This window comes from Heptranchias perlo, chromosome 26 (assembly GCF_035084215.1).
Source record: "Heptranchias perlo isolate sHepPer1 chromosome 26, sHepPer1.hap1, whole genome shotgun sequence".
In the NCBI taxonomy this organism is placed as follows: Eukaryota; Metazoa; Chordata; class Chondrichthyes; order Hexanchiformes; family Hexanchidae; genus Heptranchias; species Heptranchias perlo.
The window spans coordinates 37,733,629-37,877,807 of record NC_090350.1 but is presented as its reverse complement, the minus strand read 5'-3'; the positions used below and the strand labels follow the sequence as shown (position 1 = coordinate 37,877,807).

The window sequence follows — 144,179 nt, the reverse complement described above, 5'->3', positions numbered from 1 at the left end:
TTATAATGTCAGCTGTATTATTACGGTTGCTTTAAAAAAAATGCTGTGGGATCGTTACATCCTATTTAGCTGTTAGGTCAGTAATGTACATGCTTTGCTTTGATTAGTGAGAACAGGGGAAAGAAACGCTGCTGTACCGGAAATGCAGAAAAGCAGGGAGTGAAAGATCCATCCTCTGTAACTTCTGGTTCTGGTCTCCATATTATAAAAAGGATATAAAGGCACTGGAGAAGGTGCAAAATAGATTTATAAGAATGAGGTAATAACTATCAGGAAAGATTGAACAGGCTGGGGCTCTTTTCTCTAGAACGGAGGAGGCTGAGGGGTGAGCTGATAGAGGTCTTCAAGATTATGATAGGGTTTGATAGGGTAGACATAGAGAAAATGTTTCCACGTAGGGGAGATAAAACTAGGAGCCATAAATATAAGTTAGACACTAATAAATCCAATGGGGAATTCAAGAGAAACTTCTTTACCCACAGAGTGGTTAGAATGTGGAACTTGCTACCACAAGGAGTGGTTGAGGCGAATAGCATAGATGCATTTAAGGGGAAGCCAGATAAACGCATGAGGGAGAAAAGAATAGAAGGATATGTTGTTAGGGTTAGTTGAAGAGGGGTGGGAGGAGACTCATATGCAGCATAAACATCGTCATGGACCAGTTGGGCCAAATGGCCTGTTTCTGCTATACATTGTATGTGATTCTATGTAACCTTGCTGCTTCTGTGTAGTTTCTTTAATACCTCTGTAAAGCACACCGTATAATGCAATGAGGAAATGGGATTCTAAGTTCCATCAGCATGTAGCTGTGAGCAATTGTTTTAGCCTAAAACCCAATAGTAAATATATGGTTGAATTATTAATTGTCTCGTGTTCTGTACTCAGGGCCAATCTTACACTTCGCAAAGCTGCTAAGCAGCACACGCCAAGCGATTGCCAAAGGTTGCTGTATAAGTTATTCACATCTGAGACCTGAGTACTGAAGGATGAGATCATTCGAACTGAATAAATGTAGGGCCGTAAGCCATGAAGACTGTTGACGCTGTAATATATTCAGTCTAAATGAGAGGTGAACATGTAAACAAAGATTGTTGCAGAACAGATGCATATTTACTGGATACCTTCCTGGGGTCATTAAGCATGAATCCGGTTTGCTTCATTTAACTTGAGGGACAAGATCTGTTGTGTTTACAAAATGTTTCGTTTAAGGCAGTGACTTTGCATAGAATTACATAGAATTTACAACACAGAAGCAGGCCATTTGGCCTAGCTGGTCTATGCCAGTGTTTATGCTCCACACGAGCCTCCTCCCACCTTAATTCATAGAATATCCTTCTATTCCTTTCTCCCTCGTGTGTTTACCTAGCTTCCCATTAAATGCATCTATGTTATTCACCTCAACCACTCCATATGGTAGTGAGTTCCACATTTTCACCACTCTCTGAGTAAAGAAGTTTCTCATGAATTCATTATTGGATTTATTAGTGACTATCTTATATTGTTGGCCCCTAGTTTTGGGCTCCCCAATAAGTGGAAACATCTTTTCTATGTCTAACCTATCATGCCCCTTCATAAATTTAAAGAGCTCTATCAGGTCACCTCTCAGTCTTCACTTTTTCTAGTGAAAAGAGTCCCAGCCTGTTCAGCCTTTCCTGATACAGATATCCTCTCAGTTCTGGTGTCATTCTTGTAAATCTTTTTTACACTTTTTCCAGTGCTTCTATATTTTTTTTGTAATATGGAGGCCACAACTGTGGTCCAACTAAGGTTCTATATAAGGTCAACATAACTTCTCTGTTTTGAATTCCATTCCTCTAGACATGAACCCCAGTGCTTTGTTTGCATTGTTTATGGCTTTGTTAACCTGTGTTGCTACTTTTACTAATTTGTGAATCTGTACCCCATTTAGACTCATATTTTCCATGGAGTAGGTAGCTTCCTTATTCCTCCTACCAAAATGTACCAGTTCACATTTCTCTACGTTGAAATTCATTTGCCATTTACATGTCCATTCTGCATGTTTATTAATGTCAGCATTATACATATGCAGATTACACCACAACTACAGCACAGAAACAGGCCATTCGGCCCAACTGGTCATTTATGCTCCACATGAACCTCCTCCCTCCCTACTTCATCTAACAGGACATCCTTCTATTCCTTTCTCCCTCATGTGCTTATCTAGCTTCCCCTTAAATGCATCTATGTTATTTGCTTCTGATTACAGATTACAGAGTTCCAGGTGTACAGTGTGCCAATTTCTGATTTAAAGTCACTTCTGCAGACCCAACCCAGCTTTGAATGAGTGTGGGCCCATGGTAAGAAAGAGAAAACTTTTATTCACAAGGATGATTGATGTGGGAACTTGAAATGTCACATTGGTGCAGTGGGACGTGCTCTTTGCGTGCACAGCACAGGGCTGGATAGTACGGGATATACCCTGCCATAACGAGCACAAAAAAATACTGATTCATCTTTTCTTTGGGGAGAGCTTTATCTCTAAATTCAACTTTTTAAAAATCGCATTTTACAAGACAAAATGTGCTATTCACATTAAAATATCACTGAAAAGTAATATTAAAGTTGTCACAAGATAGTGCAATTGTCAAAAAAAGTAATTAAATAAAAAGAACGGGCTCAGACGTAGGCCCCTGTTGCTCTTGTAGCAAATGTGTCTATCGGCCTGATGGTTATCCACTTGGGTCTCAGGGCCCTCCGTCACTGCGATATTTCTGATCTTGGCTGAATGAGATCTGTTCATTCTTGAACGTGTCACTCAGATGAAGGAAAGATGCTCTTTTTCCACAGAGAGCTGACAAAAACTGACTTGACTTATCAGATCTCCCGGCTGGCAGTGACGTCGGTAGAGATCAAAAATAGAATTTAAATCAAAAGGGAATTATATAAAATTCTGATCGATTGAGAGAGAAATACCTGAGTTTGTGTACCGTTAAAGATTTTCATTGAAACCACTGCATCAAAGTCCCTCATTTACAATAAGTTTGTTGTGCACTAGTTTAGCACAGATCAATATTCTGATTTGTTTTTCAGCTGTTTCCTAATCTCCTTGTTGCTGTTCCCCGATGTACCTTTTGATCTGAGCTGTGAAGTTTCCTTTCAAATGTCAGTGAATCATCCTAATCTGAAACATTTGAAGGGTTGATTGTATCAGTGGCCCAGCCTAGCTAGGATGGATGATGCCAATATCTGACTTGATGGATCTTCCCCTGATTGTAAGTGAGGAGTAATTTTTCCATCAGAACAAGAACTGTCTCAGAGTTAGTGACTTTTTTTGACAGGAAGAGTTTTTCGTTGATCGTGATGAGGTAGAAGCAGTGTGAAATGTGACTCCCCCACCTTCCCCCAGTTTTTAAGCTAAGGTTTGCACAATGGGATCTATAAATCCTAGGAGTTTGCAAGGTAACCATACATCTCTCTATCTGGGTCTGCACTGAGGAGACCAAATGCAAACACCTCGGTTCTGTCCACCAACATGAATCCAAGCTCCAATTCCCTGTCCCATTTGCACTCTGACCTCTCTGTCTTTGGCCTTTATACACTGCTCCAAAGAAGCTCAACGCAAGCTTTAGAAACAATGCCATATCTTTCTAACAGGCATTTTGCAGCCTTAACATTGACTTTAATAACTTCAGTCTTTAACTACTCTCTTTGGCAGGAAGTGCTGGCGATGTGGAATGGGTATGCCAGCATTTCTGGAAATGGGGGAAAGGAATGGATTGGTGCCTGTGGTGGTGATCCTCTGTCGGAATACAGTGTTGGCGAGATGGCCTGCACTCTTGGTGGTGTTCTATATTATCTTCTACCAGACTCCTGGGCTGCTGGAACTTGCGCCACTCAGCCAGCTTTTAATGCTTTCACTTCTATAGCGTCAGCCATGGCTCAGTGTAGCACGCTCGCCTCTGAGTCAGAAGGTTGTGGGTTCATAGTCCCACTCCAGGGATTTGAGCACAAATCCAGGCTGACACCCCCAGTGCAGTATTGAGGGAGTGCTGCACTGCCAGTGGTGCCTTCTTTTGGATGAGACATTAAACCGAGGCCCCGTCTGCCCCCTCAAGTAGACATAAAAGATCTCACGGCACTATTTCAAAGAAGAGCGGTGGAAATCTCCCCGGTGTCCTGTCCAATATTCATCCCTCATCCAACACCTGAAAACAGATTATCTGATCATTATCACATTGCAATGTACAAGTTGGGAGTTTGCTGTTTTCAAATTGGCTGCCTGGTTTCCTACATTACAACAATAACTACAATTCAAAAAAGTACTTTATTGGCTATGAAGCACTTTAGGACGTCGTGAGGTCGTGAAAGGCTCTATATAAATTCAAGTCTTTCTTTCTTTCTTTACTTACCTCATTCACATGTTCTCTACATCTCGCAAATGTCTTTTATTTCTTTGATTTATCTCATCATGCATCCTATTGTCTCATGCTAATAGCACTTCTGCTATTTAACCATCTCTGGTTTTCAACTTATTAAACACTTTACATTCTATTTCTTTTCCCAAGTGCTTTTAATAATAGAATTACATCGAATTTACAGCACAGAAACAAGCCATTCCGTCCATGCCGATGTTTATGCTCCACCCCTCCATCTAACTATCAGCATGAACTTCTATTCCTTTCTGTCTCATGTGTTTATCTAGCTTTTCCTTAAATGCTATTCACCTCAACTACTCCTTATGGTAGCATGTTCCACATTCTAACCAATCTCTGGGTAAAGAAGTTTCTCCTCAATTCTTTATTGGATTTATTAGTGACGATCATATTTATAGCCCTTAGTTTTGTACTGTACTCCCCCACAAGTGGAAACATTACATACAGTCCACTCTATTGTTCATTTGAATAAACCTCTTGCAGTGAAAGTTACCCCGGCTTCCATGGGAGACCAAGGCTTCACATGGCCATGATTTCCTTTTTTAATTCAGAACCCTAGACCAAGGCCCATAGGCAGGATACCACCAAGGTCGAAATAAGTACGTGGGAAGATGAGAAAAATCAAGAGGTAGAGGTTGGATGATCAAAAGCTTGGGATTTAAAAGAGTGTAGGAGGAAGGGAAGACTGACAACTGAGAAGCTGAAAGTTGAAGTGGGGAGGCAGGAGAAGGGAAGATAAGATATATGGGTTGATGCTCCAATGGGGCACTCCAGCTGAGGAGCAGTGCTTGCAGGGAGCACTGATCAGGACATTCTGAACCCGTAGCCCATTAATTTAAATCAACAGAAAATCAAGGGCTGCAGGCCGCCGATTTCTTGACCAATACTCCCTCTGTGAATCAATATAAGTTTGAAATAGAGGGAAAGAGAGTAAATCAAGGGTCTGCTATACTGGAATATTCCTGCAGGACTTAACAATGGCTATGAGGGAGGGGAGAATGTTCTTTACTGGAGGTGATCCATGGAGATCAATCATCTATTAAAAGCTTGTTAATAACCTCAGTCTTAGATCATCGCTCATTAAACTTAAGTGCCTTTTTCCTAAGCTACATGATACTTATGGAAAAATTATTTGCTTTTTCTGCTGCCACCCTATCAGTATTCTTTTAATCATTCATGGGATGTGGCGTCGCTGGCGAGGCCGGCATTTATTACCCATCCCTAATTGCCCTTGAGAAGGTGGTGGTGAGCCACCGCCTTGAACCGCTGCAGTCCGTGTGGTGAAGGTTCTCCCACAGTGCTGTTAGGTAGGGAGTTCCAGGATTTTGACCCAGCAACGATGAAGGAACGGCCGATGTATTTCCAAGTCAGGACGGAGTGTGACTTGGAGGGGAACGTACAGGTGGTGTTGTTCCCATGCGCCTGCTGCCCTTGTCCTTCTAGGTGGTAGAAGTCGTGGGTTTGGGAGTTGCTGTCGAAGAAGCCTTGGCGAGTTGCTTCAGTGCATCCTGTGGTGGATGGAGTGAATGTTTAAGATGGTGGATGGGGTGCCAATCAAGCGGGCTGCTTTGTCCTGGATGGTATCGATCCAGTATCTAAACAGTTAATGAGTGGTCCACTGCCTTATTAACCAGCAGTGTTCCAGGTTTAATGATTAAAAACCCATCAAAAGCAAAATTTTAAAGTCAGTCTTTATGTTAAGAAAACAACCCAGCACACCTGCTCCTCAGAGAGTTAGGCATGGTTGCCCATATCTTCTTGGAATCACAGCTGCCTGCCTATAACTGTGTGTGTGCGCTCCTTGGAGGGGCACCTGCGTACCTATGTTTATATATCTCCTCATTGGAAGCCCACTTGCCTGCCTGTACATCTGCTCCTTGGAGGCACTTGCAGTTACGTTTTTTGGATCCATTTGTCTCCCTGAACCAGTGTGAATGTCCCAGGTCACCAGTACAGGAGGGAGGGGGACACTTTTGACAATGCTGGTTTTGCCATTTCTTGTAACAAAATAAAATTAAAACACCGAGTTCAGTGAGTCTAACTATGAGCTAAAAAATTGCCAAATGTAGGAAAAAAAATCAAACCTAGGAAGCCTAGGTATCAGCAATTTTCATCAAGAAAGACTTGCATTTGTACAACACCTTCTCACGTTTCTCAAAATGTCTCAAAAGAAATTGCGTACAATTAATTATCTGGAAATGCAAGGATTGTGGGTAATGCTGCAGCCATTTTGCACACAGCAAGATCCAACAAAAAGCAATGTGATGAATGACTGGATAATCTGTTTTTGCTGGAGGTTGAGGATAGAGTGTTGGCCAGAACAATGGATATCATACTACTTACTTCTAGTGTTTTTGTTAAAATAATGTTGCCTGTTTTATTTATACCATTTATTAATCCTGTGTCTGGACTTCTTTAGAAAGGAACCATTCTCCGCTAAATAGAGCTATTCAGTTACAAATCACCATTTTTTCCCACGATCGTACTACCTAATCAAGTAAATTAAAAACCAATGAGAAGGATAATTAAGGTAATTGAAGCTTTGCATATAATAACATCTTTTAAAGTTACTAATTATTTGCCATATGTTGTATGCCTGAGATATTTTAATGAGTCAGGTATTGTAGGTACTTGCCGATTTAGCTGTGTAAACTTCTGTATTGAGAAGCATAATCTGCTCTTCATGGTACGTTGAGTGCCTTGAACTCAAGTTAACTGGAAACAGCATTAAAATGTGCTCCCTCAATAATATATCCGCAGTGTATCTCCTGTAACCTCCTCCACCCCTACAACACTCCAAGATCTCTGCACGTCTCCAATTCTGGCCTCTTGTGCATCCCTGATTTCCTTCGCTCCACCATTTGCGACTCTAAGCTCTGCAATTCCCTCCCTAAACCTCTCCGCTTCTTTATCTCGCCTTTAAGACGCTCCTTAAAACTTACCTCTTTGACCAAGCTTTTGGTCACCTGTCCTAATATCTCTTTATGTGGCTCGTGTCAAATTTAGTTTGATAATCGCTCCTCTGAAGCGCCTTGGGAAGATTTACTATGTTAAAGGCGCTATATAAATGCAAGTTGTTGTTGTATTACCCTTGAATTCGTTGCACCTTGTGCACATCTGGCCACTGGGCACACTGCTCCCTAGGAAAAGATAGGCGTGAGGAATTGGTTTCAGTTCACTATGTAATGGTGTATGTCAGAAAGGAGTTACAACAGATTGGTGAGCTGTTACAAATAAGCACCTTTTCAGGTCTGCATAGACCCATGTTTATTAAATGAAATATATGCATCTGGAATCTCTATGAGGGTTCTCCCAGTCCACTGACGGAACTTTGGCAGAAGATCGACAGAACTCCCAGAGAAACAGTGTAAAAAGACAAAAATGGCCGTTTATGCCGTTTCCGCATGAAATTCTCCCCCACGTTCTTTTTCATCAAGCTCGCAGAGAGAAAAGACCTCAGCCCTTTAAACTGGTCGCACCTTGATTGAATGCTGGTTATGGTACAGACCTAATAATACAGTCTCTCTGCATTTGAAGGAACATCACTACAGAAAGAAGAAAGTTGTAACTGCTAGAAATCTGAAATAAAAACAAAAAAAAAATCTGAAAAGCTATGAATAATAACTGGCAGCGAACTTTGTATTGACATTGCAGGTAAACTTGTGTGAAACCAGTTAAACCCACAGATGAAATGGTTGAAACCTGCCTGTACTTTCAAGTTACACTGCATCTGATATTTGAACTTTGTGTGCCTTTCATAAAATGTGCCTTTGAAGACGAAGGTCACAAAGACCTTCTGTGATGGTTTTATGAACTGAATGATAATATGACCTAAAAACGATTTGGGAAATCATTGCAAGACAAAAGTCTTGGGACTTATTGTAGTTCAAGACTGAGCGATTTGTTTGATTTGAGAGATCCCCACTGTTTTCGATGTGAGGTTATAGCTTTGGCAGTAGGTTGGAACAATGGGCCTCTGTGGGGATGGTTTTAATATTCTGCTAAAAAGTAAATGTTCAATTAAACACTCATCCATATATACAATCAACTTCTTGGTTCAAGGATAGTTATCTACCTATTTCTAAAGGTCTTGTATATAGTGGGGTCTTTTCTTTTTTTTTGTCACACTATTTCTGTCACACTATTTCATCACATCTGGCTGTCACATTTCTGTTTTACTTTTAAACTTGCCTATCTTTCACATCTATCAGCGCCAGACTGATTGAGTCTGACTCAAACCAACTCCTTGCTCTTGCTCCAGGTTCCTGCTGTGAGTGGGGATTGGCGTTAAGTTTCTTAAGTGCATTGTGGACTTAAAAAAAAAGAAGGAATTTAAAGCTGGTTTCTACTCACTGAGAACCAAGTTTTTGTTAGTGGGGGTGGGATTTTCCACAGGGCTTTCCTCTGCTAAGATAGAAAACCTTTCACTATACAAGTATCAGCTTGGCTTAACGATGGCATTCTTGTTTCAGAATATTGTGGGATCAAGCCCCAGACTAGAGCACATAATCTAGGCTGACACTTCAGTGTGGTACTGAGGGAGTTCTGCACTGTCGGAGGTGCTGTCTTTTAGATGAGATGTTAAACCGAGGCCCCGTCTGCCCACTCAGGTGGACATAAAAGATCCCCCTTATGAAGAAAAGTAACTAGCTGGTTTCCTAGCCAACATTTGTCCTTCAACTAATAGATTAACTAGTTATTTATCTCATTCCTCTTTGTGGGATCTTGCTGTACAAAAATTGGCTGCGACATTTGCCTACATAACAACAGTGACTGCACTTCTAGAATAGTTTCTGGTATGGTCTCATAGTGGGCAGAGCTTCCATCCAACCCTTACAAGGCCATGAGGGGGGAGTTGGACTGGGGCCAGAGATTCCCGATATCAGTCCTCAAAGGGACCTGGTGAGTGGTCCCTGCAGGTACACCTGGTGAGACCAGATGTGACCTTAAGTAGCATGAGCGGCCACCATTTGCACGTAATTTAGGGAACCTCCCCCTGATTTGAAAGTTCACTGGGGTGAGTGGTGAAGGATCCCAGCAGGCATAAATGCCAGGATCGCTGGCCCGCGGATTTGCGGGGCCACTGTTGATCTTTTGATTCATGACGAGCAATGCCATGGGAGATCCGTTAATTTATTGACGTATATTTCTGATTGTGGGACTTTGCTGTCTGCAAATTGTCCGTTGCATTTACCTACATAACAGTGACTGCGCTTCAAAACAATAATTCACTAGAGGTGAAGAACTTTGGGTCATCCCAAGAGTTGTGATAAACCGTGCACTGTTCTCCAATCACGTGCTCCTTCATACTCATTCTTGCGATGAACAATGGGCTACTTTGCAGGTACAAGAAGGATCCAGAGTGATCAGGGACACCCCAGGAGAACACAGCTACTGAAGAATACATTAATTTGTAGAAATTAGTAAGTTAATAAGTAATAGTGCAGGATGGAGTAAGTCCACGCATTTTGATGCTTCTCAAGGTGTTTTTGGTAACATTTAAGAAAGCAGAACCCCAATGTCATATTTCTGGTAAGGGTTTTAATAAAATGACTGACAAATGAATAGAACATTTTTCTGAACAGTCAATCCTAACATGATTCCATTTTAATTTACTCTCTCATACCAGGTTTCAACTTGCATCTCAAAACTTAATTTAGAAAGTTTTGAGTCCAGTAATGTCTGTCTTCAACCACAAAAACTTGCATTTATAATCGCGTTTAACGTAGTAAGACGTCCCAAGGCATTTCACAGGAGTGATTACCAAACAAAATTTGTCATATAAGGAGATAACTGGTCAAAGTGGTAGGTTTTAAGGAGCGTCTTAAAGGAGGAGAGAGAGGTAGAGAGGCGGAGAGGTTAAGGGAGGGAATTCCAAAGTTTAGAGCCTAAGCAGCTGAAGTTAGAAATGATTCAACTATAAAATGTTAGAATCTTGCATTAAAACACAAATAGCGTAAAAGAAATTTAAAAGAAAATCCTTCCTTTCTTCCTCCAATCTACAGGCTTTACAACCCAAGTGAGGTGACAGCTAACCTCGATTCCTCTCCTACTCTGTTTAACTCTGGTCGTCTCCTTCCTTGGCCCTTTGTCTAAGAAAATGATCAGTTCTCGCAAAGCTTGCTCTCACCGAGGATAAAAATGTTATTTTAGATCCATGGTCTAAACCAGGCCAGCGTGACACTTCTTTATCTGAAGCAGCTTACGGGAAATCCAGGCTACATGGTTTGTTAAAGGTTGAAGATAAATCAAAATAATATTGTAATCTGGGAACAAATCATCATGATATTACGACTTTGAGCATCGATGGCAGGGATTAATCTAATCCAGCTGAAATTACAAAATGTATTACATGCAGTTCCCCCCCCCCCCCTACTCTCTGCACCAGGGAGTTGCCAACTCTGATTAGATGTATTCCTGGAGGTTTCATCACATGACCTCCCATCTCCAACTGCCCCGCCCAGTCAAACTGCCTTCCCCCTCCACATCGCCGATATTTTTATCATTAACAATTGAAGTGTTCAAAGCATATGAGAAGAACGCGCCATTTATTTTGAAGCCCTTATCATTTTTCTCCCAGGTGTTGCACGCAGCAGTGTCCAGGAGATTAATCTTTTAATTCCAGGAGACTCCGGGACAATCCTGGAGGTTGGCAACCCTACCCTGCACCCATTGCCCTGGGCAACACAGGTCCTATAGCTGAGAGACTGAACAGCTGGCCAGTAGTTGTCTGAACTGGCCTTCTGGAAGTGTGGTCATGGAGGATGTTCCTTCTGATTCATCTCTCCCCCTTAGGAAGGGGGATATTATAAATAATATACCATCATATATTATAATATATAAATATGTATATAATTATATAGAGAGAGATAATAGCATAGATGCATTTAAGGGGAAGTTAGATAAGCACATGAGGGAGAAAGGGATAGAAGGCTATGCTGATAGGGTTAGATGAAGAGGGGTGGGAGGAGGCTTGTGTGGAACATAAACGAGCAGTTGGGCTGAATGGCCTGTTTCTAGGTTGTATGTAACTCTATGCAGATATGGTTCATGTTTGATGTATTCTTCTGTTGAACATGTTTTAGGGGGAAGAGTAAAATACAACATCGAAAGATGAAGAGAAAGATTTAAAACAATTTTACATACAGCAGATTCTGCTACCTTACAAACTCTACCTCGCATATTGCCAGACATGTGCAATCTGAGCCTAAATGGCTATTGAATTGCCTGATTGATACAGCACTTACTGTTATTAAGGGAATATTTCTAAACTTTTAGATTCAAACTAATATTATTACACTGGGTAGTTTTCCTCCAGAGCTCAGCAAAGTGAGGAAATTGATCCATTTCTTGTTTTCAGTTCTTATGAAATTGTTAATGATTCTGTAATTAATGGTCTCAGCAGAGGAAATTGTTAAAAATAGATTTTAAACTGAAAAAAGTTTCCGCTGCAATTAAAATGCTCTCATCTATTAAGCTCCCTCTAGCACGGATGTTATTTCTACTGAGGTTTATGAGCATTTTTCATTAGTGCTGGCTCTATTTCTATTTGCATCTTATCTGTTGAATAAGATTCTCTTGTCAGTAACTATGAAATAAGATTTCATTTCACTAAAATCCCTAACTGGTAAAGTAGATTGCAGTCATGCCTGAGTCAAAGGCTTGTCCAAACTGATACTCTAGCTGAGCGAGTGCTGCATTATTGGAGGTGCTGCTCTTCTCGTGAGACATTAAATCAAGGCCCTGTCTGCCTGTTTCTGTGGTTCTGATAGACATTAAAATTTCCATGGCACTATCTGAAGACAAACGAGGAGGGTCGTTTTCACCTCACTCTTTTCCTCTCATTAAACATGCTCAACAGCAGAACCCAAAAGCGTCACTTCTTCCAAGTTACATATTGCTGCAATTAAGCCGTTCAACCAAATATATAATTATCAATTTGTGAGACACTTATTAACTGATTTGGATAAATGTAGATTGAAGGCAACAGTGTTCTGGATCTCAGTTAATAATTGTAATATCAACAGGGAAAGCTTAAGTCAACAGGGGCAACTACTTCATGTTATCAAGTTTAGGAAATCTAGTGTCCAAAAATCCAACCAGTCAATTATTTCTTGTAATCTGAAGCTCTTGTTTTATAATATTGGAAAGTGTCCATGTTTGTTTCACAAAATGTCTCACCTTCCTCTTGCACCAATCTTTAATTAACTGTTTTCCTCTTGAAGATCTAATACATTACTGTGATAGTGACAGACTGAATTGTATCTATTTTTGCATCCCAAGTGCCACTCTGGCTGAGGTCAGGTAACTCGGCACAGATTGGGAATATATTTAAGAAGGAGATAGATAGATTTCTAGACACAAAAGGCATCATGGGGTATGGGAGAGAGCAGGAATATGGTATTGAGATAGAGGATCAGCCATGATCATACTGAATGACGGAACAGGCTCAAAGGGCCGAATGGCCTACACCTGCTCCTATTTTCCATGTTTCTATGTATGCACCTGCCCTATTTTCTCCACCCACCCCCCCACCCACCCACCATGTCATACTGGGGTACAGTTCCAAGGGCACAGACAACACCTGGGTATAGCCCTTGCAAGCGTCCATTCTTCATGTGTGAAGCTGGACAATGAGGGCTACAAGGTTATTATACCATGGAGTCCATCACAGCTCGATCGGATCCTGACTGGATTTATAAGCAAATACATATGCTCCAGCAGGGGCCACTGCATAGCGATGAGGTACTGTTATCTTTTCTTCTCACTAGCTCAGGGGCACTGAGCCCAATTTTAGCATCCCAAGTGCCACGCTGGCTGAGGTCAGGTAACTCGGCACAGATTGGGAATCAAACTGTGTGCCTTCCTGGCCTGTACGACTTGGTGCCTTGATGGCCAGTGCATTTATCCACTGAGCTACTCTTCGGCAGTTAACCGAAAGGTTGGCGGTTTGAGTCCACGCAGGGGCAGGATCTTTGAATTTAACATGGAACTCGCTACCATATGGAGTAGTTGAGGCAACTAGCATTGATGCATTTAAGTTAGATAAGTACATGAGGGAGAAAGGAATAGAAGGATATGGTGATAGAGTGGGATGAAGTAAGATGGGAGGAGGCTCTTGTTGAGCATAACACCGGCATAGACCTGTTGGGCCGAATGGCCTGTTTGAGCTGCAGTTTCTTTGTATTTCTTTGTACTGGGAACTCCTTGATTTTTCTTTCGTGAATGGTCTCATTTTTTGAAAACCTTTTGCGTGGATAGAAATGGATTTACATAAAAGCCAAATAATATAAAACTTCAAAGAATATGGAAGCAGTGAAGATGTTAATTTCTCTCAGCTCCCTCACCATGTGATATCTGTCTCTAATTATTTAACTGTACTGGCATGTCTCTCCATGTATAACAAGCATGTCAAGTATTGTGTTATCTGAGCTTTATAAGAAAACTGGTAATTGCATATTACAATTCCCGGATTCCTCATTGGCCTTATTTACGTGAAGGTGTGAGAGAACAACTCATTTGCTAGCAATTATCCTGTCACCTAATTTTCACAGGCATGTATCTAAATGACAAATTTTTGAGATGTGATATTTAACAGTAATCCTGCTGGTCATAGCGCTGCCTAAAATTAGGCAGTGCTTTGTTGAAACTAGATTTTGTGGTACCAACCAGATTAATTCTGAGAGACAGTATAAACCGTCATTTAGAAAGGCACAGGTTAATAAAGGACAGTCAACATGAATTTGTTAAGGGAAGGTTGTGTCTGACTAACTTGATTGAATTTTTTGAGGCGGTAAGAAGGAGGGTCGATGAGGGTAGTGCGATTGATGTAGTCTACCTGAATTTTAGCAAGGTTTTTGACAAGGTCCTACATGGCAGACTGGTAAAAAAAGTAAAAGCTCATGGCATCCAAGGGAAAGTGGCAAATTGGATCCAAAATTAGCTCAGTGGCAGGAAGCAAATGGTAATGGTCGACGGGTATTTTTGTGACTGGAAGGCTGTTTCCAGTGGGGTTCTGCAGGGCTCAGTACTGGGTCCCTTGCTTTTAGTGGTATATATTAATAATTTGGACTTAAATGTAGGGGGCATGATTAAGAAGTTTGCAGATGATACAAAAATTGGCCGTGTGATTGATAGTGAGGAGGAAAGCTGTAGACTGCAGGAAGATATAAATGGACTGGTCAGGTGGGCAGAAAAGTGGCAAATGGAATTCAATCCGGAAAAGTGTGAGGTAATACATTTGGGGAGGTCAAACAAGGCAAGGGAATACAGAATAAATGGGAGGATACTGAGAGGTGTAGAAGAAGAGAGGGGCCTTGGGGTGCATGTCCACAGATCCCTGGAGATAGCAGGACAGGTAGGTAAGGTGGTTAAGAAGGCATACGTGATACTTTCCTTTATTAGCCGAGGCATAGAACATAACAGCAGGGAGGTTATGCTACAACTGTATAAAACACTAGTTGGTCCACAGCTTGAATACTGCGTACAGTTCTGGTCACCACATTACAGGAAAGATGTGATTGCACCAGACAGGGTGCAGAGGAGATTTATGAGGATGTTGTCAGGACTGGAAAATTTTAGCTTTGAGGAAAGATCGGACAGGCTGGGATTGTTTTCTTTGGATCAGATGAGGCTGAGGGGTGATTTAATTGAGGGGTATAAAATTATGAGTGGCCTAGACAGAGTGGACAGGAAGGACCTATTTCCCTTAGTAGAGAGGTCAATAACCAGGGGCATAGAATTAAAATGATTGATAGAAGGATTAGAGGGGACCTGAGGATAATTTTTTTCATTCAGAGAGTGGTGGGGGTCTGGAACTCACTACGTGAAAGGGTGGTAGAGGCAGAAACCCTCATCACATTTAAAAAGTCCTTGGATATTCACTTGAAGTGCCCTGACCTACAAGGCCACGGACCAAATGCTGGAAAGTGGGATTAAGCTGGATAGCTCTTTTTTGACCAGCACAGATACAATGGGCCGAATGGCCTCCTTCTGTGTCGTAAATTTTTATATGTTTCCATGTGGAGCTGTGTAATGATGTTGCTATACTGATTTCAAACATCGCTTTTGTTGTCCACCATGTTCTTTGAAATTCTTAACACCTTTGACGTGCAGTCCATGGGTATGTCAGTGTACGAATATAGGAGCAGGAGTAGGCCATTCAGCCCCTCAAGCACGTTCCACTAATCAATTAGATAATGGCTGATCTGCATCTCAACTCCATTTATCCGCCTTTGATCCATATCCCTTAATATCCTTACCTAACAAAAATCTATCAATCTCAGTCTTGATTTTTCAATTGACCGCTAGCATCTACAGCCTTTTGGGGGCAAAAATTCATCTTTCCCACTACCCTTTGTGTGAAAAAGTGTTACCTGATTTCACTCCTGAAAGGCCTAGCTCTAATTTTAAGATTGTGCCCCTTTTTTCTGGATATCCCCCATCAGAGGAATTAGATTCTCTGAATCTACGCCATCAAATCCTAATGCGTTTCCCTACATTAAAACAGTGACTACACTTCAAAATACTTCATGGGCTGTGAAGCGCTTTGGGACGTCCTGAGGTCACGAAAGGTGTTACATTAGCAGCATTTTGCTTTTAGTTCAGCTTGGCAAATAATTTACATTAGTAGATACATCCTCACATCGTAGGGCATTCATTTTGGTGCATTGTGCATATTTTAACTGAGTTGACAAAGGTAGAACTGACAAAATTATTACTGAAGCGCAACAGCTAGGTTAAAAAAATACCCTACGATAATATCAATACCTAGAATTCATCTAGAAAAAATTCAGGATGTATGAGAAAGCTATGCTTGAATTTGAACCAGATATGTAAAAAGGAAAAGTGTAGTAAACTTGGGTTCCTTAGAGGCTGAGACAGGAGAAATTATCATGGGCAATAAGGAAATGGCAGAGACGTTAACCAAATATTTTGTATCTGTCTTCGGAGTAGAAAACACAAAAAGCATACCAGAAATAGTGAGGAACCAACGGCCTAACAAGAGTGAGGAACATCAAGTAATTAATATTAGCGAAGAAAAAGTACTGGAGAAATTAATGGGATTAAAAGCCAACAAATCCCCTGGACCTGATGGGCTACATCCTAGGATTCTATAAGATGTAACTGCAGAGACAGTGGATGCATTGGTTGTGATCGTCCAAAATTCCCTAGATTCTAGAACAGTCCCAGCAGATTGGAAGGTAGCAAATGTAACCCTGCTATTCAAGAAAGGAGGAGGAGAGAAAACAGGGAACTACAGGCCAGTTGGCCTGATATCAGTCGTCTGGAAAATGCTGGAATCCATTATTAAGGAAGTGGTAACAGGGCACTTAGAAAATCATAATATGATTAGGCAGAGTCAACGTGGTTTTATGAAAGGGAAATCATCTTTGACAAATCTATTAGGGTAGGTAAAGGGGAACCAGTGGATGTAGTATGTTTGGATTTTCAGAAGGCATTCGATAAGGTGCTACACAAAAGGTTGCCACACAAGTTAAGGGCTCATGGGGTTGGGGGTAATATATTAGCATGGATAGAGGATTGGTAAACGGACAGAAAACAGAGAGTAGGAATAAACAGGTCATTTTCAGGTTGGCAGGCTGTAACTAGTGGGGAGCCATAAGGATCAGTGCTTTAGGCCTCAGCTATTTACAATCTGTATTAATGACTTAGATGAAGGGACCGAGTGTAATTTTTCCAAGTTTGCTAACAGTACAAAGTTAGGTGGGAAAGTAAGCTGTGAGGAGGACACAAAGCGTCTGCAAAGGGATATAGTCAGGTTAAATGAGTGGGTAATAAGGTGGCAGATAGAGTATAATGTGGGGAAATGTGAGGTTATTCACTTTGGTAGGAAGCATAGAAAAACTATTAAATGTTTGTATTCAGAGAGATTTGGGTGTCCTTGTCCACAAGACAGAAAAAGTTAACGTGCAGGTACAGCAAGCAATTAGGAAGGCAAATGGTATGATGGCCTTTATTGCAAGGGGGTTGGAGAACAAGAATAAGGAAATCTTGCTACAGTTGTACAGGGCTTTGGTGAGACCACACCTGGAGTACTGTGCAAAGTTTTGGTCTCCTTATCTAAGGAAGAATATACTTGCTTTAGAGACGGTGCAACAAGGGTTTACTAGATTGATTCCTGGGATAAGAGGGTTGTCCAATGAGGAGAAATTGAGTAGAATGGGCCTATGCTCTCTGGAGTTTAGAAGAATGAAAGGTGATCTCATTGAAACATATAAAATTCTGAGGGGGCTTGACAGGGTAGATGCGGATAGGCTTTTCGCCCTGGCTGGAGGGTCTAGAACTAGGGGGCATAGTCTCAGGACAAGGGGTGGGTGATTTAGGACTGAGATGAGAAGGAATTTCTTCACTCAGAGGGTGGTGAATCTTTGGAATTTTCTACCCCAGAGGGCTGTGGATGTTCAGTCGTTGAGTAAATTCAAGGCTGAGATAGTTGGATTTTTGGACTCTAAGGAAATCAAGGGATATGGGGCAGGAAAGGGATATGGGGCAGGAAAGTGGAGATGAAGTCAAAGATCAGCCATGATCTTATTGATTGGCGGAGCAGGCCGACTCCTGCTCCTATTTCTTATGTTCTTAACCAGTATTAGCCAGTGCCTCATCTATTTCCTCACACATTTCCTTCAGGCTTCTGGAGTATATTGCATCTGGTCCAGAGGCCCTCCTGTTAGAAGAGAACGAATGGCTCAGGCTTCTCGTGGATCAAGAAACTTCAATTGCGTCTGCTGCCTGCAGCCCTCAAAGTCAATTCATGAAGGTAATCGAGTGGAACCTTATGAGCTTGGCAATGGCAGAAAAATGTATTTTTTTTCCCAGGCTATTTTGATCGGCTGTTTTGAAATGGAAAAAAAGGCAATAAATATTGCTGATCTCAGCCCTCATTACGATACATGGGATAGTGCAATGAACATGGCCCGCCTTTAACAGTTATCAGGTTGAGGAGACTTCCTTTGCCTCTGCCAAAGAAGGAGTTATGTTCACTGTACTACCTTGCTTTGCTATTTACATCGCTGAAATATGAGAAACATTTATCCTTTGTTGTCCCAGAATTCCAATTGAATTAATTGAAGCCTTTGACAGTTTCAGTCTAATAATATGGTGTCTATTTTTAAAGCATTGTTGAAACTGGTTTATCATTTACAAGACAGCAGGATTTTTATTCTGAGCAAAGCTAAATGTTTCATAACAAACCTGCCAACCCAACCACCCACCATCGTAAAGGATTTGATCATTTGAAACGTTTTATCCTTTTGGTTTAATAAACAATTGAACAATGGCGCCTGGAGCAAAAAAATAAATAAAAGGGAAGCAGTCTCTTTATCTACAAAGTTATTGCTCCGATGCTCAGACAGCCAATATTCTAATCTAATGTGCAGGAGACAAAAGCGGAGCTGCTATGGAAACCGAGGATTAATGGAACGCAGAGAGCTGAAGGGTCATTGGAGATGAAGGAAGATGAGGTAACGTCTGACTCAAGGTGAAGTGTGTCACCAGGTGTTGATGGGTGTCTGCGTTCTTTTTCCCTTCCCCCCCCCCCAACCAAGGTGAAGAAATTGGAGAGATTTTAAGAGGTTTTACATTTCATTACATAACTGCACTGTATAAATGTGGTTTGGTAAAAGGCTTTTTTAATAGGGAGTGCTCACTGAAAATTGCAGATTGTGCCCGGAGCTGGGTCCAGTGCCGGAGCTGAAAGGTTGATACAGCCTACAGCACCAGAAAACGTCAAGGGCAGTCGATAATTAGGTAAAGCTCTGCTGATTTTGGAGCTTTTTTTTAGTTTAACATACTGCTTTTGCATATTTGTGGCTATTACACCTACAAGCAATCGGGCTGTGACAATTAATTCAACTGTGAATGCAAAGTGGCCAGAACAGAGGAGCCTGTGATATAACGGGCCAGAATTTGCTGGAGTGGGGCATCTCGCGGTGCGCCCGGTTGGTTCGACTTCTTCCTGCACCCTTCAGCGCAAAAGTGTTTTGCCGTGTATTGGCAGGAAGTGCGAGCTGATAATGGCACAGCGGGGGTAATGGGGCATCTGGGTCCTTGGTGAACGAAGGGACCAACTGGGTATCTCCTTAACCAATGAGATTTAAGGATTGAGAAATAAGCAGAGGAAGAACTGAAAAGGAAACAGGGTGAATTCAGTGTCAAAGCAGGTACAGAAAGAGAAATAAAGAGAGTGAAAGAAAGATTGGATTAAGAGAGGGAAAAAAATAGAGAAAGGAAAAGAAAGAAAAATTTTAAATTTGACATTTTAAAAATCTCCAACAGCAATTGACTACCTGAAGGAATGAGACTCTGCACTTTTAATTGTTCTGGGCCAGAGAGATTGATTGGCAATCATTAACAATTAACACATTGTTAAAAGGGCACTTACTCCTAATTACTAGACTTAACTTTCTGAGGCAAGTTTAATGGTCAATTAATGTGCAAATGTAGCAACTTCAAAAAACTCACAGGGAGTTTGATGGCGAGATGCCATTTTCGCGAAGTTAATGGCGGAGCAGCGCAAATCGTCCAGCAACTTGTGGCAATTCGTAATTCACGGGGTAGCTCTTCCTCGCAACAATTTGCTGAACGATTCGCACATTGCACAGTTCACACGCTGTTATCTTTTCAGCAAATAACTGATCCAATATCAATGCTGGGATTTGCTGCCCCCCCCCAATGGCTTAGTGCACCATATGATGAGGTACTCAACCCTACTGCCCAAAAGGTCCCAGGTTCAGGTCCCAGGTTCAATTCCCAGCCTGGTGAGCTGAGCCCATGCCAGGGATTAGTACAATTAGCTTCACTGTCCCTGGGCTGGAGTAGTGTTACAGGGTTCCTGTTCCCGATTGCTGGAATGAGTATGTGTATGGATGCTGATTGAGAACCAGATCAAGCTCAGCTGCCTCGCCCTCCGCAGTTGGAAAGCCTGGTGGTACTTAGATTCATAGAATAATACAGTACAGAAGGGGGCCATTTGGCCCATTGTGCCTGTGCTGGCTCTTTGAAAGAGATTTCCAATTAGTCCCACTCCCCTGCTCATTCCCCATAGCACTGAAAATTTTTCCTTTTCAAGTATATATCCAATTCCCTTTTGAATGTTACTATTGAATCTGCTTCCACCATCCTGTGCATTCCAGATCACAACAACTCGCTGCGTAAAAAAACTTCTCATCTTGTCTCTGGTTCTTTTGCCAATTATCTTAAATCTATGTCCGTTAGTTATCGTCTGGACCAGACGTATCTAATCTTTTTGTCTTCATGGGCCACATAGGAGCATACTATAGAGCCTCACATATAAAGTATAAAGTTTAAATCCATGTTCCCATTAATTTGCATTTATCTCAAACTGCCAATATTAATGAATTTTGGTGTTCTGCTTTAAGATGTACCCAGCAATGAGGCAACAGTGCTAAGAATAGCCCCTTTCTAAACCTTCAGGCCCATGAAATTCAAACAGGGAAAAACAGCAAGCAAGAAATGGAAGTACAAATAGAACTAAGTTGCCTGCATTTTGTTGGCCAGATTGATAGGCCATATTGACCCACAAACCGTAGTTTGGACACTCCTGGTCTAAGCTGACTCGTGAAGAATGGCAGCCTGGGTAAGAAATCAAGGTACCACCAGTAACGGTAGACCTATACTCCACTATCAGTCATCACCTTCAGAAATGGAAGAGAAAAGTGGGGATAAAACAAAAACAAAATGGGGAAATTGAAATAACAATTAGTGGTAACTATTTCTCTAAAACTATCAGCATATTTACCATGTTAAAAGGGAGCACAGGCTTTGGAAAACTATCTCTGAGGGCAAGTGTAAAATGATATCCCCTGTTAAATGTGAATGAGATGCCTAGGGTCTCTGACACTAATTCATCTGGTCACTTGGATGTAAAGCCATTACGTCTGTAATTACGAGTGACCTCTGCAGCTTATCAATCACTGTTACTAGGGAGCCATTACTCTTTCACTGCCCTTCAGGACAAGGTTGCCATATTTCATGAAGAAAGAGCAGTGGAAACAAGCCCATAATTCTGTTAGTGCGAAAACCACAATAAAGTGACGTGATCTTACATTATCCTTTTAAACTTCTTTGGCTATGAAAGGTGCAAAAAAAATTTATTTGGGATTATTCCACAAACAATGGAGTCTTCATTGCTGACAGACCCAGGGCCAGTCAGGGTGCACCTGACTTATTCGGTGAAATGGAGTCATATTTGGGATCTAAATCCTTCGCTGTTCGTACATGCCAAGTTAGAAAGATAGCAAAACCTGAACGCGGTCCACAAAAAGCTGACAACTCAAGAATGAATCTGACGGGAAGATAAGCATTTACACAGGCTTTATAACTTAAGTGGTAGATAAACACAACATTCTTACACTTGTACAGGAAGGGAAAAAAAACACAACTGCATGAAAGCCAACAGTGGAAATCCAAATGTTGAAGGCACAAAATTGGTGTTGCATTTCCTGGAAAAGGAGGAGGGGGTGTGGGGAATCGGTGGGCATGATCCCCCAGGAATGTTGAAATTTTGCATTAGAAATTATTAATTCTGGTTAATTTTAAGCACTTTTCTACATTGCAATTAGTAGATTTTTTTATCTAAAGAAAGGAAAAACAAAGTGACATTTGGATTTTCAACAGACCAATCAGGCTATCGCTTAACTATTAATTATCTCAGTGGTCTCTCTTCCATATCCAACCCCCACCGCTCCAGTTCATAAAGGCACTCTACCCCTCCATACCCAGTTCACAGGGACACTGTACTCCATCCAATTCCTCAATGTTTCAGAGACTCTCTTCTCTAACCCTCCCACTTCATACTGACGCACATCTCCCTCTTCCTCATCCATTTAATCTGACACTCGTGTCCCCCTCCAACCCAATTAAGCTGGTACTATTCTTCCACTCCTCTACAGAAGCTGATATTCTTCCGTCCCCATCCCCCCCCCCAATTCATGCTGAGACTCCTTGCCCCCCCCACCCAGTTCACTCTGGCACTCTCCCTCCCCACTCCCATTCAATTAACGCTGGCACTTTCCTTCCTCCCTCACCCCAAAGCCTTGTTCCTAGTTTCTTCCCCTTTCCCCACAAAGTGCCAATCCCAGCTCCTCACCATTCCCTCTCCCCTTTATTACTATCCATTTGCCCATACTTTCTGTTTCCATCTCCCCCTTCCTTACCATCCATTCTGCAGCCCCCCCCCACCTCACAGCCATTTGCTACTCCCCTCATTGCCATCGATTTTCTCTTCCCTGCCCTCCCTCCCCTCACCATCCATTCCCCCTTCCCTTTCTGCCACCCATTCCAGCTTTATTCAGGGTACTCTGCAGGGAACGCATGGAAATGAGGTGTGCCGAGAAGCAGGGACTTAGATGCCAGAGCGTCATAGTGTCTTGCAGTCCCCTCATTGATCCTTACTCACATGTTCATGGCCCCAACTACTGCCCTGTCCACTCCCTCACTCGACCTCATGCTCACAATGGTCCCCCTATGGCCATCGTCACCACCATTATTGGTCTTTTGGCTCCCACCTCCCCAGTCCTAACCCCAGCACTAAACTTTGCCTAAGCAGCGAAAATATCACTAATACCCCTTACTTTAAATGGCTTTCTGAATTAGATTTGATTAATTATGAATCTTATTTTACAAATTAAAAACCAGACAGTGCCCGTAACTGTCAGTGTATTTCTTGTAGACAGACTTGATATGACTCACAGCACCTGCTATGCAAACTGTTCATCCTCAGAATGAGATTCTTCACAAGGGTCTTTGTTTCCTCGCAATGATTGTTCAGTTTAGTATTCTGCCAGTAATCTTAAATTCTCTCCATTAAAAACCCATACTATTTATCTATTCATTATTTTGCCTTTGATAAAATTAGGTTCCTATCCATGAAATATCAATGACATCATATCTTTGAAGATTTTCAAGGACTGTTGATATCGGAAGCATTGTCAAGTTGCACGTTTGAGGTAAGTTTATGAACCGTTTCCCATCAAGTGTGTCCTCCGTCACAGTCAAGCTGTTGTTTCCCTTCATTTTATGTTTGGGAACCATAGATCCAAAGTCACCTGTTCCTCCCAAGCCTGTTACACTCACCACATATTATGTCTGAAATTATTCAAATAATCCAAAAAGATTGACAATAAAGCCAATTCAACTCTGAATGCCTTTCATAACAGGGCCCATTACTCAATACATAAATATATATAATTCTGACCAACTTGGAAAGACGGAAAGCTACATGGGAGCTGGTGTGGTAAAAATCCATATACACTTCAGGTAGGGTCATTGTTGTCAGTCTGATGTCCCTGTATTTCTGGGAGGGGGATGGAGTTTTAAAAAATCTTTATCCAATAAAACATTTATCCATTTCATGCACCTTGAGTGCAATCAGCTGATACAGAGGGGAGTGCAATATTCACAAACTCCGGAACCACCAAATGGACCCCAGTTCTGAAGCAACATGAAGTGACTGCTTAAACCAGCCATGTCATAGAATGATACAGCACAGAAGGAGGCAATTAGGCCCATCGTGCCTGTGCTGGCTCTTTGGTAAACCTGTCCAATTAGTTCCAATCCCCTGCTCTTTCCCCATCGCCTTGCAGTTTTTTTCCCTTCAAGTATTTACCCAATTCCCTTTTGAATCTCTTCCACCACCCTTTCAGGCAGTGCATTCCAGATCACAACAACTCGCTGGGTAATTTTTTTTTTCCTCATGTCGCCTCTGGTTCTTTTACCAATCACCTTAACTCTGTGTCCTATTGTAAGGTTAAGTTTCAATTGGCCTGCAATCTAATATTTGACACGGAATTCATTGACTTTCGTGAGTGAAAAGTAAAAAACATTGAAATCGGACCAAGTTGAATGAATTGGCTTCCTTCAGGTTGGTCAGTAAGTCAAGGTTATCACATCGGTCAATGTCTGCAGATGTCAGTGAATGGAATTATTGATTTTACAGGAGGGTTGGCAAAGATTTTTTTTGTCATAAGATTATTTAAGGTATTGTAAGCAAAAGAAAGTTCTCCACTTACTGTACTGTTACAAATCTCTGCTTTTAACTTTGATCCCATTTTTAAAAAATCAATATTTTCGAGATAGAACAAGGCAAATTTGTAGAAATGTAATTCTTTCTGGATATTGCGCAGTCTGAGTTCCCACAGGATTCAGTTAAGCACAAGTTTGACCGAAGCTAAAGGTATTTGCGATTACTCATCTTTAGTCTGGCGTGTAGATTCTATTCTATGACAGTGCTGTGGCAATGACTCACTGGATTGTGATGGTTCTACTTTTCAGAAGTCCTAACACATTGAAAATGTTATTTCTGTAACTGTGCCAGTTTTTTTTTGCTCCGCTTTTATTATTAACCCTTAGACTCCCAACAGGTTCAGGGAAGTTTCAGTCTCCCCAAGCCAGTCATTTCATACATTGTGGCACAGACGCAAACAATATTATTACATTAATATTAATCAAGCTGTCAGTATATGTCAGTAGATTAGTACTATAATAAACACTATTGTTAAAACTAAATGAATGAAGATGAAACATTTCTATTTGCATGCCTTTTTTCTCATTCTTTCCTCTTCCCCATTCTATTTTTGTTAATTCAACTCTACTTTGACTTCATTATTACCTACTAACCCTATCAACCATCTTTTTCTTAAACTTTCCTTTTTATCCACTATCTCCTGGGCCCAACCGTTAATTTTACAGGTGAAATTTATGTAAAAGATATTCACCTCTGGTTGGCTAAAAACAAAACCATCTTCTGAGTTCAGCCAATCAATAATGGAGATTGACATGGTTGCATCGGAAGTTAACCTTTGACTTGATTTTCTAGCAGCAAGTCCATTGGGTGGGTTATCGTGTCTAGAGAGGTGACAACCCAATAATGTCTGGGTGAAGCCCAGTATAGTGCAGTAAGGGTTAAACATTTCTTTATTCAATTCCATTCTTATTCGATGTTTCGAAGCTCAATTTCCCATCTTCAAAAAACAGATAAAAGCTCTTCAGAATAGTTTTACATATCTTTTATTAAACAACAGGATTTAAAGAAAATTGAGATTTCAATTGTTAAATCAAGCTCCCTACCAAATATCCTAAATGGCATGCTACTGCTGTACATTGGGGGAATCCAACTAGAAACTTTACTGGCTATCTTTCTGTTTGCCTGCAGATTTAATTGCGCCCATATCTCCCATTCAAAGTAGTCCCAAGTGAGGAATTTGTAGCAGTTGATTGTGGACTACCATTTGATCTATTTGCAGGGTCCGTGTTTAGTTGCTTAAGCCCAGTAACCTGGACAATCTATTCCATCTGGTGTGATAGGAGATTAATGGTAATGCTTTGTAGTTTGGTGGTGTGTATTGATAGGCTGTTTGACTGTGATGGACAGCATCATCTAGGGGCCTGATGATGGCCCCTAGATGATGCTAGGGGCCATCATCAGGCCCCTAGATATCAGTCAGGGTTCCCATTCCTAATTGCTATCCAGCAGGGGTCGCTGGATAGCAATTAGGAATGGGAACCCTGACTGATATTCCTCACCCCTCCCCAGAGGTCTGAACCTAATTCTGTGGTGCCAATAAGAACGTAAGAACATAAGAAATAGGAGCAGGAGTAGGCCGTACGGTCCCTCGAGCCTGCTCTGCCATTCAATAAGATCATGGCTGATCTTCGACCTCAACTCCATTTTTTCGCCCAATCCCCATATCCCTTGATTCCCTTAGAGTCCAAAAATCTACACTCAACGACTGAGCATCCACAGCCCTCTGGGGTAGAGCATTCCAAAGATTCACCACCCTCTGAGTGAATGCTGTCACTCTGGCTAAGATCAGTAAATTCAGCACAGACCCAAGGATAGAACCTGGGTTCTACCTGGTCTGTGCTGCTCAGTAATATACTAGAAAGTGCACTTACCCATTGGGGGAGCTTTACATTTTTATTTTTATTTGATGATTCCAGTGCAATCTGATAATGTGAACCCATAAAGAAAGAAATTGATTCAAGTTGGGTTCAGAGCATCCAGAAGCAAGTTTACTTTTTGTTTGTTTTTGCAAGCTAATTAATATTGGAAGATGTACAGTTTGCTTATCTAAGTGTTTTTTTGGGGGCTTTTCCAGTTGCCCATTTTTCTTCACTGGATCTATAACAGTGTTTCTGTATAAAATCATACACAACTATTGGATACCGTCATGCACAATGGACTCAAGTGTCTGCATTGCCGATTTGACCAATTACTTCATTAATCTGAGTTAATGTGGTCCTTCAAAAGTTTTGTTAGTTGCCTTTTGTAACATTTGACACTTTGCAAATTGGCAAGGTTGGAATTAATTTGCGGTGGAAGTTCTGAAACACAAGTATTTTAAGGTTGCAGTGACTTAATTTCTTTTTCCTCCATTACAACTACGACTACACTTCAAAAGTACTTCATTGGCTGTAAAGCGCTTTGGGGGCGTCCTGAGATCGTGAAAGGCACTATAGAAATGCATGTTCCTTCTTTGAGTCAGAAGGTAATGGGTTCAAGTCCCATTCTAGAGACTTGAGTAGGGCACGAGTGGGAGGGCAAGGAAGGGAAGGAATGTTAATTAGCTGTGAATCTCAGGAAGTTGGGTTTCCGCCGCAGTCAGTCCGGTGTCGAAAATTTCCTGGATGATTTGACTCATGGGCACTTTGTGTTTCTCCTCTTTGTTTAGAAGCCAGTAGCAAAGTGAAGGGCGACGGGTCAGACATCATCTGGCAAGCGCAGTTAAAAAAAAAAACAAGCCCATCTGTCTGGACGCCCACACATATACAATCTACTGTCTAAAATAAAACAGATGGGAAAAGGCAGAATTTCTAAGTGGTGGAGGAAACATGCAATATCCTTTACCAGCATGAGTCTGTTGACATTGGCTGGTCTCAGTCTTTCTGCACTCTGTTCCCCGTCTGTATACCTCCGGGGTCATTTTAACTTTGGCCGATGGTGTAAAACAGCTGATGTCGATTGAGCTGCCCATTATACACCTCGCTCCATTTCTCCTTCCGTTGACTTCAATGGAAACGAAGATCAAGCATGGTGTATAATGGGCGGCTAATTTGACATAATAAAGAAAAGAGTCCCAGCCTGTTCAGCCTTTCCTGATAAGGATATCCTCTCAGTTCAGGTGTCATCTTTGTGAATCTTTTTTGTACCCTCTCCAGTGCCTCTATATCCTTTTTATAATATAGAGATCAGAACTGTGCACAACACTCCAAGTGTGGTCTAACCAAGGTTCTATACATGTTTAACATAACTTCTTTGCTTTTCAGTTCTATCCCTCTAGAAATGAACTCCAGTGCTTGATTTGCCTTTTTTATGGTCTTATTAACCTACGTCGCTACTTTTATTGATTTGTGCATCTGTACCCTAGATTCTTTTGTTCCTCTATCGCATTTAGACTTTTATTACCCAAGCAGTAAGTGGACTCCTTAATCTTCCTACCAAAATGCACCACCTCACACTTGTCTATATTGAAATTAATTTGCCAATTACACACCCATTCTCCAAGTTTAATAATGTCCTCTTGCATTTTGATGCATTCTTCCTTTGTATTAACTACACCCCCCAATTTGGTGTCATCTGCAAATTTTGAAATTGTACTTCTGATTGCCGAATCCAAATCGTTAATGTAAATTGTGAACAGTGGTCCCAGCACTGATCCCTGCGGAACAACACTTCCCACCTTTTGCCAGTCTGAATAGCTACCCTTAACCCGTACTCTCTGTTTTCTGTTTTGTGGCCAACTTGCTATTCATTCTGCTAATTGTCCCCTGACTCCACATGCTCTGACCTTAGCCATGAGTCTACAATGCGGTACCTTATCGAAGGCCTTTTGAAAATCCAAATATATTACATCTACTGCATTACACATGTCTACACTCATCCTAAAGACGGCACATCCGACAGTGCAGCACTCCCTCAGTACTGCACAAAAGTGTCAGTCTGGATTATGTGCTCTAGGCTCTGGAGTTGGGGCTTGAAACTACAACCTTCTGACTCAGGCGACAGTGCTACCAACTGAGCCATTGCTGACACTGTAATGTAGCTACTGTTGCGGTTTCTGGTTGGTGGATTTTTCCATCCACGAGCACCAGAACTGTTTATTTTTTCGAGACCCGAAACACAAACGGAAACAGGTGGACCTCCTGGACACCATGGACAGCAGTTACACCCCAAACATTGACGGGAAACACAGAGCTGCTGATTCGTCATTATTTGCACCAAGACTCACTTATTTTCTTTCAGCCTACAGTGGAGTCTCCGTTCGTCGCTTTACTGGAGAGAGAAACCTTCCCCCAGTGAACAATGGAAATTGGGGGAATAACCGAGAGTCCGCAAATCAGCTTTAAATTAATTTCAGGAACTTCTCAGTTTTATTTTAAACTGATTTTTTTTCCTTTTTAGTTCATAAATTTTAGCAGCTGACCCAAAGCCTTGATTCCGGTAACGTTTCTGGTGGATAATCAAGATTAAAATAATGTCTGAAGAATAATTTTACTCAGTTTCCTGTCCTTAACCTGTGTATGTGATTAGAACTATTTGCTCGTGTGAAGGGTAAATGCTGACCTTGACTGATTACATAGAGCCTATAGCCATTTGGCCCAACTGGTCTATGCCAGCGTTTATGCTCCACATGAGCCCCCTCCCCATTTAACATCAGCATATCCTTCTATTTCTTTCTCCTTCATGTACTTATCTAGCTTCCCCTTAAATACATCTATGCTATTCGCTTCAACTACTCCATGTGGTAGCGAGTTCCACATTCTTACCATTCATTGGGTAAAGAAGTTTCTCCCAAATTCCCTATTGGTGACTATCATATTTATGGCCCCTAGATTTGGTCTCCCCCACAAGTGGAAACATCTTCTCTACATCTACCTTATCAAACGCCTTCATAATTTTAAAGACCTCTATTAGGTATGTTCCACTCTTTTCCAATATCTACCCATATGATTAAAGGTCTTGCTAATATCTAGTCACACATTATACTTGCAGATAGCATGTTAAGATCGATCTGTAGCAGAAAGTCTTTTATTTCTAAAATAAGCAACTTAGTCATACATAAGATTGGGCCAAATAGCCTGTTTCCCTGTTCTAACTTGTATGTATTTCTATGTATGCAGCAGTTTTCTGAGCCTAGCGCTATGCAGGCAAGAAGGCCGTTATGCTGGCTGTACTTTGCGGATGTGTAGACTCTGAAGCTCCATCTAGTGGTAGAGTTGCTCCTGGAGCTGGACCTGCTGAGTGAAAAGGACATGACAGCTAATAGCTCAGTTTAGAATGAGAAGTCCTAGTGAGGGGACACCTATAGGTATGACAGGAAATGTTGACAGCTAACCGTTGACATTTTAATATTGAAAAATTCCATAAGAGATGTTCGCCTATCTCCAAAATAGAGCACACAAGACACCTACCAATTTTAATATGATATCAATGCATAGACTAGTAAATCTCGAGTGGAATTGCCGTTAGTGTTATCAATAGATATGGGAGTGTGAGAGTGTTATCAACGCAAAGATTTATATAGTGCCTTTCACGACCTCAGGACGTTTCAAAGCGCTTTACAGCCAATGAAGTACTTTTTGAAGTGTAGTCACTGTTGTGATGTAGGGAAATGTAGCAGCCAATTTGGAGGTCCCACAAACAGCAATATGATCATGACCAGATCATCTGTTTTAATGATGCTGGCTGAGGGATAAATGTTGGCCAGGACACTTTATTGGATCTTGAGGGTGAACTTTCCTCTTACGTACTCCTGGCAGGGGGAATCCCACTGGGAGCACATTCTGGGAATGGTGCACACTGGACCCATGATATTCCATCCATTTAATAGGTGGAAGTGCACAATTGGTGAAATTTATCCTTATGTTTCTAGTGGATAAACTCCATAATCAATCTGAAGAGCTGGGATAGAGATAAATTCCTTTTTAAGTTCCTCCATTCCAAATTTCTGCCTATGTTTACCTTCACTTAAGCAAAGCAAAATCCATTAGGCCACAGAAGTGCCTGTCTATTTTCTCATCCCAATGACTGACAGCCCCAGATGGGAAGATGTGGAGTTGATAAATGGCTTCTTCATGATTCTTGGAGAGAATTTTATATTTGAAGATTTCTCACACAGTAGGGTGCATTCAGTAATCCTTCACTTCCCAGCATGGTGCCTTGCTCGCCTGCAGTGTGGGTTAGAGAATTGTCCCATCTGAACCTGCGTTACTGTCTAGGCAGACTCTGTGCAAGATTGCTGAGTTTACCCTAATGTCTCTTGGATGATGCGCTACAGTTTAATATAAGAAAGTAAGGCCTGTGATTGAATTCCAAACTGCACCCAACAACTTACCGCCAATGAATTACTGCTTCTTCTTCACAATCTCCGTTCCACCATCAATGGTTGATCTTTCAGTCACTACACCTTTACTTTTTAGATTTCTTTCCAAAAACCACTGCCCTCTGCCCACCTCTCCCTCTTCCTCCAAATGCATCTTAAAAAAAAAACACCTCCAAAAGTGTGTTTATACACCCTTTTCTCCACCTCCTGCTCAGTGTCCTTCTTGTCCTCTTGCAAAATGCTCTGAGACAGTCAACGTAAAAGATGTTACAAAAATGCTTATTGTTACTTGTTTTTGCTACTACCTTTCAACATTGAGCGCATTTTGGGGTCAATAACTAAGGGGAAGCACTTAGTGCCGGTGTGTCCGACCTTTTTGTCTTCATGGGTCACGTAGGTGTGTGCCTCAGGGCTCCATAAAGCCTAAAACCACGTTCCCATTAATTTTAATATCACTTAAGTTGCTGATATGGTAGATCACGGTGTTCTGATTTTGGATTTCGCTCCCTATGAGGCTAGAGCACTTTTAAGGACAGTCCTTTGCAAACCTTCAGGCCCACAAAATTCTCATTGCGGGGGGAAACACAAAAACAGCAAAAAAATGTCTGTATAATCAGCTAAAAAACTGAGTTACATCAAAACTACAGCATAGAAACAGGCCATTCAGCCCAACTGGTCTATGCCGGTGTTTATGCTCCACACGAGCTTCCTCCATCTAGCCCCATCAGCATACCCTCCTATTCCCTTCACTCTCATGTGTTTATCTAGCTTCCCCTTAAATGTATCTATGCTATTTGCCTCAACTACTCCTTGTGGTAGCACGTTCCACATTCTTACCACTCTTTGGGTCGAGACGTTTCTCCTGAATTTCCTATTGGATTTATTAGCGACTGTTTTATATTTATGCCCTATTGTTTTGGACTCCCCACGCCCCCCCCACCACAAGTGGAAACATTTTCTCGACGTCTACCTTATCAAACCATTATCTTAAAGACCTCCATCAGGTCACCCCTCAGCCTTCTCTTTTCTAGGGAAAAGAGCACCAGCCTGTTCAGCCTTTCCTGATAAGAATATCCTCTCCGTTCTGGTATCATCTTAGTGAATCATTTTTGCACCTTCTCCAATGCCTCTATCTCCTTTCTATAGTATGGAGACCAGAACTGTTCACATTACTCCAAGTGTTGATTGGACTTTGAAAGCCTGAATCCCAGGGCTTGGGGTGCACGGACTACAGTTTGAAGATTGCAGACTTTCATCTTCATTAGTGGATGGTGCAGACATTTTGAAATGTTTTGATCTAGGAATTAAAAAGGAAAGGATGCACTACTTTGTGAACATTGAATGAAATCTGGGGGATCTTGTAAAAGGGTAAGTTCTGGTGGGTTTTTAAAAAAAAATGCAGAGTAATGAATTAATAGACTGTACGACATGTAAACCTGTAATGTTTTTCATTTCCTGATTATCAGCTTGCCTCCTTATTGCTTTCATGCCATCGCAGCCATCCTTTACCCTACTCTATAAATGCATGACACAAGCAGCAATGTGAGCTAATCAGAACCCCTCCACAGCCTAGAAGGAAACATTGCAGGGAAAGCACTTGCTCCACAGCGAGAACAATTTCTTTCACTTTGTTATAGAAACCTCCTGCCCAAAAATACAGCCACAGTGAGAATTTATTTACTTCATTGTCATTCATTGTGAGCCAGTGGGTAGCACTCTCGCCTCTGAGTCAGAAGGATATGGGTTCAAGTCCCACTTCAGAGGCTTGAGCACATAATCTAGGCTGACACTCTAGTGCAGTACTGAGGGAGTGCTGCACTGCCGGCGTTGCCGTCTTTCGGATAAGACTGTGAACCTGCCCTCTCAGGTGGACGTAAAAGATCCCATGACACTACTTTGATGAGCAGGGGAGTTCCCCCTGTAGTCCTGGCCAATATTTACCCCTCAACTAACATCATTAAAACAGATTAGCTGGTCATTATCATATTGTTGTTTGTGGGACCTTGCTGTGTACAAATTGGCTGCTGTGTGTCCTAAATTACAACAGTGACTACACTTCAAAAGCACGTAATTGGCTGTAAAGCGCTTTGGACATCCTGAGGACCATGAAAGGCGCTATATAAATGCAAGCTTTTCTCTTCATTAAGTTGGTAGATTGTCTCTTGTCGCTGGGTCGGAAGATTGTGGGTTGAATGCAAAATCTCAGCTGACACTGCAATGCCGTCTGGAGGGAACGCTATATTGTTAGAGGATGAGACATCAAATTGAGGCTTTGTCTGCCTGTTCTGGCAGTTCAGGTTGACATTAAAGATCCCATTATTCGAAGAGGAGCAGGAAGCTATTCCAAACAATGGATTAAGGTTTTTATTCATCTCATTGTTGTTTGTGGGACGTTGCTGGAGCAGATTGGCTGCTGTGTTTGCCTCCATAACAAGAGCTAACGCACTTCGAGATAATTAATCGCATAAAGAACCTTGAGGCATTTGTGAGGGATGTGATAAGAAGCTATGTAAATATTATTTTTATAATCAGCAGCGCTGAGCAATTGCACATAAGTGAGCGAGTAATCATGTATATTGTGAAAAAGTATTTGCACTTTTACTGCAATAATGAAATGAAATAGATTGTCTCACCCTAGCCCTCTTGCTTTCAGGTAGAATTCGATTGATTCCTCCACCTCCTTGTACAATACTGTAAAGGTCATTATTAGAGAACCAAATTTCTGACCATTATGAATGTTGACAGTTCATCTGCTGCTCCATGACGTCTGTGACACTGAGTGATTGCAATGTCACCAAGATAGCATTTCACTTTGAAACATTTTTCTGACAGACACTTTGAAGAACAGATTTCACTCTCACTCACGGAAAACTTAACAAGCAGAGGGAGCATCTGTAGACTGCAAGTATATAGAAAAAAAAAGTGAAATCAAACAGTGCTGTTGACCAAAATATTTTATTTTACACAACTAGAAATTACTGTTGGTAATATGTGCGGACAATCGCTTAACTTGCTCATGTAACTTCCTCTGTCCGCTGTTTTAGCAGAAGAGTTAACCCACTTCGAATTAAATGGGTTAACGCCTGTGTTAAAATAGCAGACAGAGGACTCTCGGACAAACCTGTTTAGTGTTTGTGCACTAATATCACTGACAGTAATTTCTAAGCTATTAAAACATATTAGAGGTTGAGGGATAGAGACTCCAGAAGTCCCGCTCTGCTGCTGAAAGTGCGGAGCAGTGGGACTTCTGCCTCATCTTGACCTCATCCCAAGTCCCGGGAACAGGGGCATTTGAAAAACAGCGGCGCTCCCCCATTGCCAGTGTTACAGCGGCACCCACACCAGGGAGCCATGGGACTTCAGAGCACCTTACTGGGGCAGGGGTATGCAGGCTAGTCTGGCTTAAGCCAAAAGCTTACAAGATTGAGCTGGCCTGCACCAACAGTTGGGCACAGTGCACCTGTCATGCAGTTCGGCCTGCCTGGCAACCTTCTGTCAGTCCTCCTCTTCTTCTGAACATGTCGGCTCAGAGAATTCACATTGGGAAACCCATTGGTGCCAGTAAAAGTGCTGGGCAAAAATAAATCATAAAGAACAACTGACACAAGGGTTCGTGAGAGCCTAAATATCAGTAGAAAGAAATGACCAAAAAACATTTACCTTTGCATTAGGTGCCCTTTAAATGAACTGCTGCCTGACCGGTCAGTCCCCAGTACCTGGTTTCCTAGACACGGTGTGCACTTTATGTCCTGCATGCCTGTATGTAGGGAATTACACGTAAGATGTCCCCTTCCTCAATTAAATATGCTAATGATGCTCCCAACATGTTTTAGACAGGAGCTTCAAATGGTTACTCTGACGTACATTACAAAATACTACAGGAAGAATAGACTGAGATCAGTTAGGACTGATCACCGAGACATTTGCCATTCTATTACGTCCCATTGGTATCCATTTTTGGGGTATTACAGCGACCAAAATTAGCCGCAGTGTGTCTGGGTTGAAATATAATCCATGTTCTGTGGGTGCGGCTAGAAATTGCACTATGAGGAAAACCAGAAGATCCACACACAACTTGCATGATATTAGTTGGCCTTTATATGTTAATACTTTTTAATTGCAAAGCAATTAGCATTGATCTCAACAGAATCACATCATGACCATCTGCATAGTCATTAGTCTGTTGTGATGTGGAGATGCCGGTGATGGACTGGGGTTGACAAATGTAAGGAATCTTACAACACCAGGTTATAGTCCAACTGTTTTGATAGCCAAGTTCCGCACCCATGAGGACGGCCTCAACCGGGATCTTGGGTTCATGTCATGCTACACGTAACCCCACCAGCGAAAAAAAGTTATCTGTTTTTAACACAACGGGTCATTCTCTGTCTTTCTCTTCCTTTCGGATGTTTCTCTCCCTCTCTCTCTCTGTTTTGTGTTCTGGCCGTTTGTGTATTCGGTGGTCCTGTAGGTAACATCACTCTGTCTGAACACTTTGATTGCCTTGACAACAGGCAGTTGGAAAGATTATCTGTAATCACCAGGTATTGTTCTCTGAATATAAATGCCGTAACCTTCCATGGAATCCCACACTCGCTCACCTGACGAAGGAGAAAGCCTCCGAAAGCTTGTGATTTTCAAATAAAACAGTTGGACTATAACCTGGTGTTGTAAGATTCCTTACATTAGTCTGTTGAGTCTGGCTGATTGTTAGCTTTTCAACTTGGTTGTCTGGAGGCTAGTTTCTGAGGGGAAGCACCCTATTGATTTGAGGTACACTTGACAGACATCTTTATAGCCAGATGTTACTGATTCTGAAGGATAGATGGGACAGCCTTTCCCCTGTTCATCAGTTCTTCTTGATTCATCAAGACAGAGCCAAATGCCTGGAACACAGGAGATTACAGAGCGATTTGATACAGGAGTTTAAAATTATGAAGGGGTGGGGCACAGTAGATAGAAACAGATTGATTACAGGGATTGAGGGGTCTAGAAAAAGGGGACGTAGATATAAGATTAGGAACATAGGAATCGCTAGACGATAAAAGACCAAGGTCTACCTAATTCACCTTCTACCATCCCGGTAGTCGTAGGATACAACGATAATGGAGTTGTTGACTAATCATAACAATCAATCCTTATCAATTAGTCTCCAACAGACACAGACATGACACAAGGAAAACCCCAGTGATGGAGAGCTTCGGGAACCGGAGGTCCAAAGTCACCTTTTACCTCCCAAGTATGCTACACTTACCACGTCTCAAATTACTCATATACTGTCTCCCAAAATGTAAATTAAATGGAAGAAATTTATGATAGAGAGCAGGAGTTAATGATTGAAGCAGGGGCCATGTGAACATTTAAGAATAGGTTAGTTGAGTGGTTGAAGGAAAGGAGGATAAGGGATATGGGAACAGGGCAGGCACATGGGATTAGGACTACTGCTCATGTGGAGGATAAACACCAGCACATACTGATTGGGCTGAATGGCCTGTTTCTGTGTTGTAATTTCTATGTAATTCTATGTAAATACTCTATGGAGACTAGGTGAAACTTCATGTATAGTTTTTATGTTATGGACACTGGTGCAGGTTTAGTGCTATTAAAGGCTTAGTAAAGTCTTTTCACTATTTTTGTACTTGGTGAGGTATAGGTTAGAAATTCTGTAATAAGTGTCAGCTCCTGTATTGACTTTAGGCTATTGTTTAACCATTAACTTAAATAAGAACATAAGAAATAGGAGCAGCAGTAGGCCTTAATAATTTCGCTGATCTTTGACCTCAACTCCACTTTCCCACCCAATCCCCATGTCCCTGGATTCCCTTAGAGTCCAAAAATCTACCAATCTCAGTCTTGAATCTGAGACTATTTATTAAATCTGATTTGTAGTAAATAGCCACTTGGTCTGATGGTGTGTTTATTCTTCCCCTAGCCAAAGACCAGGAGAACACAAGAAGGTTTGCATTAATTCCAAAAGCTGTTACCGTCAAGGGTTTCTGTTTGGCCACTGGGCAGGGCTACATTACCAGTCTGACACCAGTCGGGAAGTAGAACTGCAAAGATGAATATTATAAAGTGATTAGCGAAACTGCTAAATGGCCACTACAAACTTTAAACACTTTAGTAAAGGTTTATGTAGTGGGTTGCCCAAATAAGATTACATTACACATGTTGAGCATAACCATGCAGGACACAATTGTGGGGACCACAGCAGTTTTAATTACTTGCTAGGTCATGTACTTTGTGGAGTAGAGCATGTCACTCTGCAGGTAATCCAGTCTTTACATGACCCAAAAAGCTATAGATATATGATCTCCAGCACAGTTGACCCTGCAGCAGGCTAGAACCTGTCTACATTTGGTTTATCTCGTGTGTATCACATTGCAGAAGGAACATGAAGGAAAGGCAAAGGGAATCATCACCCTAGTCAGCTTCACATGAATGTAGAAACCACTCCTCTGTGAATTGGTATTTCCAGAGCGATGACCTCCTTTGATAGTGGCTAACTCCTTTTGATTATCTGCTTTATATCCATCCCAGTGCAGCTGCCACGAGGACAGTTCTCAAGTCTCCTCCTCACCCAGTGAGACAATGAAGGGCAGCAGTCTTTTCCTGCCACCTGCTGCTATACACGTCAATCAACGACACCCCCCCATTAGGGATAGGTTGGAGCAACTGAACTCCTTGACAACCAGCAATGATGCAGATCTACAGAGATATGAAAAAAACTGCAAGTGCTGCCAATCTGAACTAAAATACAGGAAATGCTGCAAATACATGCTGCAGATACACACTGGATTCAGAGGTATTGCAGGTTAATGATTATTAAGCAATCATAGGTCTGATTTCTGCCCTCTGCAGAATAATGAATTCAGATTAGTTTCACTTAAAACTAGAGATGCAATTCTCAAAAAAAGCACAATCTTTACTGTTGAATTTTCCCACAGCTGTCATTCCCCTTAACTCTGTGTTTATATTAGGGATGTATTCTATAAATCTGACTCACAGTAAGTTGTCAAGCTCCACCAGCTTTCCATATTCTGATGGATTAATTAATAGATTCCCGTGCTCATTTTGTAAATCCCTCCCTGGTCCTGCCCCACGTTACCTCTGCAGTCTCCTCCAGCCCCGAGTCCCTACCCCTCCGACACAAGATTACTCCTCGTTCCTCAGTCCCTCCGCTTCATCATCAGTGGCTGTTCCTTCAGTCACCATGCCCAATTCCCCTTGAGCTCTCTTCCTAAATTTCAACCCCGCCCACACACCACCTCTGTCTCTCTGCTTCCAAAGACCTCCCGTAAACTCTTTTCTTTGACTACACCTTCGTTCCCCTCATCTCGAGCATCTGTTTGGCCTTTTTCTCTGCCCGTATCCTAACTCGCACCAAGTCCCGTTCACCCATCGCCCCCTGTGCTCACTGACCTACATTGGCTCCCGGTCCGGGAACGCCTCGATTTTTAAAATTCTTATCTTTGTTTTCAAATCCCTCCCTGGCCTCGCCCCTCCCTATCTCTGTAACCTTCTCCAGCCCTACAACCTTACGAGATCTCTGCGCTCCTCCAACTCTGGCCTCCTGCACAGCCCCGATTTTCATCGCTCCACCATTGGCAGCCGTACCTTCAGCTGCTTCGGCCCTAAGCTCTTGAATTCCCTCCCTAAACCTCTCCGCCCCTCTACCTCTCTCTCCTCCTCCTTAAGACGCTCCTTAAAACCGAGCTCTTTGTCCAAGCTTTTGGTCACCTATCCTAATATCTTCTTATGTGGCTCGGTGTCAAATTTTGTTTGATAATCGCTCCTGAAGTGCCTTGGGATGTTTTACCATGTTAAAGGCGCTATATAAATGCAAGTTGTTGTTGTCCATGTTTCCCTCCCACCTGGTCCGTGAAGTGCAGTGCCTTCTACCTGAGGATCACTGTAGAGCTGTTCTCATAGGCTACAGCAGCATCAGAAGCTTGGCAACAGAGTAAACTGAAGAGAAAATACCACATAAAGCAGTTTGCTTTCCTATTCTGCTGCCATAGTCCCAGCTTTCTTTTGCCCAATAAACACTGATTAACTTTGGACTTGTGTCCTATTTGCATAATGTAGCTCAATTTACATATTAATTAGTTATTAGCAGATGGAGAAGAGTGAAGCCAGGGCCATTTGTTAATGGGCATTATCTTTTGTAGTAAAATAAAATAAAATGCAATGCAACTAAATATTTATAGTAAAAATCAAAACACAAAGGGGCTTGTATTTCTGAATTAATGCAAAAGCCTACTATCATCTTTCAGTGATGAGCCTTCCTGTGCGTCCTCTGCCTCTTATCAGTAGTTTCTACCACAAGGGATCCTTAACATATATAAAGCAGTACTTGTATTTTACGACTACAAAGTATTCAGTTTAATTAATAACCTGGCCCATGGACTCCAGGCTATGCAATGTTTAAGAAAAAGTCATGCAATCATAGAACGACTTGCATTTATGTACCACCTTATCACATCTCTCAGAGCACATCCCAAAGTGCTTCACATACAATGAATTGCTTTGAAGTTATACAAACAAATGTGGCACCATAGGAACAAGAGTAGTCCATTCAGCCCCTCGATCAGATCTCACCTCAATCTTCTAAACTCAAGGGAATACAAGCCTAGACGATGCAACCTGTCCTCATAATTTAACCATTTTAGCCCCGGTATCATTCTGGTGAATCTGTACTGCACCCCCTCCAAGGCCAGTATACCCTTTGAGGTGCAGTGCCCAAAACTGAATGCAGTATCTCCAGGTGGGGTCTGGTCAGAGCTCTGTACAACTGAAGCATAGCTTCCTCCCCTTTGTAATCCAGCCCTCTTGAGATAAAGGACAACATTCCATCAGCCTTCCAAATTATTTTTTGTACCTGTCCACTAGCTTTTAGTGATTTCTATACTAGGACCTCTAAATCTCTCTGCTCCTCCACAGTTCCTGGCTTCTCGCCATTTAGAAAATATTCGGATCTATCTTAGGTCTAAAGTGGATGACCTCACATTTCCCAGTTTTGCCCACTAACTTAATCTACCAATATTCCTTTGCAGCTTTCTGTTCCCATCTAAACTATTTACTGTGAAATCTAACTTGGATATATGGCGCTCTATTCCTTCATCTCAGTCATTTATAAATATAGTGAAAAGCTGAGGCCCCATTACAGATCCCTGGAGGACACAATTAGTCACATCCTGGCAACTGGAGTACATACCCATTATCCCTATTCTCTGTCTCCTACCTCCTAACCATATCCCTACCCATGTCAATAGGTTGCCTCCAATTCCATGTGCTCTCAATTTTGTTAGCTGTCTCTTAGAATCATAGAAAGGTTACAGCACAGAAGGAGGCCATTCAGCCCATCGAATGTGTGCCGGCTCTATGCAAGAGCAATCCAGCCGGTCCCACTCCACCGCCCTTTCCCCGTAGCCCTGCAAATTTTTTTCCTTTCAAGTACTTATCCAGTTCCCTTTTGAAGGCCATGATTAAATCTGCCTCCACCACCCCCTCGGGCAGTGCATTCCAGATCCTAACCACTCGCTGTGTGAAAAATTTTTTCCTCATGTCGCCTTTGTTTCTTTTGCCAAACACCTTAAATCTATGTCCTCTGGTCCTTGACCCTTCCGCCAATGGGAACAGTTTTTCTCCATCTACTATGTCTAGGCCCTTCATGATTTTAAATACCTCTTTTAAATCTCCTCGCAACCGTCTCTGTTCCAAGGAGAACAACCCCAGCTTCTCCAGTCTATCCACGTAATTAAAATCCCTCATCCCTGGAATCATTCTAGTAAATCTCTTCTGCACCCTCTCTAAGGCCTTCACATCTTTCCTGAAGTGCGGTGCCCAGAACGGGACACAATACTCCAGTTGTGGCTGAACTAGTGTTTTATAAAGATTCATCATGATTTCCTTGCTTTTGTACTGTATGCCCTTATCTATAAAGCCCAGGATCCTGTATGCTTTTTTAAATCGCTTTCTCAACCTGCCCTGCCACCTTCAATGATTTGTGCACATATACCCCCCAGATCTCTCTGTTCCCATACCACTTTTAGAGTTGTGCCCTTTAGTTTATATTGCCTCTCCTCGTTCTTCCTACCGAAATGTGTAATTTCACATTTTTCTGCATTAAATTTCATCTGCCATGTGCCCGCCCATGTCACCAGCCTGTCGATATCCTCTTGAAGTTTATCACTATCCTCCTCACTGTTTACTACCCTTCCAAGTTTTGTGTCATCTGCAAATTTTGAAATTGTGCCCTGTACACGCAAGTCCAACTCATTAATGTATACCCGTGTGTACCATCTGCAGGATGCACTGCAGCAATTCGCCAAGGCTTCTTCGACAGCACCTCCCAAACCCGCAACCTCTACCACCTAGAACGACAAGGGCAGCAGGCACATGGGAACAACACCACCTGCACGTTCCCCTCCAAGTCACACACCATCTTGTCTTGGAAATATATCGCCGTTCCTTCACTGTTGCTGGGTCAAAATCCTGGAACTCCCTACCTAACAGCACTGAGAGAGAACCTTCACCACACGGACTGCAGCGGTTCAAGAAGGCAGCTCATCACCACCTTCTCAAAGGCAATTAGGGAAGGGCAATAAATGCTGGCCTTGCCAGTGACACCCACATCCCATGAACGAATAAAAAAAAAAATCACGAAAAGCAGTGGTCCCAGCACTGACTTTTATGGAACCTTATTGAATTCCTTCTGGAAGTCCATATAAACAACATCCATCGACACTCCCTTATCTACCACGCTAGTTACCTCCTCAAAAAATTCAACTAGGTTCATTAGACATGACTTACCCTTTACAAATCCATTCTGGCTCTCTCTGATCAGTTCATGTTTGTCCAAGTACTCAGTCACTCTGTCTCTAATAGTAGATTCTAGTTACTTCCCCATAACTGACGTTAGACTAATAGGCCTATAATTTCCGAATTTATCTCTCTTACCCTTCTTAAAGGGTAAGTCTCCCTTGGTGCCCTTGTTGCAATCAATGGGTGGGTAGGATCTCCTGTTCTCAGGCTGCAGCCATAGCCAGGAGCTGTGTGACAGTAGACCAATCCTCCTACTTTTCCTTTCTCCTCTATAATTATATATTATACTATAATTGTCCTGCCAATCAGCTGTGTCAGCCCATTTGCTTAAAGTGCTTCAACAGCTGATATTCCTGGTGATTTTAGCGTGTCACAACAGATTTACACTCATCGCCTTATAATAGGCAGCATCAAACTAAATGTTATCTTCCATGGACTCACCCCTGACTTTAAACATTATTCTTCATAACCTTTTCTTTAAATTAAAGGCGCCACGACTAACAGTAAGGGGACACATTATGTAGGAAATTGTGTTCAAATCCTTCCATGGCCTCATCCATCCCTGTCTCTGTAACCTCCTCCAGCCCTATAACCCTCCAAGATCTCTGCGTTCCTTCAATTCTGGTCCCTTGTGCATCCCCGGTTTACCTTGCCCCTCCATTGGCGTCAGTGCCTTCAGCTGTCCAGGCCCTAAGCTGTGGAATTCCCTCCCTAAACCGCTCCGCCTCTCTACCTCTCTCTCCTCCATTTGAGACCTTTCTCTTTGACCAAGCTTTTGGTCACCTGTCCTAACATCTCCTTATGTGTTTCGGTGTCAAATTTTGTTTAATAACACTCCTGTGAAGCGCCTTGGGACGTTTTACTATGTTAAAGGCGCTAAATAAATGCAAGTTGTTGCTGTTGTTGTTGCTTCCTTCCTCTTTATCATAGAATCATAGAATGGTTACAGCACAGAAGGAGGCCATTCGGCCCTCGAACCCGTACCGGTTCTTTGTAAGAGCAATCTAGTTATTCCCGTTTCCCCGCTCTTTCCCCGTAGCCCTGTAAATGTTTTTCTCAAGTATTTATCCAGTATGGTTCAGCCACAACTGGATAAATACTTCAGGAAAGATGTGAAGACCTTAGAGAGGGTCCCGAAGAGATTTACTAGAATGATTCCAGGGATGAGGGACTTTAGTTGCCTGGATAGATTGGAGAAGCTGGGATTGTTCTCCTTAGAACAGAGACGGTTGCGAGGAGATTTGATAGAGATGTTCAAAATCATGAAGGTTCTAGACAGAGTAGATGGAGAGAAACTGTTCCCATTGGCGGAAGGGTCAAGAACCAGAATGCATAGATTTAAGGTGATTGGCAAAAGAACCAAAGGTGACATGAGGAAAAACCTTTTTACACAGCGAGTGGTTAGGATCTGGAATGCACTGCCCGGGTGGGTGGAGGAAGCAGATTCAATCATGGCCTTCAAAAGGGAATTGGATAAGTACTTGAAAGGAAAAATTTTTCAGGGCTATGGGGATAGGACGGTGGAGTGGGACTAGCTGGATTGCTCTTGCACGGAGCCGGCACAGACTCGATGGGCTGAATGGCCTCCTTCTGTGCTGTAACCTTTCTATGATTCTATGATTCTAATTCCCTTTTGAAAGCCATGATTGAATCTGCCTCCACCACCCTTTCAGGCTGTGCATTCCAGATCATCACTATTCACTGTGTGAAAAGGTTTTTCCTCATGTCGCCTTTGATTCTTTTGCCAGTCCCCTTAAACATGTGTCCTCTGGTTCTCGACCCTTCCACCAATGGGAATAGTTTCTCTTTATTTACTTTATCTAAACCCTTCATGATTCTGAACACTTCTATCAAATTTCCCCTTAACCTTCTCTGCTCTAAGGAGAACAATCCCAGCTTCTCCAGTCTCCACGTAACTGAAGTCCCTCATCCCTGGAACCATTCTAGTAAATCTTTTCTGCACCCTCTATAAGGCCTTCATGTCCTTCCTAAAGTTCGGTGCCCAGAATTGTACACAATACTTTAATTGGACAGGTACACAAATAGTCCAAAATGGCTGTGGTGAAAATGCTAAAGATGCTGCATTACAAATGCAGACTACAGTTCCATTGGGAGGTCAAGGACCTTTCACTGTGAAATTCAATGGTTTTTTACATAACAGCCTGCTGCAGTTCGACTGGTAATGGTACACATAACACAGGCAATAATGAGCCATGAATTATTCAGCCTCGGCAGTGGCAGATTTTAAGTGACTCTGGAGCACCATGCTGTAACGCTTTAATTAATATACCAACAGATGACTGGGATTGCCTCAGACATGGATGTGTGTCACCTCCCCAACCCATTATGCATTAAACAGAAGCTGAGTAAGCCTTACACATATAATTAGAGAACTACATGTGTGAATCACTTAATTGAAAACACAAACAGGGCTGAAAGTGTTCTGCCACTGACATTTTTTTACATAGTTTAATGGTTTGTTAGCTTTGAATTTCACCTTCTTAGTCTCTTATTTTAGTTTTGTTTAAAGTTCTGGGATCTTTGTGAGTCATTAATTTATCCATGATATTAGTTCTGAACATATTTGTGTAATACTTTAATATTCTTTATGTGTAGATGCCGGTGATGGACTGGGGTTGACAATTGTAAACAATTTTACAACACCAAGTTATAGTCCAGCAATTTTATTTTAAATTCACAAGCTTTCGGAGGCTACCTCCTTCCTCATTTCAACATCGTTCACCTGAGGAAGGAGGTAGCCTCCGAAAGCTTGTGAATTTAAAATAAAATTGCTGGACTATAACTTGGTGTTGTAAAATTGTTTACAATTAATATTCTTTGATTGACATAGAATTTGCAGCACAGAAACAGGCCATTCGGCCTATTTGGTCAATGCCGGTGTTTATGCTCCACTTGAGCCTCCTCTCACTCTTATTTCATCTAACCCTATTGTCATATCCTTCTATTCCTTTCTTCCTCATGTCCTTATCTAGCTTCCCCTTAAACGTGTCTATGCTATTCGCCACAACCATTTCATTTGGTTGCGCGTTCCACATTCTCACCACTCTCTGAGTTGCCAATGTAAAGCACGAGAGAATAGATTGAGTGGTGTGTGGATCCCATTTGAATCCCAAGTTTGACATACAACTCCACACAAGATCACAGGATAGATGCAAATGAGGAAGGGCATTCTGACCATCTTACCTCATTCATCCAGAACAAACCTATGACTACAGCATCCACTAGTGTCTTGTAGAATTCCACCGAATTGCTTTATTTTCTGATCTAGAAGTCCATTTAGGTGCCTCTGAGTCAGAAGGTTGTGGGTTCAAGCCCCACTCCAGGGACTTGAGCTCAGAATCTCGGCTGACACTCCAGTGCAGCACTGAGGGAGTACTGCACTGTTGGAGGTGCTATCTTTCAGATGAGATATTAAACCCAGGCCTTGTCTGCCTTCTCAGGTGGATGTAAAAGATCCCCTGGCAATATTCAATAGAAGTGATGTGGAGGTGCCCTGGCCAATGTTTATTCCCTCAACCAACATCACCAGAACTATTTCATTGCTGTTTGTTCAACCTTACTGTGTGTAAATCGGCTGTCACATTACAACAGTGACTATACTTCAAAAAGTAATTAATTGGCTGTGAAACACTTTGAGATGTCCTTAGGTCCTGAAAGGTGCTATATAAATGCAAGTCTTTCTTTTTTCTTTTCTTCATTCCATAAGTTGATCACTTTGTGTGAAATCTGGAACTCTGTGCCCCAGAAAGCTGTTCAGGCTGGGGATCAATTGAAAATTTCAAAACCGAGATTGATAGATTTTTGTTAGGTAAGGGTATTAAGGGTTACGGAACCAAGGCCAGTAGATGGAGTTAAGATACAGATCAGCCATGATCTAATTGAATGGCGGAACAGGCTCGAAGGGCTGAATGGTCTACTCCTGTTCCTATGTTCCTATGTAAGGAATGAACTTTGTGACACCCATCTTTTGTTAGTTTGGATCTGCGTCCCTTGTCCTACTGTCGCAGTTTAATTTGACGTTTACTATCTTTAATTCCTCATATAATCTCTGAAAGCTTGTGATTTTAAAATAAAATTGTTGGACTATAACCTGGTGTTGTAAGATTCCTGATATTTTCTAGACCCTGCATTTCCCAAACTTGCTTTTCTATCCTTTCCTGAAGGCACTTGAGTTTCGGTGGGGAACAGGTCCATGGGTGCTGTCTGCTGTCGGCTGACTTGCGCAAGTGGCTATTACTTACACATGAGCCTAGACATGGGGCCAGAATTTATTCAATCTGGACACCGTTCCTCTTCAACCGCAGTTAAATCCATCGGAGTGAGTTCGCCAATGTGCACATGCGCAGGAAAACCCCCAATCACGAACTTGCTCCGATTGGTTCATTGGCGTTTTGACAGTTCCGAATTAAAGGGCCACCAACACTACAATCAATACAATCACCAACCAATCGTAAACTTATCCACTGCCCAGCTGGAACGAAGATACTTACTCCACAGGACGGTATGCTTGAAAATACCAGCCCTACACTACTTTTTAAAAGCATGAAGGCTTATAATGACTGCAAAACAACAAAAAAATAAATTTTTAAAATGTGGACTGTCTAATTATTCCTGTTTTAATATTTTTTTGATCATTAAAAAAAATTATTAAAATACAACTTTCTTTTAACTTTTAATTTCTGTATGTTTCAGTACATTATAAACCATTTCCGTGCCTTTTTATAATAAGGTATGTTAAATTTTTATTTGGACTAACATAGGGAATGTCATTTTAAATGAATCAGCATTACTTGCCTGCTTGTGGGCAGGACTTCCATTCCCACAGCCTTTGCATGCGCGCATGGCCCGCGCTGATCTCGGAGCGCGCGTGGCCCCCGCTGATCTCGGAGCGCGCGTGGCCCCCGCTGATCTCGGAGCGCGCGTGGCCCGCGCTGATCTCGGAACGCGCGTGGCCCCCGCTGATCTCGGAACGCGCGTGGCCCGCGCTGATCTCGGAGCGCGCGTGGCCCGCGCTGATCTCGGAGCGCGCGTGGCCCCCGCTGATCTCGGAGCGCGCGTGGCCCGCGCTGATCTCGGAACGCGCGTGGCCCCCGCTGATCTCGGAGCGTGCGTGGCCCGCGCTGATCTCGGAGCGCGCGTGGCCCCCGCTGATCTCGGAACGCGCGTGGCCCCCGCTGATCTCGGAGCGCGCGTGGCCCCCGCTGATCTCGGAGCGCGAGTGGCCCGCGCTGATCTCGGAACGCGCGTGGCCCGCGCTGATCTCGGAGCGCGCGTGGCCCGCGCTGATCTCGGAGCGCGCGTGGCCCCTGCTGATCTCGGAACGCGCGTGGCCCGCGCTGATCTCGGAGCGCGTTACTGGAGAAGATTTCAAAATTAAGCAAATGGACGTCGTGACCTATGCAGTGAGTATATTCAGATTTTTTATCCGCAGGATGTGCGGAGAGCCTTGCCACGCCAGTCGGAGCAAGTTCTGGCCCAATGAGTGTTGGCAGGTTATTCAACTGTACAGTCACCCTGGCTGAAGTTGATCCTATCCATATCCAATGTCCAAATGTGGATATTTTCTAGCCGGGGTCACTGAAAGCGATGAGGAGCAGGGACCCTGGCTAAACTTTTGTTACATCCCTATGGGTGTTAAGTCACCACAGTGGCATAGATCAGGGCCAGTACATACAGGACAGTACAATTGCCAATCGAGCCATTGGGTAATGATATGTTCTCTTTATTTAAAAGTGTTCATTATGCAAATGTGGCGTGTCAGCCGTGGCTCAGTTGGTAGCACTCTCACCTCTTGAGTCATATGGTTGTGGGTTCAAGCCCCACTCCAGCACATAAGCTAGGCTGACACTCCAGTGCAGTACTGAGGGAGTGCTGCACTGTTGTAGGTGCCGTCTTTCGGATGAGATGTTAAACCGAGGCCCCATCTGCCCCGTCAGGTGGATGTAAAAGAATCCTATGGCATTATTGAAGACTATCAGGGGAGTTCTCCCATTGTCCTAGCCAATATTTATCCTTCAACCAACATCACCAAAACATATTATCTGGTTATTATCACATTGTTGTTTGTGGGATCTAGTGATGCAGTTGATAACACATTGAGCGCGTCAACTAATAGAGGCAGTTCAATAAGCTTTTCGCACCTCGTTCAAGTACAACTACTTAATCTTACTGTAAGTACTGTTAACTATTTGCCTGAGGAGCTCAGTGCCTCAGTATTATAGTACCAGTGTTTGTATGGGTGAATTAGTGGCTGAGTGAGGGAATTACATGTATTATACCAGCCATCGCTCAGGCTGCAAGATTTCGTTGTCTTTCAAAACTGATTTAGTACCATTTACTGTATCATTAATAGGGTGTCTAAGCGAGCACAGTCAAGTTCTCAATTAAAATAGAAGCTTATGAAATTTTCCAGGCTTTTCCCCCTTCCATTTTGTCCCAGTCTCCTGAAGGTGTGGACATGAGTGGCACACGTTTCTCTCTGGTTCCTCACATAAAAGGCTATTCTTCAAATGTGAGCCATAGAGTCATAGAATCATAGAGTGATGCAGCACAGAAGGAGGCCATTCGCCCCAACATGCCTATGCCGGTGCTTTGGAAGAGCTAGCTGATTAGACCCGCACCCCTACTCTTTCCCATGGCCCTGCAAGTTTTTCCCCTTCAAGTATTTATCCAATTCTTTTTTGAAGGTTGTTATTGAATCTGCTTCCACCACCCTTTCAAGCAGTGCATTCCAGATCATAACAACTTGTGCGGTAAAATTTTTTTTCCTTATCGCGCCTCTGGTTCTTTTGCCAATTACCTTAAATCTGTGTCCTCTGGTTACCGACCCTTCTGCCACTGGAAACGGTTTCTCCTTATTTTCTCTATCAAAACCCTTCATGATTTTGAACACCTCAATCAAATCTCCTCTTAACCTTCTCTGCTCTAAGGAGGACAACCCCAGATTTTCCAGTCCCTCCACGTAACTGAAATCCCCACATTCCTGGTGCCAATCTAATAAATCTCTTCTGCACTCTCTCCAAGGCCTTGACATCCTTCCTAAAGTGTGGTGCTATATAATCAGTATTGGCAAGCTATTCGACCCCATGGGGCATCAGAGTCGAGTGATCTTGTTGTCTCACACACAAACTTTCCGGCTATGTTCACTGGATAAGGATCAGGATGGGTAACTCTCCTTGATGTTTTTTCCCCCACTGTAGTCGAGTAGCAATCCCATAACACTGGCTGAGATCAGCTAACTCTGTACTGACTAGACACCGACTTGGGACCTTTTTGGTCTATATGGCTCCGCTCAACAGCTGGGCAGTGCATGTACCCACTGAGTCATATTGCTGAATTCTCATTATTTTTCGCTTTGCCATCATCAGAAATTTTGAGAATTGCCGTTCCGATTTGAGGTGTTTGAGCTTAGTTATTTAAAGAAAGAAAGACTTGCATTTATATAGCGCCTTACACAACCTCAGGACACCCCAAAGCGCTTTACAGCCAATGAAGTACTTTTTTTTTGAAGTGTAGTCATTGTTGTAATATTGAAATAAAGTTTAATGTATATAGCTGATTCAATGGGCTGAGCGGAGAAGGAGAGTTATTACATTATATCTGTGATTTGCTGTTACGAATTCTCATTGATTACTTTGTGTTAAAATGGTTTTGCAAATTAAATCCACCAGATCCATGAAACCATTAACTCGGTGTCAGTTAAATTGCCTCTGAGCTGCATCAGGACTTTACTGTTCCATTGTTAATGATTAATCTCATCGTTTGTCAATTGGTCTTTAGCTACCGGTGCCTTTAAGTAAGTGAACACGGCACAGTATTAACAAACGCTAAGACTTGATTAAGTAGCTGTTAAGCAACCATGATGGGAATATCCTGTAGCTGTGGAACTTTACATAATAGTTCGAGGATGCCTCTAAGTGGTCCTCATGACCATTGTACCTTAGTGTACACTACTCCGGTGTGCTACTGAGCCATTGGGATCAAGAAAGTCCCAGGTTTGCTTCCAGTCTTTATGGAGTTAGCAGACCTCATGTGGGGGTGCTACTAGAACGCAGAGGGGGAGGAAAAATCAGAGAGGTTCGCACTCCTGACCTTATCCAGTGACCCCAGCTAGAAAGTTTGTGCGGTGGAAAACAGGATCACTCTTGACTGTGATGCCCCATGGGGTTGAATAGGGTGATACTGTACCGTAATGCAAAGGCACATTTTGGGCAAGATTCATAACAGTATCGACTCGGGGGGATCTGTACCCTATATTCACATGGGTATAAAAACAACTATTTTATCCTAGTATAGGGGTGGTATAAAGCATGTAAATTAGTGTGCACTGGATACGCCAGCTGTGGGCATTGGTGTTTGTTTTATGCATTTCAGGAGAAGCTAGATGAACACATGAGGGAGAAATGAATAGAAGGTTATGCTGATCGGGTGAGATAAAGAGGGGTGGGAGGAGGTGCGTGTGGAGCATTAGCACTGGCATAGACCAATTGGGCCGAATGGCCTCTTTCTGTGCTAAAAATTCTATGTAAAGTCCTTTTCTTTCAGAAGGGAAATTGCAAGAACTGTGCTGCAGTGCCCCGATTATGCCACCCGCTCTTGCTGGCATTAAATAGCCTCAATGTTGCACTTCATTCTGTGATAATAAAATTAATGTCTCTGCACTGCCCACACAGATCCGGTCACCCAATCATCAGAAGGATATTATTGTCCCTGAGAGCTTGTATCTGAGTACCCCCACCCTCCCCTCCTTCCTCCCTCCCTCAATGGACAGAATGCGAGTCACTGGGCTTGTGCAGCACAGAGCTCTGGGTCACCCCCTCTTCCATTCAGTCTTTTTTAAATGAAGGGAACAAAAAATGGACATTAATGTCCGATTTTCAGCTATGGCAATTCTGAGTACCCGCCCCCCAAAACTGCATTGTCCAGTTGGATGGGTGATCACTTAGTGACAGAAGATTCCAGGTATCAGAAATGTAACTTACAGGTGGGGGATTTTAACTAGGAGAGGGCAGCAGGGGGGGTCGGGTCAACTCCCCTCCCCCCACCCGACACCATCAATTTGAGGCCTGGGCTATTGTAACTCCAGCACCTCATTTACATCCCACCAACCAGTTGCCCAGATATGGGTAGCTGGCCAGCTGCCGGCAGGTAAAGACTAGGAGGCCCAGAGGCCCAGACCTTCCTCGTGAGGCCCAGAAACGCAGACCTGCTCCACCTGGCCCCAACAAAGGTATGTTTAAAACCTACCTTTTATGACCTCGGCCTCTTCCCCGACAGGTTTCACTGAGCCGGGTGGCTGTGGTGGGTGCTCTGCTCAGTCAGTGGTTAAAATCCCATTGGGATCCTAATGACATCATTAGAACCCCAATTTGCATGTGTTAATGAGGCTCCCGCCTGAGTCAGGCAGGTGCCTTGGCCACCCACCAGTTAAAGCGGCGGCAGGCAGGAATGGAACGGAAATGGTACAGTAAGTTTTCGGAGGCGATTTTAACTGCACAGCTGCTCCTGTTAGGTAGGTGGATTAAAATTGCCCCATCGTGTCACCTTGGTTACAATATGGCATTTTTGCCTTGTGTCAGAAGGTCGTGGGTTCAAGCCCCATTCCAGAAACTTGACCACATAATCTAGGCTGACACTCCAGTGCAGCACTGACGGAGCACTGCACTGTCAGAGGTGCCATCTTTTGGATGAAGTTAAATGGAGGTCCCATCTGACATTCTCGAGTGGTCATAAAAGACCCCATAGCACTATTTGAAGAAGAGCAGGGAGTTCTCCCGGTGTCCTGTCTAAAATTTCTCTCTCAACTAGCACCACCAAAAACAGATTAACTGGCCTCTTATTCATTTGCTTTTGTGGGATCTTGCTGTGTACAAATTGGCTGCAGTGGTTACCCACATAACAACAATGGACGGCACTTAGATAGATAATCCATTGGTTGTAAAGCACTTTAGGACATTCTGCGAATATGAAATAGGCGAAACAAAATGCAAGTTGTTTCTTCTTACGTGGAAAGGTTAAGGGAGGTGGGCTTGTTCTATTTGCAAAAGAGGAGACTTTGAAATGACCAAGTTGTCATTTTCATGATCATGAAGGAGATTGATAAAGTTGATTCAGGCAATTTGTTCACACTGGTGAAGGGTTCAAAAGTCAAGGGTTACAAGTAGGATGCTAGGGGTACGAACAGAAGTCAGGTGAAACTTATTCAGCTAATGGGTAATCCAGTAGTGCAGTAAGTTCCGGGGGAGGCTGTTGAAGTAAACTGTACAAATGGGTTTAAGAAACAATTAGATGTTTTTCTGCAGATAGAAGAGATTGAGAAGTAGCATGATAAAATGGGCAAGTGGGGCTCAGATGTGAAAGGGGCAGGCATTCTGGGACTAATGGTATTTTCCTGTTGCTAAAAATTCTTATGTGATCTACCTCCAGTTAAAAAAAAACTTGCATTTATATAGGGCCTTTCATGATGTCAGGACATCCCAAAGCGCTTTACAGCCAATGAAGTTCTTTTTTGAAGTGTAGTCACTGTTGTAATGTAGGAAACGCGGAAGCCAATTTGCGCACAGCAAGATCCCACAAACAGCAGTGATGTCCAGATAATCTGCTTTTTTTTGGGATGTTGGTTGTGGGAGAAATATTATCCAGGACACCGGGGAGAACTCCCCTGCGCTTCTTCGAATAGTCCCATGGGATCTTTCACATCCACCTGAGAGGGCAGACGGGGCCTCAATTTAACGTTTCATCCAAAAGACGGCACCTCCGACAGTGTAGCACTCCCCCAGTGCTGCACAGAAGTGTTAGCCTAGATTATGTGCTCAAGTCTCTGGGGTGGGGCCTGAACCCACAGCCTTCTGACGCAGGGGCAAGAGTCCTACCCACTGAGCCACAGCTGACACCGTAACAAGGATTAGAATGGGAACCTTACTGGTTACTGATCCGTAACAGGGATTAGAATGGGAGTCTTACTGGTTACTGATCCGTAACAGGGATTAGAATGGGAGTCTTACTGGTTACTGATCCGTAACAGGGATTAGAATGGGAGTCTTACTGGTTACTGATCCGTAACAGGGATTAGAATGGGAGTCTTACTGGTTACTGATTTAGAACCATTTACTGTATCATTATTAGGGCATCAAAGTAAAATTTTTGCGCTGCAATAAATGCAAGTGTTTGACCTTTTGGAAGTTCTTCCTTCACAACATGTCTGTTTAATTTTGTACTGTACAGTTGCCAGCACCCAGAGTTGGCCAATATTTAATGATTTAAGAAATGGCAGCGTCTGCTGCTTTCATCGCATTTAACACATTTCAGATGTTGTACCACAAAACTGTGATGTAGGCCAGAATGGTTATTATAAGCCTGTCATTTAATTAAGCAATTTAATGGACACGTGGGAACACAGCAGTTTGTAATTAAAGGCTTGACTGAAGGATGAGAGTGGAGACCAGATCTTCGAATAAAACTACTGCCATTAATTATAATCTGCCATGGAACTGCAAGTTATTTTAATTTTTAAATATATACTGTAGCATTTTTGCTCTATATTGTAATCAAACTTTTCTTTCTGTCTGTGGGGCAGAGGCAGTTGTTCAGAATCACTGTTTCATTAAAGAGTCTCGCTGTTAACAGTGCTATTTTCCCTCAATTTTTGTCCTGCAGTTTATGACTCACGTTGGGGTATGGTTCGATAGAGGTTGACATCTCACCAATATCTCATTCCATCTTCATGTATGAATCTAGATGATGAGTGTTGATAGATTATTTCGTGGAGCAGGGGCAACACAGCTGAATGCAATCCTGTCCTCACCCAACATCCATGACTATACACATATACACACACACATGTACACACACACGCACACGCACACATGTACACACGCACATACGTGCACACACATACATACATACATGCACACACTATATACAGACACACACACATGATGCCAAGGTCTTGGGGAGGGTGCAGAGGAGATTTACCAGAATGATACCAGGGATGAGGGACTTCAGTGGAGAGATTAGAGAAACTGGTTGTCTTTAGAGCACAGAAGGTTAAGGTGAGATTTAATAGAGGTGTTCAAAATTATGAGGGGTTTTGGTAGAGTCAGTAAGGAGAAACTGTTTCCACTGGTAATTGGGTCAGTAACTAGAGGACACAGATTTAAGATAATTAGCAAAAGAACCAGAGAGGAGATGAGGAGAATTTTTTTTACACAGCGAGTTGTTATGATCTGGAATGCACTGCCTGAAAGGGCGGTGGAAGCAGATTTAACAGTAACTTTCAAAAGGTAATTGGATAAATACTTGAAAAGGAAAAAATTGCAGGGCTTTGGGGAAAGAGCAGGGGAGTGAGACTAATTGGACAGCTCTGTCTAAGAACTGGCACAGGCACAAAGAGCCAAATGGCCTCCTTCTGTGCTGTAAGATTCTATGATTCACACACACACGTACACATACACTCACACATGACTAGATAACAATCAGGAGCAGGAACCTTGGCTTTTTTTCCATCTATATTATCCTCATTGCCATCCTGGCTAAGATCAACTTACTCAACACAAACTGGGAATGAACCTGGTATCTTCCTAGCTCACACGAGACAGTGCACTGAGCCTCTGGAAGATAGATTTGCAGAAGCATCTGATTGGGGGTGAATAGGAGGATGAATTAATCTTTGAACAGGCGAAGCGATTATTGAGATGATGATTAGATATTGACTTCCATTCCCAATCCATCTTGGCACAAATGCACCATTTCATACTATGGACAGAAACAATTGTGGGCGCATTGATGACAGCCTTAAGTGATAAAAGTATCTTTACTCTGATAGTTCTTTTCAAATTGTAAATATCTTTGTCTTTCACCCCAAAATTTCACAAAAACCTCAGCTCTGTCATGAACAGTGACAGTGAGTGAACTTTCAGCACCATCCCAATTAGAATTTGATTTGGAGGTCTTTGAAACAGGATGAATGCTCTCTATACCAAGTAATCTGTGTTACTTAAGATCTCACTGTTACAAACTTATGGGGATGAGCAAGTATTGTCAAAGTATCACCAAAGAGATGATTTGTCATTCACCTTCCATGGCTGGTAACTGAGATATTCCCGTAACTGAGATATTCCTGATATGTCTGTATTCTGGAATACAATATTTCTCTCCCGTTGTATTTGAAACCAATACTCTGTGACACCAATGGTATACAACATGCCGTGATGCATGCAGTACTCTAACCCATGCAATTTGCATCTGCATTTACACACAGCTGAAACATATAGCCAGTACGATGAAGACTTTCTTGCAGTGATTAACAAGAGACCACCATGTTGGCAGTATTATCATGAACCAGAGATCATTTAATGCCAAATTTCACAGTTGCCAAAACTCTTTCACTCATTCACCTACATTGACAACAGAACGCCATCCGGCCAATACCAATAAAACTCCAATCAGTGGATGTAAAGTTAATGTTCGTAATGATGTGAGACTAATTTCATGGCTTCCATGATACAGTTGACAGAGTTGCCTGTGATTCTAAGATGCTTTTTATCATTTATGACCAGAAACCATCTATTCTGAAATGGTTTTGAGCGTCCAGAATCTACTTACAGTTTGGGGTCTCCCCCAACATTTGCCTTGTGTTCACAGCCTGAAGTTAGTTCCCATAAATAGACCGAGCATCTTATGAACACAAATTATTTATCCTTGTACATACTGTATATGGGTAGGCATGCCAAGATTGAACAATGAACCTCTAATTACAGTATTCATTAGCGGGCTTTACATGGGACACCCATCAGGTTCTACTGCCCCTTCAAAAAGGTAGAAAATTAGATGTCAGAACAATGTGTACAGGCTAAAATAACTTGCTAGATTTATTTACAAGTTGAGTAATACACAAGCAGCAAGACACAGCAAAATATTGAATCAGCACATAACATAAAAAAGTAGAATCATTCCCTAAGCGGTTAATATACCTTTTCTCAAAACAGAGTATGATAAGCTACCAACTTATGGATAAACAGCCACATTTGTCTCCTTGGTAGACTTTCAAGATGTGATATTGTGCAAAGACAATGGAAATTCCATTTCACTCATAATTCAGATCCCTTGCCAGAACTGATGCTGAACATCCAGCATTTTAATTTATGCCAATTCATATGCTAGCCATTTAATTGTCATCAATAAACAGACAGAGTTTAATGGATCGTAGGGTGAAGTGTTAATGTCTGAATATTGACAGTTCCTCCATACATTTCCTCTTATTTGTTCAGCATTCATAGAATCATAGAAAGGTTACAGCATGGAAGGAGGCCATTCAGCCCATCAAGTCCTCGCCGGCTCTATACAAGACCAATCCAGCTAGTCCCACTCTCCCGCCCTTTCCCTGAGGCCCTGCAAATTTTTTCCTTTCAAGTACTTATCCAGTTCCCTTTTGAAGGCCATGATTGAATCTGCCTCAGGCAGTGCAGTCCAGATCCTAACCAAAAAGTATTTCCTCATGTCACCTTTGGTTCTTTTGCCAACCACCTTAAATCTATGTCCTCTGGTTCTTGACCCTTCTGCCAGTGGGAGCAGTTTCTCTCTATCTACTCTGTCTAGACCTGCCATGATTTTGAATACCTCTATCAAATCTCCTCGCAACCTTCTCTGTTCCAAGGAGAACAACCCTAGCTTCTCCAGTCTATCCACGTAACTAAAGTCCCTCATCCCTGGAAACATTCTAGTAAATCTCCTCTGCACCCTCTCTAAGGCCTTCGCCTCTTTCCTAAAGTGCAGTGCCCAGAACTGGACACAATACTCCAGTTGTGGCCAAACCAGTGTTTTATAAAGGTACATCATGACTGATTAGAATTGTTTATTCCATTGTCTTTCAATCTGCATATGTTAACATCTCAGGGGTGTGGTTCTATCTGCTATTTGACTTAATTGGTTTCTGAACAAAGAAAATTGCCACAAAACGTCAGTGAAAGATAACACCAGACATCTTCAGAAACTCAACTTCTGCTAAAAGACCCCACGGCACTATTCGTGTGACCTTCATTTCAAAAGATTCATATAAAAAGTCACTCTTTGAAACTTGTGATAAGGAATGTTATTGCAAAGAACAAGGGCTTTTGTTTTTGGTTTATGTAAAGTAGATTGGAGGAAAGCGAGAAACTAGAACATTCATTTTCTCATGGTATCATCTACATAAAAATTGCATTTCTCACTTGGTTTTTTGAAAGGATGCTTGTTATGGTCCTCCCAGGGCTGAGAACTCATTCCCTAGGGATTGCATTCCAATTTATTATTTGAGGTATGTGAATGATATCAGTGATCACGTCACATTACAATTGATGGTCTCATAGCATTTTCTGTTAACACTGTTTTTGCTTAAAAATGCGAATTACACAAATGTACAGAATGGGCACGCTAACGATTCAATTAGTAGGATGTCTGTTCAATGTAATACTTGTGTACCTGATTAGTTCAGTTAATTACATTATTTCTGCGCTCTCTGTTATAAACCAGCATTTCTGGATTCTTGTAATTCCAAATGAGGAGCCAATTGACAGAAATTGAGATGGATGGTGTTTCCTCAGCTTAGCTCGGAGGAGCTAGTTCCTCTCTGAAATGGCCTTTCCAGCCAGTTATCAAAGGGATCTTCCCTATTAAACATCCCCTTGGAATAGTAACCGTCAGTTTACATAGACACAATATGCTGTTACTGTACATCCATTAGCAGCTGAAAGCAAAAGCCATCAAGGGCTATCCGTGGCACATAGACTTTGTTCTGCTTCAGTGTATAATCCTGGCTGACACAGCACTGCAGTCCTGAGGGAGTGCTGCACTGTCGGAGGTGCTGTCTTACGCATTAAACTGCGGTCCCGTCTGCCCTATCAGGTGGACGTAAAAGACCCCATTGCACTATTCGAAGAAGAGCAGGTGAGTTTTCCCTGGTGTCCTGGTCAATATTTATCCCTCAACTAACATCACTAAAACAGATTATCTAGTCATTTATCTCATTGCTGCTTGTGGGACCTTGCTGTGCACAAATTGGCTGCTGCGTTTCCGACATTACAACAGTGACTACACTTCAAAAGTACTTCATTGATTGTAAAGCGGTTTGGGACGTTCTGAGGTTGTGAAAGGCGCTATATAAATGCAAGTCTTTCTTTTTTGTGTGCTGCAACATAATGTACAGAGCATTCAATGTGGAATAGGTTTATTCATGTACATGATACACAAAAACATGGGAAAGAGGAAGACCTATCAGAAAATCAATTGTTCCAGGAATCAAGTATTAAGATGTTGGGGAAAGTTTGAAGCAGAATGTGATGATACTAAGGTGTTGTGATGTATGACAATGTGTAAACGCAAAAAAAAACAAAGCAACTCTCTATTCCTCTGGTGAAGAAGAGGGGACAAGAAAACTCACCTCTGGAAACAAAATCATTTGATTCCCAGTGTCTTACTTGACTTGATGCCATTGATATGGCTACAACTAGTGAGCAAGCTCTACATCATCATTTTTTTTTAAGTGCCACCTAGTAAATCGAACTACTGTGAATGGCCCACCGTTCCTAATAGAACAGGAGTTTTGACAGGCGCAAGATTTAAAATGTAGAAATTAGTTAAAATAAAATGAGGGGGTTATTGGTCATAGACTTATTAACACCCATCCAACGGTGCCAAATAGATTAACCTCATTCCAATATGGCACATCGAGTTGCTACTAGCATTATCATAGAATCATAGAATCCTACAGCACAGAAGGAGACCTTTCAGCCCATTGTGCCTGTGCCAGCTCTTTGAAAGAGCTATCCAGTTAGTCCCACTCCCCTCCTCTTTACCCATAACCCTGCAAATTTTTCCTTTTCAAGTATATATCCAATTCCCTTTTGAAAGTTACTATTGAATCTGCTTCCACCACCCTTTCAGGAGATGCATTCCAGATCAGAACAACTCGCTGCCTAAAAAAAATTCTCCTCATCTCCCCCTAGTTCTTTTGCCAATTATCTTAAATCTGTGTCCTCTGGTTGCTGACCCTCCTGCCAATGGAAACAGTCTCTCCCTATCTACTCTATCAAAACCCCTCATAATTTTGAACACCTCTATTAAATCTCTCCTTAACCTTCTCTGCTCTAAGGCGAACAATCCCAACTTCTCTAGTCTCTCCACATAACTGAAGTCCCTCATCCCTGATATCATTGAGATCATTCTGCTAGAATTCTTTCAATTACTGCTTAGCTGGTGTGGTCAGGTATTTAAGACCAAGTCATGACTGGACTTCAGGAAAACCGTACACGTTATATAAAAGTGGACAGTTGTACATATCTGCATGTTGTACACATATCCTGGTGAGAGCTATCAGCAATGGAAATGGGAGGCATGTCATTGAGACCTACACCAGCTGACATGCCAGGTACAGGAATACCAGCTCCTCCATCATTGACACAGCTCGCCTGCCTCTCAATTATCAGCCCCTCTGGTATAATGGCCACATAACTTACCCAGTTTACCGCTAACACAGACATATACAAGATGTATAGCATCAGATGTGAGTAAATGGTTGGGTTTTATGTATTGTAATCGCTCTGTATGTGATAAGTAAGGATATAGTTTCATTAGAGGTCACAGCGGGTGAGGAATTATGGATCCTGTGAAATTGTTTTCTCCAGAATTCTCCCGTTTGTTGCCAAAAAAACGGCAAACCAGTAAACATATTTCAGGTCACTTGTGCTGGGTTTACTACAAAGCATTGTACACATCAAATTCAGCTGCACACTGCTGTGGCAATAGAAGCATGATGATAAATGATCTAGATCTTCCATGTTGCTGAAGTAAGGTGTGTAAATCATTTATCCACTGTGCATGTGATTTTTCCAAAGAGAATGTTGCTTGACCGTAAGAATTAGGTCATTAATACTGGGACAGTAATGAACGTTCCTGTGACAGAATCACAATTTATCAGATCTGTGTTGGATTATCTGGTCATTATCACTTTGCTGTTTGTGGGACCTTGCTGTGCACAAATTGGCAACCGTGTTTCCTACATTACACCAGTGACTACACGTCAAAGGTACTTCTTTGGCTGTAAAGCGCTGTGGGACGTCCTGAGGTCGTGAAAGGAGCTATATAAATGCAAGTTCTTTCTTTTCTTTCTGTGTCAAGTTCTTGGTTGGACTTTGTATATGGAAGAAATGGGGAGATTCTGGCTATCTCATCTCTTAGTGAATGCACATCCTTCATTGCAGATAAGTGAGGTAATACTGGCAATCATGAAGTCTGTGATCTATCTGTCCACTTTTCATCTACTGGAAAATATGAGCGGCTTATGAAAGGAGGGTAATGTTGCTTTAAGAATCTGGGATTGTTACATCCTATCAGCTCTTACTTAAGTAATCCACATGCTTTGCTTAAATACATAACTGGACAGAATGGAGGTAATTTTCACTTTCGCTGCCTGGATGGGAATCTGGTGGAGCGGATTGACTGCCAGTTATAGAACCTGTCTGATTTTCATCCCATTGAAATCACTGTGATGAAAATCGGGTGGGTTGTACAAGAGGCGAGCAATTACCACCCAGGTCATGAAGGTGAAAACTTACCACCGTTGGTTATGATGTGGAGATGCCGGTGATGGACTGGGGTTGACAATTGGTTAGGCAGGGAGTGCAAAAAAGCAGAGCAAAAGATCCAAGCTCCGAAACTTGGAACTTCTGTCCAATTTCCTTATCAACGTGCTTCTCTACAAGACACACACATACACATCACACATAGAATAACATAGAATTTACAGCACAGACACAGGCCATTCGGCCCAACTGGTCTATGCCGGTGTTTATATTCCACACGAGCCTCCTCTCACTCTGCTTCATCTAACCCTATCAGCATATCCTTCTATTCCTTTCTCCCTCATGTACTTATCTAGCTTCCCCTTTTAATGCATCTATGCCATTCGCCTCCACCACTCCATGTGGTACACAGAGACAAGGAAGTAGAAAATTGGATAAGAAATTACATTGTATCAGGTTTGTTTTATGGTCCATGGAGGGTGATCTTTATTACATGAATCTTACCTCCCCTTTGAATTGTTTGGTTGAGGAATCTAGATGAATGACCAAGGCTCATTGTTCGAGAACGCACCAGGGCTGTAACGAGTAGAAGGGAAGTTAGTATAAATCAGGAAGTGCTGTTTAAGGGACACCAAACTTGGGTTCCACAAGCTTATAGATTGTAGGAGGGAGGGGAAGGCTGAGGGAAGTAAAGAGGTCCACACTTCCAATTAAGTATTCAAGTAACCAGAAAGAAATAAATTCTTCAGCAGTTTTAGCTAAACACGTACACAGAGAATGATTGTTTCATTATAAGAAAGGAACTTCCATAAAATATGCATTGGTGTTTAACTTTCTGTGATTTAGCTCAGAGGCTCACAGTATGGAATTGCATAAAAGAAGCAAGAGCATGGTTATTAATATTAGTAAGTAGACCCATTACTGTATAAGAAAGGATTTACAGAGTGCCAAGGGACATCTAGATTGAAAATATAATGTAGAAATGTTCAGTGCATGGTATGAACAAACAACTAGCAAGGTCCAGAATGGTGTATTCTACACTCGAACAAACTAATATTGTATTGTGCTTGCAGAAGGGAAACTGAGGGATGTTTCCTGATTCATGGATAAGCAAGGGGTCATTGGGACCTAGTGGACACCTGGTTCTGCCTGGGAGATAGCAGCATCAACCTCAAGAAGCAGACAGTGACCTCTGGGAGAATGGAAGGAAATGTTTCAAAAACAAAACGTGTCAAAAAAGGAACACTGGAAAAAGTACATGGAGAGTCAGGAACGGAACTGATGGAAGATTTCGAGTGGAAGTTTGTCTCTGCCATTACTTGACAGTATTCTGCTGTACTCTGCCATTTACTGGTATCTTGAGGCCTGTGTCAGGCTACGGCCAATTCATATGGCAGAGCTGCTTCAAGCAGCACTTTTGCATTGCTGCTGAAGTTTTATGGTGCTGTGAAACCTCCTGTTTCTGCAACAGTGCAGATTCCATTGCAGCGGAACAGAAAAACAATGAACTCCCAGAGCACCACTTTGTTTATGGCTGGCAGGTATGTGCAGGCCAGTGAATATTAAATCACACTCTGGCCTGAATGAGCAGTGGGGTTGCCAACTCTGGTTGGACGTATTCCTGGAGGTTTCATCACGTGACCTCCTGCCTCCAACTGCCCTGCAAAGTCAAATAGCCTTTTATCCCCATTTCCAATATTTCTATAACTAATAAACAAAAGTGTTCAAAGCATACGAAAAAAAAACAATTTTTTTTAACACCCCTATGATTTTCCTCCTGGGTTTGCTCGCAGCGGTGTCCAGGAGATTAATCTGTAATTCCTGGAGACTCCAGGGCAATCCTGGAGGATTGGCAACCCTAAGGGGCAGGCAGAGTCACCCACCAACCGGCAGTCAGGAAGCATCATGGGATATGACTCTGGCGGCAGTGCTTTTACTGCTGCTGCGGGCATCACTGTCTCCTGAGGGACCGGGCAATGCCACCTCTTTAAGTGGGTCAGTGCCAGCTTGTTTACTTTACTGTGCTGCAGTTGGCAGTCATACTAACAAGCCCAATCTCCGTGCTTCTGTAAGCGATACTATGAACGACTGTCGTGGTTAATAAATAAACCAATCATCACATTTGTTCATACGTATATAGCAGCAACTACTTGCATTTATGTGGAGATGCCGGTGATGGACTGGGGTTGACAATTGTAAACAATTTTACAACACCAAGTTATAGTCCAGCAATTTTATTTTAAATTCACAAGCTTTCGGAGATTTCCTCCTTCCTCAGGCAAATGTTTCAAGAGCTCCTTGAAGCCTACGCATTTATACATATAGAACAATACATGGTGTTTACAGACTGCCCCTGCAACTGCCCGTTGCCAAGGCAATCACCGTGTTCAGACAGAGAGGTGTCACCTGCAGAACCCCCGAATACACATTCAACAAAAAAACAAACAGGGAAAAAAAACAAGAGAAAAAAAACAGAGAGAGGCAGAAACATCCGGAAGGCAGAGAGAGCCAGCAAATGACCCATTATATTAAAAACAGATAACATTTGTTCGCTGGTGGGGTAACGTGTAGCGTGACATGAACCCAAGATGAGGACGGCCTCAACCGGGATCTTGGGTTCATGTCACGCTACACGTTACCCCACCAGCGAACAAATGTTATCTGTTTTTAATATAATGGGTCATTTGCTGGCTCTCTCTGCCTTCCGGAAGTTTCTGCCTCTCTCTGTTTTTTTTCTCTTGTTTTTTTTCCTGTTTGTTTTTTTGTTGAATGTGTATTCGGGGGTTCTGCAGGTGACACCTCTCTGTCTGAACACGGTGATTGCCTTGGCAACGGGCAGTTGCAGGGGCAGTCTGTAAACACCATATATTGTTCTATATGTATAAATGCGTAGGCTTCAAGGAGCTCTTGAAACATTTGCCTGAGGAAGGAGGAAATCTCCGAAAGCTTGTGAATTTAAAATAAAATTGCTGGACTATAACTTGGTGTTGTAAAATTGTTTATACTTGCATTTATACAGCGCCTTTAACGTAGTAAAACATCCCGAGGCGCTTCACAGGAGCGATTATCAAACAAAATTTGACACCGAGCCACATAAGGAGGTATTAAGACAGGTGACCAAAAGCTTGGTCAAAGAGGTAGGTTTTAAGGAGCATCTTAAAGGAGGAGAGAGAGAGGTAGAGAGGCGAAGAGGTTTAGGGAGCGAATTCCAGAGCTTAGGGTCTGGGCAGCTGATAACAGGCAGTTGTGTGTGCTGCAATAGTCTCAGGCTTCAATCCTATCTGTAACAATGTTGTCAAAACCCTTCAATTCCATTACAGCTTTTATCTCCCAGCAAGCCCTTACTCTGTGCCCAATACATTCCTCACCGCACAATCAATAAATTTACACTTGTTTACATCAAAACTTGTAATGTGACTGGTAACTTGATGCTTCTTGCAACATATCCCAGGGCTTAGCTAGTATTACGAACTGCTTGAATGAAGCTCTTGTCATTATAACACTGAGGCATTGACTGAGTAGCTCTTTGTGACTTGACTTTAGCCAACTAGCACTGCACGGGCTAAAGACCTGCAAACTGTTTAGATTCTCTTATAGGCTAAGATCACAAGATAGATGCAGTTGAGCATAGCCATTCAGCCCACCTTAACCCATCCATCAAGAAGATAAACTTATTACCCCCCCTCCCCCCATCACCATCACGTCATCTAACAATGGCTGTGAATTTCCTCGGAATTGCACCCACTCCACCGCTGTAATTTTGTATGTGTACCGGGTTTCTGCCGCACTTTCCGGCCAGGTTTAGTGTTGGTGGTGATTCAGAGATGGCTGCATTAGCTGGTGGCAGATTAGCGGGGTGGCTTCCTTCATGCACCATTTGACACATTTTTCTCTCCATCATCTCTTCTTGTCTCTGTCTCACCCCAAAAAAAAATCAAAATATTATTAATTCTTCTTAAAAAAATTAAATAAATCGACAATTTCACTTATGAGATCTTAAGGATGAGTGCTGCGGGTAATGGAGAAATTTGAACTGATAAAGTAGGGCCTAGGGTTCTGAGTTTAGCATGAAGACATGTTGGGATTAACATTCCAATTTGTGATATGGCCACCTCTAACCCATTCACCATTTCCCTTATAATCCACATCTCCTTGCCTACCTTCAAACTCACAATCTTTACCCCCGGATAAACCTGCTCTCCAGCTTCCTCCCTAATTTGTTCTCTAACTTCTACTCCCTCTTCTCTGACCCTCCATCCATCATGACAGCGCTGTCACTTTTAACCTGCTAAAGAGCTCTCTTATTTCTGCCTTTGAAGCCCTTGTTCCTACCAAGCCTCTCACCATCTCCCACTCCCCTTATTTTCCTGGTACAACCCCATTGCACTTTTTAAGTTTGAGGGCCGTAGACTTGAGTGGACCTGATGTACAACTGGTATCGTCATCCACCGTTGAATTTGCCTGGACCATGCCAAGCTGTGCTCTTTGTGATCAAATGTTCCTATTACTTGAAGGGCAAAAATAATCCACAACTCCTTTTTATGACAAACCATCTCCTCAAACCCCCTTCCCTTGCCCCTTCCATGCTTACCTCTAACATCAAGGAACTCATGATCTCTTCATCTCAAAGAGTAAGACTTTGAGATGCTTTCCAATGTTAACAGTGCTATATAAATGCAAGTTGTTGTCATTGTTGATTGCACTCTTACCAGTGCCAATGCAGCCAGCAAATCTCCAGTCTTGCAATGCATTCTAAATGGTTAAAACAGCTGTAATTATTTTATTCATTTGAATGTCTCTGAGCAGAACTCTTATAAACTAGTTCCCAAATCCTTTCAGTGGAGATGCGACCTCTCTCCCCAATCACACCACTTCCTCCTTGAAACATCGTAAGCTTTGTCTCACTGTGACCAATGACACTGCGAGATCCACTAGTATGAATGAAAAGTAACGCAGAACCAAAGTTAAACCCATAGACAGTATGGGCCATCTGAATTTCCGGCACGGATTCGATGGTCGGCACAGGCAGGATGGGCCGAATGGTCTCCTTCTGTGCTGGATGATTGCACGATTCTATGAAAGTAAAGGTTATAAGGTCTAAGTATAAAACAGAAATTCATAACCATCTAAAATATGGTTGTTGAGTATATTCAAGACTGAGATCGATGGATATTTGGACACTAAGGAAATTAAGGGATATGGGGATAGGGTGGGAAAGTGGAGTTGAGGTTGAAGGTCATCTATGATCTTATTGAATGGCGGAGCAGGCTTGAGGGGCCGTATGGCCTATTCCTGCTCCTATTTCTTATGTTCTTATGTATTACAGAGTTTAGGAAGTTTTTTTTAAATTATGCCCAACAAATTGAATGAATATGACTGCATTTGTCTAATCCCATATCTAAGCCTGTGCGGCGTCCTGATTTGTTTGATTCAGCCTGTGCTACACCAGCAATGGCAGCTAAGCAAATCCGCCCGAAGTGAAACAGGAGAACCCAGCATTTGTAGCATTTGTCAGCTGGTAACTAAGTGGTTCTGAAGTGCTCCTGTGTTTGCTGTTGATTAAGCCATTTTTCCTCTGATTTAAACAGGCTGGTCGAATAAAAGCTGTGCCATTAGCAGATCTGTTTTCTTATGCTACAGAAATGGGAAATAATGGATTTTTACCTCTTTAGAAAGATAGAAAGAGTGGGGACTAGTGTCCAACCTTTTCTGTCTGACTGGCTTTTTCATTTATCTGACAAAGGGAATGAAAGCACAGAAAATCTGTATCCCTCTGAGTACTAGCTGCCTTTGTAGGTATTATTTTTTTCTTTACATTTAAGTGCTGTCCTTGTAAACCATCTTCCATCTTCCGTCTAACCACATCTCCCCTGCCAAAATGGTAAGTGCAAGTAGGGTCGCTAACTCTGATTGGACGTATTCCTCCTGCCTTCAACCACCCCGCCCAGTCAAACAGCCTTTTTCCCATCTCCAATATTTTTATAACTAATAAACAAAAGTATTTAAGGAAATTTTTTTTAAAAACAAACAATTTTTTGGAATGCTCCAATGATTTTTCTCCCTGGGTTGCTCGCAGCAATGTCCGGGAGATTATCATAGTATGTTAAAGCACTGAGGAGGCCGTTCAGCCCATCGTGCCTGTACCAGCTCTTTGGAAGAGCTATCCAATTAGTCTTACTCCTCTACTCTTTCCCCATAGCCCTGTAAATTATTTTCCTTCATGTATTTATCCAATTCCCTTTTGAAAATTACTATTGAATTTGCTTCCACACTTTTTCAGGCAGTAAACTCTCTGCGTAAAAAAATGTTTCCTCACGTCACCTTTAGTTCTTTTGCCAGTCATCTTAAATCTGTATTCTCTGGTTACCGATACTTCTGCCACTGGAAACAGTTTCTCCTTATTTACTCTCATCAAAACCGTTCATGATTTTGAACACCTCTATCAAATCCCCTCTTAATCTTCCCTGCGCTAAGGAGAACAACCCCAGTTTCTCCAGTCTATCCACATAACTGAAGTCCCACATCCCTGGTACCATTCTAGTAAATCTCTTCTGCACCCTCTCTAATGCCTTGACATCCTTCCTAAAGTGCGGTGCCCAGAATTGAACACAATACTCCAGCTGAAGCCTAACCAGTATTTTATAAAGGTTTAGCATAACTTCCTTGCTTCTGTACTTTATGCCTTTATTAATAAAGCCCAGGATCCCATATGCTTTTTTAAACAGCTGTCTGAACTTGTCCTGCCACTTTCAAAGCTTTTTGTACGTACACCCCCAGGTCTCTCTGATCTTGCACCCCCTTTAAAATTGTACCATTTAGTTTTTATCGCCTCTCCTCATTCTTCCTATCAAAATGTATCGCTTCTCATTTATCTTTAATTCCTGGAGACTCCAGGGGAACCCTAGAGGGTTGGCAACCCAAGTGCTAGGCCGACTCCCAGACCAGCGTCAAGGGTTCTTTTGGCTGGCCACGAGGCAGTGCAAGATACCCCTCTCCCCAGAGGTGATTCTGTCTTCTGATTCTCATTTCCTCAGAGAGAGTCTGCGACCTCCAGTTGGTGTGGTTCAGATCAGCAACTGAGTAGAGCGTGGATTGAGCCTATATTTATTCTGCTCCAAGGCACTGAGGATTAGTCCTCGAACATTGAGCTGCACAGAGATGTTAAGCCGTGAATAGATTTCACTACAAGCAGTCCTTATCATCCAGCAAAAAGAAAATGATTTTCTGCACTAACTTATTTCTAGCTAAGCATTAGAAAACCCAAATAAGAGAAATACACAAAGCAATTGAGCTGTGGATCAGTGGTTCAGTATTATAGATGACACATTACATGGCACAGTTGGGATTAAACAGTTCTCAAGGCTTTGTTGTAGATGGCGAATTTGCCCCAGTGTTAGTACATTGAGATTATTTTAAAATAAAATTAATGTTTTGGTATCTGAATTTAAGTCAACCTTCACAGGCTGTAATGAAAAACATCATTACACCGCATTCCAATAAGGAGGAAACTTAAAGAACTTTCACTGTAGTTTGGTATCCTAAAATTTGCTCTATAAAATGATTTAAAAAAACATTTTGCAGCAATTGTATTCTCAAGTTGATGATAATAACAATATTAGTAAACTTTGAAAAATGCAATCTTGTTATATTTTCACTTTGCGGTTAATGCAATCTAATGTATTTGTAAAGGCCACCTTGCCATGCTCAACGTGACTTACCACATCGTTCACCTGAGGAAGGAGGTAGCCTCCGAAAGCTTGTGAATTTAAAATAAAATTGCTGGACTATAACTTGGTGTTGTAAAATTGTTTACAATTGTAGACCCCTTGAGGCAGTGATGGTTACTATGGTAACTATCAGATTCTCATTCTGTTTGTCCTCCAGACATTAGAGAGTGGGGATGGGGTTATTTCAGGATTTTATGGAATACTTTACTATGTACACATCTAACATGTCCTCTAGCTACAAGAATGACTGTATTGAATCAAGTAATTCACCCCTTTTTACAACCTCCCTCAATTTCTTCCCTCTCTCTATAAATACAACTAGCTGTCTCTTGAACCTATTGATAGGTAATGGTGTAGGGGTGGGAAGAGATGCATTGCTGGAGATGCTCTAGCTACGATCGGACAGGTAAAGGTGCAACCAAACAAGGGCAGTGACATTGAACTGGACATGGAGGCTGTTGTGATCGACCATGTCAAAGGCTGCAGAGAGGTCAATGAGGAGGGATAGTGCACCACGGTCACAGTCACAGAAGATGTCATTAGTGACTCTGATTAGGGCCGTTTCAGGGCTACAGCAACGGCAGAAACCTGATTGGAAAGATTAATACAGGGAGTTGCATCAAAGATGGGCATCACGGAGTTAATTTTGAATCCAACGCCCTGAGATAGAATTTCTGACTTGAGAATGATCTAATGTAGGCTCTTTGAAGTTGAGCTGCTCTTCAGAGGACAATGTAAGCTGTTGCGTTGGATCGTAATGCCTTTCTTGCCTCTGCTATGAGACTGCCATAAAATTCACTTTAATTTTCATAATAATGATGTTTGAAAAACACTTTGAGAAATACAATCTAAATCATCTCTGCACAAGGGCTTACCGAACGATTGCATCTAAATTGCATCTGTGAAACCATCAATAAAAATCCCCACAACAGCAATCATTGCAGACTATGCCGTTTCCAAAAACAACTGAAGTTGATATCTACAAACTTCTCTTTTTCTAATAGAAATTCCAAATAACCTTTTAAGTAGTCCATCAAAGCATTGAGCGATCCAAAAATCAGCCCTGTCTAAAAGCTCAGACAGCTATTACATTACAAACTCAATAATAACATTTTGTAATAGCTCTCATTGCGTTTGTTTTTTTTTAATAATAGCATAAAAAAAAGGGACCACTATATATGGTTAGTTAGAACTCCCAACCAGCAAATGGTGGCAATTTCAAAAGCACTTCAGAGCCAGTGAAAAACCAATTGAGTTGCGACCCTAACTCAAGAATTGGGCTGGAGTGGTTGGGAATGGGATCATTGCTTGAGTTCTGAGCAATGTGGGGAGGGAGCGGGGAATGGGATTTGGTAAATTGGAGAATGTGCCATCCGAGGCTGCTCCTGCACACCCCTAGTGGCTGCTCATAGAATGGCAGTATTGGTAGAAGCCGACGTGTAGCTCACTGCTCTGCAATCTGGGCCAGTGATTGTGCCTGACCCAGGGAGAGGGAAAGGGGAGAAAAGTCACAGTATCCTAGAAAAAAAAAGTTAAAATTTGGAATAAACTTGTACCAATATAAAAATGGAATCAGTGATAAAAGCCTGTAATAAGAGCTGGGGGGAAAACAAAACTGAAGCAGAGCAGAGATTTTACCCCCGACACCCAAGCCCAGGTCATTAATAAATATCAAAAAGAGCAGAGGTCCTAATATCAACCCCTGGGGCAGACCACTCTATACTTCCATCTGCTCTGAAAAACAACTGTTCAACACTGCTTTCTGTCTCTTAGCCAATTTCATATCTACACTGCCATTGTTCCTTTAATTCCATGGGCTTCAGTCTTGCTAACAAGTCTATTATGTGATCAAATGCCTTTTGAAAGTTCATATACACAACATCAACCGCACTATCCTTCATCAACCCTCTCCGTTATTCCATCAAAGAACTCAATCAAGTTAATCAGACACGATTTGCCTTTAACAAATCCATGTTGGCTGTCATTTATTAACCCATGTGACAATTAATTTTGTCCCGGACTATGGTGTCCAGGAGTTTCCCCACCACCGACGTTAGGCTGACTGGTTGGTAGTCACCTGCTTTATCTCTCCCCCCTTTTTTGAACAGGGGTGTAACACTTGCAACCTTCCAGTCCTCTGTGTCTTTTGTGTCACGCTGACCCTAAAACACCAATGTTCTTCTGTACAATTTGGGACCATAAAACATCAGAATGGAGTTTGAGAGTGGGCGAAGGGTTATGGAATGCCGAGACCTACAGGATTAGCGCAGCTAGAACCAGTATAAGTGGGGTAAAATCATAGTCATAGGTTGGGAGATAAAGAAGGGATGAGTTCAACCAACTGTAATGTGTGTATTCTCCACGAACGCATCTTATGTTATCTCAGTGTTGGTTGTGAGTATATGTAACATTTAATCTTTAATAAAACTTCAAGCGCTCAGCTGCGTGTTGAATTCATCATTGGCATATAGGCACAAGACTGCAGCCTTTGTCTATATTATTACAAAATTCACATTCCTAATAGCACGATGGGCTGAATGGCCTCCTTCGTTGATGTAAAATGGAATGATTCTATGACTCTAGTTAGGGCACAATTCCAAGGGTGTCTGCAGCTCTCCAATCTCTCACCCAAGAGGCTGGTTCTATGTGTGTGAATCTAGGCAGGGAGTGTCAGAAAACCATTTGAGCATAAGGAGCTATTTGAGGATGGGAAATGTCATGCTGAGGCAGCAGGAGGCACTATTCTGAGTTTGGGGCCGAGTATAGCGAACTTTAATGCTTAAAGCTGACGCAAAGGACACGATTTTAACATTGAATAACGGGTGGTTTGGGGGCGGGGAGCATTCAAAATCGCAACCATCTTAGACCCACACCCAATCCACCCATTTCCGGTTTTCACCGGGGCAGGCGACCAATCCGCTCCCAGGAGACGGGTTGGTGACTAAAACCTTTCAAGGAGGCTGCGGGCCTCCATTTTTACAGGTTTTGCAATTTCAACCCCTGGGGGCCAGGATTCCCAGGCCTTCTCCTTCACGCCTCGTGAGAGGAGGAGAGGAGGCGAGAAGGCCCGAAACTGCACATAAGTGCCTTTCTGGTGCAGCTTATAGAGCAGGAGTGCTTCCCCAGGCCCAACAAGCCTACCTGCAATGACACCCCAATGATTGGGGACCACCTCCCCCCGATTTCCGACCTACCCCCCATCGATTCCAGATCCCCCAGATCTCCGACCCCCCCCCCCCCACCACCGACGATTACGGACCCCCGATCTTTGACCCCCCCTCAATTGATCATGGGCCCCTTCCCCAGACCCCCCCCCCAATGATCATGGACACTGCCCCCCCCCCCCGATCTCCGACCCCCCCAATCGATCATGGGCCCCCGCGATGACCCCCAATCCTGACACCCCCCCCCATGACTGACTCCTCCCCCAGCCCCCATGCCCACTGGTGCCCAATGCCCATCAGTGCCCCATGCCCATCGGTGCCCCATGTCCACTCGTGTCCCTGTGCCCACACCCATGCCCCCCCCAATCTATACAATCAAAGACTTACCTGAACAAAGACTACCCTGGCTGCTCTCCTGTCCGACTGAGGCCAGCCTATCAATCAGTTGGATGGCAAACCGACAAAAAAAAAAGTCCTTACGTCAAAATCGTAAGGACACCCTTACCTCCGGGTTTCCTGTCCGCAATTTGACCCCCACGCCCCCTTCCTGGCTCGGGGTCAAATCATGCCCAAAGGGTGTCTGAAAAGCAAAGCATTCCATTCCCCATCACTGATAACCCTCACCTGAACAAGCGCAAAAATTTCCATGCAAAGAAAAAAAAGCCATTTGCTCAGCTAGATGGCACTGAAGAATTCGTCCTCGTCCTCCTCCACCTCTTTGCAGCCTTTGACATGTTGACCACATCATCCTCCTCTGTTGTCCAGCTCAGTGGAATTGCCTTCGCTTGGTTCCACTCTGACCTACCTGATCATAGCCACAGCATCTCCAGCAATGGCTTCTCTTCCCACCCTGCACAGTTACCTTTGGAATCCTTCAAGGACCTCTCCTTATCTTTTGCTTTCATTCCACCCATCCATTGGCATTTTTTTTTAACCCTTTCAGCACTACCAGTGAGAAAACGTGTTCTGGTGACACTCCAGATCCCAGCAGCTGCCACTGAGTTTACGGGCCAGAAATCGCACCGAGTGGCAAGGCAATGGTCACCGCCGCTCCTGCAAACTAAATTAACAAAATTACTTACTGCGGGCTCCGTGGCGTTGAATTGCTTGAATTTGAACTTTTAAAAAATTGTGCGCTGAGCAGCGTGCGTTGCCGTGGCTGGAGAAGTGTGTGAGAGGAGAAGACACGCCCACAAGATCTGCCAGGAAGAGAAGTCACAACCACAGATTCAGGATGCATTGCTCAAGCAGGCAAGCAGACTTCATTCATTTAAAGTTAGTATTCTGTATGTAGCTGTAAAAAAAAATTAATTTTTTAAAATTAAAAGCCAAAGAAATAATTGAAATAAATGAAAGAGGCAGAAGGGAAAAGTAAAAAAAAATTTTAAAATTTTAAAATTTAAAAACATGTTATTTTTAACGATCAAAAACTATTAAAATAAAGGAGTAACATGAGATTCCGCATTTTTAAAAGGTAATTTTTAGTTGTTTTTCAGTAATTAAGACTTACCGCACGTTTAAATTTTAGCTTAGACCTGTATTTTTAAGCATCTCTTTAGTGGCGTAATTAGTTACTTTCCAGCTGTTCAGATAAACAAGTTTACACTTTTTCAAACTTTTCTCTGATTGCAGCGTGTGATGTCCCTTTAATTTGAAGCAGTCATATTGCTGGCGAACCACTAGAAGTTCTGAATTTCCGCGCTTTACTGCGCATGTGCAAACACTGGAGCTTGCTCCTTCAATTTGCCACTAACAACGGAGAGCGCTATTGAGCTCTCCGTTATTTCGCGAGCGATTTCTGGCCCATTGTTACCTGAACCATAGTCAAGGATTTAGGTCAAGAGCCAAAAATTTAAGCAGGTAAACCTTTGAAACAAACTCGACTGTGGGTAGGGGCCCTCCTAGAAATGAGCCTATCTGGTGGTTGTGGGAGGGATGGGGGAGGCAGTGCACGAAACAAGCAAGCCTTGATGGGTCTGACGGACTTTTCTTGCCTTCCTTTTCATATGTTCATAAACATGCGCTCTGTGCCAGTTTTAAGCTGGAATAATGGTTTCTCTGTTAGTTGGTACATGGTTGTTAGTAGATCAATTAAATTAAATCACTGACAGCTGCAGTGTGCATCCTGCTTACAGCTAGTTAATAACCAAACTGATTGAGTCAGCAGGTTCTCTGTCACTAAGCATGTGGTTGTTATGGTAATGCCTATTAATGGATGGCTAAGATGATTTCAGTGGCAGTGAAATTTTTGTGCTGGTTAAGGTGAGGGTTATTAGTGACAGGAAATGGAATCTCAAGATTGATTTGTGACAGGAGCTGGCTGGGTTGTTGGGAATAGAGAGGCACTTTGAAGAGAGAACCTTGTTGAAAACCTCTTTACCCAGAGAGTGGTGAGAATGTGGAACTGGCTACTACATGGAGTATTTGAGGTGAATAGCATAGGTGCATTTAAGGGGCAGCTAGATAAGTACATGAGGGAGAAAGGGATAGAAGGATATTTTGATTGGGGTGGATGAAGTAGAGTGGGAGGAGGTTCGAGTGGAGCATAAACACCAGCATAGACCAGTTGGACTGAATGTGCTGTAACTTCTATATAATTCTATGTAAAACCTATGCCTGCTCAGTATTGACTGATCACATGGTATTTATGGATAAGGAAACCCATTCAGCCCCTCTTAATTCACCTATCCATCCGGGAAGATCCTAAAATCTCTCCTTGTCGCATCTAATTGTTTCTTAAATGGTCCTGGGATTTTGCCTTCAGTATTCCATCTCAAAGTCCATTCCAACTGTTTGTGTAAAGAAGAATTTCCTGATTTTAGCCACAAAATGACCTTTTACCAGTTTCAACCTGTGTCCCCCCATTTAATTTAATGTAATACTCACAATTTATCTTCTCTATTCCTTTAAGTTTCTTATATAACTGCTATAAGATCATTTCTGAGATGCCTCTTTGCCAGAAATATTTCAGTGACTTTCCAATGACTCATTTTGAGGCTGAGCCAATCGTTTACCAGTCAGCCTTGCCTCCTTCAACAAGATCACAAGATGGTTACAGAAGAGACAGGCCATTCAGCCCATCTTAATTCATCCATCCAGAAACAAGATTGTAAACGATACGGTAAAGTTAAATCTGGAAAATTACTTCGGCCATTTTTATCTGCATACCCCTTTTTCAGATCGTTCTGCAATTTCGGAGCTGCCTCTTCCAATTCCATTCCCCCTTCTAGTTTGGCATCATCTGCAAATTTGACCACTTTGCATTGAATTCCTGAATCCAAGCCTTCAAACTAAATTAGAAGCAGTAATGATCCCAACACCGAACCCCTGGGTATTCCATTCAGTACTCCCCACCGCCCTCCACTCCGACAGTATCTTTTCTAACGAGCACTCGTTGCTTCTTACCCTTCAGCTAGCGTCTTATCCATTCCCAGGCATTACCCTGAATTCCCACTGCTTTAAGTTTAACCAATAACCTTTCATGTGGAACTTTGTCAAAAGGCTTTTGAAATTCAAGGTACACCACATCATGGGATACTGAGGATTCTTCAAAATCAAGGAGGTTGGTCAGAAAGGATCTGCCTCTTCTAAATCTACTTTGATGCTGTTGACTGACCGTCTGCGACATGAACGCTCCTTCCATGGCCGTAACCATCTTTTTTATACCAGCCGATAGGGGGATTAGTTCTATAGGGTGGGATGGTTTTATGGGCTCCCACAACCCATACGATGAGGAACGGACCACCCGCATCCACAGGATATGAGTATCCTGCTGGATAGCAGGAACCCTGGTCTCCACTCGCCGGGACCGTCTGGATCTCCGCTCGCCGGGGCCGTCTGGATCTCCGCTCGCCGGGGCCGTCTGGATCTCCGCTCGCCGGGGCCGTCTGGATCTCCGCTCGCCGGGGCCGTCTGGATCTCCGCTCGCCAGGGCCGTCTGGAACTCCGGCCTCGGCTCGCCGGGGCCGTCTGGATCTCCGCTCGCCGGGGCCGTCTGGAGCTCCGCTCGCCGGGGCCGTCTGGAGCTCCGGCCTCGGCTTGCCGGGACTGTCCGGAGCGGGGGTTCGAATCCTGCACCCAAACACCAAGTGTCACTACGTGCTGAGTTTCTACCTGTCCATCACACTGAGAAGGCTGGGTCTGGCCACATCGGCCGAGCAGGCACAGGTCATCCATCCAGCCTCGCTCCCCAACCTGTCCCAGGTGGAGAAGTTCCTGAGGAGGCACCCATTCGACCACAAGGCCATCAGACAGTGGTCGACACGAAATGTTTTAAGAGTCCTGCAAGGAACGGAGAGGGTGGACTCGATCAGTTTCTTCCTCGACCAGGCGGTCAATGCCATTTGGCAGAACGTCTCATCGCCGGAACTGACCAACGGGCACCAGGATGTAGCCTGGATGGTGGTGAGAAAGGCCCTCCCAGTGCGGTCCTTCGAACACGCACGGAACCTCAGCGCCACCGCGAGCTGCCCTCAAGGTTACGGCAGGGAGGAGGCTGTCGTCCCGCTCCTGATGGGCTGCCCCTTTGCGCAGAGGATGTGGAGAGAGATGCGTTGGTATCTGTCCCGGTTCACCCCAAACCGTTTGGTAACACGGGACGCTGTGCTCTACGGGCTGTTCCCCGGGACGCACACCGAGACAGGTATCACCTGCGGTTGGAAGACCAGCAACTCGGTGAAGGAGGCCCTTCGATCCGCCCGAAAGCTGCTGGTCTTCCAGCTGAAGGATCTGTCCATGACTGAGTGTTGCCGACTGGCACATTTGAAGGTCCAGGAGTACGTGCTGCGGGACGCACTGACGCGAGGTGCGACCTACGCACAGGCTCTATGGGGAAAGGCCACCGTATAAAGCCACCCCACCCTTTATTGCACAGAATGTATTAGAAAATATGTAATGTGTTTTTTAAAATTGTAATAGTGAGATCATAGTGTATACGATCTGTACTGTATCGGTTTGAATGCTGTGCTGCATTTTGTGCCCTTTACTTGAACTGTGGGTAAACCGTGTGTATCTTTAAGTTTTATGGATTAAAGTATATTTTGAAATTTTAAAAAATCTTCTAACTCAGAGACGGGAATGCTACCCCTAAGCCAAGGGCTCACTCAGTTTACCCGGTTATTATTGTACGGATAATCCTCAAGCTTACTTCTGATATGATGTGGAGATGCCGGTGATGGACTGGGGTGGAAAAATGTACGGAGTCGTACAACACCAGGTTATAGTCCAACAGCTTTATTTGAAATCACAAGCTTTCGGAGCTTTGCTCCTTCGTCACCTGACGAAGGAGCAAAGCTCCAAAAGCTTGTGATTTCAAATAAAGCTGTTGGACTATAACCTGGTGTTGTACGACTCCGTACATTACTTCTGATAGTTATCTCCATCATTTTACATGGGATGGAAGTAAGACGAATGGGGCTGGAGTTGCCTGTGTCTGTTTTGTCGTCCTTTTTGAATATGAACACAGCATTAGCCTGTTTCCAATCTACTGATACCTTCCTAATGAGCAGTGACTCACTCACATTAATTATGACTACCCAGAGTAGTTCATTTTATGTCTCGGGTGTGCCTGACATGTAGGGTTTCACCACCTGCTTTTATGTCCACTCTGCATTTTCTGAACACTCTATATCTCAGAGCATTATATTCATTTCCTTCCTCTGGATTTAGCCATGTTTCTACTATTATTCCCACTATTTCATCATTGCCTTCAGCCTCTAGTTCCAGCACCTTATTTATGATGCTTTTAGCACTAATGCATATCCATCTTATTGTAAATCCATCTACTTGCAAGTTCCCCAGAGTCCGCCTGTTGCTGGTCTCTGGTTCCTGGATATTTCCCTGGGTATCTGTCTCCATACCCATGTGTTGATTGCATTCTACACTACGATCTAGCTCGTCTGGGATAACGTTTCCTCCCTGCCCTTTCCTTACCTAGCTAGTTTAAATGATTCTCTATTGCTTCCACAACGTTCCTCACAAGAAAGATTGTGGGATTCCTGCTAGGTATTTAGTTTTGTATAAACGTTGCATGAAAGACAATTCTGTAACAACAACTTGCATTTATATAGCGCCTTTAGCGTAGTAAAACGTCCCAAGGCGCTTCACAGGAGCGATTATCAAACAAAATTTGACACCGAGCCACATAAGGAGATATGAAGACAGGCGACCAAAAGCTTGGCCAAAGAGGTAGGTTTTAAGGAGCGCCTATAGGAGGAGAGAGAGGCAGAGAGGTTTAGGGAGGGAATTCCAGAGTTTAGGGCCTAGGCAGCTGAAGGCACGGCCGCCAATGGTGGAGCGATTAAAATCAGGGATGCTCAAGAGGCCAGAATTGGAGGCACGCAGAGATCTCGGAGAGCTGCAGGGCTGGATGAGTTTGCAGAGGTAGAGAGGGGCGAGGGCCATGGAGGGATTTGAAAACAAGGATGAGGGCATTGCCAACACTCTTAATCACTTGTGTGTCCCATGACTTTTTGTGATGCATGAGAAACATGCACAAAATTGAATTTAAAAAGAAAAACTTCCAAAAATCAAGGCACTTACGAGTGATCAAGAATTTTGGCAATCCTTTAATTTTGTAAAGCATTATAATCTTACCCAAGTGGATACTATTGGTTAGATGCAACTATTACAATTCATGTGCTGTTTCATACTGTCTTTTATAGTACTTTGTTCCTTTACATTGCTCTCCGATTCCTTATGCATGCAAGCAGCTTGCAAGGCTGTCAACAGTAGGGAAATATTACAAGTGAGATTTATGATCAGCAAAACTGACACCAGATTGCGAGCCCATTCAAATATGTGGAGCTGTGTTTATTTTTCTGAATGTCATACATCAAAATGCCATATATTTTAAAACCAAAATGAGCGACTGTCATTCTCAGTGAGTGTGATTTGAAAGGCCTGTACTTACCCTTTGAGAAGCTAACAGAAAATCACTTTCATCTTCCATTGTTCAGCCAAACTCACAAACCCAGCGGATTCTAAAGGCCTCCCTGTGATGTCACAGGTCAAAGGCTATGTACATCATATGAATCATGTACAAATCCTTAATTATACATTTTTTTGTATCTTCAATCACTATTCTCAATAACGTAATAAAGGTGATAAATGGGTTTCATTTCAATGATATTTTTGGATTTCTGTTTAATCAGGAAGCAAATGTTAGAAAGTTGAAGGAAGCTTTAAGGTAAATGACTTATCTTGTCAACTCTCACTTGCTTGGAATCAAACTCACTCATTTTTTGGTTTGAAAATCGTCGGCAACCTTGACATTTTCTCACGCTGAAAAATGACCCCAGCTTTCCGACTGGATCCGCAATCTCTCGCACTCTTTTTGATCACAACTCGCACTCCTGACATTTCCCCATTAATGGCAGCTCTGCCTCCAGGCAAGAAGCCTTTGATTCCTGCAGACATTGGGGGTGTATATTCTGGTCGGCAAAGCTTAAACCTGAATGCTTAGTGTGCTGGAGGTGCGGCCCCCATTTTAACCCTGTTCGCACGACGGAAACGATGGGGGTAATTTTAACCCCCTAGGACGGGTGGGTAGATAGAAATTGTAAAAGTGTAAAACTCAACCCGCCCACCTCCGGTTTTAATGGAGGTGGGTCGGGGGGTGGGCGACTAACCCGCTCCCAGGGGGCGGGTCGGACAGTAAAATCTTTTAAGGAGGCCGCGTGCCTCCATTTTAATAGCCTTTTTATTCTTAACTCCTAGGGGTCGCGATTCCCGGGCCTTCTGATTCTCGCCAGGTAAGATGAGGCGAGACGGCTCGGATCAAAAGGTAAGTGCCTTTATTGCACTGCTTGTGGGCCAGGAGGAGCAGGAGTGGTTCCCTCAGGCCCAACAAGCCTACCTGCTGCGATCCCACACACCCGATCGGCTGATCACCCCACCCCATGTCCAACGCCCCCCCCCACTCCGATGTCTCCGACCCCCCCACAATATTCCACCCCACGATGTCCGACCCCCCCTCTCCGATGTGTGACTTACCTGGCATCCGCACCCCGGCTGCTTTCCTGTCAACCAGGCTGCCCGTTGGGCGGGAAACCTGCTGATAAAGTTTAAAAGATGTCCCAAAGTCAAAATGGTCAGGACATCCGGGAAACCCATATTCCAGATTTCCAGTCTGGAAATGCTCCCCCCACCCCCCCCGACCCCCCTGCTCTCTCCACCACTTTGGGTAAAGACCCAGGCCGATGTGCACGTAGGGTTTAAAATGGCCGTCGGGCGCTAGCCGCTGTGTTCCCGCAGCATACGCACCTCCACCGGTTGAATTCCCAGGCATTCAGGAGCCGTTTCTTCGGGTCCTTGGCGGCATCCTGCAGCCGCGCGATTTCCGTTCCTGATCACCGGCCTCCACTTCGGTTTCGGGCGGGAGTCAGCGTGGAGAAATTAAAATGAGGGCCGGCCATTAAAATGGTCCAGGCTTCATGCTGCGGGGGGGATGGGGGGACAGATTGTCACCTACATCGGCCCCAAAGGCCGTCCTTACGTCCCAGGGTAAGATCGGGCCTTATGTTCCTCTGTGCTCTACGTTTAGGCACATAAAAGGCTTGTATCAAAACTGAATTTCTGAGGAGCAGGACTAGGCCTTTAGACCCAAAAAACGTTTCCTTCTTTCTTAGGCCAACTCCCGCCTACCTGTCCCCTCTCATGTATCCCTTAATCCTTTCTCTCCCAAGAAACGCATCTGATTGCCTCTTGAACCCATTTAAAAATCTTCACTTCATTGCCTTTCCTGATCACTTATTCCACAATGCTATAATCTTTTGAATGAAGAGAGCTCCAGCTGACAAATCAAGTGGCTGTCTGATAATTCCAAGGTGGTCTCGAGCAACTCGAGTGCGGGACTCTGATAATATCGGACGTTACCAGCGCCGTTACTTTACTTGCTGAAAATGGAACTCTTCCGAAGTTTCTTTTTGTGTTTGGTTATGCTGCTTGGTTAGCAAGCGCTAGAGAATCAGCAGCAATAAACAGCCTTTAAAGTGGTTCGGATTCCCATTAGAATCAATAGGAAATAGAAGACTCTGAAGTTCAGCATGATGATACCACCAGCCTGAACCTTGCTCATAATTAGTCCAGGCAGCATCAGTAGCTTTCTGCTGTAATTATCAGGACAGATTTGCTGTACATAATTGGAAAAGTGGCATGTAACTACCAGAAGTGTGTGATATTTGGTAGAGATCTAATAAAAATCTCAATGCTGAGAGATGTGTATTCCTGCTTGAAAATTAAGTTGTCAAATAGATCTAAAGCAACCCTGAGAATGTTGCTAATGCTTTGAATATTGAATGTTATTTTCACACTGTTAAAGTGCAATAGGTTTCTGAATGTTACTCATCACATTTCTGCCACAGTGAACCACCATTTATCCAAAGGAGAAGAAAAGCATTTCTTATCCTTGTCACCGATTCCATCCCCCCATTTTCTCAGGTTGAACCAGACTGTTCGCAACCTTTGTGTCCTATTTGATCCCAAGCTGAGCTTTTGACCCCATATCTTCTCCATCGCATGGACTGCCTACTTCCACCTCCGTAACATCTCCCGTTTCTGCCCCTATCTCAGTCCATCTACTGCTGAAACCCTCATCCATGTATTTGTCACCTCCGGATGCAACTATTCCAATTCTCTCCTGGTTGGCCTCCCATCTTCCACCCTCTGTAAAGCTCATCACAATCTCTGCTGCCGGTATCCTATCGCGCACCAAGTTGCACTCACCCATCACTGCCATCCTCGCTGATCTACATTGGCTTCCAGTCCATCAATGCCTCTAATTTAAGTATCTCATCCTTGTATTTAAATCCCTTCATGGCCTCACTCTTCACTATCTCTAACCTAGGAACATAGGAACATAGGAACAGGAGTAGCCCCTCGTGCCTGCTCCGCCATTTGATAAGATCATGGCTGATCTATGATCTAACTCCATGTACCCGCCTTTGGCCCATATCCCTTAATACCTTTGGTTGCCAAAAAAGCTATCTATCTCAGATTTAAATTTAGCAATTGAGCTGGTATCAATTGCCGTTTGCGGAAGAGAGTTCCAAACTTCTACCACCCTTTGTGTGTAGAAATGTTTTCTAATGTTTTCCAATCTCGCTCCTGAAAGGTCTGGCTCTAATTTTTAGACTGTGCGCCCTACTCCTAAAATCCCCAACCAGCGGAAATAGTTTCTCTCTATCCACCCTATCTGTTCCCCTTAATATCCCCTTAATAACCTGCTACAGCCCTATAACCCCCAAGCTCTCCGTTCCTCCGACTCTAGTCTCGTGCGTCCCACTTCCCTTCTTTCCACCATTGGAAGGCTGCGCCTTCAGCCACTTAGGCCCCATGCTCTGGAATTTCCTCCCAACGCCTCTGCCTCCCAACCTCTCTTTTAAGAGCATCCTTAAAACCCACCTCTTTGACCAAGCTTTTGGTCAGTCCTCCTAATAGTTCCTTCTTTGAATCAGCATCTTTCATTGTCTGATTATGTCTCTGGAGTATTTTTCTATGTTAAAGGTGCTTTATAAATGTAAGCTGTTGTTATTGTTGTTCGGGGGAGGTAGAGGATGAACTTAAGGAGAGATTTTTCTATGAAAACCACATCTTCTTCCTCTGGATTTTCTTCTCTAATTATACTTACTGCTTTAATTGAATTATTTAATAACAGGTGTGTTTTAATCATCATAAAACAAAAGGTTAGGATGAAATTGCCACATCAAAACAATGGTTGCTTACCAAAGGTGCCAGCTCAAGCTTAACTCCACTATCTAGCCCTCAAATTCCATCCCATTCCTGCATGGCTCACTCAGGCTGTACAACTTTGGTGTCCTATTTGACCCTGATCCGAGCTTCACACCTCATATCCAAGTCCTTCCATTTCCACCTGCACAACACCTTCTACATTATCTCACTCTCCTCCCCCAACTGTTTGAACCCTCATTTACATCTTGTTACCTCAAGGCTCAAGTTCCCCGGTGCTCTTGTCACTTGCCTCTTCAGTTCCACCCTACATAAACTCATCTAAAACTCTGCCGCCTGCATCCTACCCCACACAAAATCCTGCTTCCCTCTCTCATCGCTGCCCTTGCCAAACTCCATTGATTCCCCGTCCCCAAAACTCTGAATACAAAACCCGCATTATCATTTTCAAATCCTTCTACCACCTTGCCCCGCCCATCTTGTAACCTCCTCCAGTTCTATGTGCCAGCACGTACCCTCTGCTAATCGAGCTTCTCTCCCTGGCAGAACCTTCAGCTATCTTGGAGCCACACTTTGCGTCTCTCACCCTAAACCCCTCTGCCTTGCTACCTCTTTCCCCACTTTCAAGAGCCTTCTCAAGACTTACCTCTGTGAGCGGGCCTTCAGTCACCTTCTCTAACTCTTCTCCTGTTGTTGAACATCTTATTTTATTTTGCCTCTGTGAAGCGCCTTGGGAGATTTTACTGCATTAAAGGTGCTATAGACATTTAGTTATTCTTGTTAACATCTCTGGGAGGGGAATGTTTTGGTTGTGCAGCTGTATGCTAGGGCTATGGTTATTGAGCCCTTTACATTGAAAAGTTTGTTTTGACTTTGCTGATCCTGTTGTTTTCTCTCAGGCATACGTTGATGTCACGCCAAGAGTCATGAAATTACAAAATATTGAGACACTAACAATTGTGATCTGCGCAGAGCTGTAACGTAATTAAGGAACTGAGACGAGGTCATAAAGCTTAGACAACACTGTAAATGTACAATACACTAGAGGCTTGCTTGATTGGTCACAGATATGTGACTTAGCACTATCGAGAAGATTCTGCTACCCTCACTCCCAATGACCCAGGCTTTGTGCCAGGAGCAGAACCTTGCAAAACCAGCCCTCAGGTGTTCTCTCAGCAGGTCACAGGTTTTGAATACAATGGGAATTATGGCCACTCTCTTGCCTACTTTTTATAACGGCACAACCAATTTAGGCTATAATCAAAGAATATTTACAAAATATTCTTTGATTATAGATTTTCGTAATTATAATCAATATTCCTTGATTATAATTATGAAATAAAAAGGAAAACTGGGAACGTTGGAAACATGAAATAAAACAAAAAGTGCTGGAAAGAAATGGCCGATCAGTCAGAACTCAATTCTGATGAAGGGTCCCTTGAAATGTTAATCTATATTTCTGCCAGATGCTGACTGACCTGATGTGCACCCCCAAAATGTATTTATTTTAAAATTTACAAAGCTGATCCCCGTACCAATCTCTCTCTTTAAATGAAGCATTTTAACCTTATCAGGAAGCTAAATTTCGGGAATAGCTAGGAACTGCAGGATCTGAAAGCTCATTGAAAGGTCGGCCATATTGACACAATGGATCTGCTGTAGATGCTGCAGCTTTAACTTTTCTTATGCATTATTCATTAGAACCTTAAAGATGGCACTCACGATCGATGATATAATGACATTATTATGTCACTGATCATGACTTTGCAGATCTGCAAATCTGTTTTCAAACTTGGAGGATAGTCTTCCTGGCAATTTTGTCCCCTTGAAGTAAACGTCCTCCCAAGGATGTGCTATGTCAAACACTTCTGTTCGGTTTCCCATCATTTTTTGTTTGGCCTTGTTCTATTATCAACAAATCCCACATTTGTTTGGGAATTGCGTCTCCAGGGAATGATGGATCGTCTGAATCTGTTGTACCGCACCGTGCAGCTTAACCCCAAGGACTATCTGTAAACTAACTTCAAATCTCTTTTGTTCCTGTCTCCTGTCTCCTTTCCCAGGGGCTAATCTAAAATCTGACATTCCTGTAAAGGCACTGAGAAGAGGTCCATTTTGCCCGTTGTTCTGGCCACTGAAACTGCTTCTGGACTTTTTAAATGGAAACCGTAAAAAATCCCTGGACATGAGGGAAGATTTAGTCTGGTTACTATACAAATACAAAAGCAAGGAAGTTATGCTAACCCTTTATTAAACACTGATTAGGCCTCAGCTGGAGTATTGTGTTCAATTCTGGGCACCATACTTTAGGAAGGATGTCAAGACCTTGGAAAGGGTGTAGAAGAGGGTACTGGAACGGTACCAGGGATGAGGAACTTCAGTTATGTGGAGAGACTGGAGAAGCTGGAGTTGTTCTCCTTAGAACAGAGAAGGTAAAGGGGAGAATTGATAGAGGTATTTAAAATCATGAAAGGTTTTGATAGAGTAAATAAGGAGAAACTGTTTCCAGTGGCAGAAGGGTCAGTAACCAGAGGACACAGATTTAAGGTGATCAGCAAAAGAGCCAGAGGCAACATGAGGAAATATTTTTTTACGCAGCGAGTTGTAATGATCTGGAATGCACTGCCTGAAAGGGTGGTGGAAGTAGATTCAATAATAACTTTCAAAAGGGAATTGGATAAATACTTGAAGGGAAAAAAATTAGAGGTTTAGGGGGAAAGAGCAGGGGAATGGGACTAATTGGATAGCTCTTTCAAAGAGCCGGCACAGGCAAGATGGGCCAAATGGCCTCCTATTATGATACTATACACAGGCAACACTACAGCATAATGAGAGGAGTTTCTCTGATTGTTAGAAATCGCAAACATAAGAAATCTTCACACCATGTTCACAATGCCTCTAACACCCAGTGACTGGACGAAAGCTTCCCTCGTGTCCTGTCATAAATATTTACATATCTGCAACATTTTTGGGAAAGTATGTATAAATTTATAGAAAATTTAAATCACAATTTCATAAAGGCAAAGGTTTCTAAAATAATTGATGAACTGAAATTCCATGGATGAGTTTTGTGGGAGTACAATTCTTACATATTAAAGATGAAAGTTACAGGGGCAAAACACTAAATAAAACAGCTCTTTTCTCTAGAAAAAGAAGACTGCAAGGTGACCTGAAAAAGGTCTTTAAAATTATAAAGGGTTCCACTAGGGTAGACGTAGAGAAGATGTTTCGACTTGTGGACGAGTCCAAAACTAGGTGCCATAAATATAAGATAGTCACTAATTAATCCAATAAGGAATTCAGGAGAAACTTCTTTACTCAGAGAGTGGTGAGAATGTGGAATTCGCTACAACATGGAGTGGTTGAGGAGAAATAGCATAGATATGTTTAAGGTGATGCTAGATAAGTACATGTGGGAGAAGGGAATAGAAGAGTATGGCGATAGGGTGAGATGAAGAGGGGTGGGAGGAGGCTCGTGCGGAGCGTAAACACGGCATTGACCTTTTGAGCCGAATGGCCTGTTTCTGTGCTGTAAATTCTATTTAATTCAATGTAAGACAACTAAAATTAGGGTCAATTTATTCGTGTATCAATGCAATTATTATTAGGGCTAAAATAGAAAGTGCTGCAAATACTGTGCAGATCAGGCAGCATTTGAGAAGAGCAAAGACAGGTTAACGTTTCGAGTACAACCTACAGTACGTTAAAACATTAACATCTTTTTTCTTGTTACAGTTGCTGATGGACCTGCTGTGTGTTTCCAGCATTTTCTGTTTTTTGTTTCAGCTTTCCAGCATTTGCAGTTCTTTTCTCTTTTTATCTGTGCTTTAACAGAATATTGTACTTGTCCAGATGACCCAGACTCAATCCCTCCCGCATATTCTGAAGCATAATTATGATTCTGTCAAGAGTATTACTCCTTACCCTCCCCCACAATTATCTGTACAGTGTTCACAATGCTGTTTCTAATTGGCTAAATGTTAATCCAATAATAACCAATGTTGCAGTTAGGTAGGCTGTTGACATCAATATCAGAATCAGAAATCTCTTCATTTCAATCCCACTGGAACATCAACTTTTATTTTCAAAGCAACTGTTGCAAAGCGATCGTCATGGTGATTTGAGGGCAGAGTCACAAATGATTGTTGTCGATCGAGAGAAAGGAGGAACTGTTCATGTGAAGTGAAGGCCTCAGTCAGAGAAAATCTATGCTGCACTGAACTTATTAAAGGAAAGTAAAAATGGTTGACGTAAATCCGACTGAAATCAGTGGACCTGGTGAGGACGGTGGTTCGAACACAATCCCGCTACAATCTGGGATTAAACAGGGTGATACCGACAACCCTGCAAGAACCGACTCTGGAAAATTGAAAAACAGGTAAATATACTTTTCTCCTCCTCTCTCGTCCCAAAGGCGCCGATTGGCATTGGGGTAGACACAACTGGTAGTTCTTCACATGTGAGCCCGAAGACCGAGTGTGGAGCAGGGACATTAGATCCCCTGCTGCTGACTCAGCTGAGATCATTAGAATCGGCACAGACCAGGAACGGCTCCGGAAGCTTCCTGGCCTGTTAAGTCTCAGTAGCGGTAGTCAGTGGCATGTACCCACCGAGGCCATTGGGAGAAGCTTGGCATTTTATGTTTAATTTACTGCAACAAATGTTTTTGTTAATTGTTTAATTTAAGATAACTTTAAAGAAAGAAAGAAATTGCTTTTCTAAAGTGCCGTTTACGACCTCAGGACGTCCCAAAGCACTTTACAGCCAATGAAGTAATTCTGAAGTGTAGTCACTGTTGTAATGTTGGAATCGCGGCAGCCAGTTTGCGCACAGCAAGATCCCACAAACAGCAATAAGGTAAATGAACAGATAATCTGTTTTTTTTAGTGGTGTTGGTTGAGGGATAAATATTGGCCAGGACACTGGGGAGAACTCCCCTGATCTTCAGATAAATTGAATCCTGATATGTTCAAGATTGCCACAAACTCCAGAACCAGGGGACACAGGCTGGAGCTTAGACGAGTGCCTCCGTTTTCAAGACATGTAAAAAAAAACTTAATTGAATATTTTATTTCATTTAGGCTATTTTTTTGTAATTGGCAAACTTTCCCCTGACGGCTATTGGGGAAATTCAAGCCAAGTGATCTATAGCAGTTATACCAAATTAAACCATGCTAGTGCTGAACAGGGCACTTATTTATATCATGGGTTGGGGACGAGGAGTGCACAGCAATATGGGTAAGTGCACCACAGTAAAGGCCAGAGAAAATTGGGAGAGCTCAAGAATGCATCAGGTCAGGTGGAGAATTCAACACCAGGCAGTCTTGTGAGCACGGAAGAGGCTGCTCATGTAATAAAGGGTCAGAGGTCTCCCTCCTTAACTGTCTTCAGACATCGTTAGAGCCTCTTCTCATTACCAAGTTGAGATGAAAAAGATGGTAGAAATGGACACAAACCATTTATTCGATCAGAGCGGCAGGTTAACAAACAATGCAGGAGGCACCGCCTTGCTTGTTGCAGCAAGGGCAGGCTTTGACTTTCAAGTGCGACAGACTGAATATCTCATCTGGGCGCAATCGGGCTCCTGACAATGTGGATGAGATAACGCTTCCTGCACGAGCGTCCATCTGCTCGATGGCTTCTCCCCCCTCTCCTCTACTGAAGGAGTTGGCTCTTGCAGGATACGGTTTCATGGGCTCCTGCACCGCTCTGGTGCCTTGACCCAGAGGCCTCTCCACGTGCGTGAGCTTAGTTATTGAGTGTGAGAAGGCTACTTGACCGTGGTCAGCAACATAGCCGAGGCCAATCCTGTCCTCATCCGAAATCCACGGGTACGCTTTCTGGCACGGGTCACTAGGTAGCAATCGGGAGCAGAAACCCTGCCTGAGTCTCCCCACCACCCCCCACTAGCTTGGGGGCACTGAGGCCAATTGCAGCACCTCAACCACTGCCACAGCGGAGATCAGCTAACTCAGCACAAGTTGTGACTCGAATTTGGGACTTTTTGGTCTTGTATGGTTTAGTGCTACATGACCCAGTGCCTTTCCAGGGGATGTCCCATCCCAGGAATGTGTATCACCGCCAAAGGTATTTAAAACAATCCAAACACATTGAATCGGGGACTACAGGAGAAAAGCAAAGAGAAGACGACCAAGACCGCTAAAGTGGTGAGAGGTGACCAACGGTGACGAGAGGTTTTGGAGATTGACTCAATATAGGGTGACATTGACCGAGAGGCCCAAATGTAAGGTGTGAGAGGCTATTACAGAACTTCATTATACATACAGTACAAAGTTAGGAAAAGGTTGAAGAAGGGTGAGATGATGTTTGCTCGGAAATAGTGACAATAGTGAAAAAAGTCACGGGAGATCATTTTCACTTTGGGAGCGGACTGAAAGCTGGCGATTGTGGATCGACACCTGTTACACACCCCGCCCGATTTTCCTGTCCCCAATGAGTAACAGACGGCCGATCCACAACTGCCTGTTTTCCACACATTGTTTTCCAGTCCACTAACGTGGCAAGATCATTACGTCTGTCATGGTTTAATGATTAGACTTTGCTTAGCTATTTGGAGGAAGGTCTCCAATATTTGGTATTTATAAGGAACGAGTTTGCCATTTCGCTAAAACGATGAACAACGAAATAACCTTTTCCCAGTCCCTGCAATAGTCTAGAAATGACTGTTGGTGATTATAGTGGACAAACATTTAGCACGTTCATTTGACATTTCTCTGTCCACTATTCTAATGGAGGCGTTAGCCCATTTAATATAGTAACACTTGCAGCTAGAGGAATATTTTGCCATAAACCTTCATCCAGTAACACACCAAAAGTAATTTCTAGCTTATCATCTCTCCTACAAATTTACACGTTTGTTTATACTACAGCCACAAACTTAAGAACATTGGACAATAAGTAGCTTACTGTGCAATTACCATCCACACAACATCTTGGTTTGATAAGTCTGATTGTTAATATTGATTGATTGGAAGCTAATCAGTGATACCTTAGTTCTTATTCCAGGAAGAAGATGTGCTGCGTGACTGGGATTCTTCTCATTATCATTGTTGTTATTAGTGTCGGAGCAATTGTACATCTGGTTTGGAGATGTAAGGCCTGTGTGTTTCATACGAACACAGCTGTAGCTTCAGATGCAGCACCTTGCTCTAAAATCGGCAGGTAAGCCTCAATATTACTTTATGAATCTTGGGGTGAGGAAACAGTGTTATCTAAAATATATTGAAATCCTTGAGTTGCTAATGCTGTCACACCCCTAGAAGTGGCACTGCAACCTCTTAAATAATACAAAACGAGGGGTGTACACTCCCGTGTCCCCTCTATAGTTGGTCACATATCCAGGGACGGGCCTGTACGTACGTGCTATTGTGCTCAACTGTCTTTCTTTTCAGGGGGGCTACCCATGAGATCTGAGTTGCTTGACTGCTTAGCCAAAAGCAGCAGTGTCCACGGCCTCTGCTGGGAAGCTGGGACATCCTTGCCCATTCCCTGCTCCTGCAGCTCCCCCATGTTCTGTGAATCACCCAGTGCTTTATCCTCACAGAGACGTCTCCCCCCCGGTGAAAGTATCTGAGCTGGTGTATGGGAAGAAGAAAGCAACTGACACAGGGGGTGATATCGAAAGGGTTGAGGCAGAAGAACATGGGGTAGGATCTTGATCCAGGGTCTTTTGTGAGGCCTGTTGCTCATCTTCCTCCTCTTCATCCTCATTATCAGCTTCATCGAGGTCAACAATGAAGAAATTTCTTCCCTCTTCATCCTGCTCATCATTTTCTTCCTCTTCATCTTCCTCTGCCATTTACTCCCCAACACCCCCCCCCCCCCCGCCCCGCAATCTGCAGGAAATAAAGTCATAAACAAAGAATGGGTGAGCATAACCCTCAGGGATTAATCAGACAGTAAATGTTGAGGAAGCTTCTGGCTGTTTGCTGCCACACATGGTGAATGTCTAGATCCCACCAACCTGCAGCTTGCACTGCCCCACCAATCTCTCCACTTCCCCAACAGCTTCATCACCTGCTTCTCATAGGTGGGTCAGCTCTCGAATGTCCAGTATCCCCCCCTCCCAATATTTAGTGCATTAGGTGAAAGCGAAAATGTGAAGCTTTTGTCTCCCCCCACCCCACAAAGCTGGGATAGAGTTCTACAGACACGGTAACCCTCCAGCATCTTGACCAAGTGGCCCGCTTTATGCGTAAGCTTAAAGAGGCTCTTTGCCCCTTGGACAATGCCTGGCCTGATCTAGTTCTCACCTGACATCCACACGCTCACACTTTCCAGCCGGGGGGACCGGGGCGGGGCGGGGAGTGCGGTGGGGCGGGGTGGGGCGGGGAGTGCGGTGGGGCGGGGGGTGCGTGGGGCGGGGTGGGGGCACGGTGGTCCATGTTCAGCAATGAGGAGCAGGACCACTCAGCTCACTTTCTCCCTTACACTCCACCCCACCACACGCTCTTCTGGAGCTTTGCCTGATTTGCCTTTGGAGTGAAACTTTGCCTGACCTTTTCTCAGGAGACTGAATGGGTTGGGAATAACTTATGATGGGGTGGATTGTGCACGATCCGTGGAGAGATCGTGCTTGATGGAGCAAGTGGACTTTGCCCATTACATGTTTCTTTATGCTATTACGCTGGTACATTAGCAGAATTACTTCTACAGGTGCACTTACATTATAAATATAGTCATGATGTGGAGATGCCGGTGATGGACTGGGGTTGACAATTGTAAACAATTTTACAACACCAAGTTATAGTCCAGCAATTTTATTTTAAATTCACAAGCTTTTGGAGGCTTCCCCCTTCGTCAGGTGAACGATGTTCACCTGACGAAGGGGGAAGCCTCCGAAAGCTTGTGAATTTAAAATAAAATTGCTGGACTATAACTTGGTGTTGTAAAATTGTTTACAATTATAAATATAGTTTTAGTACAAAACAGTTTTGCTTCACAGCGACCTTGCAGTTACAGTGTAAATGCAGCCTGAACCTAAAATCAAAGCCTGGCCGGCCATCAGAGTGAAGTGGAGTGAGACTTGCTAGCTTTCACTTTGGAGGCAGTTCAGGTCTTAAAATCTGAATTAGATTATACAAGTTTAGGGATGTTGCAAAGCTAAAGCTGATGCTAAACTTGCAGTGTAAATTGACCCTAATTCTTTCTGTAGTTCCTAGCTAGCAGTGGCTTCATAAACTGCAGTAATATTGTGGACATATCTGTACTGCCAGTGCTGTAAGAGCCAGGTCCTATGTTCGTCACAGTACCCTGATTCGCATAGTTAAATGAGGGTCCCGCCTGATTTAGGCGGGCAGCAGGGCCGCCCTTGTAAAGGCCCCAGGCAAAATGGCGGCGGGCGGGATCAGAGTGGTAATGGGTGGTTAATGCAGCACTCCGATTTTATGGCCGTTATTGCCCCACTTCCGTGGGTGGAGCAAGTTAAAACTGATGTCAAAAGGGAATTGGATAAATACTTGAAAAGGAAAAATTTCCAGAGGTACGGGAGAAAGAACAGGGGAGTGGGACTCATTGGATGGCTCTCTCAATGAGCCAGAACAGACATGATGGGCCAAATGGCCTCCTTCTATGCTGTATGATTCTATGTGCCAGGTGTTCGGCTGTTGAACTTTTTCATTTCTTTGTTCCAGGGACATCTTGAAGTGCAATGGATCAGTGGTCGATGCAGCCATCACAGCACTGCTCTGTGTTGGGCTGGTGAATGCACACAGTATGGGCATTGGAGGAGGCCTGATCCTCACTGTATATAATGCATCAACAGGTTAACCTCATATTCATTCAGCTGATATTGTTAATGGTTCCCTCTCCTCAGGTACCGTCCGCCTCCCCTTCAAATCTGCCATCATCACACCCCCTCCTCAAAAAACCCACCCTTGACTCCTCTGTCCTTGCAAACTACCGCCCCCATCTCCAACCTCCTTTTCCTCTCCAAAGTCCTTGAATGTGTTGTCACCTCTCAAATCCATGACCATCTTTCCTGCAATTCCATGTTTGAATCCCTCCAATCAGGTTTCCACCCCTCCACAGTACTGAAACGGCTCTTATCAAAGTAATAAATGACATCCTATGTGACTGTGACGATGGTAAACTATCCCTCCTCATCCCTCTCGACCTGACTGCAGCCTTTGACAAGGTTGACCGCACCACCCTCCTCCAACGCCACTCCTCCGTCGTCCAGCTGGGTGGGACTCCATTCTTATCTTTCCAGTCTTAGCCAGAAAATCACCTGCAATGGCTTCTCTTCCTGCTTCCACACTGTTCCTCTGGAGTCCCCCAAGGATCCATCCTTGGCCCCCTCCTATTTCTCATCTACATGCTGCCCCTCGGCGACACCATCCAAAAACACGTCAGATTCCGCATGTACGCTGACGACACTCAGCTCTATCTCACCACCACCTCCATCGACCCTACCACTGTCTCTCATTTGTCACATTGCTTGACCAAATTGAATGAGCAAAAATTTTCTCCAACTAAATGGTGGGAAGACCAAAGCCATTGTCTTTGGTCCCTGCTGCAAACTCCGTTCCCTAGCTACCGACTCCATCCCGCTCCCTGGCCACGGTTTGAGACTGAACCAGACCGTTTGCAACTGTGGTGTTCTATTTGACCCTGAGATGAGCTTCCGACCATATATCCACTCCATCACCAAGACCGCCTAATTCCACCAACGTAACCACCTGTCCCCGCCCCTGCCTCAGCTCATCTGCTGCTGAAACCCTCATCCATGCCTTTGTTACCTCCAGACTCGACCATTCCAATGCTCTCCTGGCCGGCCTCCCATCTTCCACCCTCCATAAACTTGAGCTCGTCCAAAACTCTGCTGCCCGTATCCTAACTCGCACCAAGCCCAGTTCTCCCATCACCCCCGTGCTCGCTGACCTACATTGGCTCCCGGTCCGGGAACGCCTCGATTTTAAAATTCTCATCCATGTTTTCAAATCCCTCCGTGGCCTCACCCCTCCCTATCTCTGTAACCTCCTCCGGCCCTACAACCCTCCGAGATCTCTGCGCTCCTCCAGTTCTTGCCTCTTGCGCATCCTCGATTTTAATCGCTCCACCATTGGCGGCCGTGCCTTCAGCTGCCTAGGCCCTAAGCTCTAGGATTCCCTCCCTAAACCTCTCCGCCTCTCTCTCCTCCTTTAAGACGCTCCTTAAAACCTACCTCTTTGACCAAGCTTTTGGTCACCTGTCATAATATCTCCTTATGTGGCCCGGTGTCAAATTTTGTTTGATAATCGCTCCTGTGAAGCACCTTGGGACGTTTTACTACGTTAAAAGCGCTATATAAATCCAAGTTGTTGTTGTTGTTCATTTGAACATTTCCTTTTTTTTTATTCTTGCCTGCTAATTTTTCAGCCAATCTGAATACATTTAAAAGGAATAAAATTAGAAATGGAGGAACATTGTGCTAAGAAATTGCTTTACTTTTAATTTCTTTCTCTCATTTTCTTTCTTTCTTTCTCTCTCACTCTCTCTCTTTCTCTACTTCACTGGCATGGTGTAACTCACAACAGCTTTTGCCTCTCGGATTATTTAAATTAGTATTGTGGTTGCATCTCCATTCATGGTATTAAAGCAGCTCTGGCAAAAAGTGTACCTGGTAAGTTATCATTCAAATGCTTGACTTATGTACATTTTATATCTGCGTGTGTAAGGGAGAGGAAGACGCTTGGTTATCAGAGTCACAGCCTTAGCTCTGGTCCTTGAGTTCATCTTGCTTCAAAATCTGATTGTACAGTTCAGGTGGACCAGTTTATAGAAATACATTTGTGTAGCACCTTAACACATCTCACAATTAATTATGTTGAATGAAGCGTAGCGATGTTGCTATGTAGACAAACTTCTGGCACACAGAATGATCCCACAACCAACACATTAAAAGCACTATATAACTGCAATTTGTTGAGATGAATAAGCAGTTAATCTATTCTTGCTGGTGCAGGCTGAGGGTGGAACGTTGGCCTGGACACACTGTTATGTGATCTTTAACATCGAAAGTTCACTAGATTAATTCCTGGGATGAGAAGATTGTCCTATGAGGAGAGGTTGAGTAGAATGGACCTATACTCTCTGGAGTTTAGAAGAGTGAGAGGTGATCTCATTGAAACATGTAAGATTATGAGAGGGCTTGACGTGGTAGATGTTGAGAGGTTGTTTCCCCTGGCTGGAGAATCTAGAACTAGGGGGCATGGTCGCAGGGTAAGGGATCAGACATTTAAGACTGAGATGAGGAGGCATTTCTTCACTGAGAGGGTTGTGAATCTTTGGAATTCTCTACCCCAGAGGGCTATGGATGCTGAGTCGTTGAGTATATTCAAGGCTGAGATAGATTAGATTTTTGGACTCTAGGGGAATCAAGGGATATGGAAATCGGGTGGGAAAGTGGAGTTGAGGTTGAAGATCAGCCATGATCTGATTGAATGGCGGAGCAGGTTCGAGGGGCCATATGGCCTACTCCTGCTCCTTTTTCTTACTTAACTGAAAAAACGGTTTTAACATCTCCTCTGATTGTCACCTCCGATAATGCAGAACTCCCTCCAGTGCTCCAATGGAGAGTTTGCGTAATTTAAATGCTCAAATCCTGGAGGAGAGTTTGAACCCACAACCTGCTGACTCGAGATGAGAGTGGTACCAACCGAGTCAAGCTGCCAATGCAATTTTATTTTTTGGTGGAGCACATTATAAAGCAGCAAATCTCTCCACAAGGTGGAAGGGAAACGCAGTTTAATTCTGCAACTTGCACAGTCTGCCCATCGATTTTTGGAGCATCACTGAAAGCAGCAGCGTAAATGACAACAGCCCAGACTGTCTGACTCTCCCAGCTGATGGAGGAAGCAAGGTGGCAAAAAGTGAAAGAGAGGAACCTAAATGTGGAAATTACCGTGGAAATGTGTAAAAAAGGTAAAACTCAAAAAGGGATCCAATTTAACTTTTAATAATTTTATGTTGCTCTTCAGGAAAGGTTGAAATTATTAATTCAAGAGAAGTGGCTCCAGAGCGAGAAATGTCCAGAAACTTAGTAACAGGTAAGCAATAGGATTCAAGAGTGAGACACTGTCAACTCAGACTTGTTTTGGCAATATGCAAAATAAACACGTCTCTGGATTGCAACAGAACTGAATACCGTTTTGAGTCATGAAGTTCTTAAGAAAATTAAGTGCTAGCTTGCTCCCACATCGTTAGATAAAATATTAGACAAAATATATTCACAAGCCTTAATTCTACCTAGCATTTACCGGTGCTAAAGCATTTGCACAGACTAATTGTTCTACAGGTTCTGTTGACGGCTGAACATGATGGATGCAGCAATATCGCTTCTTTGGTTCACTTCTATGGTAATATTATTATCTCAGTGGTTGTCATTTCCTCGGCGATAAACTGTTTCAAGCGGTCGATGGTATTATAAAAATGATATAGAGGCACTGGAGAGGGCGCAAGAAAGATTCACAGGGATGATGCCGGAACTGAGAGGATATACTTATCAGGAATGGATAACAGGCTGGGGCTCTTTTCTCTAGGAAAGTAAAGACTGAGGAGTGACCTGATAGAGGTCTTTAAGATTATGAAAGGGTTTGATAGGGTAGACGTAGAGAAGATGTTTCCACTTGTGGGGGAGACCAAAACTAGGGCCATAAGCATAAGATAGTCACTAATAAATCCAATAGAGAATTCAGGAGAAATTTCTTTACCCAGAGAGTGATTAGAATGTGGAACTCGCTACCACATGGAGTAGTTGAGGTGAATAGCATAGATGCATGAAAGGGGAAGCACAAGAGGGAGAAAGGAATAGAAGGATATGCTGATAGGATTAGATGAAGAAGGGTGGGAGGAGGCTCCTGTGGAGCATAGACCACTTGGGCCGAATGGCCTGTTTCTGTGCTGTACATTCGATTTAATTCAATGTGTTATTTCTGATTTGCAGACAAGCAGCTTGATGGAGTCCATCAATGGAACTTTCATTTTACGCCAGTTGTTTCTCATTCCAAACTTGGCCGTTTCTTTGGTTCGGCGGCTGAGAGTCTCAGACACTTGTTGTTCATTTTCAGCAAGCACGAATCAGTGATAAAGCTATCACCAACTGGTGACCCAGCCATAATTCTGTCCTTAACTGTGCTGAAGGGTCCTGGGCCATAACGCATCCTCAACCAACCCCTGACCTAATGTGAAAGGCAGTGGTTTGTTGATACCTGTTACGTTTTTGGGTTTTAACACAAGGTATTTCCCGTAAGTGGACCTCACATCCCTGTGAACCAGATAGCACCTTTACCTACCCAATATCTAGATAAATGAGGTGAGACCGAGAGGCCAAACAGAGAACCCTTGTCACTGTGCTTAGTCTTAGTGGGATATATCATATGCGGCCACGTAATCTCCTCAGAAACCGGAAGAACATACATTGTACCTGACTGTGGCTCAAGAATTAAACCATTAGGGAAAACTGTTGAACGTTAAACAGGTAAATGAACAGTACTTAGTACAAACAGCACATTTGCTAATCATGTCATTAACCCTCAACCTAAGATAGACACTTAAAATATAGTCACTTACTTCTTAAATGGCTTTTTCACTAGCATGGAGTCATCTGACTAGCCCTGTCATTGCTGGCTTCAGACTAACTTCTGTCTTTGTGTAATACTGCCCAAGATATAGCTCCAAATTCCTCTGAAGATATCTCAGAACAAAGGATACCAAAACTCTATTTCTCATAACTAAAATAAGGTGATCAAACGTTCACAGGATACAAAAATACAGCTGCCAAACAAAAATATTGGGGTAAATTTTAACCCCACGAACGGGTGGGTTGGAGGTGGGTGAGAAGGTAAAAATTGTAAAAAAGTAAAACCCGCCTCCAACCTGCCCACATCCAGCTTTAATGGAGGCGGGCGACCAATTCGTTCTCAGGAGGCGGGTCAGTCAGTAAAATCGCTTAGGAGGCTGTGGGTCTTCATTTAAATAGGTTTGTTATTTTTAATTCCTGGGGGCCAGGATTCCCGGGCCTTCTGCTTCACATCAGGTAAGAGGAGGTGAGAAGGCCCGGATCGGCAGGTAAGTGTCTTTATTGCACTGCTTGTGAGCCAGGAGGAGCAGGAGTGTTTCCCTCAGGCCCAACAAGCCTACCTGCCGCAATCCCACACATGCAATCGACCGACCCCCACCCCCCCCAACAATCTCTAACCCCCTCCCCCACGATGTCCGACCCCCTGCACGATGTCCGACCTCCCCCACGATCTCCGACCTTCCACCCATGATCTCCGACCTTCCACCCACGATCTCCGACCTCCTCCACGATCTCCGATCTTCCACCCACGATCTCCGACCCACCCCCACGATCTCCCAAAGCCCCCCACTAATCTCCGACCTCCCCCCACGATCTCCGATCTTCCACCCACGATCTCTGACCCCCCCCACGATCTCCGACCCCCCCACGATCTCTGACCACCCCCCTTGATCTCCGACCTCCCCCACGATCTCCGACCTTCCACCTACGATCTCCGACCTTCCACCCATGATCTCCGACCCCCCCCACGATCTCTGACCCCCCCCACGATCTCCCAAAGCCCCCCACAATCTCCGACACCCCCACGATCTCTGAATCCCCCCCACGATCTCTGACCCCCCCCCACGATCTCTGACCCCCACGATGTCCGACCCTCCCCCATGACTGAAATAATAATAGAAAATGCTGGAAATACTCAGCAAGTCAGGCAGCATTTGTGGAGAAAGTAACAGAGTTAATGTTTCAGGTCGATGAGCTTTCATCAGAACTGGAAAAAGTTGAAGATTAAACAATTTTTAAACAAGTACAGAGCCCCCCGATGACTCCCCCCCCCCACCGATGACCCCCCCCCCCACGATGACTCCCCCCCCCCCCCCATGATTGACCTTCCCCCAATCCAAGACTTACCTGCTGGCATCCGGTCTCTGGCTGCTCTCCCGTCTGACTGACAGCCAGCCTGTCAATCTGGCTGGTTGTCAGGCGGGAAACCTACTGAAAAAGAATTGAAAAACGTCCTTACGTCAAAATGGTCAGGACACCTGGGAAAACCATACTTCTGGGTTTCCCATCAGGAAATCCCCCCACCCCACTCTCTCCCCGGCTCCCTGTTAAAATTTATCCCATACTGTAAAGAACAACCCACGGGAAGCTCATCACTGAATAGAATGGCTTGACTCATTGATCAGTTCCAAACACTTTGAATGATCTGATAGAAAAGTCCCTGTATAAGGTCAACAAATCCACGCATATCAAGGCCTTCCTGGTCGTGGGATGTGCATATCAGCCAGTCCGGGTTGCGTATTCTCTGCAGTCTGCAGAAACAGCTGGTAGTAACCAATTTTAAGCTTGTGTGTGCTGTGACCAGCAAGAACGAACCCAATAAATGAGCCACCATAGAGAAAAATGCCTCATTTTTGATACGGTATCCAACGCTGGTACAGTTAAGGTGTCTTTTACCCCAAGTCAATCAGCAACAACCACAAGGCCTTGTGTTTGATAGAATCAAAGGCCTTCTTGAGGCCAACAAGGGCCATGTAATATGGTCCATTGAGCCAATGATAGGTTGATGTTGGAACACAGCCCATTGTTGGCGCCAGTGGCAGTGATGGGTTGATTCTGCTGATCAGGAGCGATATGAAGACTCACTGGAACGGATAGTGGAGGCCCCACAATCCATGGTAATATTGAAGCAGCCTCCTCTCTCCTCCCAAAGAGGGCAATTATTGCTTGCTGCCAGTTGGTGGAATTTGTTCTGCTGCCACATTGCAATGATAGTGTAACTGATCCGCTGTTTTTTCACCATCAAATTTCATTATATTCAGGGTAATAGTGCAACAACCTGGGGCTCTTCCCAGACGAATTTCACCCAAGGGGAGTGAGTCAATATTTGCAAGGGGGGGGGGCTGGGAGTGTGTCAATATTTGCGCAGGTGGGGGTTGCTGGGAGTGTGTCATTATTTGCGGGGGGGGGGGGACTGCAAGATTGTGTCACTATCTGCGGGGGTAGGGGGGTCAGGAGTGTGTCACTATCTGCGGGGGTAGGGGGGTCAGGAGTGTGTCAATATCTGCAGGGGGGCCGGGAGTGTGTCAATATCTGCGGGTGTTGGGGGGGGGGATGAGCATGAGTGTGCCTATAGCTGCGGGGGTGGGGGGAGCCTGGAGTGTGTCAATATCCCCCCTCTCACACAGAAAAGTTAATGACAGCCAGATTACCGATGGCATTGCTCCCAATCCAGATACGCAAGAGAATGACAGGAAACATCATGTGAGTTAATGTCTACTGAAATGCACTTACAAGTCAATGCTACAACTCCATACGGCATTTGACTAAAGTAGCAGAGCAGCATTAGCCAGATCAAGATTTCTTCGGAGCTGCATTATTCATTGACTTATCTTGTCAGAATAGTTTTAACAATTTTATCCCTAAATCTCCCCATTGAACTGATGCTTGTTTCTTTGATGTTCAGGAGGGTCATCAATTGCAGTTCCAGGTGAAATCAGAGGATATGCACTGGCATACCAACGGCACGGCCGGTTACCATGGAAACAATTGTTTGAGCCATCCATTAAACTGGCAAGAAAGGGTTTTCCGGTCGGTAAGAGCCTTGCCGTAGCCCTTGAAACAAATAAAGTGCAAATAGAAGCAAGTGCTTCATTATGGTGAGAATGAGTTCACTTATAGTTAAAAATAATTCACTGCTGTTATCTGATATTTCAACTGACCAAAACTAGAATTCGGAGTGCAGTTTTGGTGTACATGTGTGATACCTGCAATTATTCTATGATTTGAAAATAAAAGCAGAGATAATTCCATGTTAAAACAATATGCTCCCAAATATGAAACAACAGTTGAAGTCTCTGCTCAGGTTATTTCCAATTTGGACATTTTCGGCGCCCTGTTAGAATCTTATCATAGAATCATACAGCACAGAAGGAGGCCATTAGGCCCATCATGCCTGTGCTGGCTCTTTGAAAGAGCTATCCAATTAATCCCACCCCTCACTATGCTCTTCCCCTTAGGCCCTGCAAACTTTTCCTTTTCAGGTATTTATCTAATTCCCCTTTTGAAAGTCACTATTGAATCTGCTTCCACCGCACTTTCAGGCAGTGCATTCCAGATCATAACAACTCGCTGTTGTTTTTGCGACTATCAGCACGTGTGTTGCAGGAGTTGTCATTCACAAGATATATGGGGTTGAGAAAGGTCATTCGGCCCATCTGCTCATCCTTCAAGAAAGGACCTAGAGCTCCCACCCCATCGTCAAGATATGCAGATGTTCCTTAAATAATTCCAGGGTCTTTACCCCACCACTCAACATGGAACATTTTCATTATTCTTTGTGTAAAGGACTTCCTGACATCAGTTCTGAAAGGATGTTTTGCTGATTTGAACCTGTGTTCCTTTGGTTTGATGTCATGGCTTAACTTGAATAACGTTCCTGGGTTAGCTTTCCGATATCATTTACTTTCTTATATACCTCTGTGAGGTCCTTTCTTAACCACCTCCTTTCAAGGCTGAAAAACCCAAGTTTTGCCAGTCGCTCTTTATACTCTGATACTGGGCTTCAGTCTCATGGCTCTTCTGTACACCACCTCCAGGGATTGAGTGTTTCCCTTGTGCCTCAGTGACCAAAACTTGACACAGGACTCAAGGTCTAATCTGACTAGATCATTGCACTTTAGTCTAGTGGGACATCTCTAAGTTCCATGTTGACTTGCTGTCAGCTGTGGCTCAGTGGGAGCAATATTGCCTCCGAGCTAGAAGGTTGTGGGTTCAGGTCCCACTACAGAGACTTGAGCACAAAATCTAGTCTGACATTTCAGTTCTCACTAAAGAAAGGAAGACAAATATAAATAATTTTATTGCGAAAAGATTTTCCAACCTTATGTGCTATCACTTTTACTAGAAGTAGTAGGATTTGAAAGAAAATATTAAACCTGTTTACACAGGTAAAGCAAAAATAAAACTCCAGTCACTAAGTTTTATTTGATTTTTAGCTCTAAATTGTTTTTTCTGATCACCATGAATATCTGATTAACACACTGCATTTTGGATAGAGAAATCCAATTTAGTGGTGCCAGACTGATTACACAGCCAAACATCAAAACACTTCACTGTCGAGCTAATTTAATGCTGTGTTTACAGTACAGAGCTGCCATCAGTGGCCACCCTACATTATAAATGAGGTAGGTCCAGTGCTTGTGTTGGCACAAAATGTCACCTTTATTTTACAGAGTTAATTAGGTGAGTCCGGTCATAATGGGTGTTTTGTATGTTCACCTTACTGTGAAATAAAGCAGCTTAACAATTCGTATTTGACCTTATCTCACCGAGCGTTTGCTTGGTAAGCCTTTGGAGAGGTTAAAGAAGTATATATGCGAAAGACACGAGTATCTGGTTCAGGTCACAAGGGCATACGATTGCTACACCCCCAGGTCCTACTATCACACCAGCAGGTAAAGGGCAGTGTGATCAACTCCCACAAAAGTAAGACACCGAGTCCACTTACAGGATCGACTCACACCATTGTAACCATGACAGTATATATGGCAGACCCAAATTGGTAACCACCTCACTCATAGAAAAGATTTGCTCAACTGCATCAATATGATGCTTCTATTTCCTATACCAGCTTTCTCTGAATGAGGTTGCTAATTTAGAGTCTAACTTGTGTCAGACTATGGGTAGGGCTAGTGATTTGAGGTGATGCAAATCTCACAAACTATCCCATGAGGTTCTATATTTATCACATATAGCAGACTTTGCTAAATAGCAGGGGGGGGGCAATTATAACCTAACTCCACCCAGCAGGAAATCGATGGAATCGTGTTGACTGCCCATTTTACACCAAGCCGATTTTACTGTCGATTGAAGTCAAAATTGGGCTGACCTGAACCCGTCTGTTTCCTGCCCCAGCAGGTTAAGTTAAAATTACACCCCATCATTTTGGGGACAATGTAAATGCCTGTTTCTTAGTGATGACAAGCCACTTGCCACAAGAAGTCATTTTCCCTGACTAAGGACAGTTTTTTTGCTGTGGACTTACGCCTACTTAGAACTGGATCTAGTCTGTCCAAACTCAAGTAATCTGCAGAGAATGTTAAATACGTCCCAGCAGTCTAGATCGGATTCACCCCAATCTCAGGAGAGATATCAAGATTACTTGATTAGACAATTATTACCTTGTCATAATTTATCAATTATCCATCATGTGATCTGTGATTGTCGGTACAGAAACTAACTGAATAAATATCTGCTAGAAAAGACTCCATGATATTAGTTCTCAAAATATTTGTGTAATACTTTATTCTTGGCGTGATTTGATAGTCTATTTAGAAAATACAATGAAGAAAATTTCTGTACTCTGACAGATTTTGCTAGTGTTGTTTTTAACATAGTGTTAACAATTTATAGGAAAATGTATTTTTCTGGATGCTACTAAATAGAAAACGAGGGCATATTCACCAATCCCATACTTCCAGCGGGGAGCCACATTCAAGGGGATCACAGGTTGGAGAATCAGTGCCACAATGTTGTATCCCAACTCCCTTCGAGCATGGTTTCCCACTGGGAGCGTGGAATTGCTGAATTTATCCCATTGTTAACTATACGGAAAACTACTCAATGACAATCTTTCAAAGGCTAAAAATTCTTTTATTTCCACAGTGACGTGTTCTGTGAGAAAAACAGCAAAAGAATTTTGAACGAAAATGAAATAATATATTTTCCACAATTAGCCACTACATTGCAAATGATAGCAGATAACGGACCGGACGCATTTTATGATGGACCCGTTGCAGAGGATATTGTTCAGTGTGTCAGTCAATCAGGTATGTACATTCCCATCCCTCACTGCCTGGATTCATGTCGTATTATTACAGGGGGTTGAGAGACCAATCTATCAAATTCAGTCACATCCTGAATCAATCTATTTCCAGTGGTTTTTTTCTATGTTTCTCACTTAGAAGCGAATACATTCTGGATTCAGTCTTTAATAAAATATAATACTCTGTCCAGAATCTTCTGAAAAACATTTAGCAGTGCTATTGATATCTGCATATGATTCAATTGCATTTCACGAGAGATTTCAATTCAGCTTCCTTTTAAAAATTATTTGTTCTCTGGATGTGGGCGATGTTGGCAAGGCCGCTCATATTGACCATCTCTAGTTGCGCTGAGAAGATGGTGGTGGGCCTTGTCCTTGAACTGCTGCAGTCTTTGCAATGATAGTGTTCCCATGGTGGTGTTAGCTAGGAAATTCCAAGATTTTGACCCAGCAACAATGAAGAACGTATATCCAAGTCAGGATGGTGCGTGACTTGGAGGGGAACTTTATGTGATGGTGTTCCCAAGATCTTGGTGCTCTTGTCCTTCTTGCTGTTAGAGGTTACAGAGGAGGGAGGTGCTGTTGAACTAAGCTTGGCAAGTTGCTGCAGTCCTGTAGATAGTACATATTGCAGCCACGGTGCACTTGTTGTAGAGGGGGTGGATATTAAGTCCAGTGCAGGACCAACAATCAAGTTAAAAGCTATATCCTGGATGGTATCAAGCTTCTTAAGAGTTGTTACAGCTGCACCTATCCAGGCAAATGGTGAGTAAACCATTACGCTCCTGATTTGAGCCTTGTCACAGCCTCTGCCCTGCTCTTATAGCCTCAATATTGATATGGCTGATCCAGTTAAACCTCTGGTCAATGGTGAGCCCCAGCATGTTGTTGGTGGGGGACTTGGTGATGGAGGTGCCATCGAAGGTCAAGAGGTGTTGGTTGGGCTTTTTCTTATTTTCCTTTTGATGGTGTCAGTTGACTCCAGTTCAACTACCCTGTTGATGCACAATTACTTTATCATCCCACTTTCCCCTCTGCCAACTCCCACATCTCTCTACCCATTATTACTCTTACATTTAGGTCTTCCTGTGTATAGTTCCACCACTTTCCACATGGTCTTCCCCTAGGTCGGATGCATTTTGATCCCTTTTGAGGGTGTCAATCTTCACCTGTACGATACAGATACCCTGCCCAATCCAATCTTCTCACGTGCAAACAACAACAACAAATTGCATTTATATAGCGCCTTTGACATAGTAAAACGTCCCAAGGTAGGAACATAGGAACATAGGAACAGGAGTAGGCCATTCAGCCCCTCATGCATGCTCCGCCATTTGATAAGATCATGGCTGATCTGTGATCTAACTCCATATACCTGCCTTTGGCCCATATCCCTTAATACCTTTAAGGGATATGGGCCAACAATTGTTTGATAATCTCACAGGAGAGATTATCAAACAAAATTTGACAATATTATTGTACTCTGTTATTGTACTCAGACAATTTATTGATGCACTTTTGATTACTTTTCTTTCTGGTTGCACCCAACATCACCTTTGTGGTGTCCGTTCCAAAAGTATCCAGTGTCTGGTCCTATGTATTCATCAAAGTCCAGCTGTCAGTGCCATACAGAAGTGTCAACTGCACATTAGTTTGACACATTACCATCGCCGAATCCCCCACATCAACATTCTGGGGGTCACCAGTGACCAGAAACTTAACTGGACCAGCCATATAAATACGGTGGCTACAAGAGCAGGTCAGAAGCTGGGTATTCTGCAGCGAGTGACTCACCTCCTGACTCCCCAAAGCCTTTCTACCATCTACAAGGCACAAGTCAGGAGTGTGATGGAATACTCTCCACTTGCCTGGATGAGTGCAGCTCCAACAACACTGAAGAAGCTTGACACCATCCAGGACAAAGCAACCCGCTTGATTGGCACCCCATCCACCACCCTAAACATTCACTCCCTTCACCACCGGCGCACAGTGGCTGCAGTGTGTACCATCCACAGGATGCACTGCAGCAACTCGCCAAGGCTTCTTCGACAGCACCTCCCAAACCCGCGACCTCTACCACCTAGAAGGATAAGAGTAGCAGGCACATGGGAACAACACCACCTGCACGTTCCCCTCCAAGTCACACACCATCCTGACTTGGAAATATATCGCCGTTCCTTCATCGTTGCTGGGTCAAAATTCTGGAACTCCCTTCCTAACAGTACTGTGGGAGAACCTTCACCTCTCGGACGGAAGCGGTTCAAGAAGGCGGCAGCTCACCACCACCCTCTCAAGGGCAATTAGGGATAGGCAATAAATGCTGGCCTCGCCAGCAATGCCCACATCCCATGAACGAATAAAAAAAAATTCTCCTTTTCACATCCTAGATATTTTTGTCTCTAGAATTATTCCATCTTCCAGTAAAAGAACTTCCAGCCACAGCAATGCATGACTTCCTCTGATTCCCCCATCAGAAGATATACAACTTCCAATGTATCTAAACTCATCCACCATTTCTTGCCCCTCACAATCAGTTGTAAACAATTTTACAACACCAAGTTATAGTCCAGCAATTTTATTTTAAATTCACAAGCTTTCGGAGGCTTCCTCCTTCCTCAGGTGAATGTTGTGGAAATGAAATCCTCAAAATGAAATCGCATTTATAAATCACAGAACAATGCTTGGTGATTACAGACAGTTTTTTCAACTGCCCGTTGCCAAGGCAATCAGTGTGCAGACAGACAGGTGTTACCTACAAGGTCTCCGAATATACAAATCACCAAAAAAAAACACAGAGATAGAGAGGTAGAAACATAGAAAAGACAGCAACTGACCCGTTATATTAAAAACAGATAACATTTGTTCGCTGGTGGGGTAACGTGTAGCGTGACATGAACCCAAGATCCCGGTTGAGGCCGTCCTCATTGGTGCGGAACTTGGCTATCAATTTCTGCTCGACGATTTTGCGTTGTCGTGTGTCTCGAAGGCCGCCTTGGAGTACGCTTACCCGAAGGTCGGTGGCTGAATGTCCTTGACTGCTGAAGTGTTCCCCGACTGAGAGGGAACCCTCCTGTTTGGTGATTGTTGCGCGGTGTCCATTCATCCGTTGTCGCAGCGTCTGCATGGTCTCGCCAATGTACCATGCTCTGGGGCATCCTTTCCTGCAACGTATGAGGTAGACAACGTTGGCCGAGTCACAGGAGTATGAACCATGCACCTGGTGGGTGGTGTCCTCTCGTGTGATGGTGGTATCTGTGTCGATGATCTGGCATGTCTTGCAGAGGTTACCGTGGCAGGGTTGTGTGGTGTCGTGGAAGCTGTTCTCTTGAAAGCTAGGTAATTTGCTGCGAACGATGGTCTGTTTGAGGTTGGGTGGCTGTTTAAAGGCGAGTAGTGGAGGTGTGGGGATGGCCATAGCGAGGTGTTCGTCATCATTGATGACATGTTGAAGGCTGCGGAGAACATGGCGTAGTTTCTCCTCTCCGGGGAAGTACTGGACGACAAAGGGTACTCTGTTGGTTGCGTCCCGTGTTAGTCTCCTGAGGAGGTCTATGCGATTTTTCGTTGTGGCCCGTCGGAACTGTTGATCGATGAGTTGAGCGTCATATCCCGTTCTTACTAGGGTGTCTTTCAGCATCTGTAGGTGTCCATCGCGTTCCTCCTCGTCTGAGCAGACCCTGTGTATTCGCAGGGCCTGTCCATAGGGGATGGCCTCTTTGACGTGGTTTGGGTGGAAGCTGGAAAAGTGGAGCATCGTGAGGTTGTCCGTGGGCTTGCGATAGAGTGAGGTGCTGAGGTGCCCGTCTTTGATGGAGATTCGTGTGTCCAAGAAAGAAAGTGATTCTGAGGAGTAGTCCATGGTGAGCTTGATGGTGGGATGGAACTTGTTGATGTTATCGTGTAGTCTCTTTAGTGATTCCTCACCGTGGGTCCATAGAAAGAAAATGTCGTCGCTGTATCTGGTGTATAGTGTTGGTTGGAGGTCCTGTGCAGTGAAGAAGTCCTGCTCGAACTTGTGCATGAAAATGTTGGCGTATTGGGGTGCGAATTTGGTCCCCATGGCTGTTCCATGTGTTTGGGTAAAGAACTGGTTGTTGAAGGTGAAGACATTGTGATCCAGGATGAAGCGGATGAGTTGTAGGATGGCGTCTGGAGATTGGCTGTTGTTGGTGTTGAGTATTGATGCTGTCGCAGCGATGCCGTCATCGTGGGGGATACTGGTGTATAGTGCCGAGACGTCCATCGTGGTGAGAAGTGTTCCTGGTTCAACTGGTCCGTGGGTACTGAGTTTTGGTAGGAAGTCTGTAGTGTCGCGACAGAAGCTGGGGGTTCCCTGTACGATGGGTTTCAGGATGCCCTCGATGTATCCAGAGAGGTTCTCACACAGGGTTCCGTTGCCTGATACGATAGGACGTCCGGGTGTGTTGGCTTTGTGTATCTTTGGGAGGCAGTAGAAGACTTCAGTCTTCCTTAAATCCTCATCCAGTTTTTAACAACTGTTGTTTATACTTGTATTTAAATTTTAATGTAACAGTAGTTATGAATGGGAATGGTATGCTACAATATTCTTCAAATCGGGTATATGCTTTATTCAAAATACATTCCATAAAATATAGAAATTTTCGTTGCAGAAAATTGCCTCCCTCACTACACGTATACATAGAGAATCAGAGCTGTCAAGCCTGAGGTCATTGTATTTTTAAAATTAAAACATTGCATGTTGGTTTAGATATCTAGTCAGTTTTACACTTTCTAAACACAAGTCAATCGTGTAATAGTGCACATTGTGAGAGTGATTTTGCACACTTAGGATCAGGCTGGCTGGGGGCAGGAGGTGAGAAGGATAGTTGGACACGGATACATAGAGGCTAACAAAGAAAGAACTTGCATTTATATAGCACCTTTCATGAGCTGAGGACGTCCCAAAGCGCTTTACAGCCAATGAAGTACTTTTGAAATGTAGTCACTGTCGTAATGTAGGAAACGAAGCAGCCAATTTGCACACAGCAAGATCCCACAAACAGCAATAAGATAATGACCAGATAATGGGGGAAAAGATTGGATAGGGGCCGTTTTTTGGGCGTAGGCAGCGTGATGTGCTATTACCCCGCGCCCAACGATCCCTGAGCAGGCAGGACCCAAGTTTCGGCCCACCCGAGGACTTACCTGCAATCAGCGTTCCATTCCAGGCCTCGCATGTGGAATCAATGCAATTCACACTTTCCACCACCAGGGGGAGCTCAATCTCTTAAAGGGAGGATGTTTCTTAGAAATCTCTTAAAGGTAGCTGGGTCCTGTTATTTGTTGAAAATAACAGTCTACTGTCTGCACGGAGTCTGAACGGAGATCAGACATCGCACATGTAAAACACAGATACAGGTCCCATCCCTATGTTTACACACTGATGAGTTTTGTTACAACATTGAATAAAGGTTGCGCACTACTAAATCCCACATCCTCCAATCTGCACACCAGACCTCACCAATCTGCCGATCTGAGTTGGTACCAGGCCTGTGAGAGTGCGTGCACCAAGGTTCTCTGCTGATGCACTAGAGACCTTGGTGCAAGAGGTGGACAGAAAGAGGGACATCTTATATCCGCAAGGGGGGTTGGGCCGGGGGGGGCTAGAGGCCCTCCAGACAGATATCTAAAAGGCAGTGGGAGGCAGTAGGGGACGAAGTCAATGCCAGGCGCACAGCATCATGAACATGGATGCAGTGCAAGAAGAAGTTCAATGCTTTGACATGAGTGGTCAAGGTGAATGAGATCAACTGTCGAGTGGCGTCCCCTACCAACTGCACCATGCACGACATCCCCCATCACCCACATACCAACAAACTCACTCTTTCCATCAATACTCAACTCTTCCACCCAGATGCTTCCTCTCACCCTTACACATTTTCACTGTTTCAAGATGCCCACCCACAACTCACAGGCCACACACACTGGCAGCTATTCAACCATGACAGGCACATCACCCAGACACACATCCTGCTTTCTTGCAGGAGAAGTGGCGCATATCAAGAGGCAGCAAGTGGCAGTGGCCTTTAGCCCCTCGAGCCTGTTCCGCCATTCAATGAGATCATGGCGGATCTGTGACCTAACTCCATATACTCGTGTCAGCCCCATATCCCATAATATCATTGGTTCACAGAAATCTATCAATCTCAGATTTAACATTCACAAGTGAGCTAGCATCAACTGCCATCTGCAGAAGAGCGTTCCAAATGTCTCCCACCCTTTGCGTGTAGAAACATTTCCTAACTTCACTCCTGCACGTCCTGGCTCTAAATGTTCGGCTATGTCCCTGCGTCCTAGTATTCAAGTCTAGAGACCTCCAAAAACAGTTACAAATGTCTCAGTAGCCAGAAGCAATAATCCAGCCACTAACCTGTAAATCCTGCATTGTCCCTTTAAATAGCGCTGGTGAAGGGTCCTCCAGGCACTCTAAGACATGTTCAGATGGTCGGAGTTAAGACTGTGCGTTGAGTTGAGTGTTAGACACCATTTTGGGACTTATCACTTTAAATCAGCGTTACACACTGATTGAAGCCATTTTCTCCTTACTTTACATGAGTCCAGCATTCGTTATCTGTGCCTGCGCTAACTCCTGTACCAAGATGGTGTCTGGCGTTTGTCACGCTGAAAACATGTGTGCGCATCCAAGACGCCATCTTGGATGTCGGTGAGGCCGTGTAGCGCTGAAACAACGGGCACTACATGGCCCAATTTAGCGCCCAATGTGTTTTAGTGATATTGGTTGAGGGATAATTATTGGCCAGGGAGCTCTCCCCTGCTCTTCTTCATGGGATCTTTCATGTCCACCTTAGATGGCAGACGAGTCCTCAGTTTAACGTCTCGTCCAAAAGACAGCACCCCTGACAGTGCAGGACACCCTCAGTATAGCACTAAGGTGTCAGCCTGGATTATGCCTGCCTTTTCTGAAGGTGTTGTTGGGTGAGGCCACTCTTCAGTAAAAAGAGTTAATTAAGGTACCATTTTATTCCGCAGTTCATAAGTATGAGTTGAATGGATTGGTATAGTTCTGTCCATATCCCTTTCCTCTTTAGGTGGACTAATTTCCCGAGATGACCTGAAGCAGTATAAGGCAAACAATGAGACACCAATAAATGTGACTCTGGGTGAATATACACTGTACGTTCCCGGTGCCCCATCAGGCGGACCTGTGCTTGCACTCATTCTGAAAATCCTCGAAGGTAATTTTGAGCCTCCACACTCTGCTCTGAATGTTTTCTTTTTTTTAATCTTTAAAGACTTTCCAGCCACGATACCTCTGATTTTAATAAATTAATGGTTAGAGAAAGTGGTCATTTGCAACAAAATGATTAGATCCACTCAGCAACCGCCATTTTCAAAGTAATCTTCGGCAACACATCGCACTGCACTCGGTAAATGTAGAACTTCACAAGAGTTGTCACAGAGGGGAAACTGAGCGGGTGGGCAGTTAAAATCTCCCAGGTCACTTACCCGCCCTGGAACCGCCGGGAGCTGACCTGCTGGGATTTTCACCTGCTCCATTGAGCAGGCAGCAAGGACACCCAAAGCCCATATTTAGCATATGCTTCTGGGGTCACAACAACATCATCGGGATCCGACTGCAATATTCACTAAGAGGCTTGAGCGGGAAACGGCAGTCAGTTACCCGTTGGGCCAACCCAGTGTGGGATTGGATTGCAGCCAGAAGAGGACCCATTAAAGTAAGCTCCTCTGGTCCCCACACGGAAATCTTAAGCCTCCCTTGCTGCCATTCCTCCCCCCACCCCCCCCGGCACGATCACAGGAATCCCCATGGGACGACTCGGCAGCCGATCCTTCAGGCTAACCTCCAGGCAGCCTCCAAGCGGCGTGAATTTGCGATGCATCCAGCCAGTTGAACACCCGGAACAGGTGTAAAGTTGGTCAGCAGCATTTAAATGAGGCCTGGGAGTTAAAATACCCCGGGCCTCTTCTTCAGGAGCGGGTGAACTTTGATCTGACATCAAAAACTCACTCGCCAAAAACTGGCCTTCGGTTAAAATCAGGGCCAGAGTATCATGCCACAATGAATCACTGTCCCTATCAGTGACACAATGGCACTGGTCGGGAATTGTTACAACACAACCAGATAACGTGAATCCTGTAAACATTGGCAGAGAAAACTCACCGAAGCTGAAAATTAATAAGGAAGTCATTACAGAAATAGCAAATTCATAGTGTATCTCTGCTGAATCTGCATGACTCATTAACTCCGAGTCAGGGAATGGCTTTGGAGAATTAACACTTCTAGGATCAAACATTGCTATCAACAGGAAAAGATGAAATGTTGGCAGTGTAGTTCAGATTCCACCGCCCTTTGATGAGGTGACCACGTTGTATTTCAGGTGGTGGCTCAGTTGGAAACATAACCATCAACTGCACTTTTTGTATAGGATTGTAAGTAGCCATTTTGCTTTCAGGTCAATCGTAACCTTGTGACCTCTGGTAAGATGAAATGACTTTTTTATGTCTAATTACCTGTTGAATTTTATGGAAGCAAGTTATTTAGAAAGAAAAGAGAGACGTGCATTTTATAGTGCCATATCGCCTCTCAGAAATGTCGCCAAGCACTTCACATACAATGAATTGCTTTGAAATGCAGCGACTGTTAATAGACAAACACAGCAGTCATTTTGCACAAAGCAAGATCCCGCAAATAGCTAGGAGATGATTGATTAATCTATTTTTGGTTGACGGAGAAATGTTGGCCAGGACACCGGGAAAATTGTTTGAACTTACAGATTTGTTTTTGGGTGCCTTTTGGATCATTGTCGGTGCTGTCATCACTTTATGTGGACCCCACCTCTAAAATTAAATCTCTCACAAGTAGTATATTATTAGTTATCCATTTGCGGTATCAAAATGGTCTGTGTAATTTAATATTTTCCAGTGGAATGTAATTTTGTTGATCATAGGAACATTACAGAAGGAAATTACAGGTTTGAAGTTAATTCATGAGCAAAGTGTCTATTATTCTATATAAATCTAATTGTACTTTGGAAAACTAAGATTTGATGCTTGCATCATTTTGCAATAATATAAAAAGCATTAAAAATGAAATGAAGAGGGATTGGTTGGTGCAGGGGGATTAGCTCACTGTCTTTTCATCTTTTGGACCTGGGTTTGAATCTAGCCAGGACTTTTTTAAAAAATTCATTCTTGGGATTTAGGCGTCACTGGGAAGGCCGGTATTTATTGACCATCCATAATTGCCCTTGAGAAGGTGGTGGTGGGCCTTCTTCTTGAACCGCTGCAGCCCTTGTGGTGAAGGTTCCCCCACAGTGCTGTTAGGGAGCTCCAGGATTTTGACCCAGCGACGATGAAGGAACCGCCTATATATGTCCAAGTCAGGATGGTGTGTAGGGGGACTTGGAGTTGATGATGTTCCCGTGCACCTACTGCCCTTGTCCTTCTGGGTGGTGGAGTTCTGGGTGGTGGAGGTCTGGGTGGTAGAGGTCTGGGTGGTGGAGGTCTGGGTGGTAGAGGTCTGGGTGGTAGAGGTCTGGGTGGTAGAGGTCTGGGTGGTAGAGGTCGCGGGCTTGGGAGGTGCTGTCAGAATGAAACTGATGGAATTAAAGTCTCTTCCCTCTCTGATGACTATAAAATGAGTTTGGACAGTTTCACCCAGTACCTTGTGGGCCTCCAGTTTGGCACTAGTTGGCAAAAGAAGAGGTCTGACCATCTTTTCATCCTCATAATTACTTTTACCATCTACTTTAGGGTATAACTTTTCCAGGGAAAGTGTATCTACTAGAGAAGAGAAAGTCTTAACGTACCATAGAATTATCGAAGCCTTCAAATTTGCATTTGCAGAGAGAAGCAAGTTGGAATATCCAGCATCTGATGACCACAGGAAGGTAAGTTTATCTATCTATATATATATATCTTACATCTGCATGCACTTCCTAGCTACCAAACATTACTTTCCATTTTACATTTTGGTCAAACTTTTGTATCAGTGTTTTTCTATTATAAATTCCTATTTCCGTATTTATAATGAAAACTGCCTATGTAAACTTGTCACGTTGTAATTGAACCACCTTACCACCGGTGGCACTGTAGCACCTCAATTTTACATTTCCTAGCTCCTCAGTCTTTACTGAAGCGAAACTCCTGTCCTCCAACCAACTCTATGCTTCCTAAATTACCATTAGGGTTGCTATTTAACTAAAAAATAATATCTTCAGCGTGCACCCTGGGATTTGATTGGTCAAGTTCATAACAGCTTCACATTGACTGGATACTGTCATTGAATGGTTGGTAACCGAACTGAAGACCTGTTCTTTTCTTACCTTCGTTATTGGATGCCCATTAAGTGCATATACAGTCCCTGTTACCTTGCATTTATCCACTTCAAAATCCATCTGCCATTTAATCGTGGATACATGTTTATTATTTCTGGAAATGCCAGTAGTTTAAAGGTAGCAACTGGCATGGAAATTAGCCCCAAACCCTGATAGTATAGCAGTAGATATGAGTCTGTATATCCTGCCCGGGAGAGGGAATGAAATGTATTCCTATTCCCAGGCAGTCTGAGGAGGCTATGGGACAGTCTGCCATATTAGAGTTGCTCTTCAGGTCCTATTTTGCGATTACATTTCTGGTCTCATTGAGGTAGATATATTAGTAGATCTCCTATGATGTTTCTTACACTAAGTGGGATGATAGGTTGTTTATAATGACAATGTCAAGAAGAACAACTCAATGAGGAGGTAATCCAATATCATCCATTTTATACCATCGCTGAAAATTAAAATTACCCCCCATGTCATTTGTGACTTTGGTTAGAGCTGTTTTCGTACTATGACAGGGGCGTTATACCAAGTAAGACAATATATTAACCTGCTGTTAAGGTCAAGCTGTGATTAAGGTGACCTGTCCCTTTAAGGTCACAAAGTCCAAATTCTGTAAGGAAACATAGCCTTAGGTCATTGAGAGTTCAATTGCTGTTTGACGAGGGAAGCTTACAGATTGGAAATTTCTGGCTTCAGGTAAGAAAAAGCTCAACATGAAATGACTGGCTTTTGATTTCTTTAAACAAACTTTTGACACTTTGAAATGTGACATCCAAAGTTTGACGTATGCTTCCAAAATGATTTTATAAAGAGAATTATGTACGTATGACATTTCCCACTAGGAGGTGCCATTTTTGGTCATTTGATCCAAAATTTAAATGAAACTCTTTTCTTGCTTTAATTATTTTTTTTTAAAACAGGTGATCGAGTTGATCTTAAAAGCAAATGACATTAGAGAAAAGATCAATGACAGTAACACCAATGAAACAATTGATTATTATGGGATCAAATGCTTTTTACCTGGGCAGAGTGGAACATCTCATTTGTCTCTGGTAGCACAAGATGGCAGTGCAGTATCTGTCACCAGCACCATCAATGGCCGGTAAGAGTTTACCATTTTTATTCAAGTACTATTTTAATAAAAGAAGAAAAGCTGCCACTCATCAGCCTCAAACATTATTTTGATATTTTTATTGATGGTCAAAGAACTGAGGGTGATCCCAACCCAAAATGGCACAGTGAGAGTGGGAGTTGAGCACATCACGAGGCCTGGCAGTATAGCACGGCTGGGGGCTGGGAGACAGAGCATGCAGGGCCAGAGAGTGGGTAACTAAATTTTAAAATTAAAACCATTAGACGGTGAGAAAATGAGAGAATTATCTATTTCAAAGTGATAAAGATGCTGGGGGATCTGTTACATCTGCTGTAGTAAGAATATTTCTCTTCATTCAGTTAGAAAACTATATTTGGGAGAAAAAGTTTTCAATGTCTAATCAGAAAATCTATTGAAGACTCTTGTTTGGTGTTGAGATATGTTAGAAGCAGCTAAAGATTTAAGATTTTAGACAGCAAATTCATATCAAGAGTGAAAGGAGGGAATCTATTTAGCAGTTAATTAGCAGAAGTTTGGGTGTGAGATGGAAGCAATTAGTAATGTGATATGGATCTGGTGGATAGTGGTAATAGAGATTTGTGATTCAAAAAACAAGGAAAGGCAAGGGGATAAACCTGGGGTTGAATTGATATAATAAGGATGGTGTGTGAGAAGGGTTGGTTAAAGAGCTGAGTGAGCATGAAGGATAGAATGAGATGGATGTGGGGAAAAAAAATGTTTCTGACTGAGTGTGAACTAGCCACTTATATCAAGTCCCAGGAAGAAGTTGCCATTGTCTGCGAATTTGACAGGTCATTTTTCTCCATTCAGGTTTGTGCTATGAGTAAAGGACTGCCGCAGAAAATATTAGTCAACCAATAACAGTCTGTTCCTTTGGGTCCTGATGTACATTGATTATAAGAAACACTCTAGGTCTCTCTAGAATGATCATTTGTTTCAGTTGAAGGTTATGAAATGTATACTCTCCTGTGCACTGAACACCATTGCCATGTTGCTTTGCCTATCTGACATCAACAAAGCACATTTTCATTTTTTTTGCTGTTCTGTAGGGAGGAGCTATCCTTTAAACTACCCTTTTGTGGGTATGGGGCCCAAATTCTGCCGCTGGGAGAACAGGGGAACGGGACTCCCTGCCGCCTGCAGCTACGAACTCTGACCCCGCCCCAGATTGCAGGACGGGTTCATTGGCTTGTTCGGGGAAAGCACTTCGCACCTGCAAGGGTCCAACAGCAGCACCCAACGCTGTGGAGGCCTGGAATGTCAGGAGTGGCTCCATGCCACTCTGAAGCAGAGGAGGCCTGAGAAGGGCCTACCAGTGAGACAACTCCTCGGGGTAGATCTTGACTTTTGTGCGATCGTGTAAAACGGGTGATAGCGAATTGGCAGCCCGCTTTACATCTCCCCCCATTTTTTTTTATTTCAATTGACTTTTGCCCACCAGCTGCACGAACAGGAAGTCTGTGGGATGCTGCCCGTGAATTGCCAATATGCGTGTCTGGTGGGCGAGGCTCCCCGTCATAAGCGAGTACTCAGAAAATCAACCTTTAAGTAGGTTTGAGGTAACCCCTGAATGAATAACCGGTTTTCATTTAACAGTCCATGTGGTCTAGATCTGTGGGAAGTGCAAAGCAAGGAAACACATGAATGAGATTATCACACTACCCGCACGGTTACATTCAATGGGATCTACATATTCATTTTATTGCAAAACATAACTCTTCAACGGTTGATTTTGGGGCTATTTTCATTTCACAGAATCCACACACCGAAAATGGGGAAAATCGTTAGCAATTGGACGTGGCTGCATTTAAAATTCAGTCATTGTGGCCCCAACTGGAAAAAAGTTGATCTTTAAATTATAACAATCAACCGTCTTAATATATTTCCCGCCAGATCAGCTTTTTTCCAGAGACGCTGGAAAGTGAAAATTACTGTCTGCGCTCTCAGTGGATGCTTTGTTCTGATTCTTGTTTCGTATTTTGCAGTTTTGGATCATTTGTTCGTTCTAATGTGACTGGGATAATATTCAATAATCAGATGGCAGACTTCTCCTTACAATATGAAGATAAGGACGGTCTACCACCATGTTCACAAAACTACGTTCAACCTGGTGCGTTTCACGTTTAATTTTTTTAATCCAATAGTTTTTGAGGGAGGGGCCACATAATGGATTACTTGTGTAAACAAAATGGCTACATATAGTGGCACCACAAGTCCCAGCCAGAATGGAGATGATTGGGTAATTCCCCCGTCAATTACGCCTGGAGACCGCACTGCTGTAAGTGGCTGGGATTGATTTTATGCGCATAATTTGTATTATGTAACTATCCTCCACTCACTGCATTTTGCTGGAGAAATCACCCTGCTGTACTCGAGAGACTCAGTTTGCTGTAGTTTCGGTCATGAATTCGGAGACTCTGAAAATTAAAGCCACAAGGCTGAGGGGTGATCTAATAGAGGCCTTTAAAATTATGAAGGGGTTTGATAGGGTCGACGTAAAGAAGATGTTTCCACTTGTGGGGGGAGTCCAAAACTGGGGGCAATAAATGTAAAATAGCCGCTAATAAATACAATAAGGAATTCAGAAGAAACGTCTTTACCCAGAGAGTGGCGAGAATGTGGAACTTGTTACCACAGGGAGTAGTTGAGGCGAATAGCATGGATGCCTTTAAGGGGAAGCTAGATAAACACATGAGGGAGAAAGGAATAGAAGGATATGTTGATAGGGTTAGGTGACGCAGGGTGGGAGGAGGCTCATGTGGAGGATAAACACAGACCAGTTGGGCCGAATGGCCTGTTTCTGTGCTATAAATTTGATGTCATTCTAAGTTCCGCCCCTGCCTCCAACTCATTGGCTGATACAGTGATGTCAATATTCACTCCAAAATAAAAATAGCAATTTTTTCTGAGATCACTTTAAACCAATTAGAACCTCTCGCTCTCATTATGTAATTTAAAACATATGAGTTTTGTTGACGAAACAACACATTCGGTGGCAACTTATGCTCCCTTTATGTTGCAGAACTGTTTCAAGTAACCGTGGTTCTGGAACATGCTGGAGCTCCTGCTGCTGTGGAATCTGTTGCACTTACATTGTGGGGTGAATTTCACAGCATCAAACACGACACCAACATGGTTTTATGAAAGGGAAATCGTGTTTGACAAACCTATTCGAATTCTTTGAGGATGTAACTAGCAGGGTAGATAAAGAGGAACCAGTGGATGTCGTATAGGTGTCACATAAAAGGTTGCTACACAAGATAAGGGCTCATGGGGTTGGGGGTAACATATTAGCACGGATAGAGGATTGGTTAATGGACAGAAAACAGAGAGTAGGGATAAACGGGTCATTTTCAGGCTGGCAGGCTGTAACTAGTGGGGTGCCGCAAGGATCAGTGCTTGGGCCTCAGCTATTTACAATTATTATTAATGACTTAGACAAAGGGACCAAGTGTGGTGTATCCAAGCTTTCTGACGATTCAAAGCTAGGTGGGAAAGTAAGATGTGAGGAGGACACAAAGAATCTGCAAAGAGATATAGACAGGTTAAGTGAGCGGGCAAGAAGGTGGCAGATGGAGTATAATGTGGGGAAATGTGAGGTTATTCACTTTGGTAGGAAGAATAGAAAAACATAATATTTTTTAAATGGTGAGAAACTATTAAATGTTGGTGTTCAGAGAGACTTTGGTGTCCTGGTACAAAAATCAAAAAGTTAGCATGCAGGTACAGCAAGCAATTAGGAAAAGCAAATGGTCTCACCAAAGCCCTGTACAATTGCAGCAAGACTTCCTTACTCTTGTACACCAACCCCCTTGCAGTAAAGGCCAACATGCCATTTGTCTTCCAAGTCGCTTGCTGTACCTGCATGCTAATTTTCTGTGTTTCTTGTAGACGGACACCCAAATCTCTCTGAACACAAACATTTAATAGTTTCCCACCATTTAAAAAATATTCTGTTTTTCTATTCTTCCTATCAAAGTGAATAACCTCACATTTCCCCACATTATACTCCATCTACCACCTTATTGCTCACTCACATAACCTGTCCATATCCCTTTGTAGACTCTTTGGGGGTGATTTTAACCCCCAAGAACCACAAAATTTTCAGACTTGGTATTCCCAGCAGGAAGCCTGTACTTTTACGCGCCGATGTTAAACCCGGAAATAAAGCCGGGTTGCGGTCGCGACCCAAAAAACAACTATTTCCAACTCCCACCCGTCCCCAACCCACCCGTTCTTGGGGTTTAAAATCACCCCCATTGTGTCCTCCTCACAGCTTACTTTCCCACCTAGCTTTGTATTGTCAGCAAGCTTGGATACATTACACTCGATCCCTTCATTTAAGTCATTAATATAGATTGTAAATAGCTGATGCCCAAGCACTGATCCTTGCGGTACCCCACTAGTTACAGCCTGCCAACCTGAAAATGACCCGCTTATCCCTACTCTCTGTTTTCTGTCTGTTAACCAATCCTCTATCCATGCTAATATATTACCCCCAACCCCATGAGCCCTTATCTTGCGTAACAACCTTTTATGTGGCACCTTATCGAATGCCTTTTGGAAATCCAAATATACTACATTCACTGGTTCCCCTTTATCTACCCTGTTAGTTACATCCTCAAAAAACTCTAATAAATTTGTCAAACACAATTTCCCTTTCATAAAACCATGTTGAGGCTGCCTAATCATATTATGATGTTCTAAGTGCCATGTTGCCACGGAATGGACTCCAGCATTTTCCCAACGACTGATGTCAGGCTAACTGGCCTGTAGTTCCCTGCTTTCTCTCCCCCTCCTTTCTTGAATAGCAGTGTTACATTTGCTACCTTCCAATCCGTTGGGACCGTTCGAGAATCTAGGAAATTTTGGAAGCTCACGACCAATGCATCCACTATATCTACAGCCACCTCTTTTAGAAGCCTAGGATGTAGCCCATCAGGTCCAGGGGATTTGTCGGCCTTTAGTCCCATTAGTTTCTCTAGTACTTTTTCTCTACTGATATTAATTACTTTAAGTTCCTCTCTCTCAGTAGCCCCTTGGTTCCCTACTATTTTTGGTATGCTTTTTGTGTCTTCTACTGTGAAGACAGATACAAAATATTTGTTTAACGTCTCTGCCATTTCCTTTTTCCCTATTATAATTTCTCTGTCTCAGCCTCTAAGGGACCAACCTTTACTTTTGCTACTCTCTTCCTTTTGACACACTTGTAGAAACTCTTACCGTCTGTTTTTATATTTCTTGCTAGTTTACTCTCATATTCTATTTTCTCCCTTTTTCTTGGTCATCGTTTGCTGGTTTCTAAAACGTTCCTAATCCTCAGGCTTACTAAAATTCTTCGCAGCATTATAAGTCTCTTGGTACATGTGCATGTCCAAAATTGCCTGTGCCCAGTTGTTTCAAAATAAAGTATTGTGATTCTTCTAACTAGCCGCAGAACATGTCCCGAGAGGGCAGAGGGAACCAGCAACGCACAAGCTGCATCGATGGCCTGTATGGGCAGGCTGAGTATTGCTTGGTCCTCACTGGAGAATACATTGAGATTGCAAGCACAGTTATACTTACACTGAGGAGAGTGGAATGTCTAAAGCTTGGGGCAACTTAGCTATGGTCCCTGAGATGTGAATGGGTCAAATAGCACAAAAGGGCATTTCTACATGAAGTAGTGCACTTTTGGGGTTGGATCATTTTCTCTGCTGGGCTTTGGGAGGGGACACCTTTGTGGATTTGCTTTCCCTTTCTGTACTGGTATGCCTTTCTCCTCTTGGAGTGATCTTGGTGTTTGGAGGGGGTATGCATTACACAGGCCTTTAGGGAGTGGTTCAGAATGTTTGATATGATTAATGCACAAGACCTAGAGGTGAAAGGGCAGAGGATAACCCCACTAAATACATAGTCCCCTTACGAACAGTTATTAATGTAATTTTACTACATGTTAGCCAGTAATTATTTATAACTCCGAATGGAGGGAATAAATTAAATAACTCAACTATCGTAACCGTATTGATCACTCCAATTTTCCATTAGGCAGAAGACCTTTCTCTGCTATGTCTCCTGCAATTATACTTGACAAAGATAAAAATGTGAAAATGGTGGCCGGAGCTTCGGGTAGCTCAAGGATCATTACAGCGACTGCTCTGGTACGTACTAACGATAGGACAGGAAATAGGACAATGTGGATTGAAGAAAGCTCGAGTCAGTGCAGAAAATATCAATTAACATGAAAAATTATTGATCAAGGAAAGACTAATCGGCTCAGTGAACCCATTCCTCTCATAGGGGATGAAAATTTCCACTTGTTCCCAACTCAATAAATCTACTGAGGGATGGGGGGTGTTCAGGAGATAAATAACCACAAGTAAAACTTCAAATAGATCAAAACAATTTCAGTCTCCGCTAAAAGGGTACCAAAATACCCTTACTAATAACAACTTTTATAAAATTACAAAACGTAGCTGAAGGGCCACGAAGAGAGAAGAGCAGCAGTTAATTGACATCAAACTTGCATTTTGAAAATTTGTAGATTGTAGGACGAAAGGAAGACAGAGGGCTAAATTTTCAGGTGGCCACTTCCATCAGGCAGGAAGTGGGCAGAGCGAGCCCTTCACCCATCGCCTGTCACCCGTTACCCATCGCCCGTTACCTGCCGCTCGTTTCCCATCGCCCGTTACCCATCCGATGGAAGCAGGGAGAAGCCCGAACTGTTTTCATGACCGGGCCTCATCTGTATTCCATCAACGAGCGGAACAGGTGGGAAATCCAACGTTCCGCCACAGAGCCCTGAATGTGGGGGGAGACAATCCTGGTACAGGGCTGCAGAGGGTCACACATCAGAGGGAGGGGGAGGGGAGCTATTTGCTCCTTCTGGCTCCACAAAAATTATTTTAAAACCTTAAGGGTTTTAGGCAGATATAAAAATTTATATGACTAAATAACCTATGGAGCATTCTGGCTCCAGTCCTATCTGGACAGTGGGTTTATCTTCCATGCAAAGTAACCAAGATTAAATAATATAAGTTGTAATCTTTGACCAGCTCTGGTACCAATAGTATATTTTATGCAATATCATACAAGTGGCCAAACCAATGAGTTATGTTAAATCAAAATAACCACTGTTAACTCTTAATTAAATGCCCTTGAGATGTATTCTAAAAGACTTTTAAGGTTTCCACATTTGTATTTATCTTGTGATCCTTTTTGCCTCCACTGCCCTACCTGGAAGCCCTTGTGTGAAGAACTTCCTAACATCAGTACTAAATTTTCCTTTTACGAATGTGAACCTGTCTTTCTTGGTTCTGCTGCTACAGTTTAATTTGAAGCTTTATTCTATATTTACTTTTTCTACATATGTTTACTGTCTTATATACATCGAAAGGTGACTTTCAATCAAATGGTCAGTAATCGCACCCAAAAATCTTTTTCTGTTCAATTTTTCGACCAACGGATTCCTTAATTTGTTCTGATTGCTTTGAGTGACACCATTCTTACTTAGGTCACCTGGAAACATCAACAAAATCCTACATTATTACAGAAAACATTCTCCAACATGTCATTTATGACTAATTAAAGTAGCAGGGGTTCCAGATTCCAAATTATCACTTGATGATCTTTAACATTTTTGCCTAGTTATAGATTTATCAAGTGTTTTGATGAGGTTAAAAGCAAAGCAATTTCGTAGCATTCCTCCATCTATAATTTTATTCCTTTTCTGATTCTTTATAAGCTGTTGCAAAATTTCACTCTCAAAGGTGCATTTGAATCCTTTTTATATCGTCCTTTGATTAGAGTATCAGTTTCTGTTCTGAGCTTGTAAAATTTTAACAATGAAATAGCAATCGTATTCTTGCTTGTTAAATGATGAGTAATTTAAAAAATATGTACCAGTACTGGCAGAAAGTAATTGAACTCGTAGGGGACAATTTTATCTCTGTTATTAAGAACTTTTCACTGTGAAGGCAGCTAAAATCTTTGTCTATAGATAGTAGTATTGCCTGTTACCCATTTTGAGAGAAAAATGTAGGAGTTACTTGCTTTTTAAATTAATATTGCTGCATGATATTGAATAATTGAACAAATTGTGAAAACAGGTGGCAATTTTGGCGGTTTGCAGATATATCTCAAAAGTTGTAATATCCAATTCTTAAAACTCAAGATATCAGTATCTTCACACATGGATAGTTTTGGATGAAGACAACCTTTCAATCCATTTAATCTAAAAAAAATAATTGGCAAAAGAACCAGGGGGGAGATGAGGAGAATTTCTTGTACGCAGCAAGTTATTATGATCTGGAACGCATTACCTGAAAGGGTGGAGAAAGCAGATTCAGTAGTAACTTTCAAGATGGAATTTGATATATTCCTGAAAAGGAAAAAATTGCAGGGCTGTGGGGAAAGAGCGAGGGAGTGGGACTAATTGGATAGCTCTTTCAAAGTGCTGGCACAAGCACAATAGACCAAATGGCTTCCTTCTGTGCTGTAAAATTCTATGATTCTATGATCTCATCCTTTCAGAATACCTACTCTACTATTTTCTCATTACAAATTTAATGCCCTCCTGAACTAGCAGACAGGACCTTGGTTTAACGGCTTATCTGAAGAAAGATGCCGGGCGCTAAATTGGGCCGTGTAGCACCCATTGTTTCGGCGCTACACGGCCTCTCCGACATCCAAGATGGCGTCTTGGATGCGCATGCACATTTCCTGCGTGACGTGCACCAGATGCCATTTTGGTATAGGAGTTTGCGCTGGCGCAGATAACGAACGCTGGAATCATGTAAAGTAGGGAGAAAATGGCTTCAATCAATGTGCAACATGATTTAAAGTGATAGACACCATTTTGGGACTTAACGCTCAACTCAACGCAGTGTTAACCCTGACCATCTGAACGTGTCTTAGAGTGCCTGGAGGACCCCCCCACCGGCACTATTTAAAGGGACCATGCAGGATTTACAGGTTAGTGGCTGGATTATTGCTTCTGGCTGCCGAGACATTTTTAATGGTTTTTGGAGGTCTCCTAGACTTCAATACTAGGAAGCGGGGACATAACCTAATGATTAAGTGAAGTTAGGAAATGCTTCTACACGCAAAGGGTGGGAGACGTTTGGAATGCTTTTCTGCAGACGGCAATTGATGCTAGCTCACTTGTGAATGTTAAATCTGATAGTGATAGATTTCTGTGAGCCAAGGGTATTAAGGGGTAAGGGGCTAAGACGGGTATATGGAGTTAGGTCACAAATCCACCATGATCTCGTTGAATGGTGGAACAGGCTCGAGGGGCTAAATGCCACTGCCACTTGTTGCATCTTGATATGTGCCACCTTCTCTTGCAAGAAAGCGGGATGTGTGTCTGGGTGATGTGCCTGTCATGGTTGAATAGCTGCCAGTGTGTGTGGTCTGTGAGTTGTGGGTGGGCGGCTTGCAACAGTGGTAATGTGTAAGAGTGCGAGGAAGCATCTCATTGGATGAGTTGAGTACTGATGGAAAGAGTTTATTGGTATATGGGAGATGGGGGATGTAGTACATGGTGCAGTTGGTAGGAGACACCACATGACAGTTGACCTCACTCACCTTGACCACTCATGTCAAAGCATTGAACTTCTTCCTGCACTGCATCCATGTCCGTGATGCTGTGCGCCTGGCATTGATTTCATCCCCCGCTGCCTCCCACTGTCTTTTGAGCATATGTCTGGAGGGCCTCTTGCCCCCCTCTGCGGATATAGAATGTCCCTCCTTCTGTCCTCCTCTTGCACCCAGGTCTCTGGTGCATCAGCAGCGAATCTTGATGCACGCACTCTCGCAGGCCTGGTACTAACACAGATCGGCAGATTGGTGAGGTCTGGTGTGCAGATTGGAGGATGTGGGATTTAGTAGTGCGCAACCTTTATTCAATGTTTTAACATAACTCATCAGTGTGTAAGCATAGGGATGGAATCTGTATTTGTGTTTTACGTGTGCGATGTCTGATCTCTAGTCAGACTCCATGCAGACAGTAGAATGTTATTTTCAGCAAATAACAGGTCCTAGCTACCTTTAAGAGATTTCTAAGAAACATCCTCCCTTTAAGAGATTGAGCTCCCTCTGATGGTGGAAAGTGCAAATTGCATTGATTCCACATGCAAGTCCTGGAAAGGAAGGCTGACTGCAGGTAAGTGCTCCCGTGGGTCCAAACTTGGGTCCTGCCTGCGCAGGGTCCGTCGGGCGTGGGGTGGTAATGCATCGCGCTACCACCGCCCAAAACGGACCCTTATCGAATCTTTCCCCCGCCATCTCTAACAACACAGCTCTCCCTCAGGACTGTATTGGAGTGTCATCCTAGATTACGGGCTCAAGTTTCGAAAACTTTTGGCCGCAAAACCATTTGCTCAACAATTTGCAGTTTTCACACAGTAGGGTGAAATTCCTCTTTTAATGAAAAACAGGACCTCTATTTTTTTCCACAATCAATCAGCCACTAACAAAATTGCATTCTCAGAAATCACATATTTCAAAGCCTCAAATTCCAGCAATTAAATTTGTGGGTCCTTTATTAGGGAAAGAAACTGGCATTCTCCCACCTTTCATTAAACTATGAATTTTGGCTCCTAATTCTCCTTACATTATTCCCTTCTGAGTGTATCAGACTGGATATCACAGAATCATAGAATCTTACAGTACAGAAGGAGGCCATTCGGTCTATCGTGATTGTGCCAGCTCTTTGAAAGAGCGATCCAGCTCCCCCTGCTCTTTCCCCATGGCGCTGCAAATATATCCAATTCCCTTTGGGAAATTACTATTGAATCTGCTTCTACCACCCTTTCAGGTGGTGCATTCCAGATCATAACATATCCAAACAGAAATTACAAAAACTCGTTTTGTGAGACTATCAAGAATGGCAAATAATGAAGCTGGGGGCTCTCGACTTTCTGAACAACTTGTTTTTCTTGTTTCATTAGGTTATAATGAATGCTCTTTGGTTTGGTGACGATGCTTGTGAGGCTGTGAACAAACCAAGAGTTCATCATCAATTACTCCCAAATCTTGTGCAGTTTGAGTCTGAGGAACTTGCAAAAAATGCCGAAGAGGTTAGTAAAGTTGGTAAACGTTTTTGAACAATTAAACTACACAGCAAGTTTGGGAACTAAGGGAATCAAGGAATATGGGGATAGGGCGGGAAATTGGATTTGAGGTAGAAAATCAGCCATGATCTTATTGAATGGCGGAGCAGGCTCAAGGGGCCGTATGTCCTACTCCTGCTCCTATTTCTTATGTTCTTATGTTTTTGTAGATGGCATGGAAGGTTTCATACCTCACTCTTCCCCTTCTGTCAGATCTGGTGCTACACCTTAGTTTAATTCTGCCTGTTATTCCGCTGCCTTTACTATGAATTTTGCCTTCACATCCGGCACTTTGGTTGGATTAAAACATCCCAAACCAAATTCATGTCTGTTTGTAATCTCCATAATTCCACAATTAAAGCTACTAAACGTTAATTTATTGAAAAGAAGCATCAACTGCTGCCTTGCTGCCATTTTACCAGTGGCACCTTCTGATACTTTGCCAAAGCTGTCTCATAACCTATCCAGATCTTTCTTTTCATCCCTCTTGGTGATACAGTTGCTAACTCTCCTAAAGAGAAAGCTGACCTTTATGGTCCATTTTTCTCCTCCAACCGATGATATTGGTAAAGACCACTCCATCCCCCCTTCCTCCATTTTATTTAACCACGATGACCAACATCAAATTTAAACCCCACCAGATCAGATGGATCGTCCGCTCTCTTAAACTCCAATCAGACCTTGGATCCTGGTGGTCTCCCTCCCATCATCCTCAAGGTTTGTGCCTCTAGGCCCTTTTGTCCTCTCTTCAATCTCTTTCTTACTCCCAGTCCACCTTTCCTTCTCCCCATAAATATATAAATATCTTAATATTCAAACTGCTATCTTATTGCCCATAAATTGTTATTCCTAAAGCTATGGAAACTGTTGATAACCATCAAATTATCCATCACCTTGGAAGTTCTGTGTAATCCATGATCAACAATATCTGTCTAATACATGAATACCGTTCCCATATCTGGGATGGTTCTTCTGGAACCTCTCTCAGATTTGGACAAGATTAAAGAAAGCTTGTAATCTTTCTTCTGACCTCTGGTCTCTTTCTCTGTTGCAATCTGTCTAGTCTTTCTCTATTTAATCAACATTACGATGGTCAGAGCTTTCCTGAATCTTCTCTCTTGTCCTTTCTAAGCTCCAGATATCCCATTCTACACATTCTTCTTCTTACTTTTATCTTTGCTATGTTGGTTACCTTTGCTGTTTTGGAATTAAGACTAATTGCATAGTTTCCTACTCTATCTCAAACTGTAAAACTACTGACACCTCACCCTCCGTTTTTCCAATTTCCTACAGTTTTCAGGCTTTTAAAACTTCCTCCTGATTTACCTTTTCAGTTTTTTAACCTTGGTGATGTTCTGCTCCAAGGGCCTTGGTCCTTCACCCTAGTTTCTCAAAGAGAAAAAAAATATTCCCTAGTTTCTCAAGGTTGATATACAGATTAATCATTTGGCTATTCTAGCACTAAACCATTTTCCATTTTTGCTTTTTATTCCCCCAGCTTCTCCAGTTTCGTAAGGAAATAGAAGATGACTTAAAGAAGAGAATGCATGCCAGTGGTTTCGCAGATATGCCCTCGGTGGTGCAGACTATCGTAAGAGAAGGAAAAGTTTGGCACGCTGTTTCAGATACTGTACGTAAAGGTGGTTGCCCTGCAGGATACTGAATTGCTCACAGGCCTATTCACTCCCTCGTATCACTGTCTGAAATATGGAGTGGAATACTTCTGACAGGAGTAAGATTTTACATGAATCGCTAAAGACCTTAACATTGTGAACCAAACAAAGCATTTTGTTAACAGCTAGCAAGCCCCATGCTGCAATGCATCCATCGGGGCTCAAAAATCTTATGTCCATAAAGTAAATATAGGGAGCAATTAATCTCAGCAAGGAGCCTCACCCATTGTGAACAGATTGAAGACCTGGGGCCCGCACTGCATGTGATTTTCCAAACATTCATTTTAAATGGCTAGAAAATGGTGCACGCCAAAATTTTCAAACGTGCTCCTGGCAGCCATTGGAAGCACCAAGTTGGAAAATATACCCACAGTACGTCTTAATCAAATACCATAATACAGTATAATACACACTGCACAGCAGTGAGCATGTGACCATATAATATTTAGATGAGGATAGCCAAGGTGCTGGTTAAAGCAGTGAGGACGCAGTACAGAAGTGGATTTGGATGTGGATTTTAATGAACAAGCTGCATTCACTGAATATTTGGCCCTGAATTTCTATGACCATTTTACACGGTTTTCCCAGGTGGTGGTGGTGGGGGGGAGGTTCTGTGTGTCTTCTGCCAGAGTTACCTTCGGAGGCTGGTAGAACCCCCACAGAATTTCAGGAACTTTGTCTTTCGGGTCCAATTCCACACTGTAGGTCAAAGAATCGAAAGACCAAACAGGAGTAAATGTTATAGCTCTTTAAACGACAATGTCATTTTGTTGCTTCAATTTCTCTGAATTACCTATTGGCCTTTTTATTGATGACCCATTACAGAATTGTAATCAATCAGTCAGATTAATTAAGCTGTTATCTTTGATTCCAAAAGCAACTTTCTGTGATAATATATACATACATAATCACATATATACTATGGTCTATTAAGGGGAGCTGTCTTCACAAGAAAGTGTTTACATATAAAAACACACAATGCAGCAATGTTTGATTGCACCGAAATTCATTGAGATTGCACACAGTTGGATATTCTTCTCTCTGCTAACCTTTGCAAAATAAAGTAGATAGCAGTGAAAAGTGCTGGAATACCATGTCTACATTTCCATTAAATATATTGAAGATATAAATTTTAGGCCCAATTTTAACCCTGCCCGTCCTGCGGAAACCAGGCAGGTGGGCAGTTAAAATGGCTCGTGCGGCTTACCCGCTCCTGCTGTCTTCCCGTGGGTTGTGATCTTAACTTGCTCTTCTGAGCAGGCGAGCGGAAGGCAGTGGGGTCCTTCTTTCCATATGCAGATCGGGCTCCAATGACATCATTGGGGCCCGACTGCCATTTTAACTGAAGGCCTGCATGTGGCAGTCACTCTGGCCAACCTGCCAGGCGAACCTGGTGGCAAGAGACCCAGAAAGATAAGTGGATTTTTGTTTGTAGTTTCCTTCGGGGCCAGGAGCAGCAAGAGGAGGAAACCTTGGGCCTCCCCTGCCCCTGGGCTTCCCTCCCCATCCCCTGAGGCCCTCCTGACCCATCCCCACCCCCACCCTGCCCCTGCCCTCCTCTCCTCCTCCTCCCAACCACTTACCTAAGTGCAGGGAACCGTTCCTTCAGGACCCCATCAGCAGCCTCCTGCCTCCCGGCATCCCGCTGCTGCCTGCCGGCCAGCTACCACTTCCCACCGGGTTCAGTTGGGCGGGGCCTTACGCTGCGGAGATCCAGACAGTTTGCCATCCATCTCAGGCCCCCGCCCGCAAGACCCCCCCACTCCCCCGACCACCCAGTTAAAATCGGCTCTTTTAGCTCCATGATAAATAAATTCTGTTCTCCATCACCAAATAGCTAAAGATTTGCCAAATACATGACAGAATAATATAGATCACATAAAAGAAAAGCCCGCAGAATTTCAGGGTCGCTGTGTGACTTGTGTGTGACAAAGTTGATGTATGATTTCGCTCACTAATCAAAAAAAGTGTTTTTCCCATCAACACTCCGCCTGTTATGATTTGATTTAATCAAATGCTCCATGACTCCATTCTCAAATATCTGCATGATTGAATTAAACCCTGTTTAATTGCAAAGTACATCATTAAAATACATGCAATTGTACATGTTCTAATTGTGCCACAATGTAGTTTAGGGAGGTGGGTAGCGTCTGATAGACTAACATAACTACGGTCCATTGACTGGACACTAATTCAAACAATTTGGGAATGAACATGTTTACTTATTCCTTTTCAGATGTTACTGTTTTCAGAGGGAAAACAAAGTTTCTAACACATAGGTAGGAACTAAAGACATCCAACTGTTCAAGATATTTCTTCAAATAGAAACAGAAAATGCTGAAAATGCACAGCAGGTTGTTCAAATTACTGATTACTCTTTCTTGTATGACCTTAGAACAGAACCAAGTTTCGATGACTTTCTCCTTTAGTATTTTCTATTTTCATTTTAGATTTTCAACATTCAAGGTGTTCATTTTACCCCCAAGTCTTTCTTCCTTGTATGATAAATTCTAATTTTTCAGGAGAAATCAATTTCAGTACAATAGCTTGCATTTATATAGCACCTTCATCATAATAAACCTCCTCAGATACTTCACAGATAGAATGCTGAACAATGGGAGCCAAAGAAAAAGAAAAGAAAGACTTGCATTTATATAGCGCCTTTCACTGCCTCAGGACGTCCCAAAACACTTTACAGCCAATTAAGTACTTTTGACGTGTAATCACTGTTGTAGTGCAGCAAACATGGCAGACAATTTGCACACAGAAAAGAACTAGGGGAGGTGGCCAAAGGATTGGTTGAAGAGGATTTTGAAAGCGAGCAGGAAAGTAGCACAGTGGATAGGTTTAAAGAGAGTTCCAGAGAGCAGGGTCAAGGGGACTTAGCCCTGGCACAGCTTAGTTGGTGCACTTATACCACTGACTCACACTTTACACCCAGGTTCCTGCCAACTATATCACAGGAACTGTGTTGATGGATGGAGATCAGTGGCAGGTGTTTTAAACCATGCGATTCTAGAATTGCAATCTCCTTCAAGAATTTGAAAATTAAATAGCAATGGGAAGAAAATATTATCTGAGCTAGGAAACTTCAGCTCCTATTTTACATCTAAAATATGCAATTGTGGGCACTCCATCTTTAACATGTATCCACCACTAATTACTTGGAATTGTCTGAAAGCAAAGTGGCAATATTTTTGATCTTCTACATTTCTTATTTGGTGTGCTATTAACAAAATGGAATATTGGTTATGTGAAATGTTATGGTCCCTTGCTTTTCTTTCTCTTTTAGTTGGTATTATTTACCCCACAATGAAGCATATCAGGGCTTTCTTTCTATGGATCCTCTGCCTTTGCTACTGGCAGATAGATTCTTTTCAGACATCTGCCAAAGCCCTACTTGACCAACTGCCAGGGGTTACAAGAAACTGACCTAGCAGTGATGCTTCTGTTCAACTCTCCCTTTTGCCCGCTATGGAGACACTGGGGCCGGGGCCTGGCACATCACAGGAGAGCTCAGTGAAGCACAGGATTGAATCTGAGCACAGGAACAGGAAGAGGCCCATCAAGCCTGCTCCGCCATGTTCTGTTCGCCCATAGCTCTATCTTTTTCATTCCAATTCCCAAATATCTTTCTCCCTGAGAATGTTTGAGACACGATCCCAGTAATCATGCCAGGATTACACTCACTGGTCCACTTCTGTCCTTTTGGTAGCCGGTACAATCGGCATATTGGCCTCCAGTCTTATGCCAAGTCCCTTATGGGCTGGGGAAGCCAAGATATCTCCTAGGGTCTGGAGTTCTTTCCCCTCCCCCACCTCCCCAGCCCTGCCCCCGCTGATAGGATGGCTTTGTAAGTGACGGGCAGAGGTTCCACACCTTATCCAGATCCCAACCCTTTCCCAAACCATTCCATTGGACTCGCACCAGAATTAAGGCAGATGTCTGGAAGAATGGCCAAGGAAATTAGACCTGTTGTCTTTGTATCTGGAGCAGTGCAGTCCACATTCTCACAACTGTTTGTGTGAACAAGTTTTTCCTGTGTTTTTTTTCAAACTGGCTTGGCTCAAGAATCTAAGATTATGTCTCCTTGCTCTTGCGCTCCATTGCACCAGTGCTACATCATTGCGTGTCTTTCTTTCTAGTTAAGTTGAAGATTTTGGTTAAACTTTGATGTACATTTTTAACAAAGGATTTTGAGAGATTTATTTTGGAGCCGTGTTCTCCAAATCAAGGTCATATTTTTTGATTGTGAAACCTTGGTGAAGGACTAAGGTCATCGAAGAGTTAAAAAGGACTTGCCCACTGTGTATGGACAATGGAACATCCTTTCAGGAGTTAACAATACTTATGAGAGGTGGTGTTATAACTGTCCAAGGCAATTGTGAGAAGATCTGAAGCTATTGGTGGAAGATATATTTGATTTTCATGTTCTGTGTTCCGTTGGTTGTGATGGTCTGTGTTACGGCACTATTTGTCCAAAGTGTGATTTCCTACAATCCCCTTGTTTTCCTTTTGCGGATTGAATCATTGCTTCAAGTTAAAGGTCTTAATTATTCACCATCTCGTTATTGGGTAAATAATTTGATTACTGTTCACATCTGTCTCCATTTACTGAGCGACCAAACCACACTTAGAGAACGGAAGAAATATTCTGCAGAAATATCAGACATTAATTCACCACATGTTCCAGTCATTTGGATTCAATCCGTTATTATTCATCTGACTTAACAACTAACTTCACTTCATCAGACCCTCGATTGAAGCAAGCATTAACAACTGGTTCCTGACACATTAAGTGGATTTCACCTTGACTCTATGGTGTAGCCCCCCCACCGCTTGTGCTTGGTTAGTTGGGTAGGGCTGGGAATTGCCCTATGCCCTGGGGATTCTGAGGCTGATAATGATGGCTGAAGTACGTCAGACACCTGCTCCCTCTATTACTGGGCAAGAAGCCCTGAGACCTACAGCACATCCAAGGTAACTAGTGTGCTCTAATGCAGGCAGCGAGTGCAAGGGGGACTTTGATTTGAATTAGTTGTCCAGATCATTATGTGGACAGAGCGTCTGGGGGGCTATTCAGCCAGATGCTTGGGCACCCTGCTTTCATGCCAGAAGATTGCCCAGGCCACGAGGGGTAACCCTTCACTGACTGTTGGTACCTGACATAGGGGCCTTGGGGCTCTGAGCGTATCATGAGTGAAGCTTATGCAAATGAGTTGACCTCCAGGACTTTTTAGGCAAAACTGTAAATCTCAGGGAACAAATGCACTACACAGGGTAAGTATATAAATTCACAGGATATGCATTGCGCCAAATCGCTTGTCTTGATTTTAAAATTCTAATCCTTTGTTCAAATAATCTAAATCAAGAATCTAATGGTAATTGTTAATTGGATCTTTTGAATTTAAAAGGGAGATTTTCTACGGTTAATCAATAACAGGGTATACAAGTCAATGACTGTCATTCTCATAGATGCTTAACAGCTAAGTACGAGTACTGGAGTGCCAGTGCCCTTAAGCCTCTACAGCTGGTCTTATATTGGTTTAACACCACAGTCGTGCCACCGGTTCCTGACCCATGCGTCCCACGGAGTCAGTAGTAACACTAAAGTAAATTTGTCAGATTCGCGAAGGCTAGTCTGGAAAGACCTGATAATAATGTGCTTTCCTAGCTGCTGGCCTTAACCAATCTTAGGAAGTTTACTTTCATGTTACAGTTGGATTTGCGAAAACCTCATGTGAGAAGCCTATTTCATTAGAACTGATCTCACACAATAAAACTAGCTATAGTTGTCCCAATATTCACTTTATTGAAACTGAATCCCTTAACCTGACGACACATCAGTACACCCAACATTTTCATGGCTCTTCAATGCTGCCGGTTCCCCGAACCCTAATGCAGCAACCCTAACCCTAACCCTAACCCTAACCCTAATGCACATCTCCCACTGACTACACTCCTGTAATAGAAAGAAAGAATTTGCATTATATAGCACCTTTCACATCTTCTGAATGTCCCAAAGCTCCTCACAGCTAACACATTACTTTTGAAGTGGAGCCAATGTTCTTACATAGGCAAATGTGGCAGCCAATCTCACACAGCAAAGTTCCACAAACAGCAATGAGGTAAATGACCAGTTAAATCTGTTTTGGTAGCGTCGGTTGAGGGATGAATGTTGGCCAGGACACCAGGGGAAACAACCTGCTCTTCCTTTAAAAAGGCCGCGGGATCTTTTACCACCATGTGAATTGGCAGACAGGGGACTTGCTTTAATAGCTCACTTGAAAGCCAGTGCCTTCGACAATGCAGTATTCCCTCAGTATTGCACTGAGGTATCAGTCTAGATAAGAACACCTCAAGAGCATTTTAAAACAACAGCTGGAAATGCTTTCTCCCACTGTGACTGGTGCAACAGTGCTCAGACAACTAACTCAGATTCTGTTGCCTCCTTATATTGAAGAGCTGTCCTCAGTTTGGCCACATTATTCATCTTTACAATCTGCAGTCTTGTGGAAACAGTTTGATTGCAGTTAAAATCCTGGGAGGGTTTCGAATAACCATGAAAAAAAGATTGATGGAGATATCTCCTCAAGTACTTACTCCAGATACAAAAGTGGTTTTGTGGTCCTCAGTCATATGAATGGCATTCCAATGAGCCCATTATCATTCAAACTGCATAACCTTAAACTAGTTAAGAAAATATTTCTATTCAAATCTTTAAAGTCTGCAGATTTCCAACTATATTTTCTGACAAATAAAGAAAAAATGACCTCTAATTTTTGATGTTCAATATTATAAATCAAAATATAAATAAAACACAGTCCAGTTCTGAGGGCAGTACCTGGCTGTGCACTCATCCTAATGGAAGTGGATTAAAATTGATCAATTATATTTCCCTGAGACCTCCTATAAAAACAAATAAATGACAATATGTTGTAAACCCATCTTCACTTACTGGATTCAGGGCTAAATCTCTTAAGCAAGGAGACATTATTCCATTGCCTGTGCGACTCCATTCGCATGGGCCATTTAATTTATAGCACTCTGGGAATAAACTTAGAAAGAAACCTTGCTACACCTCTTGTTTTACTACAGATTGCTTTGGCGGTTAGTAAATGTGCTGTGTGAGGGCTGCTACTGAAATGGCGTGAAGCTGCATTGTAAATTATAGTGAAGTGATTGTCCAACTAAATTGCTCAGTTTATGATTGTGCAGCATGTTATAATTCTGCATTGAGTTTGACAGACCATTCTAATGTGAAACACCATCTAGAAGTAGTGGTGAGACTGCTTCCAATTTGTTGATTCCTGTTTGAAATACCCATGTAGTACTGCACCCTCTAGTGGCCAAACTCGCAGAATATTAAATAGTAGTTTCAATATACTTCTTATGATATGTGAAAAATTAACAGAATAAATCCCACGGACAGTAGAGTTTATATTAATATTGCTTTTTGATATTGCCACCCCAATAAATGAGAAGCTGCTTTCTATTAAAACAGTTTTAATATATTCGGCAGTGATGGTTCATCAGGGAAACCATTAGAAGACTAAGAAATGCTATCATGACAGACACTAACATATCAAACCTGGAAGCAAAACTCAAAGAAAATGATCACTCATCAATCAGATGAAGTGGTAACGCAGTGGCCTATCGACACAGAGTAACGTACACTGCAACAAGAAGGGGTATTACACTGGCTTGCCTTGCAGTTCCCCACATTGCTGTTTGTGGGATCTTGCTGTGCGCACATTAGCTGCTACGTTTCCTACATTACAACAGTGACTACACTTCATTGGCTGTAAAGCGCTTTGGGACGTCCTGGGGGTCGTGAAAGGCATTATATAAGTGCAAGTCTCTTTTATAAGTTCTGATTTCAGGTAGGTTATCACTGTTGAGATGCTGAACAGATGCTAGGTCGTTCCCCACAAGAAAGGAAGAAAAACCAGAAGGAGCATTACCCTGGTCCATCCTTACACATTGTCCATTGGAGAGCAACAACTGTCAGATGCATGGGAACACCATCACCTCCAAGTCACTTACTATTAGACTTCAAGAGGAGGCAGATTCAATCATAGCCTTCAAAGGAAAACTTAAAAGGAAAAAATTTGCAGGGCTACAGGGATAGGATAGGGGAGTGGGACTAACTGGATTGCTCTTGCATAGAGCCGGCACGGACTCGATGGGCCAAATGGCCTCCTTCTCTGCTGTAACCTTTCTATGATTCTACCATCCCGATTTGGACATATATCGCCTTTCCTTCATCATCGCTGGGTCAAAATCCTGGAACTCCCTATCTAACAGCACCGTGGGAGAACCTTCACCACACGGACTGCAGCGGTTCAAGAAGACTGCTCACCACCACCTTCTGAAGGGCAACCAGGAATGGGCAATAAATGCTGGCCTTGCTAGTGACGTCCACATCCCAAGAATTAATTTTTTTAAAAAGGTCAAATGCCGACTCATTTGGCTGGTTAATGAGGCATGCAACAGGGACTTACAGAAAGAAGAAAGCAACACAAAGGACGGGGGATAAAAATAAATGTGGAATGGCTCCTCCAGTGAGTAAATGTGCTGAACCATTTAGACCAGGAAGTCCCATCTTCATTTCTTGGTCTGTGCTAAGTTAGATAACCTTGTCCAGGGTGGCCATTAACGTGTTACAAATGGCCTCAGTGCTCCTAGGATAGGGAGGGGGAAAATATCAGCCACGATTCCTGCTGCAGCAATCACTCCTGGAAAGTGCACAGAGTGTGGATGTTGGGCAAGGAGATCCATTGTGATGCCCTTCATGGAGATTGGTGGCCGCTCGTTGTCTCGGGTTGTAATTGAAGAATTGTTACTTGAGAAAGTTGCCACATTCTCCACAAGTGTCGGCTTCCTCAGGAGAGAAGGAGAAAAAGAATTGATTTTTCTTTAAAGGAATGGAAAATTAAGATGGCAGTTACTATTACTTTGCAAAAAAAAACCAAGTAAACGCTAAAACAAAAGCAAAACACTGCGGATGCTGGAAATCTGAAATAAAAACAGAAAATGCTAGAAATACTCAGCAGGTCAGGCAGCATCTGTGGAAAGAGAAACAGAGTTAACGTTTTAGGTCGATGAGTTTTTATCTGAACTGAAAGCTCAAAGGAAGCTTGAAGATCAGCACCTCATCTTTCGATTAGGCATTTACAACCTTCTGGACTCAACATCGATTTCAACAACCTCAGATCATAACCACTGCTCCCATTTTTTCGGACAGCAGGTGCTGGTAATGGTTCTGATGTTGCCGTTTACAGCTCCTCCAGACCCATTTTTTAGTTCTTTACTTGTTCCATTACCACCCTCCTTGCCTTGCACCATCATCCCTGTTGTCTTTTAACGAATCCTGCCCTCCATCCCATCCCAGACCTTCCCTTTTGTTCTTTCCTCCCCTCCTCCTCCCCCCCCCACCCCTTCTTTCCCTGCCTCTGTACTTGCTTATAAACTGTTAAGCCTCTAACTTCTTCTAGTTCTGACGAAAGGTCATCAGCCTGAAGCGTTAACTCTGTTTCTCTCTCTTCTCAGATGCTGACTGACCTGCTGAGTATTTCCAGCATTTTCTGTTTTTAAACCAAATAAACATGGTGATTCTGAGTTGCTGGCAAAACCAAAGGTCAACGTACTCATAGAGCTGACATCCCCTTTAATGTATTCGGAATTTAATTTCTCCCTCTCCCCGGCACAGTCTAGCACACCTGTAAAATATACAATGGAGCATAATAATGCAAATCCAAAACTTGCCCACAGTACAAGGGAAAATATGACCCTTCACAACATTTGGAATTAGACGATAAATTATTAATGATGGTTGGACGTAAATTAATCCCCTGCTTCTGGAGATGTTGCTAGGGTCAAGCTTGCCCTCCTCCCCGGAGCTCAATATTAATGGTTGCCCATTCGTCTTGGACAACAGTTATGCTTTCAAGAAACAAACTGGCCAACTCATTTGCCTGGTCATTTGTCTTTCTGCTGACTTATGGTACAAACTCTCAATACGGCCTCAACCTGCATCTCATCACTGCTCTATCGTGACCAAGTTAATTATTACAACATTGATGTCCTTATTAATCTTTCATATTCTATGTGAAATTATATTGTCAGAAGCTTTTAGTAAATTAAGCTATTTAAATACTTAAGCACACAGTGTGGTTATTGGTTATTGCATTTTGGGATTCTGGGACTTGGGTTCAAATTTAGACTGATGGTGTTCCATGCAGCATTTGATCTTCTATGTCTGCACTAATCCTTATTAAAAAAAGACAAAGAACTTGCACTTATATAGCATCTTTCATGACCTCAGGACGTCCCAAAATGCTTTACAGCTGTTGAAATATTTTTTGAAGTGTTTTTTTTATTCGTTCATGGGATGTGGGCGTCGCTGGCAAGGCCATCCTTAATTACCCTTCAGAAGGTGGTGATGAGCCGCCTTCTTGAACCGCTTCAGTCCGTGTGGTGAAGGTTCTCCCACAGTGCGGTTAGGAAGGGAGTTCCAGGATTTTGACCCAGCAACGATGAAGGAACGGCGATATATTTCCAAGTCGAGATGGTGTGTGACTTGGAGGGGAACGTGCAGGTGGTGTTGTTCCCATGTACCTGCTGCTCTTGTCCTTCTAGGTGGTAGAGGTCGTGGGTTTTTTGGGAGGTGCTGTCGAAGAAGCCTTGGCGAGTTGCTGCAGTGCATCCTGTGGATGGTACACACTGCAGCCACTGTGCGCCGGTGGTGAAGGGAGTGAATGTTTAGGGTGGTGGATGGGGTGCCAATCAAGCGGGCTGCTTTGTCCTGGATGGTGTCGAGCTTCTTGAGTGTTGTTGGAGCTGCACTCATCCAGGCAAGTGGAGAGTATTCCATCACACTCCTGACTTGTGCCTTGTAGATGGTGGAAACGCTTTGGGGAGTCAGGAGATGTAGTCACTTTTGTAATGTAGGAAATGCGGCAGCCAATTTACGCACACCAAGGTTCCACCAGCAGTAATGAGATAAATAACCAGATAACCTGTTTTAGTGATGTTGGTTGAGGAATAAATATCGGCCCAGGACACCAGGCAGAATTTCCCTGCTCTCCTTTGAACAGTGCCAAGGGATCTTTTACATCCACCTGAGAGGGCAGAAAGGACCTTGGTTTAATGTCTCATCTGAAAGACCCTGTAATCTCCTCTTCCAAATCAAGCAGGCCTCATTTTTCAAGCCTTTCCTTGTTTTTTTTTATTTCGTCATACCAGGCATCCTAGTCAAGCTATACTGTACCTTCTCTATTGCAATTCTATATTGAGCAGAATTTTTGGATGACTTGTCTAGAAATGGCCTAGAGATGTCTCGGGAACCAGAGAAGTGATTCAAAAACCAGTTTTGAAATATGTCGTTCATCCACAGAAATCCAAGCTCTCGGAGACAACTCAGAATTGCGTCACTTGTGAAATTAGTGAGACGCATGAAATGGAAACTGAAAGATCAAATGAAGAAGCTGTTTTGAAGTGACTGGCAGTTGAGTGAAATTACCAAACTAAAAGAGAGTGAAACCTTGAAGCATAAGCTTATGAAGGCAGCATTGTTAATATCGTTGAGGGCAGTCAGAGTCTGTACTGTGACTGTCATTGACTAAGTTAACAAAAATAGATTGTGCTGATTTGGTGTGACATTGGGCACAAAGCAATACACCTGTAGTGGCTAAACAGACAAACCAAGTTAATATCAGTCAAACAAGCATCTTTTTCAATTGGAGCCAAAACATTGCACACAGTGTGCATGACTAGACGAAATCCAAAGACTGAATTATAGGTCATTATGTAGCAATACAGCTGGCAGCTCTTGAATGAAGCCTTCTATTAAAGGAGAACGGGAGAGGCCAGGATGTTTTTCCAAAGGAGTTTGATCTTTTACTTCAAAGAGGTACAATTTGACAGGAAAATCGGAATGACAACTGATGGGTTTTTACATTGAGACTCATCAATAGAAATGAAGATTGTTGCGGATCATTAACACTGAGCAATCAGCCAGCGGAAAGTCATCTATTTACTCACGGCTGTGTTTCTCTTCACCCCTCCCCCATCCAAATATGTGTCTTATCTGTTACATAGAATTACATAGAATGTACAGCATAGAAATAGGCCATTCATCCCAACAGGTCCATACCGGTGTATATGCTCCACATGAGCCTCCTCCCTCCCTACTTCACCTAACCCTATCAGCATAACCATCAATCCCTTTCTCCCTCATGTGTTTATCCAGCTTCCCCTTAAATGCATCTATGCTATTCGCCTCACCTACTCCTTGTGGTAGTGAGTTCCACATTCTAACCACTCTCTGGTTAGAGAAGCTTCTCCTGAATTCCCTGTTGGATTTATTAGTGACTATCTTATATTTATGGCTCCGAGTTCTGGTCTCCCCCACAAGTGGAAATATCTTCTCTATGTCTACCCTATCAAACGCTTTCATAACCTTAAAGACCTCGATCAGGTCACCCCTCAGTCTTCTCATTTCTAGAGAAAAGAGCCCCAGCCTGCTCAATCTTTCCTGACAAGTATAACCTCTCAGTTCTGGTATCTAATTCTAGTAAATCTTTTTTGCACCTTCTCCAGTGCCTCTATATCCTTTTTATAATATGGAGACCAGAACTGTGCACAGTATTCCAAGTTTGGTCTAACCAAGGTTCTATACAAGTTTAACATAACTTCTCTGCTTTTCAATTCTATCCCTGTAGAAATGAACCCTAGTGCTTGGTTTGCTTTTTTTATGGCCTTATTAACCTGTGTCGCTACTTTTAGTGATTTATGTATCTGTACCCCAGATCCCTCTGCTCCTCTACCCCGTTTATTATCCAAGTAGTATGTGGCCCCCTTATTCTTCCTACCAAAATGTAACGTAATGCCTCACACTTCAACCCAGGATTTTGGGATCATCAGAAGCACCTGATGCAACATCACATTGATGACTGATAGATTCAAAGAAGTGGAGGCCTTGAAATTATATGAATTTTTTTTGTTTACCATTTTAATAGAGGCATTAATCTATTTAAACTAAACTAGCTGAAGTAAGGGACGAAGCAATTTCAAATGAACACTTTTGCCTTTCTGGACTTTTTCTACCCTTTATACTCAAGATAATTTCAGCTCTCGTATCTTAGATCATTCTCATGGGTGAGTCCCAACTCCCAATACCTTCGAGAGTGCTTATCCTTGCGTTGAGATCTAGATAAGCTTTCAGTAGTAGGCCCAAGATAAGTGAACAAACCACACATTCTATGTTTGTTAAAAAGTAGCTTGGTTGCTTCCCTTAAGCCTACAGTTCAAGAAACCAGTTCAAACCAACTTCGCAACATATGCATTTAATTCAACTAGGGCAGAGGTTTGTTTTGAACTGCAGTTGGCTGCTAAACTCGTTTTGTAATGTGACTGGATTAAAAGGAACAGTAACCTCAAGGCGACTGTCTACTATGAAATTAATAAAGATGTGGGTGCCAAAATCAAGCTTCCAGGCATTCCCATTCTCAGTCTCGTCAGTGAAACACCAACAGTTTATACTGCAGATGAGAACTTAATCAGCCCTCTTGACAACATATGTTATAACTTCTTACTGTTCTGTGTATTAAATTACATCTGTCATTCTTTAATCCAACTGCTTAATTTGTAGAGAGCCCTTTGAATGCTAATGTTATCCCAAACACTTGTTCATCTAAAAATACATGACAACCATAGCATTACTTGGGCTGTGTTCACTTGTTACAGTCCAGTGGTTCCCACACTGGCTTACGATCGGCACCCAGCAACAGGTAGGCAGTTAAAACATTTCGCCAGCTGGTAATAGTTCGGGATTTAGAATATGGAGAGGTATGGCTCTCTCTTCCCTTTCTCGGTCTTGTCGCACTGTGCTGGGTAAGCCTCTGGATGAATAACGCATTTGAAAAAAAGTTAATGTTGACAATTTTCCACATACCTTGATGAAGTAGTTTCTTGTTTGTGGAGTTCTGTGAGTAGGTTAATCTTTGTTTATTGAGAGCTGTTTTTGTATAGTTATTAGACACATTACTTGGGGTTTAAGAAAATAACAGCTCTGAATTTTTTATTTTCTAGTCTGCACAGCTAAACAAAATACATTTTCAATTCAATCATTTTATATATTAACCTGACATTACAAAAGTGTGAGGTTATTAAGAACATTCTTCATGAGGTTCAAAAAGCAATAGGTCATGCTAAGTGTATTAATAAATTTGGAGAAAATGCAGGAATTGAGATTTTAAAAGATTAAAGAGCTGCAATTGGTAATGGAATAATGGAGCAAGTTAAATGGGCTGAATGGCCAACTCTTGTTTCTTTGTTCCTATGTTAAACCAAGGCCCTGTCTACCCGCTCAGGTGGATGTAAACATCCCTTGGGACTATTTCGAAAAAGAGCAGGGGAGTTCTCCCAAAGTCCTGGGGCCAAAATTTATCCCTCAATCAACATCACTAAAAACAGATTAACTCATAGCTGTTTGTGGGATGTTGCTGTGCACAATTTGGCTTCTGCGTTTCCTGTATTACAACAGTGACTGCATTACAAAAGTACTTCATTGGCTGTAAAGTACTTTGGGATGTCCTGAGGTCATGAAAAGCACTCTATAAATGCAAGTTTCTTCTTTCTTTTCCTTTCTATGTTCTCAAATTTATTAGATGTCTTTGAGGAGATAAATAAATTGGTTGGCAATGGATTTGGATTTTCAGAAAACATCTGATAAAGTTCTGCATGTGAGGCTTCAACTGAAGATTGAGGCTCATGGGATTAAAAGCAAATTAGTAAAACGGATTGTAAATGGCCTTAGTGATAAATGGTGACTGGAAAGCAGCTTTGTTTGGGAAACATTAGCTGATGGAGTTCCAGAGCGGTCTGTTTTAGGTCCCCAGCTGTTTATTCATAATTGATATGGAAGAGAATATTTTTACTCATATTATAAAATTTGCTAATGAGTCTGAACTTACTTCACTGTTTACTGCCTCCAAGATAGAGCCCTCTCATTTATCACCTCTGCCTTCTGTTGCCAAGACAATTTTTTTGATTCAGTGAGCTAACCCAAAATTAACTCTATCTAGTGGATAATTATTGCAAGTGTCAGTTTGGCTCAGTTGGTGGTACTCTTGCCTCTGAATTAGAAGGTTATGGCTTCAGGCACTGTTCCAAGATTTGGGCCGTATAATCTAGGCTGACATTTCAGTAGAGTGCTGCATCATCAGAGGTGTCATCTTTCAGATCAGAAGTTAAACAATTCCCGTCTGCCTCTTCAGATGGATGTAAAAGATCCCATGACACCATTTGAAGAACAGGGAGTTGTCTTGGCCTCAACCAACACCATCAATAATGGATTAATCAATCATTTATCTCATGCACTGTTTATGGGATCTTTCTGTGTGCATATTGGCTGGTGTGCTTGCCTACATCACAAATATACCTGCTCTTCAAGAAAGTAATCTGTTAGTTATGAAAAGCTTTGGAATGTTCTGAGGATGTTATAAAGTGCTATATAAATACAAGTTCCTTCTTTTTAATAAGTTTGTCTGGGAGGGGAAAAAGAAATCAGCCAGCGTTCTTGATCCTGCCCATTATCCAATAACCCCTGTTGGAAAGTGAATATGAAGATTGTAGAAATGCACCCTGCAGTTAAATAGCCCCTTGACACTCACCATCTAGGACTGCAGATGATGAATGACCACATGGGGAAGGTACCAGAGAGCTGCCTCTGGCTGTAAAACCATACCATAGCAACGGTCAGTGAAAAGGGGAAGATAATTAGCAAAATAAAACACCCTCTCTGTAGCCTGCTGCTGCTGTAACCAGATATTGTAAGCTTCCCAAACACACTAATGCCACAGATATTAGCTGCGGCATCTCATCAAATGGTTCTTGCTGCCGCCAGTTTCACTAAATATTAAATCAGCCATTTTCTGACAGATTAATTAAAATAAATACCTTGTCCGGGAGAGTTTTTGCATTTGCTTCAGCCTGACTGTGAAATGCCAGTTTGAAAGGAACAGTGCAGTTATATCATCTGAATGCACAGATTAACACTGAAAAGGCAAGAGGCACAGGGGGTGGAAAGGAGTTTTCTCCCAGAGGCAAAAAAATATACTGTAGGTTAGTGTTGCCAAAGCACAGATAAATGACTAATGTGAAAGGGTAAAATGAGACATAATGGCCCAGAATTTGCTGCAGCAGAGCATCTCGTGGCATTCCGTCCCCTTTGGTTAGACTTTTTCCCTCAACCTTCAGCTCAAAAACGTTTTGCCCTGTAAGTTGCTGGAAGTGTGAACTGGCAACAGCATGGCGAGGGCAACGGGGCACCTGAGACCTTACTAAACGACGGGACCAACATTCTATCTCCTTAACCATTGAAATTTAGGGATTGAGAAAGAAACAGAGAAACAACGGAGAAGGAAATCGGGTGAATTAGAATCAAATCTGGTACAGAAAGAGAAATAAAGAGAGAAAAAGAAAGATTGGATTAAGGGAGAGCGAGAAAGAGACAGAAAGGAAAATAAATTTAAAATTTAAAGTTTTTCAATTCTCTAACAATTTACTACGTGTAGGAATGAGACTCCACAGTTTATATTGTTCCCTTTTTGGGCCAGAGAGGTTGAGTGGCATTGCAGGAACATAAATCTCGTCATGAAAAAGGTACTTATGCTGTTAAATACTAGGTCTAAATTTCTGCGGCGAGTTTAATCGACAATTAATGTACAAATGCAGCAATTTCATGAAACTCACGGGGAGGTTGAGGGTGAACTGTCGTTTTCGCGAGGCTAACGGCAGACAAATCGTCCAGCAACTTGTGGCGATTCGCAACTCACAGGGAATCTCTTCCTTGCCACAAGTTTTAGACGATTTACACATTAAAAACGGCGAGCGACATTAAACTCGCCGTTATTTTGGCAGCAAAATCTGAGCCATTAAGTTAGATTTTATGCAATATTGTTCCAAAACTGACAGAATTATCTGGCCTACTCAGAACTGTCTTAATATTTTTCCATTCTAACCCACAAATCAACAATATTTGAAACTATTTTACATCATAAGATTCTTTTTAACATCTTACATTAAATGTGTGATTCTGTCCAGGACAATGTGAAAATGATTAAGTAACTTTATTGCCTTATTGTTGCAGTCTGACCATGTTTCTAATTCACCCTCCGTCTCAGTTTTTCCGCTGTTTATTTCTTTAATCCTTTAAACACATTGGTTAAGGAGAATTAAAATTGAAAGAAAATGAAAAATTCTTTTTATAACATCATTACTTAAAACATTACAAGCAAACTCACAATAAGAAACAAAACTCTGTTGGCGAATCTTTATAAAGTATTTTGTACTTTGAAGGTAGATTATATGAAGCAAGTAA

At 43.0% G+C, this 144,179-nt stretch overlaps 1 protein-coding gene across 1 annotated transcript; it reads left to right on the top strand.

Moving 5' to 3' along the window:
* Positions 1–85,780: 85,780 nt before the first annotated feature.
* Positions 85,781–128,924, top strand: LOC137342705 (glutathione hydrolase 1 proenzyme-like). Its single transcript, XM_068006829.1, has 13 exons — positions 85,781–86,114; positions 88,763–88,918; positions 91,390–91,520; positions 94,717–94,785; positions 99,223–99,415; positions 102,423–102,586; positions 109,653–109,799; positions 112,339–112,475; positions 113,834–114,015; positions 116,013–116,137; positions 120,055–120,167; positions 124,959–125,087; positions 126,619–128,924. The coding sequence occupies exons 1-13, from the start codon at positions 85,978–85,980 to the stop codon at positions 126,781–126,783; spliced, it is 1,848 nt and encodes a 615-aa protein (XP_067862930.1). The 5' UTR covers positions 85,781–85,977; the 3' UTR covers positions 126,784–128,924.
* Positions 128,925–144,179: the final 15,255 nt, after the last annotated feature.

Bases quoted from the DNA above. Each gene is read 5' to 3' on its own strand.
- LOC137342705 (XM_068006829.1), top strand. From the start codon at position 85,978: ATGGTTGACGTAAATCCGACTGAAATCAGTGGACCTGGTGAGGACGGT. The intron at 88,919-91,389 runs GTAAGCCTCAAT...TCTTTGTTCCAG, and splicing joins CCTTGCTCTAAAATCGGCAG to GGACATCTTGAAGTGCAATG. The intron at 125,088-126,618 runs GTTAGTAAAGTT...TTATTCCCCCAG, and splicing joins TTGCAAAAAATGCCGAAGAG to CTTCTCCAGTTTCGTAAGGA.